Raw genomic sequence first — 105454 nt, forward strand, 5'->3', positions numbered from 1 at the left:
AGGGGACACACACTTGATCAGAGCCTGTATTCTCAATGACCCCACAACCATCCAGAAGGTTTCCTTTTCCAGAAGCCACATGGTAAGGTCCATTTGGTGAAACAAATCCACTAGCATCCGTCTGTCAAGAGCAAAGTAACTCAGATCCATAAAATCTGCTGTAGAGCTATGGACATAGCTACTGAGAAGCCAGGCTTATTTTTATTTTTGACTTTGACTTATAAATAGAAGCATACACGTTTTCAGGCCCAGGCTCAACATGGTTTATCTTGTCTCCGTGTTTCCCTCACTCTGCTCCGTAGTAGACTTTCAGTCTGTAAGACTCTCTCCCCTGCCTTCTCCTCTACTAAAACCTCACTTTCCAGATTCTTTCCTGAGTACATACTATGTAGTGTGTGTCTATGTGTAAGGCACATGGACTGGACATGTCACTGGGATACAGAGACCATTAAGTCACAGTCCCTGTTCCCAAGAGGCTGGCATGTAATTGGCTTCATGTAGGTTCTCGTTTAATTAATAACAACCATGGGAACTTAGACCCAAGTCTTTTGACTCCAAGTCCAGTGCTCTGTGTATACTCTAACAATGCCTCCTGGATCTTTTCATCTTAGAGAGAGAGTGAGAGAAAACAAAGCAAAAATTAGCAGCTAACACTCTCTAAGCACCTGTTACGTACCAGGTACAGTTTTAATTGCTTACATATTTTATCTCAACCGTTTGCAGAAGAGAAAACTGAGGCTTAAGATGTATGTATGTAATGCCTTGCCCGAGGTCCACAGTTGGTAAGTGGCAGAGCTGAGACCAGAACTCTGGAGTCTGTGTACCCACACAGAGTCCAGAGCTGGTGAGGGATTCCCTGGGAGTGCCTGGTGCCTCTTTGTTCCCTGGATCCCTGGAGCCTATCACAGCGTAGGCCCTCAGTACATTTTTATTAGATCATTGAATGGATTTATTTACCAACCTGTTGGAACGGAAGAGAATGGAAAGATTTTCTGGCGGGAATACTTAGGAATTCTAGAGTTTGCCCGTTCATTCCTTCACTCCCTCAAACACCTGTATAAGGCAACTGATCTGTGCCAACGACAGTGCTTATACTGAGGGACCCAAAGATCCAGGAGACAGTTTTGACCTTCATTATTTCTATTTGAATGCCATGTCTCGTCCCCACCTCTAACTCGCCCCCCGTCCCCCGCAAATGTCTCACACACAGCTATCCCATGAGCTAGTCCTATATCCCCATTTTGCAGATTTAGAATCTCAGGCTGGCAAAGGAGTCTCCCTAGGCTAGGGTGGCTTGACGACGTCCACACCCGTCGTCACAGGCTGGGCGTCGCCCCGAAGCGGGCGCAACAGGGAAATCAGCCCTCCTCCATTCCGGGCCCTGAAAACCCTCCCTGGTAGCTCAGCCACTCTAGATCCAAAGCCGCCCTAGCGTTCCCTTGCTGCCATGGCAACCTGCGCGACATTTCCGCTGTCGAGAAATGTCATTTCCGGCGCGCCTGTCCCGGCACATCCGGGTTCCGGCCCCAAGCGACGCGCTTCTAACCCGGAGCGGGTAGTTGTGTTTGATACGCTGAGCAGGAGAGAGGTGAGCGGCGCCCGGGAGTGGGCAGGGGACTCGGGGGATTCTGTGCCGGTGGGAGTGGGTGCTCCGGTTTGGGGGAGGTGGGCTTCGGCCTCGCCAGTTGAGCTTCCCTTTCGCAGACGGCTCTGCCGAGGCGGGGAGAGGGGCGGGCCGCGCGGGGTCACCGGGCAGTCGGGGCCTGGGCCGAGTTAGGCACCGAGTCTCCGCCGCGGGGCCTGGACAGCATGGCAGGGAGACACCCGAGCCCCGGCTTCAGGCCCACCTGGTTTCGAGCCCCGCCAGCCGTGGAACCTAGGGCAAATTATTTAACTTAGCGTCACTTTACTTAATCTGAAGCTTGAGGACGCTAGTAGTACCTTCCTCGTAGAAGTGTCTTGATTCCTATATGAGATTATCGGCCTGAAGCGTCCAGCAAGTGCTTAGCACCCCCCGGGGGCTCTAGTACTCGTGACAACTATGTGGTTATCCCCATGCTCTGTGCCCAAGGAGGCAGCGGTGTATCTGGGACTCCCCGCCTCCTCTGAGAATGTTTCCCTCTTTTGCGCTCCTGGATGAGGCTGGGACCGGCAGCACCCAACCAGTGCACCAGTGAGTAGAGTAAGCAGGGAAACTTTCAAACAGCTGACCAGAGTTTAACACCGCCTGGGGAAATAGCCATCCCGCGTCCCTGAAGGCTGTTTGCAGCAACTGCTAGAGGCGAATCACAGTGCTGTCATATATTGAATGTATTGCTGTGTGGTGGCCCATGCGTGGCATTTCATCTGCATTTAATACTCATACACTGAGTACCTGGTAGAGTGGAGATTTGAACTCGGGCTGTGATTTTAGCAGCTGGTTTCACAGCCACTTTGCTCGGCTCATTCCCGAATCCAGTAATAGGAAGGGCTATGAACCTAATCATGGGATTACCATAACAAGCTCTTCCTTGAGCACTTATTGTGAGCTAAGTGATTTTAAAGCACCATCTCGTTGAATCTGCCTTACAAGCACGCTCTAAGGTTGGTACTGCAGTTAATCCACTTAAGAGACAGCTGAATCTCATCACCCAGCTACCCTGAGATGATAGCTGTATTCCACTTCACAGCTGTGTACTGTTAAGGTCGTGTTCATAGTTACTACTGCCTTCTGGCGCCTCAGAAGAGGTTCATGTTTTGTGAAGAAAACTAAGGCTCATTTGATGAGGCTTTCATCAAATAATGTGTTTCAGAAAAGCGTCTTCGAAAAAAACTCACTGTGCTGCAACTGTCGGAGGTCAGATGAAGCTCTTTACTCGATAATAGAAAAAACTAATAAAATCTGGGGTCCAGGAAGATGTCTGCCTCATTTCTGAGGCAATAATACATAGAACAACATACTTCCTTAGTTGTTTTTATGTGGATTGTGTGTATGTGAGCGTGTGTGATGTTTTACGACATTGACAAGGAAATACATGCTTAAGAATCACAGCGACTGTTGTGACTGGTCTTTTGTTCCACCTGTTCTAGTACCTGTTGTTTTCTACAATATGTTTTTAGTGTGTGCTTTATTGAATTGTAACAATGATGTTAGTGAATTTTAGTTTGGAGGGAGTTCTAAAGGCAGCAAGGAGTGGGAACTCAGAGGGGAGCATGCTGCTGCTCCCAGGACTTGTCACAGACTGTACCTTCTTTTATCCCTTCCTTTAGTGACAGGGCATGTCACTGTCCCACTTGTACCGGGACGGGGAAGGCCAAGGCCTCATGGATGACGAGGACGAGCGGGAGAACTTTGAGATCACCGACTGGGATCTCCAGAATGAATTCAACCCCAACCGGCAGCGCCACTGGCAGACCAAGGAAGAGGCCACCTACGGAGTGTGGGCAGAGCGAGACTCGGATGAAGAGAGGCCCAGCTTTGGAGGCAAACGGTATGGCTGGCACGGGCTGCTTCCCTAGGAATTGGGGAGCTACCCCGCTAAGTAAATTTCTCTCCCAGCCTCACTGAGTCCCTTAGCTGCGGCATCAGCTCGGGAGCCCAGTTCCGCTTTAGGTTAGAGCGCTGCTCTCTGACTGTTGATCATCACTTGGTGTTAAGTGAGCAGTTATGTATATTAAGCCTTGTGCTGTCGACCCAGTCCTTGCTTTCCAGGAGCCCAGACTCTAGTGGATGGAGACAGGCTCACACAATGGAAGGGTATAACTGATTTAGGACCTGAGGGGAAACACATTTTAGGGAGTATGACCTATTCTGGGAGGTCAGGGAAGATTGGCCGGTAGGGCAGGCACAAGTAAGCAAAGGCCCTTGATGGGAGGCAGCAGGGCACCCATGAGGATATGAGAGGTTTTGTGGGCTGAAGCGGGGAGAGAGTGGGGAGTATAGTTTGAGAAGAGGCCGTGGGTTTGTGTAGAGAGGGTATGACCTGGGGAGAAGGGTAGAAGACCCTTTTGCTCATGTGCAAAGTTGGCGGGGAGCCACAGTGGAAGAGGGGGCTCTGTGAGGAGGCCCAGGCAGTGGTCCTGGCAGAGGTGCGGGAGACCTGGGCTAAGATGGCAGCATAGGGATGAGGATTCAGGCTGAAAGCCTCCTCCTTGGTGTGAAGTCATGTGTGTGTTGGCTGCAACTCACTTGACCAGAGTGGGTAGTAGATTTGGGCTTGTCTCCCTGTCCCCACCTGAGGCTTGGAAGCTCCAGCCCATTGATATTGTAAATTTTTCACAAAAGAAACTGGGGAGAAAGAGCAGAGATCAGTTCACCCTTTTTTCTTCTGGCAAGAAATCTAACAGCAGACAATGAGTAGATCAGGGGTCAAGAATTGCAAGATCATAAGATAATAATAGCAGCCAAAATCTTTGGGTTCTTAACAGGCCTGGTCTCATTGACCTTATGAGAATGGTACCATTATTTTTAAAATAAATTTATTTATTTATTTATTTATTTTTGGCTGCATTGGGTCTTCGTTGCTGCACGCGGGCTTTCTCTAGTTGCAGCGAGTGGGGGCTACTCTTCGTTGCGGTACGCGGGCTTCTCATTGCAGTGGCTTCTCTTGTTGCGGAGCTCGGGCTCTAGGCACGTGGGCTTCAGTAGTTGTGGCACACGGGCTCAGTAGTTGTGGTTCGCGAGGTCTAGAGCGCAGGCTCAGTAGTTGTGGTGCACAGACTTAGTTGCTCCGCAGCATGTGGGGTCTTCCCGGACCAGGGCTTGAACCTGTGTCCCCTGCATTTGGCAGGTGGATTCTTAACCACTGCACCACCGGGGAAGTCCGAGAAAGGTACCATTATTATCACCCCATTTTACAGATTAAGAAATAGCAGCCAAAAGTCACGCAGCTAAGCTGAGAATCTGGGCCTGTCTGACTCTAGAGTTGGGCTCTTATATTGCATCTCTTAGGAAAAAATTCTCTGAATTTTATTGCTGCCATGGGGATGTTTATTTACTACGTTAGTCATTTTGTAAAGCATCGCCTTATTTTGCTGTATTCCCGGGGCTTTTCTTTGGAATCTTTTCTCTCCCTTTAACTACATAATAGAAAGCTATCAGCTCCAGTTCATACAAAAGGGAACTGTTGCTAATGACTTATTGTAACTACTGTTCTTGAGGCATTCAGGGTTAAAATCAATACTTTTCATCTCACGGAGTTAATTTCCTAGGTATTTTATTCATTTATTTATTTAATATTTTATTTTTATTTATTTATTTATTTGGCTGTGCTGGGTCTTAGTTGTGGCACGCAGGATCTTTTTAGTTGTGGCACGTGGGATATTTTAGTTGTGGCATGTGGGATCTTTATTGCAGTGTGCTAACTCTTAGTTGCAGCATGTGGGATCTAGTTCCCTGACCAGGGAATCCAACCTGGGCCCCATGCATTGGGAGCACGGAGTCTTAGCCACTGGACCACCAGGGAAGTCCCTCTTAGGTATTTTAGTTTTCATAAACAAATTTAATGGACATGAGATTTTCTAAGAATCTGATTGATATAATTGCTCATGTAATTTACATTCATATAATCTCTCTTAATATATTTTATTTATTTATGATTTTTATTTATGTTTGATTTTTCTACTTGAAATAGTGTCTGAAACAAATGCTTTTTTTTTTTTTCAGATTCTTTTCCCATATAGGTCATTACAGAATATTGAGTAGAGTTCTCTGTGCTACACAGTAGGTCCTTATTAGTTATCTATTTTATATACAGTAGTGTGTATATGTTAATCCCAGTCTCCTAATTTATCCCTTCCCCCCACATTTCCCCTTTGGTAACCATAAGTTTGATTTCCAGATCTGTGTGTCTGTTTCTGTTTTGGAAATAAGTTCATTTGTGTCATTTTTTAAATTAGATTCCACATATAAGTGATATATGATATTTGTCTTTCTCTGTCTGACTTAGTTCACTTAGTATGATAATCTCTAGGTCCATCCATGTTGCTGCAAATGGCATTATTTCATTATTTTTTTATGGCCGAGTAATATTCCATTGTATATAAGTACCACATCTTTTTTTTAACATCTTTATTGGAGTATATTTGCTTTACAATGGTGTGTTAGTTTCTGCTTTATAACAAAGTGAATCAGTTATACATATACATATATCCCCATATCTCCTCCCTCTTGCGTCTCCCTCCCTCCCATCCTCCCTATCCCACCCCTCTAGGTGGTCACAAAGCACCGAGCTGATCTTCCTGTGCGATGCAGCTGCTTCCCACTAGCTATCTGTTTTACGTTTGGTAGTGTATATATGTCAATGCTACTCTCTCACTTCATTCCAGCTTACCCTTCCCCTCCCCACGTCCTCAAGTCCATTCTCTATGTCTGCATCTTTATCCTGCCCCTAGGTTCTTCAGAGCCTTTTTTTTTTTTTTTAAGATTCCATATATATGTGTTAGCATACGGTATTTTTCTCTTTCTGACTTACTTCACTCTGTATGACGGTCTCTGGGTCCACCCACCTCACTACAAATAACTCAATTTCGTTTCTTTTTATGGCTGAGTAATACTCCATTGTATATATGTGCCACATCTTCTTTATCCATTCATCTGTAGATGGACACTTAGGTTGCTTCCGTGTCCTGGCTGTTGTAAATAGAGCTGCAGTGAACATTGTGTGTACCACATCTTTATGCATTCATCTGTCAATGGACATTTAGGTTGCTTCCATGTCTTGGCTATTGTAAATAGTGCTGCAGTGAACATTGGGGTACATGTATCTTTTTGAGTTATGGTTTTCCCCAGATATATGCCCAGGAGTGGGATTGCTGGATCATATGATGGCTCTAATTTTAGTTTTTTAAGGAACCTCCATACTCTTCTCCAAAGTGGCTGTACCAATTTACATTCCCACCAACAGTGTAGGAGGATTCCCTTTTCTCCACACCCTCTCCAGTATTTACTGTTTGTAGATTTTTTGATAATGGCCATTCTGACTGGTGTGAGGTGATATCTCATTGTAGTTTTGATTTGCATTTCTCTAATAATTAGCGATGGTGGGCACCTTTTCAGTTGCCTCTTGGCCATGTATATGTCTTCCTTGGAGAAGTGTCTGTTTAGGTCTTCTGCCCATTTTTTGATTTTTTTTTTTTTGATATTGAGCTGCATGAACCGTAGATTTTGGAGATTAATCTCTTGTCAGTCACATCATTTGCAGATATTTTCTCCCATTCTGTGGGTTGTCTTTTTGTTTTGTTTATGGTTTCCTTTGCTGTGCAAAAGCTTTTGAATTTAATTGGGTCCCATTTGTTTATTTTATTTTTATTTCCATTACTCAAGGAGACAGATCGAAAAAGATATTGCTGCGATTTATGTCAGCGTTCTGCCTATGTTTTCCTCTAAGAGTTTTATAGTATCAGGTCTTACATTTAGGTCTTTAATCCATTTTGAGTTTATTTTTGTGTATGATGTTAAAGAATGTTCTAATTTCATTCTTTTACATTTAGTTGTCCAGTTTTCCAAGCACCATTTGTTGAAGATACTCTTTTTTCCATTGTAGAGTCTTGCCTCCTTTGTTGTAGACTAATTGACCATAGGTGTGTGGGTTTATTTCTGGATTTTCTATCCTGTTCCATTGATATGTATTTCTGGTTTTGTGCCAGTACCATACTCTTGATGGCTGTAGCTTTGTAGTGTAGTCTGAAGTCAGGGAGCCTGATTCCTCCAGCTCCATTTTTCTTAAGATTGCTTTGGCTATTTGGGGTCTTTTGTGTCTCTGTACAAATTTAAAAGTTTTTTGTTCTAGTTCTGTGAAAAATGCCATTGGTAATTTGATAGGGATTGCATTGAATCTGTAGATTGCCTTGGGTAGAATATTCATTTTGACAATATTGATTCTTCCAATGCAGGATCATGGTATATCTTTCCATCTGTTTGTGTCATATTCAGTTTCTTTCACCAGCATCTTAAAGTTTTCGGAGTACAGGTCTTTTGGTAGGTTTATTCCTAGGTATTTTATTCTTTTTGATGATGGTAAATGGGGTTGTTTCTTTAATTTCTCTTTCTGATCTTTTGTTAGCGTACAGGAATGCAACAGATTTCTGTGTACTTTTGTATCTTGTAACTTTACCAGATTCATTGATGAGCTCTAGTAGTTTTCTAGGATTTTCTATGTATGGTATCATGTCATCTGCAAACAGTGACAGTTTTACTTCTTCTTTAACAATTTGTATTCCTTTTATTTCTTTTTCTCCTCTGATTGCCATGGCTAGGACTTCCAAAACTATGTTGAATAGAAGTGGCAAGAGTGGACATCCTTGTCTTGTTCCTGATCTTAGAGGAAATGCTTTCAGCTTTTCACCGTTGAGTATGATGTTAGCTGTAGGTTTGTCATATGTGGCCTTTATTATGTTGAGGTATGTTGCCTCTATGCCCACTTTCTGGAGAGTTCTTTTTTTTTTTATCATAAATGGGTGTTGAATTTTGTCAAAAGCTTTTTCTGCATCTATTGAGATTATCATATGGTTTTTATTCTTCAGTTTGTTGATGTGTTTCACACTGATTGATTTGCAGATATTAAAGAATCCTTGCATCCCTGGGATGAGGGCCCCTTGATCATAGTGTATGATCCTTTTAATGTATTGTTTGATTTGGTTTCCTAGTATTTTGTAGAGGATTTTGCGTCTATGTTCATCAGTGAAACTAGCCTGTAATTTTGTTTCTTTTCTTTTTTTTTTGTGATATCTTTGTCTGGTTTTGATATCAGAGTGCTGGTGGCCTCATAGAGTGAGTTTGGGAGTGTTAACTTCCTCTGCAAGTTTGTGGAATAGTTTGAGAAGGACCGATGTTGGCTCTTCTCTAAGTGTTTGATATAGTTCGCCTGTGAAGCCATCAGGTCCTGGATGGCTTTTGTTTGTTGGCAGTTTTTTATTCATTTTCACTTTCAGTGCTTGCAATTGGTCTGTTCATATTTTCTATTCCTTCCTGGTTCAGTGTTGGGAGATTGTACCTTTCTAAGAATTTGTCCATTTCTTCTAGGTTGTTCATTTTATTGAATTGTAGTTGCTTGTAGTAATCTCTTATCCTTTGTATTTATGTGGTTTCCATTATAACTTCTCCTTTTTCCTTTCTAATTTTGTTGATTTGAGCCCTCTCCTTTTTTTTCTTGATAGTCTGGCTAAAGGTTTTTCAGTTTTATTTATCTTTTCAAACAACCAGCTTTTAGTTTCATGGATCTTTTCTGTTGTTTTCTTTGTCTCTATTTAATTTAGTTGTGCTCTGATCTTTATGATTTCTTTCCTTCTGCTAACTTTGGGTTTTGTTTGTTCTTCTTTCCCTAGTTGTTTTAGGTGTAAGGTTAGGTTGTTTGAGATTTTTGTTGTTTCCTGAGGTAAGATTGTATTGCTATATAAACTTTCCTCTTAGGACTGCTTTTGCTGTGTCCCATAGGTTTTGGATTGTGTTTTTGTTGTCATTTGTCTCTAGGTGTTGTGTGATTTCCTCTCTGATTTCTTTAGTGATCCGTTGGTTGTTGAGTAGCATATTGTTCAGCCTCTGTGTGTCTGTGTTTTTTACAGTATTTTTCTTGTAGTTGATTTCTAATCTCATAGCATTGTGGTCAGAAAAGTTGCTTGATATGATTTCAGTTTTCTTAAGTTTACTGAGGCTCGCTTTGTGGCCCAGCATGTGATCAATCCTGGAGAATATTCCATGTGTACTTGAGAAGAATGTGTATTCTGCTTTTGGATGGAATGCTCTATAAATATCAGTTAAGTCCATCTTGTTTAATGTGTCATTTAAGGCCTGTGTTTCCTTATTGATTTTCTGTCTGGATGATCTGTCCATTGATAAAAGTGGGCTGTAAAATCGATTTCTCCTTTTATGGCTGTTAGCATTTGCCTTACGTATTGAGGTGCTCCTGTGTTGGGTGCATAAATATTTACAATTGTTATATCTTCTTCTTGGATTGATCCCTTGATCGTTATGTAGTGTCCTTCCTTGTCTCTTGTAACAGTGTTTAAAGTCTCTTTTATCTGATACGAGTATTGCTACCCCAGCTTTCTTTTGATTTCCATTTGCATGGAATACCTTTTTCCATTCCCCCACTTTCAGTCTCTATGTGTCCTTAGATCTGAAGTGGGTCTCTTGTAGACAGCATATTTACGGGTCTTGTTTTTGTATCCATTCAGCCAGTGTTTGTCTTTTGGTTGGAGTATTTAATCCATTTACAGTTAAGGTAATTATCAATATGTATGTTCTTACTGCCATTTTCTTAATTGTTTCAGGTTTGTTTTTGTAGGTCTTTTTCCTTTTGTTTTCTTCTCTTGTGCTTTGATGACTGTTTTTAATGTTGTGTTCGGATTGCTTTGGATTGTGTGTGGATCTATTGTAGTTTTTTGGTTTGCAGTTTCCATGAGGTTTTGATATGGCAGCCTACACACACACACAAGGATATTTTAAGTTGCTGGTCTCTTAATTTAGATGCATTTCCCATTTCTTGCATTTGTACTATCCTCTTCTCATGGTTGCTGGTTTTGATATCATATTTGTGTGTGGATGATTTCTTTCCTTTACTGTATGTTTTCCTTTACCGGTGAGCTTTCCCATTCATAATTTTCTTGTTTCTGTTTGTGGCCTTTTCTGCCTCGAGAAGTTCCTTTAGCATTTGTTGTAAAGCTGGTTTGGTGGTGCTGAATTCTCTTAGCTTTTGCTTATCTGTAAAGCTTTTGATTTCTCCCTCAAATCTGAATGGGAGCCTTGCTGGGTAGAGTATTCTTTTTTTTTTAATTAATTAATTTGTTTGTTTATTTGGTGGTGCTGGGTCTTAGTTGTGGCAGGCAGGCTCCTTAGTTGCAGCTTGAGGGCTCCCTAGTTGAGCCTTGCTGGCTCCTTAGTTGTGGCATGCAAAGTCTTAGTTCTGCCTGCATGTGGGATCTAGTTCCCTGACCAGGCATCAAACCCAGGCCCCCTGCATTGGGAGCGCAGAGTCTTCACCACTGCACTACCAGGGAAGTCCCGGGTAGAGTATTCTTGGTTGTAGGTTTTTTCCCTTTTGTCACTTTAAATATATCGTGCCAGTCCCTTCTGGCCTGCAGAATTTCTGCTGAAAAATCAGCTGATATAACCTTATGGGGATTCTCTTGTTATTTGTTGCTTTTCCCTTGTTGCTTTTAATATTTTTTCTTTGTATTTGTCAGTTTGATTGATATGTGTCTCAGTGGGTTCCTCCTTGGGTTTATCCTGTATGGGACTCTCTACACTTCCTGGAGTTGACTGAGTGTTTCCTTTCTCATGTTAGGGAAGTTTTTGGCTATAATCTCTTCAGATATTTTCTCAGGCCCTTTCTCTCTCTCGTCTCCTTCTGGGACCCCTATAATGCAAATGTTGGTGTGTTTAATGTTATCCCAGAGGTCTCTGAGATTGTCCTCATTTCTTTTCATTCTTTTTCTTTATTCTGTTCTATGGCATTGATTTCCACCACTCTGTCTTCCAGCTCACTTATTTGTTCTTCTGCCTCAGTTATTCTGCTATTGATCCCTCCTAGTGTATCTTTTTTATATTTATTATTATTATTATTATTTTTGGCTGCGTTGGGCCTTAGTTGCACGCGGGCTTTTCGTTGTGACATGTGGGCTTCTCTCTGCGTGGGCTTCTCTCTAGTTGTAGTGTGCAGGTTTTCTCTCTCTAGTTTTGGCGCGTGGGCTCCAGGGTGCGTGGGCTCTGTAGTTTGTGGCGCGTGGGCTCTCTCGTTGAGGCACGCGGGCTCAGTAGTTGGAGCGCACAGGCTTAGTTGCCCTGCAGCATGAGGGATCTTAGTTCCCTGACCAGGGATCGAACCCGTGTACTCTGCATTGGTAGGCGGATTCTTTACCACTGGACCATCAGGGAAGTCCCCCTTCTAGTGTACTTCTCATTTTAGTTGTATTCTTCATCTGTTCGTCCTTTAAATCTTCTAGCTCTTTGTTAAACATTTCTGTGTCTTCTCGGCCTGTGCCTCTGTTCTTCTCCTGAGATTTTGGATCATCTTTACTACATTACTCTGAAGTGTCTCCTTCAGGTAGATTGCCTATCTCTTCTTCATTTAGTTGTTCTTGTGGGTTTTATCTTGTTCCTTCATCTGAAACATATTTCTCTGTCATCTCATTTTGTCCTTCTGTGTTTGTGGTCCCCTTTCCACAGGCTGCAGGATTGTAGTTCCTCTTTATTCTGGTGTCTTCCCCCTAGTGGGTGAGGTTGGTCCAGGGACTTATGCAGGCTTCCTGGTGGGAGGGAGTGATGCCTGCCCTGTGGTGGGTGGAGCTGGGTGTTTTCCCTCTGGTGGGGAGGGCTGTGTCAAGAGGTGGCTTTAAGCTCAGTACTTTAGGCAGCCTCTCTGCTGTGTTCTTATCTGGCTGGTTGTTTGGACTGAGGCGTTCCAGCACTGGAGCCTGCAGGTTGTTGGGTGGGGGCAGGTCTTGGTGCCAAAATGGGGACCTCCAGGAGAGCTCACACTGACCAGTGTTCCCTGGGGCCTCTGCCACCAGTGTCCTTGCCCCCCCAGTGAGCCATAGCTGACCCCTGCCTCCCCAGGAGACCCTCTAAGACCTGTAAGTAGGTCTAGCCCAGGTTCCTGTGGAGGTACTGCTTTGTGCTGGGTCCCAGTGCATGTGAGACCTTGTGTGTGCCCTTCAAAAGTAGAGTCTCTGTTTCCCCAGCCCTGTGGAACTCCTGCACTCAAGCCCCACTAGCCTTCAAAGCTAAATGCCCTGGGGGTTCCTCCTCCTGACGCCAGGCCCTCAGACTGTCTTGGAAGGCAATTTTTTTCAATATTTATTATTTATTTCATTTATTATTTATTTTTGGCTGTGTTGGGTCTTAGTTGCGGCACATGTGGGATCTTCGTTGTGGCGCACGGGCTCTTTGTTGTGGTGCGTGGGCTTCTCTCTAGTTGTGGGTGTGGGTTTTCTCTCTCTTGTTGTGGTGCACGGGTTCCAGAGGGCTGGGCTCTGTAGTTTGCAGCATGCGGGCTCTGGTTGAGGTGTGTGAGCTCAGTAGTTGTGGCGTGCAGGCTTAGCTGCCCCACAGCATGTGGGATCTTAGATCCCCGACCAGGGATCAAACCCACATCCCTGGAATGTGAGGTGGATTCTTTATCACTGGACCACCAGGGAAGTCCCTGGAAGGCTCTTTTTAAGTGGGAATGTCCCTGTGTAGCCTGCGTGGGTTTAATATTTTTTTAGTGCAAGTGTTGCCTTTAGTATGGATGTCTGCCACCTCTTTCCTCAGTGTATGCTGGCCGTTATCCCTGTGATAGGTGGTGTGACTGATGTTGTGACCAGAGCCTACACTGGCTATCGAGTGAGGCCTCCTCTTTGCTCTGTGGTTGTCACTGCTGTGTCAGGGGCAGGGTCTGCTCCCTAGCTGTTGGAGTAGAAGCCCCCAGATCTGTTTCTGAGCTGTTTCTGATCTGCGGTGCAAGGTAGGTGGGATTGGAGCACTCCCACTGGGAGAGAAGCCACTGAGTATTCCTCAGTGGAATGGAGTGGAATGGAGAATGGAGCCAATGGAGTATTCCTCCATTCACCTGTGAATGTGCTCTGTTGTGTCACTCTTCCCCCGCTGCGTGGGCTTACAAAGTACGCTGTTGTTGGCACTGGTCCCACCTTAACTGCGGTGAGCCGGCAGTTGGCCCCGGTGACGCTCAGGCATTGTTTTCACCAGGCCAGCAGTGCACATGCACTGAACTCAGGTCCCAGGACCGCAGCAGTGCTGCACCTGGACCCGCTGTGGGGGCAGCTCCGACTCCGGCCTGGCCCAGCCCAGCCCCGCGTGTATGTGCCCACGGAGCCCTCGGCTGCTGAAGCCAGGCCTGTTTCAGCCGAGGGGGCACTCGTCCTCTCGGACGTCCTCTTGGACGTTCAGCAGGAGCTGAGTTTATAAAGCCCCCAGCGGAGGCGTAAATCCAGTTCGCGCAGCCGCAAGGAGAGACTTCAGCTCTTCTTCCGTAGTTTCAGGGCCCCTGGGGCTCAGCTGTGGCTTCAGCCCCACCTCTGCGTGCGGGCTACCCACGGGCATCTGCTCCCGAGGCCGCTGGAGCGCACGAGCCGGCTCGGGCGAGCGGGCTGCTCTGGGAGAGGCAGGGGCCGTGCGTGCGGAAGGGGCTGCGGTGGTGGCCCTGCGCTTTGTGCGCCTCTTAGAAATGGCACTTCACTTCTGTGGCGGCCTGGGCTGCTTTCACCAGCACTCCTGGTTGCAGAGCTCCGCACTCCCACCCCTACAGCCTGTCTCTGCACAGCCAGCAGCAGGCCTCTTCCCAGGTCTGTTCTTTAAACCCCACTTTCGGGCACGCAGCCCCTGCCCGTCCCAGCGGGCACAGGCCTCAGGCTGGGGTGTGTAGGGCTGTGGCACAGACCGTCCGCCTAGTTCTCACTCTGTCCTGCCTGTCACGGACCGGTTGCTGCGTTCTCCTCTGAGCCTCCGGAGCTCCCTTTCTGTCCCGGCTGATCTCTCCGCCCGTGACGAGACCTCCCCCCGCAGGGGTGCAGGTCCTGTCCTGCTGCTTTTTTTTTTTTTTGTCTTTCTTCGTCCTCCCTGGTTCCGCGGAGCTCCTTCTTGTCCTTTCTGGTGTCCGAGGTCCTCTGCTGGTGTCCAGCAGGTGTTCTCTGAGAGCCGCTCCATTTGTACATGTGCTCCTGGAGTCTTGGGGGGGATGCCATCTCGACTCAATGTCACAAATGCTTTTTAAAGTAAGTTAATTTTTTAAAAACGTAAAAGGAAGGTGGACAGTTACATCATATTTACAATTTTAAGTCAACTCTGTTATTGGTAACTTTTTTTTTTTAACATTTTTATTGGGGTATAATTGCTTTACAATGGTGTGTTAGTTTCTGCTTTATAACAAAGTGAACCAGTCATACATAAACATATGTTCCCATATGTCTTCCCTCTTGCGTCTTCCACCCTCCCTATCCCACCCCTCCAGGCTGTCACAAAGCACCGAGCCAATATCCCTGTGCCATGCGGCTGCTTCCCACTAGCTATCTACCTTACTACGTTTGTTAGTGTGTATGTTATTGGTAACTCTTAAGCCACGGAGTTGACTTGAACACATCAGGCAAAAATGTCAAACGTGATTACTGGGGCCCTTTTGATACGAGTCAATGGGTTGGTCTTTAAAGTGGATCCCACGAGGTCCGCCCTAAGGAAGTTCTCTGGCCAGCAAAGCTGCTCCAAGGGATGCCTGCAGAGAATTCTCATGGACCCCGTGGGGCCTTGTGTTTGCCCGCAGGGCCCGCGACTACTCGGCGCCAGTCAACTTCATCAGCGCGGGGCTCAAGAAAGGGGCGGCAGAAGAGCCGGAGCTGGAAGGCTCCGACGATGAGGAGAAACCTGTTAAGCAGGATGAATTTCCTAAGGATTTCGGACCAAAGAAGTTAAAAACGGTAGCATTTTTATTGAAGGATTGTGACCTTAGTAATACCCCTGGAAGATCACTTTGGCCCAAGCATCTGCTGGGGGAGGGGTTCAGCTGGAGGCCGCTTGTGTGGGTCTCTCCCTGTGAGGTAGGTTTCCCTGAGGGGTGATATGTGCAGTGCAGTCTTGTCTCTTTCCTGAGACACATCACAGATGTTTGGTTTGTACAATAGGATACTTTTCACAATGCTCTGTGACTGCCAGCCATGTTCCCATCAGCCAAGCTTTCTTCCTTAGGTTTTTCCTTCTTTTGATTTTTCTTCTTCTTTTCAGGGTGGCAATTTTAAACCCAGCCAGAAAGGTTTTGCAGGAGGAACCAAGTCTTTCATGGATTTTGGCAGCTGGGAAAGACACACAAAAGGAATTGGACAGAAGCTTCTTCAGAAGATGGGCTATGTCCCTGGAAGAGGCCTCGGGAAGAACGCACAAGGTGTGGTACCCCCACTCCACCGTTTCACACGAGGGCGGCCAGGCAGAGGCCGGAAGAGCAGCTGGGGCGTGGTTTGCCTTTTCTCTGCTTTTTCGCTTTTCTGGCAGCACATGACAGTTGTGCTCCATGCCACTGCACTTTATCAGAACTCAAGTTACATAAAATACACTTATTTTAGCAGGAGGGAGAGGTTAGGGTTCAAATAGGCTGCAGGCTGATAGGCTGAAAACAGGCTTCTTTCTGGCCCGCCCGTTGTTTCTAAAAAAAATCAAACTGGTTGCCAGTATTTAAAAATCTGAATTCTAGGTTTGCTTGGCGGTGAGTGGTTTCGCTGAATCTTCCTGCCCCAGGTAGCAGCCACGACCTTATTCTGGAAGCCTTCTCCACACCCCAGCCCACTTTCCTTGTTCCTGTTAATGTTTCTGGGCCCTGAAGGCATAGGAGTCTGTGGTCCCTGCTCACAAAGGGGCAGGACAGGTAACTGTTAGCTGTATGAAAAATCCATGGACTTGAGTGAACATGGAAAAGGTGACCTGGAATGCGTAAGGGACGTTCTAACGTGGCATTTCCACGGTACTAACTGGAAGGGGTGTGGTGGGAAGTTTGGGGTGAGGGCAGTTCTTCACTGAAATGTTGTAGTCCTGTTTGTAAACTTTTTTACAGAAAAGACACATTTATTTCCAAGGCTTAAACATGTTATAGAACAAGTTAAGCATGGGAGACATGAAGTACTGAGTAAAATAGATGGCGTTTCATATTAAATGGCAGCCTCACCTCACTTTAATCAGAATTAGTATATTATCTGAATTACTGCCCTCTCTGTATTAATAGGCTTCCAAGTTAACAAAGTGTAGACTCTAGTATGCCAGAGTTTCCAGTTATAAATGAATATTCCCATCCACTAAAACAATGAATCCAAGTGGAAATGGAAATCTGTGTTTAGGACATACATATGGTGATATCCGCACACTGCTCTGTGGCAGCATAAATGCAGACACTTCCGGTCACCCAGGAGTGGAACAGTGTTACGAGGGCAGAAGTGCACTCTCCTTCCTGGGTGGTGCGTCGTCTTGAGTAAGGACCCAGGAGTGTGGTCCCCCTGAGTGGCTCACACACATGGCAACTGCCGTGACCTGAAGTCTCTGTCTTTTGCTGAAATTTGTCAGGTATCATCAATCCAATCGAAGCCAAGCAGAGAAAGGGGAAGGGCGCCGTGGGGGCATATGGCTCGGAGCGCACCACTCAGCCCCTGCAAGACTTCCCCATGGCTGACTCCGAAGAAGAAGCCGAGGAGGTGAGTCAGGAGACGGGCCGGGTGCTGTCTGTGCCCCTTTCAACTGGTGTTTGTTCATCTGCTCGCTCACTCGCCCAGCTACCGTGTGCCACTCACCGTGCTGGAGGCTGGTGTCCCACGCTGAACGGGTGTGGAGCCTGGTGGACAGGGACGCGGTCAACAAGTAACCACAGTGTGGTTGCAGGAAGTCCTGGGGAGAACTTAAGGTTGGGTGTGTGGGGAAGGGGGCTCAGCATTGGTAAGGGCGGGGAGCGGGTGTCAAGCAGTGTCCTTGGCTGGGCTTAGTGTTACACAGCACGGTCCTCAGCACAGAACCTTGTGAAAGTCTCACCGACCCCACCTGTGGAAAAAAGTGGCCTTCCTTCTTGTGATGGACTGTATCCCTCTGACTCAGGAATTTCAGAAGGAGCTGAGCCAGTGGAGGAAAGACCCCAGTGGAAGCAAGAAGAAGCCCAGATACTCTTACAAGACAGTGGAAGAGTTGAAAGCCAAGGGCAGGATTAGCAAGAAGCTCGCTGCTCCCCAGAAGGAGCTCTCTCAGGTCAAGGTATGGGGCCCGTGGATGCCTGGTCCAGGATGGGGGCTTGGAAGACACAAAGTTATCCCACACACCAGAGCAGTCACCGAACATTTGCTCGTAAGGTTCCCGCGGGCCTTCCATCCCGGCTGTGTGTGTGCTGCCTCTGTGGCATGAAGCAGCCTGTGCCCACTCCCCGCACTCAGGCTCAGGTTCATCGCCGTCCCACCCCTGTGCCAAGCGCTCCCTGTGGCGTGAAAGTGCTAAATCGAACAATGTCCCCAGCTTTCTGGAGCTTGCCGTCAGTGGATTTAATGATGCTCCTGTCATTCTGTTGCTAGACCTTTAACATTTCTGGTTTGGTTTGGGGCAGGTTAGTTTGTGTATAAAGGTTTGTTTTTGTTTTACAGCTGTTAAGGATAGAGTCCTAGAAGTGCAGTCACAGGTTAAAGTCATCAAGGCTCTTAAATCGTGGGAAGGTTGCACTAACTCACTTCTCGAGCAGGAGTGGGCCCTCAGGGCATCCCAGCATCGCATTTAAGATGATTACCACTGTTCTGAGCTTTTCCATTACTGTCCCTAGTGGCCAGAGAACATTGGTGACAGATGTCTGTTGTAGGGGACGTAGCGTAGGAGATACAGTGCGTGTGTATTACAGAAAGTCGAGTGGGGTTCTCAGAGGTCAGGGTGTTGTGTATCAGGTTACTTGGGGACCTGGTGAGAAGCGCAGATGTCCAGGTCACAGCTGGAGATTTTGAGAGTGTAGCTCTAGATGGGGCCTGAGGCCTCATGCTCCGTTATTTTCCCCCAGGTATTTGTAATACAGGTGGTTCAGAGATTACACTCTCACCTCAGGTGATGGCAATGCTTCTGTTTCAGCACAGCCACGTTCTCGTTTCCTCAGTCTCCTTCAGACATTGAAGTTAGCTCATTTCCTCGGTTGCCTTTTGTATGTTTCATGTTGTTTTTAAATTAAAAAAACTATTACTACAGAGCAGTATGCAGTACATTTTAGACAATTAGGAAATAGAGGCATCCTTCCAGGTGTTTTTGTCTAAATATGCACTTTTTTTTACCAAAATACGATTTTGATTGTGTTTGTTGTCCCATTGCCTGCTTTGATCAGTACAGCCTCTACTTTTCCATGAAAATAGATTTTCATCTCAACTAAATAGTCCACATTCATATTTCGTCAGTTTTGCTAAAAAGTCTTCTCCATCCGGTTGGTCCAGAGGGACCGATTCAACAACCGGTTGGTTGTTGTGTCCCTGGAGTCTCTTCCAATCTAGCGCAGCCCAGGCCCCACTTTGAGAAACACCGCCCTTCTCCAGCTCTGCTGAACGGTGTGGTTTTGACACGTTCCCACTAGCGTCGTGCCTTCCCCGGGCTCAGGTGTGTGTCTAACAGGGCAGCAGTGGTGAGCATTAAGCCACGTGCCCTCTGCCGCCTTCTCCAAGGTCATAGACATGACGGGCCGGGAGCAGAAGGTCTACTACAGCTACAGCCAGATCAGCCACAAGCACAGCGTCCCCGACGACGGGCTCCCGCTGCAGTCACAGCAGCCGCCCCAGCCTGGCAAGGAGGCCAAGGCCCCCGGCTTCGCACTGCCGGAGCTGGAGCACAACCTGCAGCTGCTCATCGACCTCACAGAGCAGGAGATCATCCAGAACGACCGGCAGCTGCAGTACGAGCGAGACATGGTGGTCAACCTGTCCCACGAGCTGGAAAAGGTGTCGGAGGTCCTGGAGCACGAGGAACGGGCCATCTCCAACCTGAGCAAGGTCCTGGGGCTCGTGGAGGAGTGCGAGCGGCGCCTGCAGCCCGGCTGCGGTGACCCCCTCACCCTGGACGAGTGCGCCCGCATCTTCGAGACCCTGCAGGACAAGTACTACGAGGAGTACAGGATGTCCGACCGCGTGGACCTGGCCGTGGCCATCGTCTACCCGCTCATGAAGGACTACTTCAAGGAGTGGGACCCCCTCAAGGTGAGTGGGCGGGGAGTCCGCTGCGCTGCCTCTCCTCCGGGACAGGCCCGGGGGCAAGGGGGCCGTCAGCCGGCTGTCTCTCGGCTGATGTGTTTCTCCTCAGGACTGTACGTATGGCACCGAGATCATCTCCAAGTGGAAAAGCCTCCTGGAGAACGACCAGCTGTTGTCCCACGGTGGGCAGGACCTCTCGGCAGACGCCTTCCACAGGTGCTCCTCGGGGGGGACGGGGGGCACTGCCTGTATGAGCCCTGGCCACGTGCCGATGCTGCTCGGGGAATTTAAATTCATTCATTAGTTCACCCCACATCTGTCAAGTGGCCGTTGAGGATCTGCCTGTGCTCCGTGCTGCCTTACCCTGGGAGTGAAGAGACGGCCTGTCTCCACTGAGGGGAAAAGGCAGGTGGTAACCACCTGGGTCCAGCAGTAGAGAATGACAAGGGTGCACACCTGTGGGGGGGGGGCACAGGTCTCTCGGGGGAGGTGACGTTGAAGCTGTGACCCTAAAGCATGTGCAGATAGAGCTCCAGCTGGGGAAGCACACGACGCATGGGGGGCGGGACCTGGCAGGTGCTACTGAGGAGACAGGCCCCAAGGCCGAGTGGGTGGCCAGGAGAGGCAGGCGCACGTCGAGGCAGGCGCACGTCTGGCCAACACATGGGCCGGTCCAGTGGTTTTCTGTGACTGGATTGCCCCGCTGTTGCCATTTTCTTTCTTACCCTAGAGGTAGGTGGCGGTGTACTTTGCACACGTGGAAACCAGTCAGTGCTTTTAGCCAGCCGCCCCCTGCCTTTCTCGTATAGGCTGATATGGGAAGTCTGGATGCCATTTGTTCGAAATATCGTCACTCACTGGCAGCCGAGGAACTGTGACCCGATGGTGGACTTTCTGGATAGCTGGGTGCACATCATTCCCGTGTGGATCCTGGATAGCATCCTGGACCAGCTCGTCTTCCCCAAGCTGCAGAAGGAGGTGAGGCTGGGCGTGGGAAACGGTTGTCATCAGGAAGCACGGGGGCTCGTTTCGCATTCCTCTTCATCCTCTCCCTGCTGCCTTTCCCCCGCTCCTCCTGCAGGTGGAAAACTGGAACCCGCTCACAGACACTGTCCCCATCCACTCGTGGATCCACCCGTGGCTGCCTCTCATGCAGGCGCGCCTGGAGCCGCTCTACTCTCCCATCCGCAGCAAGCTGGCCAGCGCCCTGCAGAAGTGGCACCCCAGCGACTCCTCGGCCAAGCTCATCCTCCAGCCCTGGAAGGACGTCTTCACCCCCGGCTCCTGGGAGGCGTTCATGGTCAAGAACATAGTGCCCAAGCTGGGTAAGGGAACGGGGACATGCATCCGGGTCGAGCAGCTTCGGTGCCTGGCTTCTGTGGCTGGCGGTAATGACGGTGCTGCTTAGAAACATGGCCTTTGAGCTCTGAGCGCGTATTTCTCAGGATAAGAGGTGGCGTTTGTGCACTGAGGCCGAATATAAATGTTAACCAGGTCCCTTTCTGCACTAACCACGTCAGACCCTGCCTGCCTCCTGATTGGTCCGGTTCGGGCCTTTGCTGACAGTATAGCCACAGGTATTCTGAAATTTTTGTCATACTGGATTAGAGAAGAAAACAATTTTTAAGAGTAGCCACAGGAGCTTAAACTTGACCTTTAAAAGCAGATCGAAAGCCGACCTTGTCTGGTGATGCCACTGCTGTGTGGCTTTGCCTTAGAGGCTGGTTTCTTTTCCAGGGATGTGCCTCGGGGAGTTGGTCATCAACCCCCACCAGCAGCACATGGATGCTTTTTACTGGGTCATCGACTGGGAAGGGATGATCTCCGTCTCCAGCCTGGTGGGGCTTCTTGAAAAGCACTTCTTCCCCAAGTGGCTTCAGGTACGCTTTGTTTCGCTTCGTTGGGGTGCGTTGGGGACAGGGAGGGAGTCACTGGAGCCTTGGGTGGCAGTGCTGTGGCCACACAATGAAGGTAAACTACACGGCAAGGTAAGAATGAGGCGGGCAGGAACAGCGAGCACCACTTTATTGGACATTTGCCACGTGCCCGATGCTGTTCTAAGCACTTGGTCTGATTACCGCCCCCCCCCCCCCCAACAGCCCTGTAAGGTGGGGACTGGTATCGCGTGTGTAGGTGGGAGGCCGAGGTGCAGTTTCCATGCAGGGCACTTAGCTACCGAGCTGACCCCCTGCAGGTATCACCAGCTTGTAGGAGCAGGACCCACACAAAACAAGTGGCCCCTTTGGAAGTTTTGCTCCCCTTTGTTGCCACTGTGGATGCAGGTTTCGTATTTGTTCCCTTTTGGCAGGTGCTGTGCTCCTGGCTCAGTAACAGCCCAAATTATGAGGAGATCACCAAGTGGTACCTGGGTTGGAAGTCCATGTTCTCAGACCAAGTGCTGGCGCACCCATCCGTCAAGGACAAATTTAACGAGGCACTTGATATCATGAACAGGGCGGTGTCCTCCAATGTCGGTGAGTGAGGGTTCCATTTTATGGAGATCCTGGGCCAGCTCCACGTTTCTGAGCATGGAAATGACAGAGTTTTCAGGTACCAGTGGGCTCACCGTCGCCTGCAGGGCACAGACTCTTGCCCACAAGACCCATCACATACTTATTTAGCCAGCAGCCACTCCCCCACCTCCTGGGGCTGGGAGGGGCGTTCTTCCTGAATGGGCACTCACTCACTCAAGCTCCACCTGGGCTCTTCGGCATGTCTGCCCGGCCGGCGTTCTGTGGCCACTCCAGTGGAACAGCTCATGGTGTGGAGCTGGGTGACAGCCTAACGCTTAGTAGCTGCTTAACTTCTTTAGCCCATTTTCTTTGCCTGTAAAGCAGTAGTAAGGACCCACTTCCAGGTTTTTATTAAGCACCGAGGGGGACCAAGGTATGTACTGTTCGTGGATGGCACTCAGTAGATGGTGTCTTTGGTGTGTCAGAAGTAGGCAGCTGGTTCGTTTACTACCTATTCCCGAACTACTCAGTTCTAGGCAAGTCCCTCTGCCTGGGAGCCACTCAGCCAGTCCTGTGTGAAGAGTGTGCTCACGTCTCAAAGCAAAGGCCAATGGAGCACCTAGTCTAGCCGTGTTTCACAGAGAAGGTCAAGAGCTCATTCAAGGTCACAGAACTACAGAGTGGCAGCTGGGATTGTAATTTCTATTTCCCGAGGCGAGGCTTTAATTCTTTCTACTTAGCCTATTACATGAAAATAGAGAATTCATAGACACATACTGCATTTAATGAGGCAAATATGGTCCTGTATTATCCCTTCATCTGTGAAGCTGAAACATCTGTGTTTCAGCTCCCCGGATATAAAGTTCTTCCAGGGCTAGGGGCCTGTATGGGTAAGTTAAATATATAACTAGTATAGGCCATGTGTCTTCAGGGTTCTAAAAGCTGCCCTGGGGGAAGTGTGGAGTGAAAACTCTAGCAAGAAGGGAACAGAACAGTGTCTAATGACTGTCAAGGTTTCTGGCCCATAAGAATAACTGTCAAGGTTTCTGGCCCATAAGAATAAATCCCTTGCTGATGCTTCTTTATTATGTGGAATATTTAATAATCTCTGGTTGCAGCCAGCTGGCCACATTTCCCCCAAGGTGCTTGATCGTCTGGTTTATTTAAACCAGTGCTCTGAGGCATGAGGAGGCCTTAGGAGACGGCGCCTGTGGCATACCCAGCCAAGTCGGTGTCTCCATTTTTGCCATGTTGGGACCTGTCCCTCACCCCCCCATCCCCCCTCTATCTGCCAGGTGCCTACATGCAGCCCGGAGCACGGGAGAACATCGCCTACCTCACCCACACGGAGCGGAGGAAGGATTTCCAGTATGAGGCCATGCAGGAACGACGAGAGGCTGAGAACATGGCCCAGAGAGGCATCGGCGTGGCTGCCAGCTCTGTGCCCATGAACTTTAAAGACCTCATTGAGACCAAGGCCGAGGAGCACAACATCGTCTTCATGCCCGTCATCGGGAAGCGACACGAAGGGAAGCAGCTGTACACCTTCGGCCGCATCGTCATCTACATCGATAGGGGCGTGGTGTTCGTGCAGGGGGAGAAGACCTGGGTGCCCACCTCCCTGCAGAGCCTGATTGACATGGCCAAGTAGACCGCAGCACCTGCCACGGACAGACTGGTGAATAAACAAACAGTATTTTAAATAGTATTTTAAATCACAGTTGACGTACTTCCTGCCCTGTCCGAAAGGGGACTCACTGCAGTCCCTCCGTGGCGACACATCACAGCGGGTTCAAGTCAGTGGCTGAAGGGTCTTCTGTCTTGTTCCTGATGATCTCGAGACCCTCACAGTCCTGGTAATCCGGTTCTTCCCGGAAGGCCCAAGTGTCCGTGGAGAGTTGTGTTAGCTTTTGTACAGGAAACCAGTGGACGGAGGTGTCATTAAATACGTCCGTGTACTGTGAAGTCTGAGGGAATGCCAGCTCCTCCCGTCCTTTCAAAATCTGAGCAGGAAAATTCGAAAGTAAAACAAAACCTTGAGAGTCCCAGTAAGGCCCACCCTCCTGGGTTAGAGTCCCGTTTTACTATTCACCCCCACCCACCCCCACCTCCCTTTTTTTAAAAAATAAGGAGTAAGGTATTTTAAGTGCTTTGTGCAATGAGTTGGAAGCCCCAAGGGCAGTGCCTACTGCAGACCAGATACTAAGAATAGAGGAAATAATTAAGAAAAAAATGAAGCGATGCACTAAAACGTCCTAGCTTTCTGGAACACAGACCCCTCGCGAGAGCTGACGGTGCTGTAACCTCGCTGTGCCTTCTTCGGTTAGCCCCGCGGGAGCTCCCGCTGCTACAGGTGAAGGCAGAATTCTCCAGGGTAATGGAGAGGTATGTATGATGTCCCACCCCAGCCCCTTCACTCAGCACATACCTTTGCAACATACGGATAATGTTTCTGCAGAATCCTTGTCAACAACCTAGAACAAAAATTTAAAAATCTGATTAGGTGGTTTGAGAGTGGTTTCATTCAACTTAAGACACAGAAGGGCAAGGTGACTGAAATAGATCAAAAAATCTTTTAAAAATGTGGGATGCAGAGTAGGTTAAATATTTAGTAGAAGGTGTGAACGCCCCAGTCACTGCCCATTTCATCAGGGAAAAATGACAGCAGACACCGAGGCATCGTGAAGCAGGAGGAGGATGTTATGCAGCTGTAAGAAGAGAAATCAAATGTTTTCTCCCCCATTTAAAAAAGCCGTTTCTGCCTGTCCTAAGGGAAGGGAGGAATTATTGGCAGAAAGACTCCTTAACTTGCTTCCCAGCTTGGCTCAGGGCTGACGTCTCCCAGCTCCAACCCCCTGTCCAGGTTCCCATGGAAAAGCCTTTCCAAGTGTGAAATGTTTCCTGCTTGCAGGTCTGAGGAATGGGTTCACCTCAGGGCCTGGTGGCACCTCGGCGTTCCCAGGCTTACCTCTCCTCGAGTCCTCTGAAACTGTTCCCAACGATGACCATCTTGGAAAGGGCATCTATGGACCAGTTCCTCCATAGAAGGTTGTTGTAGAGCGCTGTCCCACAGTGGAGCATGTAAAAGACGGTGGGCTCGCCGTACACACTCCGTTTTCCTTCCTGGGGTACAACGTGCACAGGTGTAAACACACTTTTTACAACAAGGTGAGGGAGAGGGATGGGCAGAGTGATAATGAGCTGTGAGTTCTCACCACCGAAAAATGAATGTAATTCTGTGTGGTGCTGAAGGATGTGTTAGCTCGCTTGCAATCATCTTACAAAAAAATGCATCAAATCAACTAGTGCACGTTCAACTTACACGTTACATGTCACCACAGGTCAGTATAGCTGGACAAATGATGAGCTGAGGGGAAGGCGAACTGAAGCATCAAATGGAAACAAACTACTACATTCTCTTGTGGAACAGTTACATAAGTAGTGCATGTGAAATCTATAGGTTATACGGGACTACAAGTCAAGAAGTCATGAAGTCCAGAAAGAACTCGCGTTTACTTAACAAATGTGTCCCATGAACGCAGAAGGCTCTGGACTAATGAAAGGGCAGCTTGGGTCTGTGACAGCAGGGCAGGAGGGACAGCAGAGGTCACTGTCCCTCAGGTACTTGTGTTTTCCTGAGTCACTTTCTGCAGATCCCTATCGTAACTCAGTCCTTTTCAAACGTGCCCTGGGGGTCCAGTCACGGCCTCTGAAGAACCTCTGCTCTATGCCATCTCTGCCACCTCTCCGGTGGGAACAAGCCCCCCGGCCCTTGCTGTCTGGCGCCGGCGACCCTAGGCCTCTCTTCTCTCCCTGCAGCTTCCCCGGCCCATGACACACTGGCCGTGGTTCCTGAGCAGCGGCTCCGCCCAGGCTGCCTGCAGTCCTGGCTCTCAGCAAACTCCTGGGAGACCTTCAAATCCCAGCTCAGACCCAGGAAGCCTTCCTGGACCCCCGGAAGAGCACAGGTGTCCTCCGTCTCAGTTCCCAGGCGTGGCTTTGCTCGCTGTCCACTCGTCATGCGCCTGTTCACAGCCACGTGCCCTGCAGTGGCGGAGAGCAGCGCCCACCGCCCTCGGGCTCCCCAGAGCTCCCTGCCTCGCACAGAGCAGGCACTCAGAGCTCGGGATGACCTGAGCTGAACCTCAGTGTTTTAGGACCCCGCCAACATCAGAGACTGACTCTCCTCTCAGCTGGGCCTAATTTTCATGTTTCATAATAAGCAATGAGATGGCGGTTTCAGAACCGAGAGGAACAAAATGATGATTCTGTGATCCCCAAGACAATGCCTGACTAAATGTAGGGGTACCTGCGTGGAGTCGCTCCAGCCCTTGGCTTGTGCAATGATGTTTTTTCCAGAGGTCTCAGAAATCTGAATCCCAGCCTTTTTAGGGGGTGCAGGGTAGGCCAAGGACTTAGCCGTAACTCTCAGCCAGGTGCTATGCGTGTGACTGGTCTACGGCCTCCCTCCCCCAGGACAGGGCACGTTCCAACCGGAAGGACCTCGTTTGAGGTGCGGAGACTGTGCCCTCTATTCTCCTGCAGCAACAGTAAATACCAGCTAAGCATAAAATTGGGACACAGTTCTTAACGAGAATTTTGCAAACCTAACGTGTTTGTGCCATTGTGTGATTTTTTTCTTCTGACAGGCACAACATAGGTCCAAACGGGGTAACAGACCAGCCACACACGGACGCCCTGGGGAGGAGGCACCGCTAGTCACAGAGCCTGGCGTCCCGGGACAGGGCCTGGGGTCAGCTTGGTGAGCAGCTGCCCAGCCCTCCCTGCTCCCCTCTCTTAAACCACGTACCTCGTTCTCACTGAGAACAACCACACCAAGGGTGCTAAGAACCGCAATTTCCAGCTGGCTAAACAGAGGGTCATACACCCAGCAGTGACTTCTGGGGATCTGCAGAGGGCAAATGAGTGGCTTAGTCAACATCTGTGTGCACAAGACCAAGGAAGGAGACAATAAAGAAGGATACCAAAATTTACCTGGCACTCTTCCAGAAAGAGAAGCAAAAATGCGAGCTGGTTTCTAGCTATGATGCAGGTGGCGAAGTTCCCAACGCCGTAACACACACACTTCAAACGGCAGGATCCTGTGACTGGGGTCTCTTCTGGGACGGAGCCAGGGGCCACATCTGACTCACCTGGTGATGAGTCGAGATGCAGGTTTCCAAGGGCTTCTGAAAGAGGCCCCACAGGGGCCTTCAGCTGTTCCAGATATTTCCTAAGACACCTGTTGATGGTTTCTGAAAGAGCAGGCCCAGTACAGTCAGAGGGCACGCTCTGACCCTGAGAACCAAATCCTCCATGGACCCAGGGAGGAGAAGAGCAGGCTTGAAAAGGCTTCAGCTCCTCAGAGAAAAGGGCTGCTGGCCTCGCTCCCAAACGTGCCCGGGACATGCTGCCACACCCACCCAGAACTGATGGCTGTCCGCTCCCTGGCTGCCCACAGCCCACAGCTGAAAAGAATGTTTCAAGCAAAAATCAGGTTTCATTCACGGGCACGGTTTCCATCTAACGCTCATTGTCAACTCATTCTAATTTAATAAGAGGCAACCAGGTAAATGCAAGTGATGGTCTGAAATACCTACTTTTTTTTACAATAAAAAAGAATAGAGGAGCAGAGCTCTCAGAATGACACTATAAATAACTGGGAATAAGAATATTTAATGTGTAAAAAACTAAAAGAAAAAAAGGTAGGCTGGGGCTTCTAGACAGTAATGAAAAATACTCTGTCTAAAGCCTTTCACAGAGTGGTGAGTTCTCTTGTCTCTCCTCTTATACTGGTACTGAATTTAGCAGAACAAATCTGTACGTAGAACAAAACAAAAAGCAAACAGCCCTATATTCCCATAATAAGATACCAGTTTTGACTTATCAGCAAAGGTACCTTTAAATAAGACCCAGGCTAGGAAAGGTTGCACGAAAAGCTGGCTCTTTTCATCCATGCTGGTCAAAGAATCAGTAAAAGCTTTTTTTGGAAAACAACTTGACAGTGGATATCAAGTTGATCACTTCCACCTCTGGGAATATATACTAAGAAGATTACCCTAAATTTGGTAAAAGCTTTATGCATAAGGGTGCTCATTGAAAATTTATGTATATTGGGAATTCCCTGGTGGTCCAGTGGTTAAGACTCTGCACTTCCACCGCAGGGGGCAGGGGTTTGATCCCTGGTTGGGGAACTGAGATCCCACATGCTGCATGGTGCAGCTAAAAAAATTCTTTTAATTAAAAACATTTTTAAGTTTTGATTACTGTTTAAAAAAAGAAAAATTATGTACAATAAATTTTAAAAAAACAACAAAAAAGGAAACTAAGTGTCCCTCAATAAAAATTACAACTATGGTATATTCACGTTGTGTATTAATATTTATGTTGCCACAGATTATGTTCAGGAAGAGAGTATAAGCAGGGGGTGGGGTCTACAATGTAAAGTCAAGGGGAAGAGCAGGATAAATATAAATTTCAACAACACTGATAATGACAACTAACAGTTACTGCCTCCTGTGCAGCAGGCACACACTGTCGTAAGCACTTTACTGAATGCCTCATTTAATATTCAAAATTACACTACAGGATATGCACATTTTCATGTCCATTCCACAGATAAAGAAACTGAGGACCAGAGTTAAGTGCCAAAAGACACACAGTTGTAAGGGGGAAGTCAGAATTAGAACCCAGCATGCACACCACTCTGTGAAGCAAAACATCATCCAATGAGAGCTGGATTCCTTGCTTTGCCCACATCCAGGCCCTCCTCCCACCCTGACCGCCTCCAGCCTGAGCCAGATGGTACCCACCTAGTGCTGAACTCCAGAAATCAGAGATAAGCAGGTCCTCCCTGTTGAGAAAAAATGGCGTGGTCATCTCTCATCCCTTTCAGGGCTGCCCTAACAGGGACCTTCCTCTTGGCTGGGATGTGAGGATGGTGGAGCACCCTCAGACACAGAGTCCACCTGTGAGACTGAAGGAGGGTACCAGGTGAATATGGCCAGAGCAGAGCTGCTGGGGCTCAGAGATGGCAGGAGAGAGGGCTTCCTGGAGGAGGCCCCCGACCCCTGGGGACATGTTGGGCTGGGTCTTGGCACACAGGTGCAGCTCCACAATTGGTGGTTAGATGCAGAGAGTTAGCCTCTCTGAACTTTAGTTTCCTCACCTCTAAAATAGGGATAAGAACCGTACCCATCACAAAGGGTTACGGTAGGAGTGAAATGGGTTAACACTCAACACAGTGCCTCGTACAGAGCAGGTACCCAATAAATGGCCTTTGTTATTACAAATAATTCCAAGGTGAAAGTAAAAGAAGGGACAAAACCAAGTGTCTAGGCTTTCTTTAAAGTCAACTGTTTTCCACAAACCAGAGCAAAACACAGTCAATAATTAATTTAAATGAAATGAATGAATTCTCCAATCAAAAGACATAGAATTGGTAAATGGACTAAAACACAGGACCCATACCTACAAGAGAATCATTTCTGACATAAGGACACACAGACTGAAAATGAAGGACTAAGAAAAGATATTCCATGCAAACATAAACCAAAAGAAAGCGGGAGAGCTATACTTCTATTAGACAAGATAGACTTTAAAACAGAGACATACCAAAATTTATGGGACGCAGCAAAAGCTATTCTAAGAAGGATGTTCATAGTGATAAGTGGCTTCCTCAAGAAACAAGAAAAGCCTTGGGACTTCCCTGGTGGTGCAGTGATTAAGAATCCGCCTGCCAATGCAGGAGACACGGGTTCGAGCCCTGGTCTGGGAAGATCCCACATGCCACGGAGCAACTAAGCCCGTGTGCCACAACTACTGAGCCTGCGCTCTAGAGCCCACGAGCCACAACTACTGAAGCCCGCGCACCTAGAGCCTGTGCTCTGCAACAAGAGAAGCCACCACAATGAGAAGCCTGCGCCCCGCAACAAAGAGTAGCCCCCCCTCACTGCAACTAGAGGAAGCCCGCGTGCAGCAGCTAAGACCTAATGCAGCCAAAAATTAAATGAATAAATAAATACATTTATAAAAAAAAAAAAAGAATCCGCTTGCCAATGCAGGGGATACGGGTTCAAGCCCTTGTCCGGGAAGATCCCACGTGCCGCGGAGCAACTAAGCCTGTGTGCCACAACTACTGAGCCCATGTGCCACAACTACTGAGCCCATGCGACACAACTACTGAAGCCCACATGCATAGAGCCCGTGCTTTGCAGCAAGAGAAGCCACCGCAATGAGAAGCCTGCACACCACAACGAAGAGTAGCCCCCGCTGTCTGCAACTAGAGAAAGCCCGCGCGCAGCAACAAAGACCCAGTTCAGCCAAAAATAAATAAATGAAATAAATTTATATTAAAAAAAAGATCAGAGCAGAAATGAAGGAAATAAAGACTAAAAAGACAATAGAGAAGATCAATAAAACTAAGAGCTGGTTTTTTTTTTTTTTTGCGGTACGTGGGCCTCTCACTGTTGTGGCCTCTCCTGTTGCGGAGCACAGGCTCAGTGGCCATGGCTCACGGGCCTAGCCGCTCCACAGCATGTGGGATCTTCCCGGACCGGGGCACGAACCCGTGTCCCCTGCATCAGCAGGTGGACCCTCAACCACTGCGCCACCAGGGAAGCCCAAGAGCTGGTTCTTTGAAAAGATAAAAATTGACATACCGTTAGCTAGACTCACCAAGAAAAAAAAAAACAGGGCTGGTCCAGGAAGATCGTGAAAGAGGAGACATAACAACTGATACCATAGAAATGAAAGAGAAGACATATAACAACTGATACCATAGAAATATAAAAGATCATAAAGACCACTCGGAACAATTACATGCCAACAAACTGGACGACCCAGAAGAAATGGATAAATTCCTAGAAATATATAACCTTCCAAGACTGAATCATGAAAAAATAGAAAACCTGAACAGACTGATTACTAGTAAGGAGGTTGAATCAGTAATCAAAAAACTCCCGGGCTTCCCTGGTGGCGCAGTGGTTGAGAGTCCACCTGCCGATGCAGGGGACACGGGTTTGTGCCCCGGTCCGGGAGGATCCCACATGCCGTGGAGCGACTGGGCCCGTGGGCCGTGGCCGCTGGCCCTGCACATCCGGAGCCTGTGCTCCGCAACGGGAGAGGCCACAGCAGTGAGAGGCCCACGTACCGCAAAAAAAAAAACAACAACAAAAAACTCCCAACAGGGCTTCCCTGGTGACGCAGTGGTTAAGAGTCTGCCGGCCGATGCAGGGGACATGGGTTCATGCCCCGGTCCGGGAAGATCCCACATGCCGCGGAGCGGCTGGGCCCGTGAGCCATGGTCGCTGAGCCTGCACGTCCGGAGCCTGTGCTCTGCAACAGGAGAGGCCACAACAGTGAGAGAGACCTGCGTACCGCTAAAAAAAAAAAAAAAAACTCCCAACAAACAAAAGTCCAGGACCAAATAGCTTCACTGGTGAATTCTACCAAATATTCAAAGAAGAATTAATACTGATCTTTCTCAAACTCTTCCAAAAATAGAGGAGGAGGGAACACTTCCAAACTCATTTTATAAGGCTAGCATAACCCTAGCAAAACCAGACAAGGATGCCATAAGGAAAGGAAATTACAGGCCAATACTCCTGACGAACATAGATACAAAAATGCTCATCAAAAATATTAGCAAACCAGGGACTTCCCTGGTGGTCCAGTGATAGAGAATCCGCCTTACAATGCAGGGGACTCATTCCCTGGTCAAGGAACTAAGATCCCACGTGCCGTGGTGCAACTGGGCCCGTGCGCCACAACTACTGAACTGGCACACCTCAACTAGAGCCCGCGTGCTGCAAACTACAGAGCCCCTGTGCTTTGGAGCCCGCGAGCCACAACTAGAGAGACAAAACCCACACACAACGAAGGGCCTGCACACCACAACGAAAGGTCTTGCGTGCCTTAACGAAGATCCTGTGTGCCGCAACTAAGACCCGATGCAGCCAAAAAATAAATTAATAAATCTTTTTAAAAAATTAGCAAACCGAATTCAAAAATACATTAAAAGGATCATACACCATGATTAAGTGGGATCTAATATTCCAGGGATGCAAGGTTGGCTCAACATCTGCATATCAGTCAACGTAATACATCACATTAACAAAATAAAGGATAAAAATCACATGATCTTATCAATAGGTGCAGAAAAAGCATTTGACAAAATTCAACCTCCATTTGTGATAAACACTCTGAACAGAGCAGGTATAGAGGGAACATAACATAATAAAGGCTATATACATATGGCTTTTTCACTGGAGAGCAAGCCTTTGTTATGAAGAATGCTCTGGATGTATTTTAAATGGTTAGTTTTCCCCTCCCTCTGCCAGAGGCACCGGGTGATTTTTCTTGGCTCTTCACTGTAAGACCCTGGTTGGGTTCCTGCAGGTAAAGCCCAGGAAAGTTTGGGGGTGCCCCTAGGACTGCAGCCCCCAGAAGGCTCTCAGAGACTCTCACACTAGTCCTCACTCAGCTTCCAGGAATTCATCAAAATGATCATTTAAGTGTCCTCACCAGTTTAGGGCTCTAGTGGCTTCTGCTTCAGAAGTATGACACGGTGGGATGGCTTTCCCAATCAACAGGAGGACACTGATAGCTGTTCAGAATTTGTGAAGTCCGATGCTTGCTCAATGGCAGCTTTGCTTCCTCTGAATCCTAAAAATGGCCTTGCCCTTCAAGAGAAACTAAATCTTTCAAAGCTGCATTGATTGCCCTTTATCTCCTTGTGTTTGCAGTCCTTGTACCTATCATCAGAACAGTGGCAGGAGATGAGTAAGCTAAAGGAGCATGTGTATAATGCATAGCAGAGATTATGTCTCTGGGGGAAAAAAGTGCATTTGGAACAGGAAATAAAAGGAGAAATGAAACTACTGAATAATATCACTAATGATTTCAGGCTAAAAGATTGGGAACATTCTCAGACATTGAAAAATATCACTTTAATTCAAGGTCCTCCTGGACCCTCAGGTGAAAAAGGAGAGAGAGGTCCCACTAGAGGTGGTGGTCCACGAGGCATTCCAGGTCCAATAGGTCCACCAGGTCCTAACGGTGACTGGAGACCAACTGGCTTTCCTGGAAGTTAAGGATTCCCAGGACCAATGGGGAAGACAGGGAGGCCAGTGCCCTTTTAAGATCAGGTGGGTTGGCAACTACTGAAGCCCGCGTGCCTAGAGCCCGTGCTCCACAACAAGAGAAGCCACTGCAATGAGAAGCCCGCGCACCGCAACGAAGAGTAGCCCCCGCTCGCCGCAACTAGGGAAAGCCCGCACGCAGCAATGAAGACCAAACACAGTACACACACACAAAAAATACATCTACGTGAGGAATAATTCTCACAGAATATCTACTGAACGCTGGCAGAAGACCTCAGACTGCTAAAAGAGCAAGAAAATCTCCATGTAACCAGGTAGGACGAAAGGAAAAAAAAAGAAAGTGAGAAAGGAATCAGGACAGAACCTGTGCCCCTGGAAAGGAGCTGTGAATGAGGAAAGGTTTCTACACCCTGGGAAGCCCCCTCACCGGTCGGGAGATTGGCCAGGACAGACAGAGAGCTTCAGAGCCTTGGGGAGAACACAGCAGCTGGTTTGTGGCAGACAGAGGACTTCACAGACGGTCAGTGCCGTTGCCCTGCACTCCCCAGCCCGAGATGTGCATCCGCCGGCACAGGCAAGGGCTGGGTGCTGGAACCTGGGCTTCAATCAGACCCTGAGAGAGGGCTGGGCGTGGCTGTGTGGAAAAAAGCTTGGGGCGGGGGCGTGAGGGGCTGGAATCTGTGTGACCACAACTGAGGGTGTATGCAGAGGAAGCCCAGACCCCCTTAGAGGCCAGGTGACGTTGTTTGGGGGGTGTGACAGGGGAGGGGCGGGACCCACCACTGTAGCCTTTTTCCCTGTGTGCACGTTCGCAGAGGGCAGGACACTGCATGGGTTCCAGGGGCAGTCGTGTGCTGCCGCTGCCACCCACCCAGATGCCAGGAGCGGTTGAGAGCCACCTCCGCTCCCACTGTGTGCTCGGGGGGTGCGCCTAAGCCAACACTGCCACCAAGAACCCCAGGACTGGGCATCAGCCACCACACACCTGCACACCCCTATCAAGGGGACAATGCCCAGCACACGCTGAAGAGAGAGGCGACAAGCATCCACACTAAAAGCAACGCTTGCACCAAATACATTAACACCCACAAGCTACACAGGGACGCCTCCACATACAAATAGCCCTCCGAGACCACAGCAGACGACTGCTTCTCCTAAACTTCCAGAGTAAGAGAAATGTAAGTAAAATGAAGAAGCAGAGGAACAGCTCCCAGTTAAAAGACCAAGAGAATTCCCCCAAAAGAACAATGAAACAGACCTCTTCAGTCTAACAGATACCTATTTCAAAAATGAGATAATGAAAATACTGAAGGAATTAAGAAAGGCTATTGACAGAAATGTAGAGTACTGTAAAACTATAAAGAGGAACCAAGAAAAATGAGAAAACTCATTTACAGATAAGAAAGCTGACCGAAAGGCAATGAACAGCAGAACGAATAATGCAGAAGAACGAATAAGTGACCTTGAAGACAGAATAATGGAAATCACCCAATCAGCACAACAGACAGAAAGCCAAATGAAAAAAAAAATGAAAGCAACATAAGAGACCTACAGGATAATATACAGCATGCGTAACAGGGATTCCAGAAGGGGAAGAAAGAGACAAGGGGATTGAAAATGAATTCAAAGAAATTACGGCTGAAAACTTCCCAAACCTAAAGAAGGAAACAAGGGCTTCCCTGGTGGCGCAGTGGGTAAGAATCCGCCTGCCAATGCAGGGGACACAGGTTCAAGCCCTGGTCCAGGAAGATCCCACATGCCGTGGAGCAGCTAAGCCCACGCACCACAACTACTGAGCCTGCGCTCTAGAGCCTGCAAGCCACAGCTGCTGAGCCCACGTGCCATGACTACTAAGCCTGTGCCTAGAGCCCGTGCTCTGCAACAAGAGAAGCCGTGACAATGAGAAGCCCGTGCACCACAACTAGAGAAAGCCCACCCACACGCAGCAACGAAGACCCAACACAGCCAAAAATAAATAAATTAAATAAATAAATTTTAAAAAAACAAAGAAGGAAACAGATATCCAGGTACAGGAAGCACAGAGGGTCGGTCCCAAACAAGATAAACCCAGACAGACCTACACCAAGACATATAATAAAAATGGAAAAAAGTTAAAGAGAAAGAGAGGATTCTAAAGGCAGCAAGAGAAAAACAAAGAGCTAATTACAAGGGAACACTACTATAAGGCTATCAGTCAATTTCTCTACATAAATGCTGCAGGCCAGAAGGAAGTGGCAAGATATATTCAAAGTCCTGAAAGGGAAAAATCTGCAACCTAGGATACTCCACCCAGCAAGATTATCATTTAGAACAGAAGGAGAGACACAGAATTTCTCAGACAAGCAAAAACTAAAAGAATACAGCAATACTAAACCTATCCTAAAGGAAATATTGAAAGGTCTTCCCTAAATAGAAAAGAAGTAAGAATATACAGGAAAGAAAAAAATCACAATGGGAAAGTAAATCACTTAAATAAGCCAGTACACAGATTAAAAAAAAAATCAAAAAATTTCTGTGACAGTGATGATAACCACAGTGAACAGCAAAAGGATGAACGTGAAGATGTAATAGAGGACATCAAAATCATAAAATGCGGGGAAGAAGAGTAAGAAAATGCTGATTTTTTTTCCTTAGAAAGTGTTTGAGCCTATATGAGTACCAGTCTAAGACAAGTAGATATAGGAAGGGGGTAACATACATGAAAAACAGGGTAACCACAAATCACAAACATACAATAGATTCACAAAAACCAAAAAGAAGAGAACATAAACATAATACAAAAGAATATCACCAAGCCATAAAAGGAAAAATGCAAAGGACAAAGAAGAAACATAAAATCAATGGGAAAACAAGGTTTAAAATGGCAATAAATACATATCTATCAATAATTATGTTAAATGTCAATGGACTAAATGCTCCAATCAAAAGACAGAGTGGCAGACTGGATTTTTTAAAAAAAGAGACTATAATATGCTGCCTACAAGAGAGACCCACTTCAGGGCAAAGGACACACACAGGTTGAAAAGCAGAGGTTGCAATACTCATATCAGACAAAACAGACTTTAAAACAAAGGCCATAAAGAAAGATAAAGAAGGACACTATATAATGATAAAAGAATCAATACAAGAAAAGGATTTTAAACTCATCAACATATATGCACCTAACATAGGCGCACCCAAATACATAAAACAAATACTAACAGACATAAAGGGAGAAACTGACAGTAATACGATAATAGTAGGAGACTTTAACACCTCACTCACATCAATGGACAGATCTTCTACACAGAAAATCAAGGCAACAGAGATCCTAAACATAGAAAATGTTAGACTTAATTGATATTTTTAGGACATTACATCCAAAAAAACCCCAGAATACACATTCTTTTCAATTGCACATGGAACATTCTCTAGGATTCACCACATACTAGGGCACAAAACAAGCCTCAACAAATTTAACGGTGCAGAAATTATGTCAAGCATCTTTTCTGACCACAAAAGCATGAAACTGGAAATTAACCAAGAAAAAGAAATGAGAATAAAATGATTACATGGAGACGAAACAACGTACTACTAAAAAACCAAGAGGTCGATGATGAAATCAAAGAAGAAATTTAAAAATACCTTGAGACAAATGAAAATGAAAACACAACCATACAAAATCTATGTGATGCAGCAAAAGCAGTTCTTAGAGGGAAGTTCATAGAGATATAGGCCTTCCTCAAAAAACAAGAAAAATCTCAAATAAACAACCTAAAAGAATTATAAAAAGAACAAACAAAACCTAAAATCAGCAGAAAGAAGGAAATAATAAAGATCAGAGAGGAAATAAATAAAATAGAGATTAGAAAAACTCAGTAAAACCAAGAACTGGTTCTTTGAAAGGATAAACAAGACTAACAAACCTCTGGCCAGGCTCAACAAGAAGAAAAGAGAGAGAACACAAATCAACAAAATAAGAAATGAAAAACAAGACATAACAACTGATATGGCAGAAATACAAAAAACCATAAGGGAATACTATGAACAATTATATGCCGACAAATTCGACAACCTAAAGAAATGGATAAGTTTCCAGAAACATAGAGCCCACCAGAACTGAATCAAGAAGAAATAGATAATTTGAACAGACTGATCACTAGATGTGAAATAGAATCTGTAATTTTAAAACTCCCTACAAACAAAATCCAGGACCACATGGCTTCACAGGTGAATTCTACCAAACATACAAAGAAGAACTTATACCAATCCTTCTCAAACTCTTCCAAAAAAAATGAAGAGGAGGGAAAACTCCCAAAGACATTTGATGAAGCCACCATCACTCTGATACCAAAACCAGACAAAGACACCACCAAAAAAAGAAAATGACAGACCAATATCTTTGATGAATATAGATGCAAAAATTCTCAACAAAATATTAGCAAACTGAATCCAACAACACATAAAAAAGATGGGCTTCACTGGTGGCACAGTGGTTAAGAATCCGCCTGCCAAGGCAGGGGACATGGGTTCAAGCCCTGGTCTGGGAAGATCCCACATGCTGCAGAGCAACTAAGCCTGTGTGCCACAACTACTGAGCCTGTGCTTTAGAGCCTTCAAGCCACAACTACTGAGCCCACGAGCCACAACTACTGAAGCCCGCATGCCGAGAGCCCGTGCTCTGCAACAAGAGAAGCCACCGCAATGAGAAGCCCACGCACTGCAACGAAGAGTAGCTCCTGCTCGCCGCAACTAAAGAAAGCCCGCACGCAGCAACAAAAACCCAACACAGCCAATAAATAAATAAATAAACAAATAAATAAAATTAGTTAATTAAAAAAAAAGATCATACACCACAACCAAGTGAGGTTCATCCCAAGTTCACGAGGATGGTTCAACATATGCAAATCAATCAATGTGATAACCACATAAACAAAAAGAAAAGATAAAAACCACATGATCATCTCAATAAACACAGAAAAAGCATTTGACAAAATTCAATATCCATTCATGAAAAAAACTCTTACTAAAAGTGGGTATGTATAGAGGGAACACATCTCAATATAATAAAAGCTAGTTATGACAAACCCCCAGCCAATATAATATTAAATGGTGAAAAGCTGAAAGTCTTCCAGCTAAAATCTGGAAGAAGACAAGGATGCCCACTCTCACCTCTTCTATTTAACACAGTATTGGAAGTCCTGGTCACAGGAATCAGACATGAAAAAGAAATAAAAGGTATCCAAATTGGAAAAGAAGAGGTAAAATTGTCATTATATGCAGATGATATGACACTATATATAGAAAACCCTAAAGACTCCATAGAAAAACTACGAGACCTGATAAACGAATTCAACAAGGTAGCAGGATACGTGATTAACATACAGAAATTGGCTGCATCTCTTTACACCAACAATGAAATTCAGAAAGGGAATGAAAAAAAAAAACACCTTTTAAAATCACACCCCCAGAAATAAAATACTTAGGAATAAACCTGACCAAGGAGGTAAAAGACTTATACGCTAAGAACAATAAAACATTAATAAAGGAAACTGAAGATGACTCAAAGAAATGGAAAGATATCCCATGCTCTTGGATTGGAAGAATACTGCTAAAATGGCCATACTACCCAAAGCAATCTATAGATTTAATGCATCCCTATCAAATTACCCATGATATTTTTTCACAGAACTAGGGCAAATAATCCTGAAATTCATATGGAACCATAAAAGACCCAGAATTGCCACAGCAATCCTGAAGAAAAAGAACAAAGCAGAAGGCATAACCTTCCCAGAGTTCAGACAATACTGCAAAGTTACAGTAATCAAAACAGACCTATGGATCAATGGACCAGAATAGAGAACCCAGAAATAAACCCACATACCTACAGGCAACTAATATTCGACAAAGGAGGCAACAATATACAATGGGAAAAGGCAGTCTCTTCAGCAAATGGTGTTGGGCAAGTTGGACAGCCGCATGTAAATCAATGTAGTTAGAACACACCTTCTCACCATAAACAAAAATAAACTCAAAATGGCTTAAAGACTTAAATATAAGACATGACACCATAAAACTCCTAGAAAATATCACAGGCAAAACATTCTCTGACATAAATTGTACCAATGTTTTCTTAGGTCAGTCTGCCAAGACAACAGAAACAAAAGCAAAAATAAACAAATGGGACCTAATCAAACTTATAAGCTTTTGCACAGCAAAGGAGACAATAAACAAAATGAAAATACAACCTACAGAATGGGAGAAAATATTTGCAAATGATGCAACCAACAAGGTCTTAATTTCCAAAATATATAAGCAGCTCATACAACTCAACAACAAAAAACCAAACAACCCAATCAAAAAATGGGCAGAAGACCTAAATAGACATTTCTCCAAAGAAGAAATACAGATGGCCAACAGGCACATGAAAAGATGCTCATCATTGCTAATTATTAGAGAAATGCAAATCAAAACTACAATGAGGTACCACTTCACAGCGGTCAGAATGGCCATCATTAAAAAGTCTACAAATAATAAATGCTGGAGAGGATGTGGAGAAAAGGCAACCCTCCTACACTGTGGGTGTGTTGGTGGTAAGCTGGTGCAGCCACTGTGGAAAACAGTATGGAGGTTCCTCAGAAAACTTAAAATATAATTACCATATGATCCAGCAATCCCACCCCTGGGCATATATCCGGACAAAACTCTAATTCAAAAAGATACATGTGGGGGCTTCCCCGGTGGCGCAGTGGTTAAGAGTGTGCCTGCCAATGCAGGGGACAAGGGTTCAAGCCCTGGTCCGGGAAGATCCCACATGCCATGGAGCAACTAAGCCCATGCACCACAACTACTGAGCCTGCGCATCACAACTACTGAAGCCTGCATGCCTAGAGCCCGTGCTCTGCAACAAGAGAAGCCACCACAATGAGAAGCCCGTGAACTGCAATGAAGAGTGGCCCCTGCTCTCCACAACCAGAGAAAAGCCCGTGTGCAGCAACGAAGACCCAACACAGCCAAAAATAAAATACATAAATTTACAAAAAACAAAACCAAAAAGATACATGCACCCCTATCTTCATAGCAGCACTGTGTACAATAGCCAAGACCTGGAAACAACCTAAATGTCCATCGACAGATGAATGGATAAAGAAGATGTGGTGCGTATATACAATGGAATACTCCTCAGCCATAAAAAAGAATGAAATAATGCCATTTGCAGCAACATGGATGCAACTAGAGATTATCATACTAAGTGGAGCAAGTCAGAAAGAGAAAGACAAATACCATATGATATCACTTATATGTGGAATCTAAAATATGACACAAATGAACCTACCTATAAAACAGAAACAGACGTATGGACATAGAGAACAGACTGGTGGTTGCCAAGGGGACGAGGGTTGGGAGAGGGCTGGAGTGGGAGGTTGGGGTTAGCAGATGTAAGCTTTTATATATAGAATGGATAAACACCAAGTTCCTACTGTATAGCACAGGGAACTATATTCAATATCTTATGATAAACCATAATGGAAAAGAATATTAAAAAAAAGAATGTGTATATATGTATAACTGAATCACTTTGCTGTACAACAGAAACTAATACAACATTGTAAATCAACTATACTTCAATAAAAAATATTTATCAGAAAAAAAAAGAAAACAATCTCATGTACAATTGCATCAAAAAGAATAAAGTACCTAAGAATACATTTAGCTAAGGAGGTTAAAGACCTGTATACTGAAAATTACATGACATTAAGAAACTGAAGACGACACAAATAAATGGAAAGCTATCCCTGCTCAGGGATTGGAATTAATATTGTTAAAATGTCCATACTACCCAAAGCAATTTACAGATTCAGTGCAATCCCTATCAAAATTCCAATGGCATTTTTAATGAAATAGGACAATCCTAAAATTTGTATGGAACCACAAAAGACCTCAAATAGCCAAAGTAATCCTGAGAAAGAAGAACAAAGCTGGAGGCATCATATTCTCTAATTTTAAACTCTATTACAAAGCTATATTAATTAAAACAGTATGGTTCTGGCTTAAAAACAGACACACAGATCAATGGAACAGAATGGAGAGCAGAGATAAAAACCCATGCATCTATGGTCAATTAATTTATGACAAAGGAGCCAAGAATATACAAAGGAAAAGACAGTCTCTTTAATAAATAGCGTTTGGAAAAATCAACAGCCACATACAAAAAATGAGTAAAATTAGACCACTATCTTACACCATACACAAAACTTAACTCAAAATGGATTTAAGACTTAAATATAAGACCTGAAACCATAAAACTCTTAGAAGAAAACACAGGCAGTAAACTCCTTGACATAGATATTGGCGATGATTTTTAATTTTTATTTTATTTTTTTGGCAATGATTTTTAAAAATCTGACACCAAAAGTAAAAGCAACAAAAGCAAGAATAAACAAGTGGAACCACATCAAACTAAAAAGCTTCTGCACAGCAAATGTAATCATTGACAAAATGGAAAGGTAACGTACTGAATGGGAGAAAATATTTGCAAATCATATACCTGATAAGGGGTTAATATCCAAAACATAAAGAATTCACACAACTCAATACCAAAAAAACCCCAAACAATCCAATTAAAATATGGGCAGAAGATCTGAATACACATTTTTCTAAAGAAGACATATAGATTGCCAACAGGTTCATGAAAAGATGCTCAACATAATTAATCAGTAGGGAAGTGCAAATCAAAACCACCATGAGTTACCACCTCATACCTGTTAGAACGGCTATATCAAAAAGACAAGAAATAGTAAGTGTTGGTGAGGATGTGGAGGAAAGGGGAACCCTGGTGCCCCACTGGTGGAAATGGCAATTGGTGCAGCTACTATGGAGAACAGTACGAGGTTCCTCACAAAGTTAAAAACAGAACTACCATTTGAGCCAGCAATTCCACTTCTGGGTATTTATCCAAAGAAAATGAAAACACTGACTTGAAAATATACATGCACCCCCATGTTCACTGCAGCACTATTTATAATAGCCAAGATGTGGAAACAACCTTTGTGTTCATCATGGATAAAGAAACCATGATATATATATATATATATATATATATATATATATATATATATATGTATATCACACACATACTATACTTATATATATGTAGTGGAATACTATTCATCCATAAAAGAATGAAATCTTGCCATTTGTGACAACATGGATGGACCCTGAGGGCATTATGCTAGGTGAAATAAGTCAGAGAAAGGCAAATACTGTATCCCACTTATATGAGGAATATAACAAACACACATGAAGCTCACAGATACAAAGAATAGACTGGTGGTTGCTAAGAGTGGGCGGGAGGGGGGTGGCGCTGTGAAACAAGTGAAGGGGTCCCAAGGTACAAACTTCTAGTTATAAAATAAATCAGTCATGGGGCTGTAATGTACAGCACCGCGACTTCAGTTAAAAATACTGTATGGTGTACTTGAAAGTTGCTAAGACAGATCTTAAGCTCTCATCACAAAAAAAAAAAAAAAAAAAATTTGAAAGGAAAAACAAACTGAACTTGTTGGATTTGAACCAACAAGCCAGAAGCCAGTGTTCAGGGGACTCAGAGAGGAGACAGAATTGAAGAGGCTGCCCTCAGGTTCTGCCCAGAGGGTAAAGGAGGGCTGTAACGTACAGGGAGTGCTTTGTAAACTGGTGAGTGTGTGCACAGGAGAACAGCGTGTAAAGTGCTGGGCTCTTCTCTACTCAGAGCAATGGGGACTGCACCACACCTGGGGCTACAGGGAGAAGCAGGGAGTTCCAGGGGATACTGAAGAAGCTGAAGAGGAATAACAGTGTCAGGACACCTCTTAAGATATCTCCAAGCCCCGAGGCACACTCATTCTCAATGGCATCACCTGAGAGCCTAGAAAAAGTCACTGATGCTTTTTTTTTCAGGCTCAGTCACCACTGACTCTAGGCCCTAATTCTGGGGGAGGGGAATACACAAAATTAGTCTCATTTCTCTCAGTTGTGAAGATCCTTCAGCTGTTGATCTGAAGAAGCACTAACAAAAGCTGTTATTGATTGAGCCCTTAAAGGACTGAAAATAAAGGCACAATGCTGAATAACAAAAGTAGGTAACATTTATTGAGTGTTTCCTGGGTGTCAGGCACTGTTCTAAGTGCTATTGATGGGGTTCAGGGCAGGCTGCCCCCCAATATGCCACTGTGGCATATTGATTATCTGGAATTATAGTTACTTGAGAAACATTCACGGCAAGAACACTTTGACCCTACTTTGTTCCCCTGAAGGCAGGAAATAAATCTCCCATATGAAAGGATCCTCAAATACCAGGAGAATAGAAGGCATCTTTATCGCCAGAGATAGATGAGTCAAGGCTAAGAACGCTTTATAAACACACTTTGTTACTTCATGAACTTGCTACCCTAAGTCCAAGCCCCTCTGTTTTCTAACAAATAATTGTTTCCTTGTCTGAAAGATAGAAAAGGTGCCTGATTTGGCCACTTTCTTGGGTGCCATGTTATTATGGGACTCCTGTACCTTCCTGATGAAATTTGGTTTTCCCTCCTGTTAACCTGTCTTGTGTCAATTTTCTTATTAGACCAGCCAAAAGAACCTAGAAGGGTAGAGGAAAAACTTTTCCTCCCCAACACTATGTAAGGTACACAGCAAGGCACGGAGCGATGATGGCGGGAGGGGTGGGATAAACCAGAATAACGGAGAGCTTTTAAGCACAGGTTTTGAAGTTACCGAAGACATGGGTTTGAAACCTGGTTCCACACATTACCTATGTTTCTCTGAGACTGGGCGCCCTGCCAGGATCCTAGCATAGCTGAGATGTTCATTCTGACAGTGTGTGTAGAGAGCTCAAGCCAGCGCCAGGCACGGAGCAGCTCCTCAATTAACGCGTGATGATAATTGTGAAGATGACAATCACGTGTGCAGGTTGCGGCCACGGTGTGAGCAAAACCGCTAATAACCAACATTAACATAATATTAATACCAAACACTGGTACTGCGCGTACCACACGCCAGACACTGTTGGGGATGGCAAACCATTGACTAATTCACTGAATCCTCAAAACAAGCCTATATAGGTACTATTTCCACGTCCATCTCACAAATGAGAAAACTGAGGCACAAAGATTACATACCTTGCCCAAGGTCACGCAGCTACAACTGCAATAAGAGAAATGACAAACTTTACTGAGCGCTTACTATGCTCCAGTCTGTAATGAGCTCTTTACCTCCGTTAAATCCTACCATAACCCTTAAAGAGTTTGCAGTTATTCCCACTTTACAGATGGCGAGACTGGGGCTTGGGGAGGTTCCCACGGACGTGAAGATTCGGACCCAGGACCTAGCCCGTACTCACCTGGCTTCCTGGATGCGACGAAGCACGTCTCCGCCGTCCACCTCGGGCTGGGCTCCCGGGTCCCGGGCCGCCGCCGCCACCGCCGCCGCCTCCCTACGCCGCGGACGCAGAGCCGCCGAGCGCCTTCTCCGACGAGACACCGCCTGCCAGGCTTCCAGCGCCGCCGCCGCCGCCATTGGTCTCTGACGTCATCGGCGCGCGCCAGCTCTGCGGGAACTTTAGGGGGCGGTAAGCGCAGGTGGCGCGTAACCCTGGGGCCTCTCCGCCGCGCACGTAGGTATCGGGCGGGAGTCGCTGGGACCTCTGGGTCCCGAGTCCCGAGCCTTGATCCCGTATCCCCGGGCTGCCTGGCTACTCCGGCGGGTGGGCGGCGCCCGGGGGCGCGGGGACACCAAAGGGCGGGACCCCGGCCGAGAGCGCCTTTTGGCGGCCCCTCCGCGCTGTGACGCGGCCCCGATTGATCCCCGCACCTTTGCCCACCAGTCCCAGCCCCCTGGAGCTGAGGCCAGACACTTCCCACTGCTGCCGGCGGTTACCGATCGCTTTCATTAGCGCCCCTTTTCCTGCTCTGCGGACACACTGAGGCCACTTCCTACACCATCACCACCACCCACAGGCCTTTGCCGGCCACGTCTCGACTCCCCCGATCGTTACTGCCACTTCCCAGGCCACAGCCTTCTCTGGCCACATCCCAACACTTGCCCTGTCCCCGACGGACCATTAGCGGCTTCTTCTGGACCTTTCAGAGATAAGCGAGTGGACCTTGGCAGTGTAGGGCCCAGTCCTATGGGAACAAGGGATGGGGGTTTCAGATTGCAGTCCTTGGTTCCACGGGCTTAGATGCCGCCTCCACAGGCACCCGGATATGAATATGACCCTAGGGAGGCCCACCCCAGGGTATCCAGAGCTGAGAAAAGACAGAGGTTTTACAGGCCATCAAAGATTCGGTGGTGTCCTCTCTAGGGACTTCCCTCTACCAGAGGAGCTTAAAAAAACTCTCTTGTGTTCCCAGGAGGATGGCAGATGGTGGGCAAGCTTTCGAAACCATGTCGCTGGGGACATTAAGCTTGGAGAAAGTGACAGTAGGGATACAGTTTTGAAGTGACCAAAGGGTTGACTTGTGGAAGGATGAGACCTTGTTCTGTTTTCCTGGAGAGTGTGTGGAGGTTACTGCGAGGCCCGTTTCAGCTTGGTGGAAGGATAAATTGAACACTGAGAACTGCCTATCTCTGGAGGGAGTAAGCAAGAGCCAGTCCAGGTAGTTTTTGAAGGAGAGTAAGGATTAGAGTGTGTGATGCCAGCGTCCCTTCTGAGCCTGAAATTTCTTGATACTCTTGAGTTCTCTTTCCTCTTGTGGGAGTTTGAAAGCCACTTGTTAAATTCTCTTTTTGACTTTTGGAAACTTGCCCAGCTCTGGGATTCTACATGTTAAGATTAATTTTGGGCTGTCAAGGTGACAGTTCCTTAATTTGAGTTCCATTATTACTACACCAACCGCCTTATTTGTATAGCTGTCCTTGACACCCAGAGCTTTTTCACACCGGTTATTTAATTCTATCTTCTGTGTGATCTATCTCTTCACGTTAACTATGGGACTTACTCTGAAGTTTTGCTCCCCTCACTTTTCGATTTTGAAACACACTTTTCAGCTTTCTGGAAAACTCTTTTGAAGCATACCATTTGCTTAACCCTGCTGGGTCACATGCTCACTCATGGGATTCTGAAATAATCTATTCCTTGTGTTTATTTTAGGGTCAAGGGACTGATGTTTGAAGGGAAAGCTTCAAAACTTTTTAAAGAAACCTTCAGAATGGCTTTGAACCCGACAAGCTAGACATCGCTTCAGAGCACCGCCTTCAGCATGCATCTGCCCTGTCAGGCTTCCCTGGCAAAGGGGTCGTTCTTTGAAGGGGTCGTTCTGCAGAGGGCCAGGGAAACGATGCTCACGGAACCAGATTGGTGGATTTGACTTTCTGGTAGAATTCTCTTACTTTATTGATTTTTTTCCCAGAGCTCTGAGAGGCTGGAGGTATTGATGGGACCGAAGGGCCTGGAAGGAAGGGAAGAAGCATTTTCATGCTGAATGAAAACTAGACAAGTGACTGTTGGAGACTGAAAACACCTAAACGTCCCACATCCGGATTCAGCGGAGGAACTGTCACTGCTGGGGAGAAAGAAGCCAGACTGGAAAAGAAAACCCAAATAAAGAGAATGAGGGCCACCGAAGAGTAAATGGCCACCTCCACCTCGACAGAGACCAAGTCAGCCTCCTGGTGAGTAGCAGGGCCTGCAGGGGGTTAGTTCCTGCAGGCTGCTGCACGGATGTTTTGGGTGAACTGAGAGTCCCCAGCCAGACTGTCTTGATTTTATTAAGAAAAAAAAAAAATACCATTTTCCTCAGAGCAGCAAATCAAGGGCCATTTCTCTCCAAAGCTGATGTACTGTAACCACACGAGCCTCTTGCAGGGTTTGACGAATCCAGCATTGCTGGTAGAAGGTAGAAAAGAGAGCCACGGCTGGATCCCGCAGCCGGCCTTGATAATACCGTGGGCACTGAAGTCTTCACTTTTGAGAGACAAGAAGCTGTGGCGGTGCAGAATTACACCACGAGAAGAGGTTTGGCCAGACTGGCTCTTCAAGGGTATTACACAATGTCTGCCTGAAACTCAGTTCCCTTCTCAACCGCAAATGGGTTAAGCGTGTCTTAATTTGGTTCAGCAAACATTTATGAAGGAGAGGAAAGTGAGAGGCATGGTTTCAATAGAATGAGCAGGATTTATGACTGATTATATGTGTGCAGTTCAAAACGACACTCAGGTTTTCTTTTGTGTGCCTGTAAGAGTGGGGTCACTTTCACCCAGGGAACATAAGGAAACAGTAGAATGGGGCCCAGCAGTGGGGTTTCATTCATTCATTCAAATATTCATCTATCTATCTAGCTTCCAGTTTTAGTGACATATAGTTGACATACAGCACTGTAACACACATAATCATGAAAAGATCACCACAAGTTTAGTGAACATCTATCATCTCATATAGATATAAAAGGAAAAAAAAATGTTTTCCTTGTAATGAGAACTCAGGATTTACTCTTAAAAACTTTCATATATAACATACAGCATTGTTAATTACATTTATCATGTTGTACATTACATCCCTAGTACTTATTTATTTTGTAACTGGAAGATTGTACCTTTTGACTACTTTTTTTTTTTTTTTTTTGTGCGGTACGCGGGCCTCTCACTGCTGTGGCCTCTCCCGTTGCGGAGCACAGGCTCCGGACGCACAGGCCCAGCAGTCATGGCTCACGGGCCTAGCCGCTCCGCGGCATGTGGGATCTTCCCAGACCGGGGCACAAACCCGTGTCCCCTGCATCGGCAGGCGGACTCTCAACCACTGCGCCACCAGGGAAGCCCTGACTACCTTTATCCAATCCCCCTTCCCCCACCTCCTGCCTCTGATGACTGCAAATCTGAACTCTTTTTCTATGAGTTTGTTTCAAGTATAATTGACCTATAACACTGTGCCCAACATAGTGATTTGCTATTTCTATACATTACAGTATGCTCACCACCTGGCAGTGGGGTTTCCAAGCTGGGTTTGAAACATTTTTTGAGGCTCTTTGATCTGTCCGGGCCCTGCAGCCAGCTGCACGTTGGGACCTAGAACTCGGGAAAGTGGATTGTGCTAGAAACAGAGTTAGTGCTTGTCATAGGAAGATAAGGTGGGAGCCGGGGAGGGCGCAGATCAGGGGAGAAGAGTGCAGGTGACAGAGTAGTCACTGCTCTGGCCTGATGGGTGTGCTTTCGGAGACTGAGAGGTTAAAACCCAGGTCCAGCCTGGGTAGTCTGCTTTGCGGTCTTAAAGAAGTAATTGTAGTTACACCAGAGAGGAGACCCCGAGTCTTTAGGGAGGAGCAGAGGGTTATGGGTCTTGAGGAGAGAGCTTCCTCTGCAGGGAGGGAATCAGAAGTTTGATGAGGGATTGTGTTAAAGGAGGGGTGTGATGCCTCTCTGAGCTCTCAGATGTCCCCGCTTCTCCCGTCATAGACTCGCTGCCCTGCGGGCAAACTGCATGTTTCCTGTTTCCCTTTCCTCGCGATGGCCCCCGAGGCTGGCACATGCAGCGCACACCGCAGGCCCTCAGCAAATGTGTGTTAAATGAATTCCTGGTAGAAGGGCAATTTCCAGAGACCTCGTGCCCAGCAGTTATGAAGACAACTAAGACATCCCTAACTTACTTCATTATCAGAGCCTTAAAAGACAGTTGACCAAACCACATGGTTATAGAGTTAAGGTTCAGTGTCTCAAATAAGAGGCATCATTGTGGGTGCCCTGTCTTTCCTTAGCTGCTCTTCTGTCTTTTGGGGCAGATGGTCTGACGGCTGGATAGAGGCGTATTTTTAGTTTGACTTGGCTGCACTTATGAAATGGTTTTATCTCTTTGTAGCTCTTGGGTCCCTTCTCCTCTGGGGCCACCAGAGGGCTTTTTAAATGCCGAATCATGAGCCCCTCTCCGGCTGGGCAAAAGGAAGCTGTGTTTTACAAGGCCCTGCTCACCAGATGGAAGGAAACACAGCTCCCTTCTGTTCTCTTGACAGGTGGAATTATTTTTTCCTTTATGATGGTTCCAAGGTGAAGGGAGAAGGAGATCCAACCAGAGCTGGCATCTGTTACTTTTTTCCCCCTCAGGTAAGCCGCACAGCATTTTCTTGTTTGGTGGGGATCCCACTGCCTCAAAGTGGTGACTTTTCCAAAGGTCTGGGGAGGGTTACATGTGGACAGTTTTCTCTGCGTAGTCCAGGCATTCGCCACTTCTACTCTCTTATTCTTAGTTGTATTATTTGTTGCTGTTCTGGTGTTGAAGTGCCCAGGCAGCCCAGTACTTCCGCCTTCTCTAGCTCTCTGTTACCGTCATGATTTTCTGTCTGCCCCGCTGGATTAAAAACTTTTCTCCAGGGCTTCCCTGGTGGCACAGTGGTTGAGAGTCCACCTGCCGATGCAGGGGACACGGGTTCGTGCCCCGGTCCGGGAGGATCCCACATGCCGCGGAGTGGCTGAGCCTGTGAGCCATGGCCGCTGAGCCTGCGCGTCCGGAGCCTGTGCTCCGCAACAGGAGAGGCCACAACAGTGAGAGGCCCACGTACCAAAAAAAAAAAACTTTTCTCCAAACATATACCAAAGTAAAGAGGAGAGAATCATCGGCCCTCACGTGCCCATCATCAGCTTCAACAATAATCAACACTTGACCAATGTGATATGAGCTATCCTAACTCTTCCCCACTCTTTTTTTCCTGGAGTATTTTTTTAAAATAAACGTATTTATTTATTTTTGGCTGCATTGGGTCTTCGTTGCTGTGCGTGGGTTTTCTCTAGTTGCGGTGAGTGGGGGCCACTCTTTGCAGTGCACGGGCTGCTCATTGCAGTGGCTTCTCTTGTTGCAGAGCACGGGCTCTAGGCGCGGGGGCTTCAGTAGCTGTGGCAGGCTGGCTCAGTAGTTGTGGCTCGCAGGCTTTAGAGCACAGGCTCAGTAGTTGTGGCGCACGGGCTTAGTTGCTCCGCAGCGTGTGAGATCTTCCTAAACCAGGGCTCAAACCCGTGTCCCCTGCATTGGCAGGCGGATTCTTAAGCACTGCGCCACCAGGGAAGTCCATTCCTGAAGTATTTTGAAGCAAATCCTAGACATGGTGTCATCTCACCAGTATCAAGTAACATCTCTAACTGAAAAGGGTGTATTTTGTTAACATCCCATGCAGCAAAATTTACAATAATTAGTAACAATAATATCATCTGATACAGTCTATATTCAAATTTTGCCTTTATTATCTTAGATGTTACTTAGTCCTTCCTTCCTCCCCCCTGCCTCTCTCTCCCTCCCTCCCTCCCTCCCTCTCCTAATCAGCATCCTAGCAAGGTCCACATACCCCATTCGGTTATTTTGTGTTTCAAGTCCCTTTTATCATATAACACTCCTCCCCCCTCCCCCCATCCTTTTTTCCCCCTGTGCCACTGAATTATTGAAGAAACCAGGTCTCTTATGCAGTAGAATGTCAGCACGTCCCCCACTCTGCATTGGGCTGATTACTTCCTCACGATGGTATCATTTAATGCTTTCTACCCAGTGCATTTCCTTTAAACTAGTAGTAAGATCTAGAGCCTCGATTTGGTTCAAGTTCAGCTATTTTAGTCAAGAGTTCTCTGTTTTCCGTTGCATCACATGATGTCTGTCTGCCCCACAGTTTAGTTAACATGAAGATCGATTAGGAGGCCTGTGTATTCACTCATGTGATCACACTTGACTTGGAGAGTGGGGATTAGTCTAGGCTGCTCTGGCCACTCTGCAGGGGATTTGAATGGGGATAAAGGCTCACTCTTCTACCCACAGGCCTATAATCCTAGGAACAAAACGTAGTTCTTATGCATTCACTGTGGGTGTTTTGTGACAATTCAGGCAGGGTTCAGCAAACTTTGTCTCAAAAGGGCCAATGTGGGAATGTTTTGGTCTCTGCAAGCCGTGTAAGGTCTCTATCGCGTATTCTTCTTTGTTGTTATTTTGACAACCCTTAAAAAAATGTAAAAACCATCATTAGTTCCCGGATTATATAAAAACAGGCAGCAGAGTCGATCTGGCCTCCAGGCTATAGTTAGCCAACCCCTGCTCTAAGGAATGACACAGGAGTTCGGGAACTTCAACGTAATGTCTGGAATTGGCTCTTTTCCCTAGACCCTGCTTGACCAGCAGGAGCTGCTCTGTGGACAGATCGCCGGGGTTGTCCACTGCATTTCTGACATTTCCGGCTCTCCTCCCACCATCGTCCGTCTGCGGAAACTTAAGTTCGCCATAAAGGTTGACGGCGATTACCTTTGGGTAAGTTTACCAGGCTGAACCAGTGCCTGCAGGGTAGCCTCTACCAAGAGTCTTTTGTCTTTGTGAGAAGTATTGCGATGCTAGGGTTTAGAAATAATGCTTGCCATGGATCTTGAGCCTAGAACCTCCTCCTCTCCCCGCGTGTGCTGCCCCCGACCCCCGGTCATCTGCGATTCTCGTGTCACTTTCTGCAGGTGCCCATCAGAACTGAGTGCTCTCTCCAAAACACTGCTAACACATCCTGCATTGTACACGCCTGCTTTCTCCTCTCTTTTGGTCGTCCTCTGGAAATTCTCTTTGCTCTGTGCTGCAAATTGAGTTTTTAATCTCCATCTTTTCTTGTTTCTACTCTCTATACTCTCCACGCTTACTGGGGAAGGGAGCCAGAAACTCGAAGACACTTGTGCATATATGTTAGGTTTCAAAGAACCATTAAGAAAAAAAAAGAACAATTTAAAGCTAGTAGTACTATAGACTCTAAAGTACTGTTGTCTCATGCCTCCTCTTATTTTAACTTTATTCCTGAGGGGATGGGATGCTTAAGTGTAAGGAAGTATCTTCACCTTCATAGGTATTATTTCCAACATTTTGTTATGAAAATTTTCTAACATACTGAACAGTTGAGAGAATTTTACAGTGACTACTCACATACCTCCTAGATTCTACAGAACACTTCATTATAGTTGCTTTATCACACATTTATATATTCATCCCTTTATCCTCTATTTTAACACTTGTGGGATTCATCCACATTGTTGCATGTACCGGCGGTTCATTCCTATTTATTGCTGAGCAGTATTCCATAGTCTGAATGTATCACAGTCTACTTATTCATTCTCCTTTTTGTGGACACATGAACTGTGTCCAGTTTGGGGCACTTAAGAATAAGGCTCTAGAGGGACTTCCCTGGTTGTCCAGCAGTTAAGACTCCCTGCTCCCAAAGCAGGGGGTCCGGGGTCAATCCCTGGTCAAGGAACTAGATCCCACACGCCACAGCAAAGATCCCGCACGCCACAACTAAGACCTGGTGCAGCCAAATAAATAAATAAGTAAATAAATAAATATTTTTTAAAAAAAAAGAATTAGGCTCTAGAGAAATACAAATCAAAACTACAATGAGGTACTACCTCACACCAGTGAGAATGGCCATCATCAAAAAGTCTACCAACAATGGGACTTTTTTGGTGGCGCAGTGGTTAAGAATCTGCCTGCCAACGCAGGGGACACAGGTTCGAGCCCTGGTCGGGGAAGATCCCACATGCCACAGAGCAACTAAGCCTGTGCACCACAACTACTGAGCCTGCGCTCTAGAGCCCTTGAGCCACAGCTACTGAGCCCGTGTGCCACAACTACTGAAGCCTGTGCTCTAGAGCCCTTGAGCCACAGCTACTGAGCCCACGAGCCACAACTACTGAAGCCTGTGCGCCTAGAGACCATGCTCCGCAATAAGAGAAGCCACCACAATGAGGAGCCCATGCACCGCAAGGAAGAGTAGCCCCTGCTCGCCGCAACTAGAGAAAGCCCACACGCAGCAATGAAGACCCAACGCAGCCAAAAAATAAATTAATTAATTTTTTAAAAAAAGTCTACCAATAATAAGTGCTGGAGAGCGTGTGGAGAAAAGGGAACCCTCCTACATTGTTGGTGGGAATGTAAGTTGGTGCAGCCACTATGGAGAACAGTATGGAGGTTCCTTAAAAAACTAAAAATAGAATTATCATATGACCCAGCAATCCCACTCCTGGGCATATATCTGGACAAAACTCTAATTCAAAAAGATACACGCACCCGTGTTCATAGCAGCACTATTTACAATAACCAAGACGTGGAAACAACCTATATGCCCATCGACAGATGAATGGATAAAGAAGGTGTGGTACATATGTACAATGGAATACTACTCAGCCATAAAAGAATGAAATAATGCCATCTGCAGCAACATGGATCGAACTAGAGATTATCATACTAAGTTAAGTAAGTCAGAAAGTGAAGTAAGTCAGAAAGAGAAAGACAAATACCATATATCACTTATATGTGGAATCTAAAATACGACACAAATGAACAGAAACAGACTCACAGACATAGAGAACGGACTTTTAGATGCCGAGGGGGATAGAGGAAGGGAAGGATTGAGAGTGTGGGATTAACAGGTGCAAACTATTATACAGAGAATGGATAAACAACAAGGTCCTACTGTATAGCACAGGGAACTATATTCAATATCCTATGACAAACCATAATAGAAAAGAATCTGAAAAAGAATGTATATATATGTATAACTGAATCACTTTGCTGTACAGCAGAAATTAATGACATTGTAAATCAACAGTACTTCAAGAAAATAAAATTTAAAAAAGGAATAAGGCTCTAGAAACATTCCTATACAAGTCTTTTTGTGGACATATGTTTTCATTTCTCATAGGTAAATATCTAGGCATGGAATTGCTGGGTCATAGGGTAGGTGTGTGTTGATTTTACAAGAAACTGCCAGACTTTTGCCCAGAGCGGTTGTACCAGTTTACATTCCCACCAACAGTGTATGAGAATTCCAGATACTGCCACATCTTCATCAGCAGTAATGTGGTCAGTTCGTTTAATTTTAGCCATTTTGCTGGATGTGAAGTGGTATCTCATTGTGGTTTCAATTTGCATTTCCCCAATGACTAGTGATATTAAGGCTTTTTCGTGTGCTTCATGGCCATTTGTATATCTTCCTTCGCAAAGTATTTGTCCAAAGCTCTTGCCCATTTTTTAAACTGGGTTTTCTTTTTTTCTTGAGTTGTAGGTTTCTTCATACATCCTGGATACCAGTTCTTTGTCAGATATACATTTTAAAAATATCTTCTCCCAGTTTGTGGTGTGCCTACTTTCTTAATAATGTCTTTTGATGGGAAGTTTTTAGTTTTTTTTTTTAAATAAATTTATTTTATTTATTTTTGGCTGCGTTGGGTCTTCGTCGCTGCATGCAGGCTTTCTCTAGTTGCGGTGAGCGGGGGGCTACTCTTCGTTGCGGTGCGCGGGCTTCTCACTGCGGTGGCTTCTCGTTGCGGAGCGTGGGCTCCAGGTGGGCGGGCTTCAGTAGTTGTGGCACGTGGGCTCAGTAGTTGTGGCTCGTGGGCTCTAGAGCTCAGGCTCAGTAGTTGTGGTGCATGGGCTTAGTTGCTCTGCGGCATGTGGGATCTTCCCGGACCAGGGCTCAAACCTATGTCCCCTGCATTGGCACGCGGATTCTTAACCACTGCACCGCCAGGGAAGCCCTAGTTTTAAGGAAGTCTAATTTATCAGTGTTATCTTTTATGGTTATTGCTTTCTGTATTCTGTCTAAAACCACTGCCTACCCCATTGGAGAAGACATTCTCCAATTTTTGGTTTTGTAAGTTTCACAGTTTTAGCTTTTAAATTTAGGTCTGTAATCCACCTTGGATATATCTTTGTGTATGGTGCGAAGCAGAGGTCAAGGGTCCTTTTCTCCATATGGGTGTCCAGTTAATGCAGCACCATTGTTGAAAACTTTCCTTTTCCTCTTAGATTCCTGTGGCTCCTTTGTTGAAGATCAAATGACCATTTAAGTGTGTGGCTCTACTTCAGGGCTCACTATTCTTTCCCACTGATCTTTCTGAAGATTCTATACAAGTACTACTCTGTCTTGATGTCTGTAGCTTTATAATAAGTCTTAAAATCAGATGGTGGAAGTCCTCCAAACTTATTCTTCTCCAAGACAGCTTTGGTTATTTTAGGTCCTTTGTATTTCTGTCGTAGAATCAGTTTGTCAGTTTCTAAAGAAAAGCTGGTGGGATTATTAGGATTTCATTCCCTCTATAGACTAATTAGGGGAGACATAAGCACCTACTGGGTGCCAGACTGTTGTCACTTGGATTACATCAGTGAACAAAATGCAGATCCTTGCATCGGTGGGGCTTACATTCAGAGAGCATTTTTGTTTGTTTGTTTATTTGTTTTATTTCAGGGTTGCTTTGTTTAAGTTTCTGATGAGTCCCTTAGGAAAGACTCCTACAGGAAGAATTACTGAGTCAAAGAATACGAAGGTTTTTCAGGCTCTTTAAACATAGGCCCAGATTATTTCCTAACTGAGCAAGTGTTTATCTTTTGTGGCTGGCGCGATGATGCAGTCGGTCCCTGTTCTGGAAGTACTCCATCCAGCTGGAGAGACGGGATGGCCATTCATGAAACGGTCTGGGTCCAGTGTTTGCTGTGAAACCCAAATGAAACATCCAGTGTCCAAATAACAGTGCTAACAATACAAGGGATCAGGAAACAGGTCGGCATTGTCTGGAGTGATGAAAACAGGCATCCTGCGGGGGCTGGCATCTGGCGGGGGGGCACGGGGTCGGGGGGAAGGCAGGGGGGAGTCCCAGGCAAATGAACAAGAATGGGAGGCAGGGAGATTTCAGCTTGGGCAACATGAGTAGGTACAAAAAGTATTTGTTTCCTGTGGAGACCAGCGAGGCTGGTGGAGGGTGTGGGGTCACACAGCAGAAGATGGATTTTGATGGGCCAGTGGAGTCCAGCTTTAGTGAGCCCTGGGTGCCAGGATTCTGAGCTTGGCCTCAGAGAAAAGGAAGATGCCTGTCCTCCTTTACAGGTGCTGGGCTGTGCTGTTGAGCTCCCTGACGTCAGCTGCAAGCAGCTTCTGGATCAGCTCATTGGCTTCTTTAATTTTTACAACGGGCCTGTTTCTCTGGCCTACAAGGTATGGTGTTGAGGAGTCTTAAGTGGAACCTCCTTAGCAAAATCGATACCGGCAGAACACAGTGTTCACCCAGGGGTCTGGTACACTTGACAGAAACACATCGTGTCAGCGACAAGGTCATGGGCCCTTGGAGCCCCTCTCAGATGCCTTTCTTCCCCGGTGGCCTGAGTCCCGTTCACCCAAATGTTTATGCCTGTTCCCTCCTTCCTAGGACGGCTGGGAAGAGCAGGGCCTGGTCACGCCCTCCCCCACTCCCCGCCCCGAGGGGCCCTGGTCTGTGGGGGGCAGGTTATCAGGGGCATGAGGTGAGGCCTCGCCTGGATGGGAAGTTCAGAACAGGCCCTCCCTTCTGGCCAGTTTTTCGTGCAGGAACAATTTTGTTGGTGGTTGGAGTCCTTGCCGAAGAGTGTGTCTCTTGGAATCTTGGGTGTTGACCTCCAGCTGTTCTGTTTCAGAGCTGCTCTCGGGAAGAACTGAGCGGGGAGTGGGACACCTTCATTGACCAGATCCTGAGAAACACCGGTGACCTGCATAAGATATTCAACTCCCTCTGGAACCTGGACCGAACGAAAGTAACAGGCTCAGCCCCCTGCTCGTTGCATGGATAGGAATAGGGCTTCTGGACACGTTTTCCCCTTTGAATGAGGTGTATCTCAGTGCGCGTAGTTGTTAAGACCCGTGCTCAGATTCCATGCAGCCCTCACGGGGCTTGGCCCGTAAGATGGCCACAGCATAAGACTTGCCTCCCAGAGCTGTTCTGATGATGAAATGGGACAGTATGTAAATGACAGGAAGCAGATACTCAGTAAAGGGCGTTACTGTTTTGCTAATGCCCAGGAGTGTTGAACTCAGTGATCTGAAGGTCCCCTTCTCGATAGTACCATTATGTGATTTAATTATTCTCGACATCCAAAAAGGCCCAGGGCTGACATTTTAAAACCAGGGTTGCCACATCTGGGACTGCGGGGCTGGGAGGTGTTCTGTCCCTGTGCTGTCGCTGTTGCCGCTGGCACGCGGTGACAGGAGGCCACCTGCGTGGCTGGCCCGGCCGCCTGCACCGCCCTTGCTCAGTGGCCTTGAGCTGGCTGAGCATCACATCCTCACAGTCAGGTAGCCAAAGTGGGGTGCGAGGCACTGCCCCTCGAGAACCGCTGGCCCGTGCCCTGAGCATCTCGGGGGACGGGAGCCTTCCACTATGTGCGGGCTGGCTCTCGCTGCTGTCGTTGACTGTGTCCCTTTAACAGGGATGTGGCACTGGGATGCTGCTAGAAACAGGGACGGGTTTCCCGCTCCTGTTTGGAGGGCTTCTTGGAGTTGGCCCAGAGCTTTCCAGACTGGCTGGCTGGGCCTGGGCGTCTTGAGGGCGTGAAAGAATGAACTGCATGCTTGGCTCCTTGGCACTGGGTTCTAACTGCTGCCCGGCAGGAAGCAGGAAGAGGCTTTTGGTTATTGCTGGCCATTCTTGACCAGGCTCAGATCCTTTTCTGGTCTTTTTCGGGACTTTTTACAAGGACCGTGGACTGAGGCATATACTCCTGAGTGAAAGGCCATGATGTTATCATTTTCTGTTACGCAACAGAGTTACGGGATCTGGTCAGACATCAAGCCAGCTGCGTCACAGGGGTGCCTGGGCTTCAGGGCGACAGTGGAGGACGGGTGGGTGGGTTCACCGACACCATGACCTGAATTTGAGAGGTAGGTTCTCCTCTCCTGCTGCCTTCTGGTCTCAGCGTTGATCGTCAGGGTCTCCTTGGCCATCTGCACTGTCGCCTGTGAAGAGCCATACGCCATATCTGCTCTACCTTCCAGCTTCCAGAGAGGCCTCCTTGTCCCCAGAATTTGGCATTTGTGGTGGCAGCCGTTCTGGGTGTCAGAGGCGTGACATAGCTGTCACTGTGCGGCACACTCTGCCTCCAGGCTTGGGCTCTGAGCTGTCCATCTGCTCTCCAGAGCCCCCTTCCTGTTCCTCCTTCGCTGATGGTAAGTGTGTTGACTTCGTGGCTTGCTTCTTGCCCGGCACAGGTGGAGCCCCTGCTGTTGCTGAAGGCGGCCCTCATTCTGCAGACCTGCCAGCGCTCGCCCCATGTTCTAGCCGGCTGCATCCTCTATAAGGGGCTGTGAGTAATGCCGGGTCCTGCCCCTCCAGCCCTGCCCATGCTGCAGAACTGACCACCCCGATCGGGGGCGGGGAGCTCTTTGTGTGGCCAGTTCCAGGTGGTCTTGTTGGGCAACTAGCAGGTAGTTTAGATTTGATATAGGGTCCCTGCCTGTCTTTGGGCAGAGCTGGGAAATTGCAAACTGTTGTGTCCAGAAAAGAGTTGGGAATATAAAAGGCAGCTTTGAAGAGATCTGTGAAATTCTCAGATAGGGCATGGAGGAGGCCCACAGCACCTTCCCCTGCTGCCCAGGGCCCTGGTGTGCTGGCCATAGCTTCAGCTCAGGCTCCTGCAGCCTCTTGGCTGGGTCCGTCTCCAGTTGGCCTCTGAGGTCTCACTGCAGCTCTTCACACAGCTGGAGGGCCTCTTAGTGAGCTTGAGCACCCAAGAGCCCTCCACGGGGGCTCTCCCAGTTGAAACTCCCACCAGCTGTGTCCCCGAGATCCTCGCCACCACAGGGTGTCAGGAATGTTTCCAATTCAGAGTCCTGAGTGTGTTTCTTCTCATGGTGTCCTTGTTCCTGTGTCTGACCCCCCAGGATCGTTAGCACCCAGCTCCCACCCTCTGTCACAGCCAAGGTTCTGCTTCATCGAGCTGCACGTCGGGACCAGGTATCGCAAAGCCCACCCCGCTGGCTGGGATGCTTCATGCGGCGAGTCTGTCTTTATACCGGGCAAGGCTGAGCCCCAGTGCTAGATGGACGGGGGCAGCTGCCGCTGCCTTGTCCTTCTCAGGACCCCAGGTCCATCCGTGTGGTTTCCTTCGAGTGAGGTCACTGGCAAAGCCGAAAGAAAATGTTGTCTTCTGCGTGGCAGACTTGGCTGGTTTTTCTTCGATCCAAGTGGAGCTATGAGAATTTGACTTCCCTCAAGGATGGGCTTTATGTCAAAGAGATGTTGGATTTTTCAGAGAGAGAGAGAGACTGTAAAAGATGGCTTAGGACAACAGAAACTTTAAAAATACTTCCTTCTTATATTTACTTAACTGTTTTTATAATGAAGGAAAAGTCATATGTGCTCATGGGAAATAAAACTGCCCACAACTGGACTGCACAGAGAAAATCACTGCTAGCATCTGGCATATTTCCTTTGAGTTCTTTTTTCTTTTGTTTTAGTAGTTGATTCTTCCTGTGCCAGACTCTGGTTTTAAATGTGTCATCAGGCTAGCTTCTTACACTTATTAAATCAGTAGACATTTAAAACACGTGTGTGGCTCTAGCCGGCTCCTTCCCACCGTGATGCAGGGGTCGTCAGGACAGCCTTCCTGGTAAACTATTTGATAATAAGAGGCTTGAGGATGCCCTTTCCTTTTTCCTTATTGCTCAGCACTACGAATCAATACTAAGGAAGTCATCTGACTGCTGAAGAAGGTTTATACTCAAAATTTATCGCAACAGGATTTACGAAAGTGAAAAATCAGATATAACTTAAACGTCTATGGTAGGAGCTGGCAGACCATGGGCTGTGGGCCAGTCGCCTACTGACAGAATTTTCTTGGCCTGCTTTTGAGCCACATCTGCAGGTTGAGCAGTTGGACAGAGACTGTATGGCCACAAAGCCGAAAATATTCACTATTTTCGGAAACGATGAATTCTCCTGCACCACTGTAAACTTCATAAAATTTTGGTCAGCCGTTGAAAATGGCCAAAGATCCTTTAATGACAGAAATTGTGTGTCACTCTTTCAAGCAGAAAAAAAAGTTTTACGTAATGTGGCCTCAGAGTATAAAAAAAAATGCATAGACTTAAAGGAAAATGTGCCCAATGTTAACAGGATTAGCTTGCGGGTGAGGGAATTATATGTGATATTTTGCAAAAGAATTTTTGTCTAGAGTTAGTTTATGTAAAGAAAAAAAGAAAGCCACAACACTTCTTAGGAGTGAAAGTCATTTTGGTGAGAAGAGCAGTTTTTGTTTTGTTTTGGTGGGTCCTTTTGGAACCTTTAGGTGGAGATGGCTGGAAAGCTCTTTTGAGGAGATTCCTGGGTTTCTCACCTTGATTGTAAATCAGAACAAGAGATCTGACCTCACATCTGGTTTAGGTTGAATCCTTCCCTTGTGAGGGTCACAGGCCCTTCACACTTTTGTTATAATGGGATCTGTGTGAGCTCTAGGCCAGGGCTGTGGTAGATGTGGCTTTATTCCAGGAGATGACTTCCCTGGAGGTCTGAGAGGTAACATGAATGAATGCTTGCTGTTATTCCCAGAGAGGAGAAACTGAGAAATCAGAACGGGAAGAAGCCTGGTGTGAGCCGGGGTGGTGTGGCCGCCCCAGCCAGCGTGGGCCCGGCTCTTGGCTGACCCCAGCCACGGCGGGGGGCAGGCAGCTTGGGGGAGCTTCTGTTCCATCTGCTTTGCTGTTGGCATGCGGCTGGGACCAGCATCCTGGGCCTGGCTACATTTCATGAACAGATGGTACCACGCGGTCCTGATGGTTAGGTTGGGGGGAGAATGCGGTGCCCAGCACCAACTTCTCTGTGTGTTTATTTTCAGAGAAAACCTCTAGGAGGGGATGCCCTGGAGGAACACGGTAAGCAATCAGGTGCCTTGTTACATCTTGGGAATGGTCTTCAAGCTGCCTGGCCCTATCCAAGTCACGTGAAAGGCCAAGTAGTCCTACATGGTAATTCCATCAGCTCGTGAGATTAGGAAAAATATATAGAGCTTCAAGCACAAAGTTACCCATCAAAATCCCAGTTGTAAAGCTCGTGATTTTAGGCACACCTCTTAAATCCCCGTTTTCAGATCCTCCTTAACTCCCCGTTATGAGACTACTCAGACGAGTCCCAGAAGGTCACGGTTAGGAATGGGTGCTATCGGCGGCCCCTGCCAGGAAGACCTTTGGCAGCAGTGCAGGTGCCCCCAAGAGGGGGATTTGTTTCATTTTGCATCGTAAGTCAGGGCAGACCCGTTTGGTCAGGTGGAAGTGCTTTTTTCCAGCTTCTGTCTTTTTTTTTTTTTTTTTTCGGTATGCGGGCCTCTCACTGTTGTGGCCTCTCCCGTTGCGGAGCACAGGCTCCGGACGCGCAGCTCAGGGGCCATGGCTCACGGGCCCAGCCGCTCCGCGGCATGTGGCATCTTCCCGGACCGGGGCACGAACCCGTGTGCCCTGCATCGGCAGGTGGACTCTCAACCACTGCGCCACCAGGGAAGCCCAGCTTCTGTCTTTTTTTTTTAAGTGCCACTAAACTTTCTTCCACCAAATGTCACCCTGGGTGCAGAGTTGCCCACACGGGCTTTTCCCTGCTGATGGCTGACGTTGTAGCTGCAGTTTTGTGGCTTTTGTTCTGGGTTGAGGAATGTAGCCCAGAGCTGCTCTCTGAGCCCGCCTGTGGGTTGGATGCGTCACCCCAAGAACAGTCCCTGCCCCTCTGTCTTCTCTGGCCCAGGGGAGGGCCCTGGCCACACCGCTTTACAATTCTAGGAGCAGCACTCCCTCCAAACGTCCAGATTGTGCCTGTTTTCCTGACCGAAGAGGAAGCTGTCAGTCTCCGTGAGTTCCCCCGGGAGCCCACAACCAGGTAAGGGAGCTCACAGGGGTTCCTCTGGGGCACTCCCTCCCAAGGATTTATCCAGGTGAGCCCCTGGCATCTGATAACCGATTCCGTCTTCTCCGTGCTCTGCCTTGGCAGGGGCATCTGGAGCTTCAGCATAGAGATCAGGGGTATCTGGCAGAGTGAGATAAGCGTAGGTTTCAAATCCCAGATCTGCTGCTTATCAGCTGTGTGAGCTTGAGCAAGTCCATTCCCTGCCTGAGCCTCAGTTGTAAAATGGACCCAGTAATGTCTACTTCACGGGTTCCTTGAGAAAGTTGGGAATAGTATGTGTGTAGCACCCAGTATAGGGCCTGACTCACAGTCAGCCTCCAAACGTGGGTGTCCCTGATTCAGTGGGCTCTGCCGTTTCCTGTAGGTGATCCCAGTGTCACTGTGTGAAGCCCCGAGGGCTAGGCCTAGGCGTTGCTCTAGGTTTCCTCCTGTGCTTTGACCATGGCCTCTTAGGCTCTGTGGCCTCAGCACCCACTTGTCACCAATGCCCATGCTTTTTAGGGAAGCACTGCTTTAGTCTCCCCCAGGGCAGGGCCCTTGCCCACGCTCAGTCGCCTGCCCTTCCTCATGCCCGCCTTGTTCGCCAGCACTCTGGCATCTCCAGCCAGACTCCCGAAGCCCCCAGCCCAGCGCCCTCCAAAGGGTTTGAACACATCTGCCCCGAAAGAAAACGCCCCCAGACACTTGGAATCCACGGCTCGGATCTCAGCGACCAGCCCTGAGCCCACGTCTCCTGACGTCACCTGGCCAAATGGCAGGGGGGAGAACGGACACTGGTCAGACTGTGATCTGAAAAGCATCAAGCCCCCAACACCGTACCACGCCGCCGGGGGCCGGGGGCCTGGGCTCGGCCTCTCCCTGGTGAAGGAAACCGGTTTGTCCAGGGGGGAAGAGGAACTGGACTTGTCTGAAATCCACGTTCCAGAAGCTCAGGACACGGGAGCATCCTTGGGTTATTCTGCCTCCGCCGGCGGGCCTCCTGGCTGCAGGGCATCTGTCAGTGACTCTGGCAACCCCGGAAGCCAGCCACCTGAGGCCCTGCCTGTGGGCACAGCCGTGGAAGGCCCCCTCCCTCCCTCCACTGCTGAGATGCTCACCCAGAATGGAGCCCTAGAACGGCCCAGAGACCTCCCTGGCAACAGCAGCCAAGCCCCCGTCCCCAGGGACCACCTCCTCAGCCCGACGAGCGGGCCGTTGCCGTCGCCTTGCTTGGATTCGAGGCAGACGGGGTCTGAGCTGCCCGTGGGGGAACAAGGCGAGGGGCAGCACGGCGATGGGGTTCCTGAGGGCCGCTCAGCCTCCAGCCCGGAACGCGCCTCGGGCTCGGCAGACCCCCCAGGCGACGGCCCCTGCGCAGACAGAACCGGATCCAGGGCGACCCCCGTGTCCCTCGCGCGGCTCGTGCGGATGAACCTCTACACTCACAGCGTCAGAGGCCTGGCGCTGCTGCTGCTGGCCGAGGAGCCGCTGCTGGGAGATGGCGCGGCCATCGAGGACGTGGTGAGTGTGCAGACGCCCTGGCCCCTGGCAGCCCGCCCCCGCCTCCTCGGAGTGGGGACAGGCAGGGGCGCTCGGCCAGCAGCTGTGTGACCTCGTGCCAAACGTCCTTGTCCACACAGTGGGGTACCGGTGGTGCCCACCTCCTTGGCTGTTTGTGGGGGGGTGGGTGAGTGAGCACCCAGTGCTGAGCACAGAGCCACGTGCAAAGGCATCCACAAGTGTTGCCCTTTCCAGCTTCTTCCATTTTCTCAGCGCCTCTGGTTCGTCATCAGCAGTGTGGGGTGCAGTGCAGCCATGCGGGCCATGACCACACGGCCTCACTCCCTAGCCCGGCAGCTCTAGGCTCTGTGTGGCCGGAGTCTGTGTGTGTCACCGCCTGGATTGGGAGTTTTCCGCCAGCCCTGACTTTCCGTCCATCTGGAGCTCCTTCCTAGAAGGCCCAGGATGTCTGAAATGCTAACTGGATCCAGAAGGCTCCTCTCAAACCCTTGCAGCCCCTTCCCCACTTCGAGTGGTAAGCTGACCTTCTCTGGGGCCTGGGCCCACGCTGGATCCAGTTGCCGTAGTAACAGCCTTGCTTTAGTTGGCCGGGCAACGGCAGCGATAAAAACAGCAGGTTAGAATTGCTGCAGGGTGAACGGTGTCCTGGGGCTTGCCTTGTTTCTGTTCTTAAATCTATATTATTCTAAGTCCATCGTATTAGCAGGCAGGCCCGTGGCCCTCCGTACATGAGCAGGTCCCCTGGAACGCAGTGGAGGAGGGCAGCGGGTCCTCCGCACGGAGCCTGGAGACAGAGCCTGCGCCTCTCGCACTTGCCTGGCTCCTCTCCCCTTTCCACAGGCCCTGCAGCACCCTCCCCGAGTGGCGGCTTCCCTCCACCTCCTTCCCCACGGCTCTGAGCGACATCTCCACCTCCTCCTCCTTGTAACAGCTCAGGGATCCAGGGCTGCAGTTCTGTGCATCCATCTCCTGGCCGATGCCTCGGTTTCATGGTCTGTCCTGCTTAGCACCGAGCTTAGATGCGGCATTTTGCAGGCCCGGTGTTGGCATGCAGTACAGTGGATACCACCCCTCTTTTTTTACTTTCCCCCCAAAAAGAAAAAGAAGAAATAGTGCAGGCTGCTCTGGGAGAAGAAGGTAAATTAAGATATATTGTGCATTTGCTGTATGTAACTACTTCACATCTGCTACTTTAGCCAAGCCTTGGAGCAGCTGGCTCTGGGGGCAGGCACGGTAACTCCCATTTTGCCCTTAAGAAAACCGCCTCTTTGAGATCAAGACCTAACGCACATGGTGGGGTCCAGGACTCCTGCCTGTTTCTTGTCTCCCACCCTCAACCCTCTGTCCCCCACAGATCTGACTTTGGCACGGTAGGTGGGAAGGTGAAGGAGTAAAGGCCCTGCCTTCTGTGGCCCTTGATACTCGGACATGGGACTTGGTCTGTCACAGCCCATCCTTGTTGTCAGGGCAACGACCTCGCTGGGCTTTCATGGAAAGTAGGGTTTGGTGTTGGGAAGGAAAGAGAACGCAATTTTATGGAAAAAGAAAACTAGTCTTTTCTAAGAAGAGTAGGGCGTTAACGAACTTTGATCAGCTTGCTGGTTTGTGAGTGGAGTCGGTTGATCAGACCCAAAGGCCGTCTATTTTATAATCAGCAGAGAGCTTTCATTGCCTTTTTGTCCCGGTTCTGCACACAAAACAGTCGACCTGATTTCCCTCCAGACCCTCTGCTGCTTGCTGTCCAGAAATAGCCAACTCACTGGTTCAGAGGAGCAGAGTAGGCTCACGCCAGGGGGCAGCAGAGAGCCGCTGATAGCTTCCTGCTCAAAACCCAAGATAGTCCTCTCACTGACCTTCAATTATTCATCATTACAGTAGGACACGGAGCTATGGGTACAGCAGACAAAGCCTGGGTATAGTGTGTTAGCATAAAATACAAAAAAGCACCCCTCTCCCGTGAAACTGGTGCTTCTGAGTAATGTGAGTTCCTGCATCGTTTCTTCTGCGTGTTTGGGGACACACTGACATTGAGCCCCTTGCTGTGCTGTGGACTAGAAGGCGGAGGATCCAGGAACAGCCCCGGCTCTGTGTCTCCTAGGGCTGCTGTGAGGCTCTCGTATGTGGTAGTGTGTCTTGGGTTGGCAAACTTTAATGTAAAGGAACACATAGCAGGTGTTTTCTGCTTTGTACAGCTCTTCGAATCTGCTGTTGTAGTACAAAAACAACCATAAACAATATGTAAGTAAACGGCGTGGCTGTGTTCCAGTACATTGTTTATGGACACAAAAATTGAAGCTTGATATAATTTTCACATAACAATATTATTCTTTTGAGTTTATTTTCCCTAACCATACAAAAATATAAAAACCATTCTCAGCTCTCAGGCTATCTAAAAGTGTCAGTAGGCTGGATTTGGTCCACGGGCCATGGTTTGCTGACCCCTCGTATATATGAAAGCACTTGCTTACCAGTAGAAAATTGCCCACGTGTCATCTGGTATAGCGTCTTGTGATTTAACTGCGTTGATGGTTAAGTGATTTTATCCTGAGGACAAGTTAGGCAGAAGATTCCAGAAGTGGCTCGGTGCCTACAGAGAAAGCTCAAGGTTTGGCATGGCTCATTCTGTCCCCGTTTTCCCTTTCCCTGGGCACCCGCTGGGGATGGAGGGATGACTGTTGCAGATTCCTGAGATCCAGAAACTTTCAGCGAGGCTGTGGTTTGACTTCGTGGTAAATCCTGTACACACACACACACACACACACACACACACACACACACACACACACACACACACACACACACACACACACACACACACACACACACACACACACCCCCTCATCTGCCTCTGTTAATTGCGTTGGTGAGGCTGATCCAGGGATCCGAGCAGGGCACAGTGTGCTTGTCCTCCTGTTCCGTTACTATGGACCCTCGACTCAGCCCACACAGCTCGTGGTGGACGGTGCCTGGTGTCGGTCACACCCGCTGTCCAGTCACCCAGTGGCTGTTGACTGGCACCTCCTGGGAGCCAGGCTCGCTGCTGGGCCCTGGGGACGCAGAGATGAGGGTGTCACGTAAACCCTGGTGCCAAACCTAATGTCTTTAAGTACCATTTCTACGACATGGGATAGAAACGCTAATTTAAGTCCAGGACACTCCCCAAAATAACACTTGAGTTTCATGACATTCACCTCAGAACATTCTCTTTACATCTCTGGTCCTTTTATGTGAGCTTTTTTTTTACACAGCTGTTGTGAAATAAGTCAACCCACAGACAAGTCGTATTAGTCCAGGGACGAGTGCTCATGGAAGAGGTCCCACTTCTTTAATAACGACAGTTTTCATATTCTTGACTTTAAGAAAATGCCTTCGCTCCCAGCACTTCAGAGCGGACAGAATGGATAGATGCTATTTGACCTCAGCCACTCAGCAGCCCTGTAGTATCCCTATTTCGCAGATGAAAAAAAGCGAGGCGCAGAAAAGCCAGTAACTTGCCCCGGGTCATCTAGTCGGGAAGAGGCTGAGCCAGGAGGTCCTTCTCCTGGGCGCCAGCTGCTGCCCAGGGCCCGCGGCCTCCTTGTGGCTTTAGCAGCCCGGGGCAGCCCCAGGAGGCCCTGTTTCAGGCTGAGTCCATCTGGACGTGACGGACGTACTTGGCGGGGCCCAAGATGGAGTTCAGCCGTTCGAAAATGACGTTGCGGGAAAATAGTTCACGGATGAAGGATGAAGTTCATGCTGTATCTTTAGGTCACAGAACTAGCATCAGTCGTTATTTATGGTCTGACTCCATCTTTAGTTTATAAACAACAAATCGTACAAAATGGGACAGTCCAGTGTTCCCAGCTGCACCTGCAGGTGACATCCCCTGGGAGGTGTTTTAAAATACAGGTGTTTGGGCCTCACCTCCCAGACAGCCTTCCTCAGCTGGGTTCCTCCTCTGAGCCAGAGAGCACAGAAAACCATTTCACCCACACTTCTCAGTCCTTCGAGAACAGTGGCTGGTACCATTCTAGGTACACGGGAGGGAGGTGGCCTCTCTGCAGACAGTCAAGAAGCACGGGGTGGGGGAGGAGTGGGGCACAAACGCCAGCCCTGGTTATAGGAGATGCACCAGGGCGCCACCAGTGGCTCTGCCTGGACGGTGAGATTCTGGGCCAGTTTTCCTTGCTTTTTTTTTTTTTTCTTTTCTTTTTCTGCTCCCCCCTATTTTCTGATTTTTCTACAAGTTTGAAATGCATTAGGACATAAGGGCAGAAGTCAGAACTTCTCTAACAATAGGTCAAAGCACTGGTCAGAGTCCTTCTTGCTAAGTCAGGCAGCCACGCAGATATCCCTTGGGTGGCTTGCTCAGTGGCGGCCTGTCCCCTCCCTGCCCCGCAGTACCACGGCAGCCTGGCGTCCCTCAATGGGCTGGAGGTGCACCTGAACGAGACGCTGCCCCAGGACCAGGCGGCCCCCGCGGCCAGAACCTATGGCTTCGCGCACTACGACCGCATCCAGAACGTGCTGGCGGGTAAGGGGCGCCTCCAGTGGGTGGGAGTGGGAACCGGGGCCCAGCGCACGGGGTGAGTGCCCTGCAGTCAGGATGCTGCTTTCTCACTTGGAGCCCAGCTCCCACGGGGTTTAAATTCTCTTGGCAAACACTTCTTTTCTCGTTTATTTTATTTTGGCCGTTTCTCCAACATTTTGAGAGAAGCACACACACGTTCAAATGTCTGTGATGAGGTCGCCTCCCGATTCGGACCTTCGTGTGCAGAGACCGGTGTTGCCCACCATCGGGGGCGGCGTGTGCTCCGTGGCGGGGCGCAGCTGGAGGGCCCAGCACCCCGGCCTCTGTCCCGCTGCCCCTGGGCACCTGTACCCCAGGCCGGGGCCTCACCCTGTCCCAGTTTATGGTTCTGGGTTTGGGGGATGTTGCTGGAGGGGGGGCGGTCTGCCACTCACGACTTCTGTGTCCTCTTCTGGAAGGCAACCTGCCACAGGTGGCTACAGCCCAGGACCGCCGCTTCCTCCAGGCCGTCAGCCTGATGCATTCCGACTTCGCCCGGCTGCCCGCGCTGTACGAAGTAACCGTCAGGTGAGCGTCCCCAGCTCACTGACAGCCCTGCGCCAGGAGCCGCCTTCCCAGTCCCGGCAGAGCCTCGTTCATAACCAAATGAAGGACAGTCCAGGCACCAGTCAGGGCTTTCTTTGATCTGCTCCGGTGGCTGCTGTCATCTGCCCCCACGCTTCCCATGTCATGTATTTGCTGGGTCCCATCCTGGGGTTCGGGCTGATTTACACACTGGGGTACAGCAGGGAGGAGACCTAAGGCCCTCACCACCTCAGTGCGTCCATCCGTCACTGGGGAGGGAGGAGGGGCCTCGGTCTCTGCCATAAACGATGCTGAAGTGCTGTCTTCCATCTTCTAACTTAACAAGCCCCACGTGCTCAGGACCAAGTCTCCCAAGTCAAATGCTGCCCTCCCCTCGCTGGCAATATGGCCCAGAGACACCCACAGTTAATAGTTTGGTGTACATTACTCCAGGTTTCGTTGGTTTTCATTTTTATTTTTTGCATATAAAAGATAGACGATTAGAATTTTTGATTATTTAATGGTCTTTCTTCTAGAAAACTGGAGCATACTAATGTGCTGATTTACAAGTTTCTTTTTTTCACCTTGTTGCATGTCCTGAACACTGCTGTGCCAGCAGATCTAGATTATTATTATTATTGTCATTTACAATCTTTAACCAACCGAATTTCTACTTTTTCTCTCTACAAGCTTCTCTTATGAAACCGGTAGCAGAAAAGAAGGCAAGTTAGAGGGTCAGAAGCGGGGGTGCCTGCTCTGTGTGTATCATTCAGTTAAGTCCTTGGAATGATTTGGTCCAGCGCATTCTTTTGAAATTGAAGCACAAACAGAATGAACGACTCGCCCCAGGGTCGCATTCTTACTCAGAGGCTGAGTCAGGATTTGAGCCCAGGTGTCTCAGCTCTAAGCACATGCCCCGGCCGCACACGTTTCCAGTTCCGGGGACAGTGTGGCTGAGCAGGAGGCGTGTGGGCTCTGGGCTCGGCTCTGGTGCTGACCAGGTTCTAATGCCTGTCACCGGCCACACAGGAATGCGGACACTTCTGCTGCCCAGCGCCATCTCCAGCCAATATTTCTGTATATCTTTCCGTAATAAATGTGTCTCCTCTGGCTTTAAGTCACAGCTGCCCCACGCTGGCAACCTAGATCCATCACCCACCTTGTGGCCCTGTAGTATTCCATCTTCCTTGGAGCTGAGAGGGTTTTAGCGTTGGGATACGTAGCTCATTTGAATAATAGAAACAGAACAAGCAGGCTCCATTTCTTAACCGCGCACCATGGGCTAAGCAATGTGTATATATGCCTAATCGTTTACTCTCTATAAAGTCTCAGTGAGGGAACTTACTGTTGTCGTATTCATTTCACTGACGAGAAAGCTGGAGCAGCTGAGCCAAGGGCACACAGCCAGGAAGTCGCAGGGGTGGGATGAGCACCGAGGTCTGTGTGACTCCGGATCCGTGCTCGTTACCTGCAGGCCAAGGTGCCCCCTCTCCATGGCCGTAGTGACTGGTCCATGACTCGTCCTGCCGGGTCACTGACAGCGCCTCTGCGGGTCTCCGGGCTCTGAAGGCTCACAGGCAGCGTCGGACTGTGGTCTCCTTTCTTCCTCCAACAGGAATGCCTCCACGGCTGTGTACGCCTGCTGCAGCCCTGTCCAGGAAACCTATTTCCAGCAGCTGGCGCCGGCGGGGCGGAGCTCCGGCTTCCCGAGTCCGCAGGACAGCGCCTTCAGCCTCCCGGGCAAAGCCAAGCAGAAGCTGCTGAAGCACGGGGTGAACTTGCTTTGAACCGTGGGTTCGTGACCCCAGCAGATGACTCTCACACCGAATCCCAGCAAAGGAAGCTCTGCCTTGTTAAATGGAAAAGTCCCACTATTTTGTTTTCCTTGGAATAGTCCCTCGTTTTTAGGAATGTAATGATATTTAAGTGTTTGTTGCCCCTTCTGCAGATTGGCGTTGGAGGAGGTAGCTCTCCGGGTCAGCAGACCTAGAGCACATGGTAAAGAACTTGATGATGTGGGCAGCACTGCGGCCAGACTGGGTGCCTTGGTCCTTACACCCAAGGGGCACAGGGCCAGTGAGCCCCCCGTCACACTGAGCCCCGGGCGCCTGACATTTCTTGCTGCTGTTCCACCCCAGCCTTAACTAGGACCACAAAATCCCAGGTTGGCATCTTTTCTAGAACCTGGTTGGCCCTGTCTAGAGTATTTGTCCAGCCCTGTCTCCAGGGGGCCGGTCTGAGGTGTGAGTACCCAGCCAGGAGGCAGATTTGTCAGCGAGCAGACCAGAGCTCCCACTTCTCAGGTTACCTTGAGGGCAGTCCTTCTGGGAGGGCGGGACGCCTCGTGCAGTGAAGCAGTCAGGGATGCTGAAACCACCTTGTTTGGATCTTCTGGAACTATATTCAAAACGAGCAGCCTGTTCTTTGGCTCACCCGCAGTGGGGGCAGATCTCAATGACGTGGAAGGGAGTTTGGGGTGCCGGGACCGAGAGCTGGGTGACGACAGGCCAGACTGGGCCCCCTGGGTGGAAGTGGGCTGTGCTGCTGGTTCCTCCCGAGTGAGTGAGTGTCCCAAACGTGAGTTTCTAAAAGGTTTTGGTGCAAAAGCAGGACTGTGCTTTTCAGCGGTGGCTGCATGAAAGGGAACAGCATTCGTTTGTGTGTTTCTGGGCTGGAGTGGTACTAGAACATCAGTTCTATTACGTTATAGCCTGACATTTTATGATACGATGCAGGTCACAGGATGAAAATATTTCACAAAATCCTAACCAGATGTTTACTGGAAGTACCTGAGATTCCATTTGAAAATTGTGATGTTAATAACTTCATGTCAGTGAACCATTATCTCATGTTTCTGACATGGTGTCTTTTTCTTGAAACAAGTTTCTAAGGGCTAAAAATAAAAATAGCCAAAAACACTAATGAGTTCTGAGTAACAGTAACATCTCTAGTGACAAAGTAAGGAAAAAGGTATCTATGTATATATGTACATATGTGTGTATTTCACGTGGTCACGTTTCTCTTTGCCCTGCCTGATCCAGCCTGGCCAGGTGAGGAAGAGCGCATGACAGAACGGTCCGTGCGAGGGTGGCGCGCTGTCCCAGGGAGCACCAGCTTCAGCGTGGCTGGACCGCACGCCAGGCCCATGCCACCCTTTCTGTCTCCTCTCTGGGGTCCCTCCTGCCACTGGCTGGCCTAAGAGGTGAGCTTCCCAGACGGAGGAGGACCACACCTCAAGCTAGGGGAAATGTACAGTGTCCTACTTCTCTGCCTGATTCTCCAAGGAAACGTCCCTTACAAATCCCGGGGCCAAGCTCTCACGGAACACTCCCGTGACCGCCTTACACAGAACATGTTCGCTTTCTGTCCTGAGGTATTTCAAGCATCCACACTTCTTTCCTCTTGCCACTGATGCTCCAGAATCGTGAGATCTCCAAGTCCTGAGTTTGGTGAAATTCTGACCTGTTACGTGTTGACACAGGGACAGAACCTGGAGCCCCTGAGCCCATTTTCATCTGCGCCCCCGGTACCTCGGCTAACTACCTGGGCTCAAGGACTCTTCCAAACAAGATCTGCTTCACAAGGAAATCTCCTGCCTGTCTCTGAGCCCTTTCCTGGCTGTCAGGCCATTGGCAGAGCTTAATCTCCTCTGTTTTGCTTTCAGAAACCTCTCTTCCCATCTAATTTCCCAGGGCTGCTGTTGAGCCTAAAATGTGTGTAATACAAAATGCTTGTTCCTGAGAATCAGTGCTCGAGGCAGCCCGGTGCTTCCCTCTGAGCTGAGTCTCAGCGACCACAGGTATGAGGCCCTGTGATCTCGGGCCCGCACAGCAGAGTGTGAGACTGCATGTGACGGCCATTTTAAAATAAGTCCACAATTTCTTTGCTACAAATTAGGGACCTGATTCTCCCCCTTGAATGTGGGCTGTACTTAGTGATTCGTTTTCAATGACTAGAATGTGGCAAAAATGACAGTGTGACTTCTGAGAGTAGGTTATGAAACATCACAGCTGCCACCTCTCTCTCAGTTCACCTGTTTTGGGGAGAAGCTGACATCCGGGCAGCCCTATGGAGAAGCCCTCGTGGTGAGGGTCTCCTGCCCACGGCCACGTGAGTGAGCCTTCTTGGAAGCAGGTGCCCCAGCCCGGGTGCCTTCAGAGGACTGCAGCCCCTGCCGACACGTGACTCAGCCTCGTAAGAAACAGCCAGAACCATGAAGCCGAACCACTTCTGAACTAGCCCTCAGGCAGCGTGGGAGACAATAAACGTGTGTTGTTTTACGCCACTCCCGGGGTGGTCTGTTACAGCAGCAGACAGGACACTCGCAAGCCCACATCCTAGCCCCGACCAGGTTCCCTGCAGCTTTGGCCCAGGGGCCCTTCAGCCTCGGTCCGTATCCAGCCACCAGCACCCGCCGGGCTGCACCACTAAGGAAGGAACCGAGCGCTGCCTCCCCTTTCTTCCTGCCAGTTCCAGAGTCCGATCCTTCCCATGGGGCGAGCCCCACTCCTCCGCACCCGTGCCCCCAGGGACGGCGGTGTCTGCAGGACGCCCTGGTTTACGGCACACCCCCCATCATCCAGGACGACTGCCTCCCGCCAGTGAGCGGGGAACATGGGAGGACGGAGAGCAGTGAGAGGCTCTGTGAACCTCAGGGAAAAAGGTCCCATGGTGTGATTAACAGTGGCAATCGATCAGACTCCGGCCGGGAAAGGCTCTCTGGTCCCCGGAGGGATGTTGAGCCTAATCAAACTGCCTCCCGCTGGAAGGAAGCATCTAGGCTTATGGCTCTTGTCACCTTGACCGTACAGCCAGTGGGGACTGGCTCTTGGTTGCAGTCACCCTCTCCCGAGCGTTGAAGCCCCATGGTGGGCCTTTCTCATGTGTCCGAGACGCTCTGCACACTCCCCCAGTTACTGCGTTCCTCACACCCATCCTGCAGGAAGTGGGGTGCAGCTGCTCCCCGCTGAGTGTGCATCCTCACACCGGACCACAGGCCCTGTGTCGTGGGCCCAGCAGTGGCCCCCAAAGATACCAACCAGGTCCTGCGAGCGTTACGTCGTGTTATCAGGGTGGCGCGGGTGTGATTAAGGATCTTGAGATGCAGGTCATCCGAGGGCCCTCACAAGTGTGCTTGTCAGAGAGGCAGAAGCAGTTGACTCACGGAAGAGAAGAAGTGAGGACGGAGGCAGAGGTTGAGTGATGCGGCCACAAGATGCAGAAGGGGCAAAGGATGGCCTCTACCCCAGAGAGCAGGATTCTGTCAACACACTGACTTAGGCCCAGCGAAACCAATTCTGGACTTTGGCCTCCAGAAGCATGAGCGAACGAGTTCGGTTGTTTTAAGCCACCAGGTTCATAGTAGTTTGTTAGAGCAGCCATGGGAAACTAACGCGCCCACCCTGCAAACTTGATGTGTCTGTCCTTCTGGCCATTCCAAGCCTCTGTCTTTCAACAGTGCGGTGCCACGGAGCGCGGGGGGGAGCAAGGGCTCGCACCGTGAAGGCCCTTGCAAGGTGGCCGCGACACTGGGCGAAGGGGAGCCTTTAAGCAGGGCAGTGACTCAATTTGGTTCCCGTTGGAAATGTCACTGGCTCTCAGATGGGCGAGAAGCAGGGCAGGAGTGGAACCACCAGGAGGCTGCGGCTGTCCAGGTGGGAAGGGTTAGTGGCGCGGAGCAGGGAGGTGACATGACTGAGAGAGATGGGCAGGTTTGGGGACTACTTGGGAGATTGGAAGCGCCTCACTTGGGGCAGATGGAGGGATGTGCCTGCTTTATGATGGGCACTGTCTCCAGACGGAGGAAGCCACGACGGAGAGAGGGAGACCCCTACTAATAAGGGGTCCACGGGGGTGAGCAGGGAACCGACGGCTGACGCTCTCGAACTGCGTGCAACGCTAGCATCTGTTCACCCCCTCCCGCCTTACACACACACACACCCCCTTCACTGTGGACTGTCCTGAGAAAAGAGCAGCGGGAGGGGAAGTACCCTGTCCCCTCCCCCTAGGGAGGGCGGGGTGTAAGATCCACACTCGTCATCGTAGCTCAGGAGAAAAAGGCACGCTGGATCTTTTCTCAGTACATTCATTGAATCTGGGAAGCTTAAGGTGAAGATTCTAAGGGCTTCAAGGCTGAAAAAGGACACTTCCTCTCTGTTTATTTTCAATGTCTGAACTTGAAACCAGCTGTGTTTCTCTGGGGAACAAAACCCAGAGTGCCTTTTGAATCCTGTCAAGCGCCAAGAAGAGGCCATGTCATGAGAGCCTGAGTGCGCTCGGGTCCAAGCTGAGTGCTAGCCCTTTTCTGCCCTGCCCTCCTACTCGGCGGGGCTGAGGGATCCCCGGGAAGGGCGCGGGGCACGGGGACGGTGAGACGAGCCCTCTCCCCACTCCATCTCCCGTGTGCTCAGAGGGTGCGTCCTTGCTCTCCAACCAGCCCCAACTGGTTCCTGGGGCAGTAGGAGCACGCGGCTCTGGTGTGAGACCAGGGTTCAGATCGCAGCTCTACCACTTAGTGCTTTGGAAACTCTCAGTATCTTCTTTAAAATGCAGAGGAAAGGCGATGTAAGTAAAAGTGTGGCACGTCGTGGACCCACAGAAAGTGGGGCTCAGTGTCCTGAGAAGGCAAACAGTGTCCTGTGTGTCCTGAGAAGGCAAACGGCCTCCCCACGGGGGTCCCTCTGCCCGCCGTGGAGAGAGAGGCCTGAACACATGACCGGAGTTCAAAAGCCTGGGGATGCTGAGCCGTGAGCCGGGACACCTGGCTTCTGTTTCCGGCTCGCCCTCCAGCCGGCACCACAGCCTTGTGCTCGCCCACTGCCCCGAGCCTACGTTTTCTCATCTTAAGTGAGCGTAACTGTCCCAGCACCCACCCCCGCGGGGCCACAAGTATTATGGGATAATAATGTATACAATAGAATCTTCCAGAGGGAACAGTGCTGTCTGTACTCGAGGACGCAACACACTCACCTTGAAGCCGGGGTGGCTAACGCGGCGGAAGTGGGAAACATGGGGAAGGGTAGGTGATCCGAAGTTAGGACCAACGTGTGTGCCTGGGAAGGAGGCGGAAAGTCAATTAATCTCTGTGTGTGTTGCCTCCTGCCACCCAATGCTACAGTCTGCTTGAGTATTTTCACTGCCATCTGTCAGCAGCTCTAAAGTATATAGCCTTATTCTCTCCTGTTCCCTGTGTTTACATCTGGTTAGCAAGATTCAGCCAGGGACATACATGTCACGGGGAGGCGGCTGCCAGTAGGGCATCATGGTCCTTAAAAACAGCATTTTGTACTGAGCCTCTGCTTCTCGTATTTACATTTTAAAAACATGTAAGAAGCACTTCCCACCCGCCCACAACTTGCCATAATCTTATCTTATTCAGACCTCACTTTAAGCCTACGAGAGGAAGCATTGGGCACATTTTCGAGATGAAGCTCACAGAGTGGATCTGGACATTTGGTAGCAACAGACAGAAACCACAACTCAGACTTAGGAGTTAAAAGGGAGTTTATTGGCTCACGTACGGAAAAGTCCAGAGGTAGGGCTGGTTCCAGGCAAAGCTATATTAGGACTCAGATGATCTCCACAAGATGAGGGACCTGCTCTCCTCTGTGGGTTTCTCTCTCAGATTTTCTTTACACTGGATCCCCCACTCCCATCCCTCGAAAAGTAGCCTCTCTTTCTCAATGGTCCCAGGAGAGAACTTGGACCATGTGCCCAGCCCTTAGTACCCAGGAGTCTGCAAGGCTCTGATGATTGGTCAGGTGTGGGTCATGTGCCTAGCCCTGCAGCTGGGGTTGGGTCAGGTCCTGGAAATCCAGGGACTGAGAAAGGGGAATGTTACGGTCTTGCAAGAGGCTCGTCAGAGTACTGCTGGAGGAGAGTGTTAAAACAGTGACCATCCCCTAGAGGCCAAGGTTAGGTGGCCTATCCCAGTATCACATAGGGGCACAGCTGAGCCTTGAACCTCCAGCTGGCTGATTTCAAAGGCCTTGCCATTTTTGCTACTCAGGGCATCGACTCTAAGCTCCAGCTACACATTAGAGTCAGCCCAGGAAATGAGTTGAAACAAATACCGGAGACCTGGCCAAAGAACTGAGATGCCTTGGGGGCAGGGTGTGGGCATCAGTATTTCTCAAAAGCTCCCTGGGTGACTGTACTGTGCAGCCAAAGTCCAGAGCCAGTGGGTGAGGACTACCCTTCTCCTCCCCCACCACACGCTGCAGGGCACTACTCAATGCTACAAGGGTGGCTGCTGTCAGCAAAGGAGGGCTCAGAACCCAGACAATCTAGGCGACTTTGGGGGATGATGAGCAGGTGCCTGGGAGACCTGGGAGGTGACCTTGTCAAACTGAGTCACCAATCCGGCCTTGCAGCCGAGGCAGGCTGCCTCTGCGTGGAAGGCAGGGCTTCCCACTCGAAGCTGGGCAGGCATGCTGCCTCCCTTTTCTCACCTTGGGCATCCCCGGCTGCAACGTGTAAATTACTTTAGCAGTTGCCTAGCTGGCAACGCGCGCTTCAGGAGAGTGAGAAATATCGTGGCCCAGGGTGCACGGTGCTCTTCCCTCCCACCTGCTGTGGCAGCCTGGCCAGCTTTGCTATGAAAACACCTGGCAGCCAGGCATCTCCTGGGGCTCCAGGCCACCAGAGCTCCCTGTCCTTCTTCTAACACAAGGGGAAACATTCAAAACAGAGCCACCAAGGGCCCTGCCTCTTTCTCCCCGAGGTTAGACACAGACAGCAGAAAGAAGCCGCAGCTCCCCGGCCGCCTCTACCAGCGACCCGGTGGACTCGTCCATCTCTTCCTCACCCATCCTTCCTCCTCACCTGTTTGTCAGTAACTGCTTAGAACCCCTGCTATGTCAGGAAGGGAACCAACCTCGCTGCTTCACGTGCCAGGCACTGTCTCTACAGTGAAGGAAACTGAGGCTCTCAGAGGCTCCATGACTTGTGCAAGGTGACGTGGGAGCAAGTTCCTGGCACCGAGTCCGGAATCCTCAGCTCTCCTGGAGCACGGCCCTTGTTCTTTGTCCAGAGTGACACCTGCAGCTCCCGAACATTCCATGGATCTGCTCCTTTCCCCCACTCCGCGCCCATTCCTGAGAACTACATCTCGCTTCATTCCCTGTACATGACCACCGTTAGGGGCCCGCCTGTCTCTGTGACACGATCCAGAAACCAAGAGCCTGCAACGAGTGGCCCTCTCGGAGCCTCTGCCCAAGTCCCACGTCACCTCTCCAACAGACCGCTTTACCACTTCACTCTGGTTTTCAGCAAGGTCTTTTATTTACCCTCTGCTCCCCAACCGCGTCACGTGAGCACAGGTAGCCAGGGGCCTGTGTGGGCTGCTGGCTTTGTAAACGTAGAGCAGTCAGTACGTGTAGAAATCATGCACCTCAGGGATTCTTTAACAAGAAACTTAACAAGTAAAAAGACTTCAGGTGTGTTTGACATTTCTGCCCTTTCCTGCATTCTAATCGCTGAAAAACACCTGTGTAGAAATTGTACTCAAATGTAGACACGGTTTCTTTGCACACTTGCTAGTAACTACCTAGTGCGTTTCAGACCGCGTTTACTTCTGACGGTTGCTCCTCCCAGAAGCTGCTGGTTTCCGTTCGGATAGAAACACTGGACCCAGACGGGACAAGCAGTATGTTCCGTACCGCTCCAAGGCTTTACAAACCTGACTCTGCCGTAATACATTATTCAAAAAAGGCATCTCTAGTGTGACTGGAGGAGACTCCTTCACACATCGGCTAACGGGGGGCTGCTTCTAGACTTAGTGCCTCAAACTGGCCACGTCCTTCACAGCAGACCCAGCGCCGCGACCATGGGTCCTTCGGGTATGTAGGTCCCCCCAGTGTCCTCACGTGCACACACTGGCTTAGGTGGCCCTCACCACACCCTTGTGCACTGACAGAGACACAGGGCCGACTCTGCCATGATCTCCGAGCCCAGCGTTTGAACGCTTATGTACAGACAAATGGGAAATCATAGGAAACAGAACTCCAAAGCAAAACAGACACTTCGGGCGGATCTACGATTCCAGTTTTGCCAGAGAAAGGCTTTTCCAGAACGTCACTGGATGAGTGAGGTCTCATCTCACCTCGGCGCCCATCAGCCAGCCTGGGGGTCTGAATGCTCATCACCTTGGACTCCAAACAGCTCAAACGGGGAATTCTCCAGGCCCGGCTTGGCAGTAGGGCTTCTGTAGGCAGTGAGGTAATCGAATCACATGTTCAGCTGCTGAACCGAGGGAGCCCCAGCTTGGCTCTCGAAGACACCAGCCTCAGCTCTGTCGGAAAGCAACGTCTACAGAAAAGCCTCCATTGCCACCAGCCTGATGCTCTTGCCATCAGGGACCCGACTGGGTTCAGGGTGAGGTGAGCAATGGTGAGTCTGCCCTGCCCTGACTGGGCCACCCTGCCGAGGAAGCCAGCAGGGGACAGCTGGGGATGCGGACCGCGGGCTCCCCCGACCTGGGCGTCTGAGGCCCAGGGTGATCGTGACAGCAGCAGAGGCCACGTCCTCCAGCTCTCTGATCTGCAGTGTTTTGTTTTGTTTTTGTTTTTTTCTTTTAAGATGACAGGAAGATTTACGTTATTACATCCAGACAAGTAACCATTTGGCGACCCTATTTCAGAGCACTGACGAAACCAAGTAGCAGCGTGACACAGACAACAGGGACCCCGAGCCTCTGGTCACAGAGCAAAGTAATGCGCTTTTAGGCAGAAAGGAATCGCAGAAGCAAATGATTGGAAGGGAAAAAAAATCTAAGGAAATACAAGCTGAAAATTTCCCACTTTCAATAACCGAAGGAAAGAGGGACCCAACACGACCTAAAAACCAAATCCCAAATGAGAGCATTCTGTCGAGGCATGGAATTGGAACAGGGGCAGGGGCCGGGCCGCACCCCTGTCTGCCCGGGCGGACCGCGGCCACTCTCGGCGACTGCAGCACGACCAATGTTCTCATCGTCCCGGGGCAAAGATGAAATCCAGGGCCTGCCGTTCGGCCGCTGCGACGTTGGGATGCCACAGATCCACCATGAAAACCACCCGTGGGCCGTCCTCCGCCGAACCTGGGGGAGGGCGGCGAGAGAGGAGAGGTTCAAACCGCCCGGAGCCAGGACCCGGGCAGAGCCAGACCCACGCGGTCAGCTTTCGGGCAGGGACCCCTGCTGACCCCGGCACAGATCGCAAGCTCTCCTCCTCTCTGATCAACAACATTATCAGAAGACCCCAGAAGGTTCTGAGCAGAGTGCAGAAAGGAAACGGGCAGAGGGAGGGAAGGGTGAAAACGTGGTGGGTGGAACGCGGAGGACTTTTAGGGCAGGGAGGTTACTCCGTGCGATCCTGTCATGGTGGACGCGTGACATCACACGTTTGTCCAGACCCACGGAGTGTACAACAGTAAGAGTGAACCTTCATGTAAACTACGGACCTGAGTTACTGATGATGTGTCAAAATTGGCGCGGCCATTGTAACCAGCGTACTCCACTGTTACAAGGTGCTAAGAGAGGGGAAATTTATGGGGGTCACGGCAGGGAGCACACTCTGTACTTCCTGCTCAGCTTTTCTGGGAACCAAAAACTGCTTTAAAAAGAAAGTTTAAAGATACATGTAAATATATATATTTATATTTTTAAAGGCGGCCACGGGGCACACAGACACTCACCTTCATGGAACGCGGCGTGCAGGAAAGAATCATCGAAGAGGAGGCAGCGGCCTTCTGCCCAGCACTGGGGCTCCCCGCCCACCACCAGCTCACAGCCACTCGGAGTTTTCAGACCTGGGGGCAAAGCAGAGAAAAGAAAATGAAGGCGGGCAGGGCCAGGGACGCCGGAAGTCGGGAGTGGCAGGCTTTGGAGGAAGCTCTCGACCTCCAAAGCCCCGACCCTGCGCCTTACCCCTCAGGAGCCCCGCTTGGTGGGTGGGTGGAGGCAGTCCGTTAGGACAGATGCAGGCCGTGCACCTGCACCCTCACTGTGCTCCCTGGAGAAACTCATTCCTCTGGTGGCTTAATCTGTTCTGGGCCAGGGACTACTCTGATTAAAGCACGGACCAAGGCTTGCGCTCCACTTGTGAGACTCCTGAAGCCCAGTCGTGGGGCCCCGGAAACCGAGGGAGGCCAGGTTCAGAACCCTGCCTGCCCAATAGGCAAAGGCTGCTTCCGTCGAGATTAAAGACTCGGAGACTCACACAGTGCCCTCCTCTTTAGGGTCCAACGTTAAAATCCACTGTGAGGCCTGAGGATGGCATGTTCACAGTCCAAGTTTCCCCAGCCTCATTCTGGGAAAATGGTGACACCCCTAAAGAAACGCCTGAGCTTTCAGAGGAAACTGACTGCCACCCTCGTAGGAAGCCATATGTTCAAAATGCAGGCGGGGGACCCGAGCTCGGGTATAGAACCCCGGAAAGGGGGGTCTTCTTCAAGCGCTGCCGTGCATGCACTTTCACACCCCCATTTCCAACTCAAGGGTCTGAAGGAACGCTTGGCCCCTGGCACTACCTGGTCATCTGTGAATGAAGGCACCGGCACAGCCACCTAACTGACTCAGAGGAGGCTGGGTAGGCCCTGAGCCGGGAGGAAGTGGGCCCTGCGAGAGGGCCTGGGATCATGGTGTTCTGTCTGTCTTCAGTGACCCACCCTGATAATCACGACCCTGGGCCAGTCAGCATCCCCGCTCTGATTTAATGTCCCTACGACACACATGAAACAGCGTACTCTCAACAGCCTGAGGATTTAACACACCCTCTGAACCAGAAATGGATGGCGCCAGGAGGCACATATGGAGTAAGAACTCAAACAAAGAGGCCACGTGGAGTAATGGGCAGGAGAGAGGACTTCAGGTCAGACGACCACCCTTACGTGCTGGGTGACTCTGAGCAAGTCACTCAACCTCTCTGAGCTATAGCCTCCTCATCTGTAAAGAGAGGCCATGAGCACACTTGCCTTCCAGGCTGTGTGACCACTGTCCTTGCTACCAATCACTGAAGACTTACTGTGAGCAGGTTTGTGTTAAATAAACACTTTACGGACATCACACACTTTCCAGATGGAGCAACTAAGCTTCAGAGAAGTTAAGTGACCTGCTGGAAGTCGCTATTTAGTCCTGTGCGAACTGAGATTTGAACCCAGATCTGTCTGGCTCCATGGAACAGGCTCTTACAACACTGGACAGTAGGATATAAATGCTAGTTGTTACATCGGTAGCAGTGAGGCTAAGTGGTTGTCAACTTCCCTGTAGTTAATATGTTTCAACTATCAATAGTACGTTTCACTGAATCAGCTGACACTGTCAGTTCTGCCTCTGGAACCACGATCTCCCACTACTGTTAACAACTGCTGGGGGAGGTTAGGGCTGTAAAGGAGCTCCGCTCCGCCTGAAAGATTTCCATGCGTGCCCTCACCGCTTGGTTCAGTGGAGAAGGCCTTTAGGGATAGGTGGTTCTCTGCAGGGACAGAACACCCCAGGATTCCAAAAAGAAGCTCCCCTTTTTCTGGGCCACGAAATGATTCATCACCACCCCAATGGTACAACAGAAAAACGGCCTGGCTTGCCGGCTTCCCAGACCCTGCTCACTCGCCTCCGCCTCCCTTCACTGCGCCCCAGCCTTCCAGCGGCACACCATCCCCGCCTACTGCCATAAACCAGCCTGGCTGGCAGATATGATTAACACTCGCCCAAACAGAGCATTCGGGCGGCTACTGGGGACACACAGTCCCCACGCATGGCCTCGGCCAGTCCCATATCCCCAGGCCCCCTCTGGCTTAGGGCTCACTGCTTTGTCCCCAATGCCCATGGACAGAGGCGCAAGACGGGTGGAGAAAGGGCTCTGTCCACCACTTCAGGAGGCTGGCAGCTGGCACTCAGGGTGGGCAAGGCAGACAGGAGCTGACCAGCTTGTATCACCCAGCCGGACGGCCGAGAAATCCAACAATATACTCATGAAAGGAAAATGAGAGCCTAACGGGCTTTTGTAGCGAGAATCTGGATACGCTCACACACTTTCATCCACCCTTCCCTGAGGGTCTGCCACTGGACCGGTATCTGCCTCCTGGCTAACAGCTGCCTCATTAGTTTCAGAGGTTGTTCCCTGGAGCTTCGTGACAGTGGGTGGGGACCTCGCAGCCCCGTACAGGGTGCTGGGTGACGGCTGGGCCGCATGGACGGGTGCTGAGCGATGCCACCTCTAGCGGAAGCTCGGAGCAGGCTCGGCAAACGTGTGCCACCCGGAGGCACTGACGGCTGAAGAGCGGCGGCCGGGACGACGCCCCCAGCCCCCACTCAAGACGGAAGGCGGAAAGGGAGGCTGCGGGGCACTGCAAGGACACAGTTCTGGAACCGCAGGTGCCTCCCCACGTCTGCCAGGTAACTGGCGGAGGTGTGGCCGCTGGCACGTACCAGGCCCTTCCTGCCTCTGACCTCATTCTCCGGACACCCCCTATGTCAACACACGAGGTCACGTGAGTCTCACACCCCTCTCTTTCCTTCCTGGGTGGAAGGACAGAGGAGAGGAGGAAACGGAGCAAACCCAACCCTGGCGCTCACCCTTGCCATGGGGACAGCTCACGCTAGTGGGACGCCTTCCAACACCGCCTGCTGTCCAGGGTGACACGGATGACCCAGTTTTTCCGGTGGCAAGTGACTCTCTGGGCCGGGAGGGGAATGACGGATCATAAAGAGGCCCACGTGGGCACATGTTACACACACACACACACACACACACACGTACACTGCACACATACACAACAGGCATGAACACCTGGGAGGCAGGTCCACCAGCCCTTCCTACTCAACACACCTGCCCGGAATTCTACCACACCCAGCTCAAGTGCCCTTCCCTACACGTCCTTCTGAAGCTTTTAGAAAACTTACAAGGGAAACCTTTAAAAAGAAGAGCATTGCTCCCCGAGGCCCACAGCCTGGCAGGGAGGCCCCCTGCGGTTTGCTCCCACTGAGCTGGTCAAGCTCAGCCCCACCAGCGGGCTCCCCAGCTAGCCCAGATACGGCGCCCCAGCCCCAGGGGGAGCCTCCTGCTTTGCTCCACCCCGGCGGCCCCAGCGGTCCTGCAGGGTCAGACCCCCGTCCCGGAGCAGCCCACAGGCAGCCCGTGTCCCCTGAGCTCAGAGTGCGCCCTGGTGCCTCACACAGAGATTTCATTACAATGATCATCACTAAGACGATCATCTCACTTCTTAGATCAACCAGAGCCCCCTTTAACTGACTGCCCTCTACCTGCCAAGCACTTCACACACAGGACATACTTCTAATCTTCCAAACAGCCCTCCAGGTAGGTGTTACGCCCATTTCAGAGAGGAGAAATTGGAGGCTCAGTTTCAGAGCCTGCCCAGGGTCACCGGCAAACGGGGCTAAGCCGGGATCTGAGTCCAGGTATGTTTGCTTCCAGAGTCTGTGCATTTTCCACTGTTTCCCAGGGGCAGGGACTATGTCTTATGGGTCATTTTTCACACTGCCCAACACAGCGTATGATCATAAAAGCTACTAGCTACCATTTATCGAATGCTGTCGCATGCCAGGAGCCGTGTCAAGCAGCCATGGCAGATATGACTTCATTGAAAGCTCTCAACATTCCTGTGAATAAGTACTATCTCCTCATTTTACAGATGTGGAAACTGAGGCCCGGAGAGACGTGGTTATTTCCCAAAGTCTCACAGCCAGCCACGAAGCCAGGCAACTCCCTCCAGAGCCCCTACCCTGTCCTGCTTTTACTCTTGAAATACTCAAAACGATGTCAATTGCTCGAACCTAGTTCCTTCTGTTTTTTTAAAGCAGTGAAGCCCTCTGTCCAGTCTCCACAGAGAGAGCGGGAGAAGCAGAGGGCTCTGGGCGAAGAGGGGCTGAAGGGCCCGGGGCATCGGGCTCAGGTCCCCCAGGCAGCCCCGAGGCTGCCCTGTGGACCATGGTTATGAACCCCCTTCTCCAGGCTATACTGGGGCTCCTCCGTGCGCCTCTCGTCCCTCCAACACAAAGCTGGGGCGGACTTCCAAAGCGGGACCTTGTTCAGGCTCTCAGCAGCTCCTCTAGTCTGGGATGCTAACCAGTGGTGCCACTGCCCTGGTAACCAATGTTATCATGACTCACTAGGAAGGAGGCACTCTGGAGAACTAACGTCCCTCTTCACCGAGTAGTTTTTGAGCCTGCTTTTATCAAGTACTCACTATCAGGCTCTGCTTGAGCAAATGCCTCACGATGCACATCATCACACCAGAGCCTCGACATAACTCTGTAAAAGATGATCTTTTTATAATACCTCCACTTCCCAAATGAGGAAGCTGAGGCCCAGGGAAGGGGACTGACTTGCCCAAAGTAACACAGCCAGCTCATGGTGGGGTGAGGACGCAAACACAGGCAATCTGACTCCAGACCCTGTTCTCAAAACCACTGCTACACACACTACACGTATTACCAACCTCCCTAGAAGCAGAATAAAATCAACTTCACACAAAGCGTCCCTTCGTCCTTGTTGATTCGGAAGGCACTTGGGTATCTTTCAGCCTCCTGAATCACCCCAATAGCCTCTGGCTCTAGAACTACTCTGTCCAATACAGTAGCCAAGTGTCATATTTTAAAATTTGGATTCAAGTAAAAATTGAGCTCCTTAGTTGCACTGGCCACATTTCAGGCACTCAAGTTACATGCAGCTGGTGGTTCCTGCACTGGACAGCGTAGATGGAGACCATTCCCATCTCGGCAGACAGCTCCTTTGGACGGAGTTTCTGTCACAAATTAGGTTTATACTGACCACACGTTTCTTTTTTGACTCAATTCTCTGCTGCCAACACTGTTCACACGTGACCCATCCATTTTTGATCAGAGTACAGTGAAGCATGAGAAAAAGCCCAATCCTGGCTACTGACTACAACTCGTGGTGTCTGGGCTCCCGGCCGGCAGACGGGCTGGGATGTATTTGCTAGAACAGCGCGTGCCGGGAGGCCCTGTCCCCGCCACGTACCTAAATGGCAGCGGAGGCGGATGTTCGTGGGTCCGTAGTGCTCCGTTATCACGGTGCCGGGGCTCAGCACGGAGATGCACGCGTTCCCAAAAACATTGTTCCCAATACAGGTCCGAAGGCTTCCAAGCAAGCGGTACGTCCGTGGGCACTTCCTGCAGTTCCGGGGGACGCAGACCCCCTGATTGACCAAGTAAAAGGTGACCCACTCCCCACTGGGGGTGCTGTTCATTTTCCAGCCCTGTGGGAGGCTGCAGTTCGAAAACGCTTTGTACAGGGCCTCAAACTCGCACAGGATGGTCTGGAAGTTGCGCTCCAGCAGCTCCACGTCATGCTTCTGTGCATCCCGGGCGAAGTAGGGCGAGGTGGGGAGGTCGGGCAGGAAGAAGACCTCAGGCTTCTGGATGGAGGGCCGGCTGCTGAGGTAGCGGCCCTGCTCGCGGATGCCCTTGTGGATGCGGCCCATGCCGGACCAGGAGTAGCGCTTGGCGTACTCCTGCAGGTTGTGGTAGAGCTTCTGGTTGAGACCCTCACTGTGGCTGCAGCGCACGCACTCGGGGGACTGGCAGTACACGAACCCGTTCTGCAGCCCCGTGGCGTCGGGGCCCTGCATCAGGGCGTTGACCGAGACGTAGGGCCGGGGCTGCTCCCTGCCCACGTGGTAACAGTACCACACGAACAGGACCAGCAGGCAGGCCACGGTGACCGCGGCCGTGGTGTCGCAGTCCCGCACGGACTGCATGCCGGTGGCGATGCAGTCCCTCAGGCCGTCCAGCGACCAGCTCCAGGCCACCAGCCACTCGAGCGACATTTTGGGGGAGCTGTTGGGGATCCGAAGAGAGGTCAGCTGGTCAGTCCTCGGGAGTCCCAAGGGCATGCATACCATGCAGGTCAGCGTAGGGGGTGAGGGGCGGCTGGGGCAGGCGGAGGCATGGCTGCCACGGTTCCTCGGGTCCTGCCAAGGGCGGCATGGAAAGACATCTGTGCCCAGCCCCCCGCTCCCGGCAAAAGTCACTGCGGGTGGGGGCAAAGGAGCGGCTTTAGGTCACGTCGGCAAGTGGGGCTGGTCACCGTGAAATGACTTTTTTAGGCAGTCCAAACCTGAGATGAAAAAAATAATAATAAACCGGCATAAATTTTTACCCCTGGAAAAGTCCTCAAGTGAAACACAAAGCCCCAGCTCGTTTTGTCAGGTCTCTGTTGGAAGGGGACACGCTTCTCAATCCTGTACTTTCTCCTTCCATTTTATCACCACCCCCTTTCCCAAAAGGCCAGTAGTGTTTAATCTGCATCAAGTACTGTTTGATCATTACAGTAGTCCCATCTGTTTTGTGTCATCCTTAGGAGGTGCTGTGATCCCCATTTTATGGATGAGGAAACTGAGGCTCAGAGAGGTCCTATAACTCACCCCAGTTCATGCAGCCGGGGCAGGGACACAGAGCCCATCTCACTTCAAAGCCATATCTATCCATTTTGCTACGCTCTTGCACAGTAGGTATGTAATAAATGCTTATTCTCCTTAAATCTCTGTACCTTTTATTAAAGAGAAATCTGGATTCAAAAGCATCTTACAAATGGTAAAGGAATTTGGAACTGCATATTCTCCGTTTTACTTGCTCTTTTCACAGCACTTCATCATTCTTATTTAACCTCTCTTGCCCTTCTGACATAGGTTGGGCTTAAATCAAGCTGGAAAAGGAAGTGGGCTCCCCGGGGTCACATCTGTGGCAGACACCAGGCATCTTCTGTCTACTCGCTTGGGAGGCTATCTACTGGCCTCACCCATGAGATTATGAAAGTGAAATGATGGATAGAATGAAAATAGAAGCCCTTTCCGGTCTGTCTCCAAAACACACAGAAGTGCTGTGCTTTGCCACGTATCCTGCCGATGGTTTCGGCCAGTGTCCGGCACGCTGATTATCCTAACAACCTAAGAGATGATCGAAGCCCAGCTGTCTCATTGCCTGTGTCTATAGAACCCCGGCCGTGCTTCCCAGGTGAAACTCTCTGTCCATCCTGCTCTAATTGGATGAAAACAGCCAGGTCTATGTTCTACTACATGTGTAATACATTCCCTCACCTCGAGGAGCAGAATAATTCAGAAATTTCGCTTGGTACCATGCTCTCCCTTGTCTCACAGGAACGTGAGAAGGCAACTAATAAAAACAGGAAAGCTGTACCCTCCCCCTTCTCCGGGGACTAAATTTGGCCCCAACATTCTTGCAACGTAGCAGAGAGGTTAAGAACCCAAACTGGGCAGGTCACTCCCCTCTCTAAGTCTCAGTTTGCTCATCTGTTAAGACGGGGTAATGCTCCTCTCATTGGATCAAGGGGAATGATGGGTTGAAAGCACTGATGATCACATCATGGTGACAGTTCAGAATGTGCTAGTGACCGCCGTGACATGTGGATTCCCATCTCTAGTAGCCAGCAAACCACAGGTGGGCCATCAGGGAAAGGTATCTCAGGTCTGAGAATTCCAACAGCCAAAGGTATACTCTTGTTGCCACACATCTCAAGGAATTTTTTTGGGGGGGGGGCGGGTCCCCAGACGTGCAAAAGCTATTAAAATTAAAGGGAAACCTTAGATTGTCCTTAACTCCCTACTTATATCTTCCCAGCTTAGATTGAATAAAGAATCGCTTGACTATAATATTCAGTCAGAAACGCATATGCTGAATATTCACGGACATTTTTATGTTTCTAGGAAAAATACAAGAGTCGGGAGGTTAGAAGCTAAATTTTTTCCTCATAGTTCTCCATGTCTTCACAGATTTGGGAGAAGAGGGAAAGGCTGGGCCCCCTAGATGGAAACAGACCCCCTCCCCCACTCACCCCGGGGCCCTGGTTCTTGACTAGTCCTCCCATAACTGGCAGCTGTTTCCTCTTGAGGAAAAGGAAAGGAAAATCATGATGAAAGGTATTTTGTTTGCAAGCCATCTGCCAAACAGAACCCCAGGATTCTTGAAGTTCAGTGTGAAACTAACATCTGTATGATAACAAGCACTTTTACTAAAAGGATTTCCCCCATCGCTGAGCTGAAGCCCTAATTGGAACTTTGAAAACCCAGTCTCTCAGGAAGAGAGGTTTGTTTTTCTTAAATGTTCTAAGAGTGACATGATGATCATTTAACAAACACCTGTTAAGTTTCAGTTCCCATCAGCCCTGCTTGAAGTTTAAGTCAATCAAAATGAAGACGCGGAGTACCGGGTAGATGACGAGGGAATCTCTCCATTGGACAGTCACACCACTTACCCTCTCCCCAGGGAAGCCTCATTCTGTACAACACCGGCCATGAACGCTCCCTAAGCTGAGCTATAAACAAAAGGCAGAGGATCCTCAGGCCCTGGACCCCAGCTTCAGACCCTGCTCACAAGATCACAAACAGCACTGAGAGCTCAAGTAAGGACTTCTCACATCTGCCACTTACTTTTACCCAAACTACGGTGGCAGGACCCTGAGCCCGGAGGTGGATTAACAAGCTCACAGCTGAAACGTAACACTAAATTAAACCTTTACCTTTACAGGGTGATTGGCAGTTTATCAAGTACTGGTTCAAACATCTGACCCTCATAGACCCCAGCCCTGCAGCTGCGAGGGCATGAATTCCACCCCCCCACTCCCACCCCCCAGCTCTTGTCTCTGTGACCACAGTAACTTCCAGCTTCCTTTACACATCTGTTTCCATTTCTTGTCCTCATCAGGGATGGGGACACCTCATTGCAGTTCTACACTTTAATAATACGCAACTCCAGATCTTCAAAGTCAGCCAGCTCTGGGGAATAGGGTCCGAATTCATGGCCACTTTTTGGTGAGCAAGTCGAATCAAATACAACTTCTGATACAACGAACACATAGGGAGAGAGACACTCGGCTCAAACCTGGCTAATCCAGTTCACATTACCAGTCCGAGAGGCTGCCCAGTGCCAGAGAGCTTCTACTCACTCTCAGGGTACCCTAGAAGCCCCCCAAGGAGCCGGGCAAGGAGTGTGATGCATGCACCCAGGAGCTTGAGAGCTGCCCTGGGGCCAGCCCTCTGCTGCGGGGAACCGGAGACCTCTCCTCCTCACTTTCTTGTCCAGCTTTTTCAGTATCCACCCACTCAGGAGAGTGGGGGAAAAGGGGAGTGCACAGAATAGGTTAATACAGATGGTGACCACCAGGAGGTCGGGGCGGGAGTGGGGGTGGGGTGGGGGGAATGGGACGATGGAAAGGTACTGACAGGAAAAGTGGGCGATTAGGGAAGGAGGCTCATGGAACAGGGGAGGAGGGTCACCACGGGAAATAAGGGAAATGGGTGATGCACAGGGCTGGGGGGGAGGGGATGAGCAACAAGAGAAGGGACCAAGGAGGATGGTGACCGAGAAGGTGATGGTGATGGGGCATGTTAACACGGTGAACAGAGTCGCGAGGGAGCAAGGGGACAAGGAGGGTGATGCCCGGCCCGGGCCGCGTACACTGCCAAGGCGGCGGCGCTCAGCACGTAGCGAGCGCTGGGCGGCGGGGGCCCCTCGTACGGGCCGAGATGCGGGGCGCTGAGCACCCTCCGCGGCCGCGCCGCCGGGCGTGGGGACCGCGGGCCTGCAGCCGCCCGGCCCCCGCCTCCTCCCCCTCTCTCAGGGTCGGTCCCGTTGCGCCGCCGTCCTGCCCCGCAGCCCCCGGAGAAGCCGCTTACCTGCGCCCGAGCGCGCGGGCGGCGGGGGCGGCCGCTGGGGCCGGGGAGACGCCGCCGCCCGAGGGCGCGGACGCTCGGACGCCCCCTGCCCACGCCACGGAGCCACCGCCCCGCTGCTGCCCGGCCCACGCCGCCGGAGCCCGAGCCAGAGCCGAGCCGGTTCCCAGCCGGTGCCGACGCCGCGCTGCGCTCCGCGGGGCCGCGGGGACCACAACTCCCACAATGCCGCGCGCGGCCGGGAGGCTCGAGGAGGGGATGCGGGCGGGGCGGGGCCAGCGCCGGCGGCCTGAGGGGCGGGGCCGAGACCCCCAGCGGCCAGGGGTGCTACTCGCACGCGGGGTGACCCGGGGCCGGGATCGCGCCGCCCGCTCGCGTGGCTTTTGCGGGCGCAGCCGTGGGCCCGAGCGGGGAGACGCACTGCCCGCCCAGTCCCAGGGCGCGCGCAGGCGGGCGGGCGTTGGGTAATTCATGAAGTCCGGCGGGCGTTAATTCACCCGCTCCTGGTTCTGCCTCTGTGCCTCTGCCTGTTCTCCCTCCCTTGGTCTCTCTCTTTTCTCTGGTTCTCCCTCCTACATTTCCTCCTTTCCTTCTCTTTCACTTTCCCTCCCTTTTCTTTCCTCCCTCACTTCCTCTTGCCCTGACACCCTGTTTCTTTATTGATTCATTCATCTACTTGAGGCCTCGTAGGCACTTGGAATGAAACCGCAAATCAAACAGGATCCTTAAGTTTCATGGAAGACAAACTCATTCGCTTGATACAAATGATTATTGGGCAACCTCTCTGGGGCTGGCCCTGCGCTCTCTGGCGAGCCGTCCAGACGTGGCCCCTGCCCGCAGGGAGTCTCCGGCTAGCCAGGAGTAGGCGGTGCCCAAGTAATCACAGGTACACATCTACAGTCACCTACCTGGCAGAGTGGTTACCAAGAGAAAGGACAGGATGAGAATGTGTAACAGGGGGGCCTAATGCGGGGTTGGAGTCTCCAGGGAGGCCTCTCTGAGCAAGTGATGTTCGAACGAAGGCTTGTGGGAGACAACAGGGGCCCTGGGTCGTGTTGTGGGCTCCGGGGGAACTATGCATGAGTGGGTTTTGGGAACACGCAGTGGGAGGACCAGCCCACAGTCCATCCGTTCTGTCCCAGAATCCACCTTGCCCCTTCGCAGACCCCACCTCCCACCACCCCCACACCCAGAACCCACCTCTGTCGTGTCCCAGAACCCACCTTGCCCCTTCCCAGAATCCACCTCTCACCCCCCGACCCAGAATCCACCTCTCCCTGACCCAGAATCCACCTTGCCCCTTCCCAGAACCCACCTGGTCCCTGTCCCAGAACTCACCTCTTCCATGCCCCAGAATCCACCTCACCTTTGTCCCAGAGCCTACCTCTAGGATGTCCCAGAGCCTAGCTCTAGGATGTCCCAGAATCCACCTTGTCTCTCTCAGAAACCACCTCTACCATCTCTATTATTGCTCAGAATCCACATCTACTGTGGCCCAGAATCTGCCTTTACCATGTCTTAAAATCCACTTTATCCCTGTCATCTCCCCCCTTTTCTAAGTCCAAAGGAGGAAGAACTTTTCTTTTTTTCTCTTTTATTCCGGATGCATACATTGCGAAACCATAAAATGCATATGGATTTGCTCCAAGTGTGGGTAATCGACACAGGCATCAGATTTAGAAACATTAAACATGTTGTATCTTTTCACTGCCAGCCTCGGAATGGTTGAGCCTGGGTAGGGTGGAGAAGATGGGAGGGTATTTGGTGCATCTCACATTCAGAAAGTTGCTCATATTTAGACTTCTCCAAAGACACATATGTTCAGTCACTGCATCACACTGACAGGGATGAAAAAGAAAACTATTCTTCATACAGTTGTAAATGTGTGTTCCATTGCTGGACCACACCATCTGTAGTACATTATGAATTAATATTGTCTATAAATCTTGTAATTATCTTTGACCAGTGCAATTATATCGCTCTGTATTTGTTAAGAGCATTTATTTGTTCAACGGCTAAATTACCATACACACATTTTGCTAACCCTGCTTGCCATTCTTTCCTCTGGGAGACCCTGGGAGGTGAATTCCCCCCAGAAAAGGGTATCCGGGCCTTCCAGAGGGGGCTTTTGGGTGAAAGCTCATGATAAATGTTCATTGTGCTAATGGAGGAGTTGAGATAAGGGCCAAGTGCTTATAAATTGCCTGGCTTCAGCTTGGCTGTTACCCGCGTCCTCCTCCTCTCCCCGTTGTCTCTAGGGCAGTCATTCCCGACCCACTCTGAGGCTGCACAGCCTATCATTACGCCATCTCGTACACTCGTGGGGTCCACCCAACTCCCTCCTCCTACAGATGGAGTCACTAGGGGTCCAGAGAGAAAACATGCCCTGCTCACTCAAGGTCACAGCAAGTCAGTAGGGGAATGTGTAGACCCTCGACAAAAATACTTGTTTGGTGGGTGAAAGAAACTGGTATAGTCACTTTATAGAGCAATTTGGTAGTATTTGCTAAAATAACAACAACAACAAATCTGTTTCCCCTAAGAACCAATAATTTCACTACTCTATCTGCCCTAGAGAAATTCTAGGGTAGATAAAGTAATGGTAACATCTTCATGTTATATAATACTGGGCAGCTATTAAAAAGGAAGAGCTAGATGTATGTATAACAATATAAAGCTCCTGAACAAATTATAAAGCAAAAAAAAAAAAAAAAAGCAGAATTCTACATGCAGTATAATTTCATTTACATAATATGCACATATACACAAAACGTTACTCTGTGGTTTCTGTGGATGTATACACATATTTATGTAAAAGCAGGAGAAAAGCACTGGCAGAATACCCTAGTATGTCCTCCTTTTTCAAACTTAAAGTACTACAATGCTTGTAAATATAAAGACTATCCCTCAGAGAAAGCAACTTAGAGGGACGTCAAGAAGGAATGAGAATTGGACACAGTGGACAAAAGGAATTCCAGCATTTTCTGTAACGTTTTAACTTCATTTAATATTTTCAAAAGGATTTAAATGCTCCTGGAACAAAAAGTAAAAAGGACAAATGACTTATTAGGACTACCCTTCCCTATCCCTCAACCACCCAGTTCCCTTTCCTTAAGAAAATCATTATAACCAATTTCTTACCCATTTTTCCAGGAAAATGCTGTGCATTTGCAAATATACAGAAGTATTTTAACTTTAAAAAAAGGAAAAGACACGGATGGTCTCTCTCACCACACCTACCCAACATTGTACTGGGCCTTTTCACCAGTGCAATAAGGCAAGAAAAAGAAATAGGAGGCATTTGGAAGAGTAATTGAAAAAAAATTCATAGTAGCAACAAAACAAAAGTGTAAAGAACTCAGGAATGAATTTAACTAAAATGGGAAAGATGGGGGGAAAAAAAGTGAAATAAAAATATTGAAGGGCACAGAATAAATTGTGAATAACGACAATGTATGCAAAAACTCCCAAAGAGACAACATCACAAAAATGTCAATTTCCCCAACTGACCTATAAAATTTAAATCAATTTTTATGACAATCCCAATGTTTTTCATGCAACGAGATAAACTGATCTTAAAATTTATAGAGAAAAGCAAAGGGCCAAGAAAGCTAAAGACAAAATAAAATTATCTAATAAAAATGAGCCAAGGATAAGAGCAGGCAAGTCACACAAGAGGAAACACAAATGGCCAGTAAACAACTAGGAAGGTGCCGTGCCCATTGCTCATCATGGAAAGGCAAACTAAAACCACAGTGAGATGCTGTTTTGCTTTCATCCTCTTGGCAAAAATTGAAAGGCCAGTTGACGCCAAGTATTGGTAAGGCTGTGGAGCAACAGGTGCTCTTGTACACTGCTGGTGGAGTGTAAATTTGCACAACTACTTTGGCCCTCTTTTGTAAAGTTTGAAGGTGTGCGCGCCCCCCAATCCTGCCATGCTACTTCCTGGTATATGCTCCAGGGCACTGATTTTCAAACTGGGGGTTCCACTGATGGTTGTAGAATTGACAGAGTGAGTCATGACCACGATTTGAAACAATGAAATAGACAACAGACAATCAAAAATTACAAAGAGTGTTTCTGAAAGTGTCCTAAGAGTACTGTGTGTTTGTGTTGCACTGGGTCCCAGTGTAAAATGCATTTCTGATAGTGGGTGGCAGTCAGGTCAATTTGAAAGCCTTTGCCCTAGAGAAGTTTGCAGAGTGCGACGCATACAAGAATATACATTGCAACATTTCGTGAAAAATTGGAGGCAACAAACATTATCAAGAGGAAAACGCACCCATAAATTCATACAAAGGAATATGATATAGCAGGTAAAGTGCTTGAGACAGAGCTAAATGTTTCAACATGGATAAATCTCCAAAATATAATGTTGAGCTGGAAAAGGAAACAGCAGATTGGTATTATAGCATAATATTGATCTTAAGTGTGAACTCATGCAAAGAATACAATATGCTGTTTAGGGAATATGTATATAATATTATATGTTACATATGTGTACATATACACATATATACGTTCAGGAAAAATGCATACATTAATATATGTATTAATAGTAAAAATCTTGCATGGGGACAATTAATGCAAATTCAGGATAGTGGTTATTTCTAGGGAGGGAGCATACAGGAGAGGGAGTAGGATTGGGGAAGGGTACGTGGTGGGGGGGGCTTCAACACTATTTTAAGTATTTTATTCCTTTCAAAAACCAAAGCGACAAAGCAAAATGTTAAGTTTGCAAAGGAAAGTGGTAGGTACATAAATGTTTGTCCTGTTATCCCTATGAATGTTTGAACTATTACACAATTATAAATTATAAGGAGGCAATTTTTTTTTTTTTTTTTTTTGCGGTATGCGGGCCTCTCACTGTTGTGGCCTCTCCCGTTGCGGAGCACAGGCTCCGGACACGCAAGCTCAGTGGCCATGGCTCACGGGCCCAGCCGCTCCGCGTCATGTGGGATCTTCCCAGACCGGGTCACGAACCCGTGTCCCCTGCATCGGCAGGCGGACTCTCAACCACTGCGCCACCAGGGAAGCCCAAGGAGGCAATTTGATTAGGTAAAACGAACTTTGTTTTTAAAGGTCTGGGTTACAGGTTTCCAATATGACTTGAGCTACTTGGAGATTTTCCAGAACAGCTGCTTCAACTGTGTTCCAACTTTGAGGTTCCTAGTAGCCCTGGTAGGGGCAACAAGAGAAAGGGGATGAAGATAGTGGGGTGACAGGCACACTCCCAGGGTCTCTTAGTTGCTTGCCTCTGAGCAGCTGGGTTTTCATTGGCTTCTGTACTTGTATTTTAGTTCCTAAAACTAAAATAAGTTTGTATACCATTGCCCTAGGCTACCCCAAATAAAAACTAGGAAGCTTTGGGGGGAGTGGGGGAGGGAAGAATTGGGAGTTTGGGATTAGCAGATGCAAACTATTACATATAGGATGGAGAAACAACAAGGTCCTACTGTATAGCACAGGGAACTATGTTCAATATCCTGTGATAAACCATAATGGAAAAGAATATGAAAAAGAATATATATATGTGTAACTGAATCAGTTTGCTGTACAGAAGAAATTAATACAACATTGTGAATCAACTATACTTCAATAAAACAAAACAAAAAAAAGCTGGGAAGCTCTGCTCTGAGCAACATTAGGATAAGCCTGAGTCAGAAATCCTAGGGAATGAGTTTGCATATCTCTCCAAATAGCTTTATCGCATTGGATGATACACTTCGGTTGGTTAGCATATACAGAGGAGTAATTCTATCTGTCCAGAAAGCAGAGCCACACTTCCGTGTTATCAAATGCTTAATGGATTCCAAGAACAAATCTAAATCACCTTGAGCTGATCCAATAAAGTGCCGCTAACATCTCTTTTGCGTTTGAACAGACGGTGAACTTCCTGCTTACAGTGCAAATAGGTAGAACCAGACGTGAGCCTGCTGCTGTGAAGACTGGGATAGCTTGCCTTAGACATTGGAGTAAGTGAATTAATTAAAATTTCTTCCCAAAGCCATCACCTGTTTCTGCCACTGTCTTCCACTGGGTCACCACCCAGCCCCCGCTTGACCTGGCTCACTGGACTACAGCAGTCATTCCTCAATCTCCAGCAGCTTTGGAGTAGCTTTGGCTGGGCAGGGAAGGTAGGTGTGAGAACCTATCAGCCTCTGTGATGGAAAAACAGCCATTAGAAGCATGGGCAGGTTTATAAGGTCTTGAAGAGAATCAGCCCTCTACCAAACCTGGAATAGACTTCAACCTCTAAATGAACTAGAGTGTGTTTTGCTTCCTTTCCCACCTCTAAGAACCTTTGTTGGTGGACACACTGCGGCCAATATAGCCTTCCGTTTGTGCACGCAGTGGGGGTTGATATTAAAATTGTTTAACAACCAGTACATCATGGCACCAACCATCAGAATGGTTGCAGGCTGTTAAAATACAGGCACGGCCATATCAATGCCACGTCAGCCTCAGTCCACGTGGTAGAGAAATCTCATATTCACGGAACTCATCCAGGCTGCCCCTGAGCTCAGGAGCAGACATATCTTGAAACTCCCAGCTAGAAAGGAGAAGCGTCCTCTCCTTCTGAACCCACTTTTTCTACATTCCCAACAGAGGGAAGCTGAGAAGTCACCTGGGAAGACTACTTATTCTACACAGAATTGTTGAACATATACTCTGTGCCGTGCCCACTGAATATACGGCTGTGATCGAGTACTGGTGGCCTCTGCGTTAAATCCAGCATGAACATACATTCAGTGTGGCCCACAAGGGGCTTTTAAAAATTGTCAAACTGAAGGCAGAAGACCTGAATAGACACTTCTCCAAAGACCTACAGATGGCCAACAGGCACATGAAAAGATGCCCATCATCGCTAATAATCAGAGAAATGCACCTCAAAACTACAGTGAGGTATCACCTCACACCAGTCAGAATGGCCACCATCAAAAAGTCTGCCAAGAATAAATGCTGGAGAAGGTGTGGAGAAAAGGGAACCCTCTTGCACTGTTGGCGGAAATGTAAATTGGTGCAGGCACTATGGAGAACAGTATGGAGGTTCCTTAAAAAACTGAAAGAGAGTTGCCATATGGTCCAGCAATCACGTTCCTGGGCATATATCCAGACAAAACTCTAATTCGAAAAGATATGTGCACCCCTACGTTCATAGCCGCACTATTCACAATAGCCAAGACGTGGAAGCAACCTAAATGTCTATCAACAGATGAATGGATAAAGAAGATGTGGGGTGTATATATATATATAAATATTACTCAGCCATAAAAAGAATGAAATAATGCCATTTGCAACTACACGGATGGACCCAGAGATTATCATACTAAGTGAAGTCAGTCAGACAAAGACAAATATCATATGATATCACTTATATGTGGAATCTAAAATATGATACAAATGAACTTATTTACGAAACAGAAACAGACTTACAGACATAGAAAGCAAACTTATAGTTAGCAAAGGGAAAAGGGTGGGGAGGGATAAATTAGGAGTTTGGGATTAACAGATACACACTACTACATATAAAATAGATAAACAATAAGGACCTACTATATAACACAGGGAACTACATTCAATATCCTGTAATAACCTACAATGGAAAGGAATCTGAAAAAGAATATATGTACTGTGTACATACATATATATACACATATATGAAACTTTGCTGTACACCAGAAACTAACACAACATTGTAAATCAACTACACTTTAATTTTAAAGAATTGTCAACCTTAAAAAATTAGGAGACACCACATACAAACCAGGATTTCCAGCTTCTCATGAAAAATGGCAATTTCTGGTCATACTGGGACTGATTTCTGCAAAACAGCAAACTGGCTGGTAGGAGGTTTGCTGCAGTCAACACCCGCTGTCTACTGTTCCCCAACGCCAAGGAGGACTGTCACTTGCCCCCATCACTGACTCTGCACTGTGTGTGTTTTTATAGTAAGAACTGTTTCTCTGCTTTCATGTCTCTGTCAAAAGTGGGAAAACAAAAGCCAGACCAAGAGAGCTGAATGATTTTTATTAGCCTTGGCCACTTCCCCTGTTTATGTTACCTGACATGTTCCACAGGCACTTGAGTTTGTAGCTCCCGGAACGAAACGATGCCAAAAAAACTTTAAAAAATGAATTTCTGCCTCTGGGAACTTGCAGGAGTGAGGATTAAACTTGACAACCTTGGGACCTGGCAGCGGCAGGAACAGTGCGTGCAAAAGGCTTATAAGTGTGAGACATCTCGGCATGTTTAGGAAATGGCAGAAAGCCCATGTGGCTGGGGGAGGGGAGAGGGAGCGTGCAGGGAGAGGGGTTTGGAGAGGGAGCGTGCAGGGAGAGGGGTTTGGAGAGGGAGCGTGCAGGGAGAGGGGTTTGGAGAGGGAGCGTGCAGGGAGAGGGGTTTGGAGAGGGAGCATGCAGGGAGAGGGGTTTGGAGAGGGAGCGTGCAGGGAGAGGGGTTTGGAGAGGGAGCGTGCAGGGAGAGGGGTTTGGAGAGCAGGCTCAGGCCTCTCAAGCCCTGGGAAGGAGCTTGGGTTTTATTCTAAGTGGCTTGACATGTGTTCTGCTCGACAGCCACAAAGGCTCCAAAGGCTCTTGAACGACACTTGGTTATTAGTCCTTGTAGACGGAGGTAGGTTAGAGTAGCAGTAACAGCAGGGGAGAAGAGGTGTGAGTCAAGATGGCTTTTACCTAAATAATTGCTATCACTCAGGTGCCCAGAAGTGGGGAGATGGCACACTCCCACTGGGTTTAATACCCACAAAAACAACTAAGTGAAGTGGAGCTGGGCAGTCTACCTGAAAAAGAATTCAGAGTAATGATAGTAAAGATGATCTAAGATCTTGGAAAAAGAATGGAGGCACAGACCAAGAAGATACAAGAAATGTTTAACAAACAGCTAGAAGATTTAAAGAACAAAGAGAGATGAACAATAATTGAAATGAAGGGGCTTCCCTGGTGGCGCAGCGGTTGGGAGTCCGCCTGCCAGTGCGGGGGACACGGGTTCGAGCCCTGGTCCAGGAGGATCCCACGTGCTGCAGAGCAGCTGGGCCCGTGCACCACAACTGCTGAGCCCACTTGCCGCAACTGCTGAGGCCCGCATGCCTGGAGCCCGTGCTCCAGCGAGGAGTGGCCTCCGCTCGCGGCAACTGGAGAGGGCCCACGTGCAGCGGCGAAGACCCAACGCAGCCATAAATAAATAAATTTATTTAAAAAAATAAAATAATTGAAATGAAAAATACACTAGAAGGGATCAATGGCAGAATAAATGAGGCAGAAGAACAAATAAGTGAGCTGGAAGACAGAGTGGTGGATATCACTGTCGTGGAACAGAATAAAGACGTGGGTTTGATAAAGGGAGAGGGCAAAGTTTAAGGAAACCTCAAGGATGGTGCAGTACCCAGAGCTAGTAACAGGGGGAGCTGTTACTCCCTTAGGCTGGAAAGGACACGGAGAGTGGTTACCAGAATCTAGAGATAGAGCTACTGTTTAGAGAGGGCTGTACTCTTCCCATAAGGGACCCTGTCAGCCTGTGGGACCCCACATACAGGAAGCTGGGAAGAATGACCTCACTCTCTGCCTGCCTTCTCATCTCCTGCTGGGGCTCTACCAACCGGACACCACAAGAGAGGGAGCCCATTGATGGAGATCACACAGGTCAGCCTCCCCAGGGCTGAGAACAGGGAGGCGGCCAGGGAGTGGATCTGGAGGCGCAAAAGAAAAACACCCAGTTCACCCTCCAGGACACAGGAAATGGAAATCGCATCCCTATGTGGAAGAGGGGCCAGACTCAGGCGCAGTGTTTGCTGACAATGGCTATCACCCAACATCTCCAACTTCAGGGCAGAAAAACCTCCTGGTTTCAGGAAGCCCAGGGACCCATGCAAGGAAAAACTTCAGGATCTGCTTTTGAAGGTAAGCTATTTGGATGCGGACTCAGAACTGCCAAAATGGAGCAAGAGGCACTTTCGATTGGTTGGAAGTCCCTCGAGAGATGTCCCTCATGTGCTGTTACTGGAATTTGCAACTCCTGTAAAAAGCTGCCCCGGGCATGACTCACTGAGTTGATGTCCAAACCACTGCCTCCACGGCTCTCCAACCCGTCCCCCTAATCTCCTCCCTCTTTCTGCAGCTGCAACCTGAGAGGCAAACTTTGCTCCCTCCAGGGAGGGGCCCCCGGGACCTGGCGCCAGCTTCCTTGCCTGGCCAGCTGCCTTTGCACACTGCAGGTAGCCAGGATTTCCTGGGTTCCAGGGAAAAAGCAGCATGTTGGAAGAGTCCAGACAGTAGACGTCTTGTCGTTGCAGGTCACATTCCCAGAGGGAGGAGATGAGCGCTGTGGAGTCACAACCGGAAATCACCTGATCACTGTTACAAGCTCCGGCTCAGTAAATGAACATAGGACAGCTCCATGGAGCTAAGCCTTTTTCGCATTGCTTTTTTTTTCGGCTGTGCCGCATGGCTTGTGGGATCTTAGTTCCCTGACCAGGGATTGAACCCAGGCCCTCAGCATCGAGAGTGTAGAGTCCTAACCACTGGACTGCCAGGGAATTCCCCTTTTTTGTATTTCTTATTAACGAACTTGGTTTTCATGCATCTGGGAATTTGCAACAGCTGGAACCAGATGCTTTAGGGTTTAGTTTAGGTTTGTTTTGTTTTGTTGCAAGCTTCTCTTTTGCTGTCTTTTGCATTTTTCCCTTGCTTCTACCTGGCTAAGGTAGAAATTTATCAGCCCTGCCAGATTCTGTCTAGCTGATCTGGCAGTGGCATGGGAGCGTGGTCAGGTCACGACGTGATTGTTATCAACTCAACCTGCTGGTTGACACATACGACCTACCTAGAATTGAAGGGCTGTATTCCAAGTTCCTCTGAGTCTTCAGCTGGCAAAGTTGTCATGATTTCCCTTAACCTGAGATGCACTGTTGAGAATTTTTTCCTTTACAAACTCACACTTCACTTGATGGAAGAAAGCAAGGAGCTTTAGACTCAGATCCAGGTTTGAATCCCATCTCCATCCATCACTGGCTGTGTGGCTTCAGACACAGGTTACCTAAGCTCACTGAGCCTCAGTTGTCCACCTGTCAAAATGGGCTTAATACCAACCTCATAGTATTGCTATAGGATTCAATGGGATGACATGAATCCTTTACACAGTCTCGTTTAGCAGGTATCCGGTGTCCTCCTGTTCCCAGCCTCCTTATTCACACATTTTAACCCTTTTCATCCAGGCTGCTGCCTTCAGGATCTTGCTTAACCACAAGAGGAGCCAGCGTGATTATGCAGTTTATTGCTGTTCACAGACTTCCCTACTCCTTGGAGCTCCAGCCATCATCTAGCCCTTGCCAAGCCTTCTGCGGGTTGTGTCCTACAGAGTGTGATGTTTGGAGCACCATGTTGATTTGGGAAGATGGAAATTCAGAGCAATGGATTGGAAGTACAGTGGGTGGGGAGGGTGTGGGAGAGACTTGGGCGATCAGCAGGGGCTGTGAAAAACCATGGAACTGCTGAGAATGGCAGGAACAAAAACAAAGCAGCCCTGATGAGGCTGGGCAGCAGGTGCTGCAGAGATCTTACTGGCACACAAGACGCCCTCAGTATTGGTGAAGGAATGAATTTGGAGGATGAGGAAGAACTCAGGGAATGGGCAAATCAGCCAGCAGTCTCAGGGCACTTAGAAAGGCTGGGTTTTTGCTCAAATGCCACTGATCAGAGAGGACCTCCTTGTCCTTTGATATACAACAGCACTTGATCCGTCGTCCACTGGAGCCACTGTCCTTCCTGGCTCCCCTGCAGTGCTTATCACCATATTGCATATTTATTGCATATTTATTGTATATTTATTGGTTTGTTGTTTGGCTACTTCACTAGGATATGAACTCCAGGAGGGCAGGGACTTGGTCTCTTTTGTTTTCTCCTGCATCTCCGGCCCCTACAACAGAGCATGGCACACAGCAGAGACTCGGTACATATATTTGAATACGTACATGATTGAATACATGAGAGCCATTACAGGGATGGGAGGAACGGGGAGAAAGACTTGCCATGGTTCTCAAACTTAGGGTGCCTCGGGATCACCTGGGGCCGGGTTAGAACGGGGATTGTCTCGCCCATTCCCACCAGCTGAATCAGACTGTTCTGGGGCAGATATTCTGAGGACTCCACTGAGACGCGCTGGACTTGCCTTAGAAACTGCTGGATTTCCCCCAATCACTCTCCCTCCTAGAATTATCCTCCCTTCACTTATCTCAGAATCACTTTGTGATGTCCAAGCACTCGACTTAATAGCTCTTCTCTCTCTATATATGTCTCGATACATCACCTTGGTGAAGCCCACCCAGAATAACTTGATGAAAAAGAAGAGAGAACTTTCTCCAGACTGCTCCATCCCAAGATGCTGCTCTTGGGCTCCCCAAACACTCCTTCCTAAGAGTTCTACTTGCTGGTACCCTATGAAAATACTAAATTTTAACCTTTAGCCGTTTACTGTTCAGTACTTCATAGCCTCTAGTCTCTTATTTCTAAATGATCTTCTGTGTTTGAATTACTCACGTTAGAGAGTACTCTCGGAGGATGGGGACTGCAACTTTTATTTTCCATTTTTCCCTTAGTGCCGGCTGTCCGAGAGTCTGCTCTATGAATGCTCTTAACTCACTGGCCAATTAACAGCCACAGCTGGGCACTGCATAAGCGCCTGAAACATGAAAATGATGATGAGAGCGATAACAATAACAGCCTCTTGGATAAGAAGCCTCCAAGTGCCTTCCTTTCTAGAAGACCAATGACTTGAGAAGAGGAATTTTCCTATTGTTATGTAACTTTCACCAAACGTTTCTTCACTACTCTTTGGCTTTCCTTCCGGCCCCAATCACATGATCTGTCCCTAAAGGAATTTATTCAGTTAGCCCCAGGAAGTATATGCCCACAGTATGAATGTTTAGGTCGATGTGGAAAGATGGGAATTTGCAGGGAGATCAAAGGGGGAGCTAATACTTTCACCTCTGCTGACTCACCTTACAGTGAAGCAGAAATCGCAGGACAGATGGCTCTTGCCCTCTGAATTTGCAGAAATGTTATTTTAGTCCTGTGCCCATTGCTCATGATAGAAAACAGTGGCAAAAAAAATGAAAGAACCACCATGGCTTGCTGTCCGCTGTTGCTGGTGGTGGTGGTGGGGTGTGTGTGTGTGTGTTGCAGCAGTTTCATCTTTTATGAAAATGCTTCTGACACTCCTTCAGCTCTGCCTCCCAACCCCAAACCAAAGACGACTCCTGTCTTTACAGTTTCCATTGCCGGCCCCACTGTTCTCCCAGAGACCTTGTTTTGAATACTAGAAGCTAACTCTGATTTCTTCCACTCCCAAGTGCTTGCTGCACCCAGTGGACTCTACCTCCACTGTCTCGCCCACAAGCATCCCTCTTTCCCATTCTCTTGGCTACCACAGCAATTCCGATCCGCACCATTCCCCAATCAGTATCCCCTCCCCCCACTCACCCCATATATCATGGACAATTTCAGCTTTCTAAAGCAACTCCCTCGTTTCAAAGGCTCCCAATTTATCTACCGAAAAGACACGCAGATTCACTGGCTTGGTTGTCAAGCCCTTGCAAGAGAGCCCCGACCTACCTGGCCAGGCTTATCCCCTCTACTCTGGCATCTAGGCATTTTCTCAGGTTGTCTCTGTGCCCAGGGACGCTCTCCTTTAGCGTCATGTCTGTAGAAACCTTGTGTACTATTTTAGGCCTCACCAAGTGAACATCAACGGGCTCTTCAGTTTAGCCAGTCTTCACGGAATCTCCAGACACAGTGCTAGGTGTTGCGGATCACAGAAATGAATAAAGCACGGCCCCAGCTCTCAGCGGAGTTCACTGTCTCGTAGGGGAGAGTGATGGGGGAGCATTCAATAAAGCTAACGGTTTCAACAATTCAGATTTCTGTGCAAGTAGAGAGAAGGGGTACCTGACTTTGCACTTGTTTGTGGGGCAGGGATGGTGGGAAGACAGGGAAGCAGATATGGAGGGAGTGACACGTGGGCAGTTAGGTGATCATGAGAGGGCAGCGCATAAGCCACCGAACGAGATGAAACAAGTGCAAGGAGGCTGTGGAGAAGCACAGCCAGATGCTCTATCACGTGGGACATTTGTGAACAGGCTGTACGGAAACGCTGTGCCTCAGACCAGTTCACTAAGAGAGGAAGAGAGAGGAATTTTCTTCTGCCTCTTGATGGTCATTGGTCAAGGTTTATTCCACGGGGCACTGAGTCCCCACGTGGGCTTTTGGGAAGCTGCTGGGGAGGTCAGATCCCCGGTCCTGCTACATGGAGCTTCATCCAAGTCTCGACGTGATGGGAGGATCAGAGTCTTAAAGAGTCTGGTGTGTTCGTGGACCTGGGTACCAGAGCTGCCAGGGCTCCTACCATGGCAGGTGCAACAGACGCTGTGTCTGATCCCAGCCTCACTCCAGGGGAGGCAGAGAAGCCAGCACTGGGGGGCAGTGGAGACTTCAGCTGTGGTGATGGTGGCAGGGCTTTCCACGAAGTCCAATCTACCTCTTGAACTTCTCATTTATACGTAGGCCTTCCCATGATATCTGGCTTCCAGACCATAATATCTGGTCTCAACTTTTTTGGAAGACAAGGCTACTTACTACATGGAGGGTAGATTTAAAGGGGTAGATTTAAAGAGATTTGAAGTCTGGGAGCAGAGAGATTAGCTAGGAGCCTCTTCAATTGTCTTAGTAAGAGATGATAAACATCTCAACTAGGATAGTGGTAGTGGTGATGGAGAGGAGAAAAAGAACCTGATAGATATCTGCCACTGCACTGTGGCCCCCCAATTCACGTGTTAACCCCAACACGATGGTATTTGGAGATGGGGGTCTTTGGCAGGCAATTAGATTTAGATGAGGTCATGAGGGTAGGACCCTCATGATGGGATTAATGCCCTTATAAGAAGAGAAAACAGAGCTGTCTATCTTCCTCTCTCCCCCTCTCCCCCCCCACCCCCCTCCTCTCTGCCATGTGAGACCAGAGCAAGAGGGTGGCTATCTGTAGGTCAGGAAGAAAACTCACACCAGAACCCGACCATGCTGGCGCTCTGACCTGAGACTTCCAGACTCCAGAACCAATAGAAAATGAATTTCTGTTGTCTAAACCACCCAGTCTATGGTATTGGTATTCCGTAACATCTTATGGGAAATCCTTATGAACTTTCTGGCCAACCCAATACTTTGTTATGGCAGCCTGAGCTGACTAATACATGGGGGTTGAGGGAGAAGAAGGAATCAAGGTTGATTCCAAAGTTTCTACCCTGGGTAACTGGAAGGAAAGATGGCGATTCCAACATGTGAAATGGAGAAGGCAGAAGTTTCCCACTATTTGAACCATGGGAAAAACCAAGAGAACAAGAC

At 48.9% G+C, this 105454-nt stretch overlaps 4 protein-coding genes and 1 long non-coding RNA gene across 12 annotated transcripts; 2 read left to right on the forward strand and 3 right to left on the reverse strand.

Moving 5' to 3' along the window:
* The first annotated feature begins 1485 nt into the window (after nt 1-1485).
* On the forward strand, nt 1486-23796 carry TFIP11 (tuftelin interacting protein 11). 2 transcript variants are annotated; one of them, XM_067700399.1, is made up of 14 exons: nt 1514-1588; nt 2670-2836; nt 3250-3470; nt 15231-15384; nt 15689-15845; nt 17012-17139; nt 17534-17686; nt 19114-19641; nt 19745-19851; nt 20445-20613; nt 20717-20960; nt 21373-21515; nt 21944-22109; nt 23384-23796. In XM_067700399.1, the coding sequence occupies exons 3-14, from the start codon at nt 3259-3261 to the stop codon at nt 23737-23739; spliced, it is 2517 nt and encodes an 838-aa protein (XP_067556500.1). In that variant the 5' UTR covers nt 1514-1588; nt 2670-2836; nt 3250-3258; the 3' UTR covers nt 23740-23796. The 2 variants fall into 2 exon arrangements, with proteins under 2 accessions (XP_067556499.1, XP_067556500.1); XM_067700398.1 differs by lacking the exon at nt 2670-2836 and having other exon boundaries at nt 1486-1588.
* On the reverse strand, nt 6645-23118 carry LOC137203719 (uncharacterized). The gene is made up of 2 exons (XR_010933260.1): nt 22323-23118; nt 6645-22157 (listed from the first exon to the last, which is right to left on the reverse strand). It is a non-coding gene; the product is annotated as an uncharacterized lncRNA (long non-coding RNA).
* On the reverse strand, nt 23782-45582 carry SRRD (SRR1 domain containing). 2 transcript variants are annotated; one of them, XM_067700406.1, is made up of 8 exons: nt 45268-45582; nt 44550-44765; nt 28901-28941; nt 27084-27343; nt 26899-26997; nt 25057-25211; nt 24517-24562; nt 23782-24091 (listed from the first exon to the last, which is right to left on the reverse strand). In XM_067700406.1, the coding sequence occupies exons 2-8, from the start codon at nt 44723-44725 to the stop codon at nt 23870-23872; spliced, it is 999 nt and encodes a 332-aa protein (XP_067556507.1). In that variant the 5' UTR covers nt 44726-44765; nt 45268-45582; the 3' UTR covers nt 23782-23869. The 2 variants fall into 2 exon arrangements, with proteins under 2 accessions (XP_067556507.1, XP_067556508.1); XM_067700407.1 differs by having other exon boundaries at nt 27084-27241; nt 44550-45582.
* Nucleotides 45583-45641: 59 nt separating this feature from the next.
* HPS4 (HPS4 biogenesis of lysosomal organelles complex 3 subunit 2) lies at nt 45642-72682 on the forward strand. 5 transcript variants are annotated; one of them, XM_067700400.1, is made up of 15 exons: nt 45642-45807; nt 46302-46822; nt 49150-49240; nt 51273-51416; nt 56020-56127; nt 56583-56699; nt 58150-58244; nt 58822-58894; nt 60774-60810; nt 61705-61801; nt 62416-63328; nt 67709-67841; nt 68297-68405; nt 69093-69124; nt 70018-71320. In XM_067700400.1, the coding sequence occupies exons 2-15, from the start codon at nt 46782-46784 to the stop codon at nt 70164-70166; spliced, it is 2139 nt and encodes a 712-aa protein (XP_067556501.1). In that variant the 5' UTR covers nt 45642-45807; nt 46302-46781; the 3' UTR covers nt 70167-71320. The 5 variants fall into 5 exon arrangements, 4 of the variants coding, with proteins under 4 accessions (XP_067556501.1, XP_067556503.1, XP_067556502.1 ...); XR_010933258.1 differs by lacking the exon at nt 45642-45807 and adding an exon at nt 71444-72682 and having other exon boundaries at nt 46686-46822; nt 70018-70566; XM_067700402.1 differs by lacking the exon at nt 45642-45807 and having other exon boundaries at nt 46671-46810.
* A 1652-nt stretch (nt 72683-74334) lies between these two features.
* On the reverse strand, nt 74335-90255 carry ASPHD2 (aspartate beta-hydroxylase domain containing 2). 2 transcript variants are annotated; one of them, XM_067700404.1, is made up of 4 exons: nt 90051-90255; nt 85379-86476; nt 80076-80189; nt 74335-75454 (listed from the first exon to the last, which is right to left on the reverse strand). In XM_067700404.1, exons 2-4 carry the CDS (start codon nt 86259-86261, stop codon nt 75294-75296), a joined length of 1158 nt encoding a protein of 385 aa, XP_067556505.1. In that variant the 5' UTR covers nt 86262-86476; nt 90051-90255; the 3' UTR covers nt 74335-75293. The 2 variants fall into 2 exon arrangements, with proteins under 2 accessions (XP_067556505.1, XP_067556506.1); XM_067700405.1 differs by lacking the exon at nt 74335-75454 and adding an exon at nt 77661-79479 and having other exon boundaries at nt 90051-90249.
* Between the last annotated feature and the right edge of the window lie 15199 nt (nt 90256-105454).

The sequence above is a fragment of the Pseudorca crassidens genome, chromosome 12, assembly GCF_039906515.1.
Source record: "Pseudorca crassidens isolate mPseCra1 chromosome 12, mPseCra1.hap1, whole genome shotgun sequence".
Taxonomy (NCBI): Eukaryota; Metazoa; Chordata; class Mammalia; order Artiodactyla; family Delphinidae; genus Pseudorca; species Pseudorca crassidens.

Coding starts and splice junctions, on each gene's coding strand:
- ASPHD2 (XM_067700404.1), bottom strand. CDS start 86,261: ATGGTATGCATGCCCTTGGGACTCCCGAGGACTGACCAGCTGACCTCT. Junction 80,190..85,378: donor CCGCCTCCGCTGCCATTTAG/GTACGTGGCGGG, acceptor CTTTGCCCCCAG/GTCTGAAAACTCCGAGTGGC. Junction 75,455..80,075: donor GCACGCCGCGTTCCATGAAG/GTGAGTGTCTGT, acceptor CCTCCTTCCCAG/GCACACACGTTGGTCCTAAC.
- HPS4 (XM_067700400.1), top strand. CDS start 46,782: ATGGCCACCTCCACCTCGACAGAGACCAAGTCAGCCTCCTG. Junction 51,417..56,019: donor TTGACGGCGATTACCTTTGG/GTAAGTTTACCA, acceptor CCTCCTTTACAG/GTGCTGGGCTGTGCTGTTGA. Junction 69,125..70,017: donor AACCGGTAGCAGAAAAGAAG/GCAAGTTAGAGG, acceptor TTCCTCCAACAG/GAATGCCTCCACGGCTGTGT.
- TFIP11 (XM_067700398.1), top strand. CDS start 3,259: ATGTCACTGTCCCACTTGTACCGGGACGGGGAAGGCCAAGGCCTCATG. Junction 15,846..17,011: donor CCTCGGGAAGAACGCACAAG/GTGTGGTACCCC, acceptor GAAATTTGTCAG/GTATCATCAATCCAATCGAA. Junction 17,687..19,113: donor AGGAGCTCTCTCAGGTCAAG/GTATGGGGCCCG, acceptor GCCTTCTCCAAG/GTCATAGACATGACGGGCCG.
- SRRD (XM_067700406.1), bottom strand. CDS start 44,725: ATGGCGGCGGCGGCGGCGCTGGAAGCCTGGCAGGCGGTGTCTCGTCGG. Junction 26,998..27,083: donor TCTTTCTGGAAGAGTGCCAG/GTAAATTTTGGT, acceptor TGCCCTCTGCAG/ATCCCCAGAAGTCACTGCTG. Junction 25,212..26,898: donor TTGTTCTCAGTGAGAACGAG/GTACGTGGTTTA, acceptor GTTGTACCCCAG/GAAGGAAAACGGAGTGTGTA.